Source organism: Callospermophilus lateralis, unplaced genomic scaffold, assembly GCF_048772815.1.
Source record: "Callospermophilus lateralis isolate mCalLat2 unplaced genomic scaffold, mCalLat2.hap1 Scaffold_45, whole genome shotgun sequence".
Lineage (NCBI taxonomy): Eukaryota > Metazoa > Chordata > Mammalia > Rodentia > Sciuridae > Callospermophilus > Callospermophilus lateralis.
Window position 1 is genome coordinate 9,458,672 of NW_027514398.1, and position 144,179 is coordinate 9,602,850.

Sequence of the window (144,179 nt, forward strand, 5' to 3'; positions counted from 1 at the left end):
GTTTCCTCTCCCTCTTTATTCTCCAGCCTTCACATCCCCAACATATGTGAAACCAAGTACTTTCCATGAATTAGGATACTGAGGTCTGAGACAACTGAATAGTATATTACAGTTGTGTTGTTTATTTTCTTTTGTTGTTGTTATTTTTTCTTTTTTTCCAAGTTTTACTAATTTAACATTTTTTATTTTTCTTAAAATATATATGTGTGCATTTGTTTTGTGTACTCTACTGCATTTGTTTTGTGTACTCTACTGTCTTCCCTTTTACTTGTCTACTCAAAATTATGTCCTCTCTATTCTCCTGCTGCTAACTTTCTTCTTTTGATTTCTCTTTCACACTTCCTAAGATATAACAACTCTATATCCTCACCTGCTCCCTCCTCAGCATATCTTCCTACACCTCATCCCCAGTTCTTTGTCCACCATCAGACACTATAAACCCTTTACAAACCTACTGATTATATTGTAGATAATAATTTAATTCACCATTTCTGTACATTGTGACCAAACTGTAAATGTCTATTAGCAACTATTTGTTTTTAGGTGATATTTTGTTTATATTGGAATCTGTTCACATTGTCCTAACCCTCAAAGGAGAGGTACTGGAACCCTACAGGGGAACTATAAGCCTGTAAGGTAAAAATGGTAACACCTTGGATCCACAGTGCTAGAAGGGAAGACACACAATCAACGTGAAAAGACAAGGGAAGAAAGTGCCCCCAATAAATCAAGATACCACATTATTAGAATCCATGGCCAGCACAGCAGATGAAATGACAGAGGAGTGAAGGATGTACATAATTAAAATGTTCTGTGAATTAAAGAATGGTATAAGAGAGCAAATACAGGCATCAAAAGATCATTTTGACAAAATCTATATAAACAAATACAGAAAGCAAAAGATTACTCCAATATGGAGATAGAGATTCTAAAGAAAAACCAAACAGAAATTTTTGAAATGAAAGAAGAAATAAACTAAATTAAAAGTTCAATTGAAATCAACAACAACAGATTAGACCACTTGAAAGACAGGAACTCAGACAATAAAGACAAAATATATAATCTTGAAAAGAATGTAGAGCACACAGTGAAAATGGTAAGAAGTCATGAGCAGAACATTCAAGAAATATGGGATATCATTAAAAGACCAAATTTAAGAGTTATTGGGATAGAGGAAGTATAGAGTTCTAAACCAAAGGAATAAAAAATCTATTCAGTGACATAATATCAGAAAATTTTCCAAACATGAAGAAAGAATTGGAAAACCAAATTCAAGAGACTTATAATAGGACACCAAATGTACAAAACCACAACAGATCCACACCAAGGCATATTATAATGAAAATGTCTAATATACAGAATAAGGAGAGAATATTAAAAGCCATGAGAGAAAGGAATGAGATTACATATATGGGGAAACAAATTATGTGCAAGTGTTTCAAACCAGACCCTGAAAGCTAGAATATCCTGGAATAACATGTATCAATCTTTGAAGGAAAATGGATGCCAACCAAGAATCTTGTATTCAGCAAAATTAAGCTTTAGATTTGATGATGCAATAAAAACTTTCCATGATAAATAAAAATTAAAAGAATTTACAGATAGAAAACTTGTACTACAGAACATCCTTGGCAAAATATTCTATGAAGAGGAAATGAACGACAACAATGAAAATCATCAGAGAGAGGTATTACACTAAAGGAAAAACTAAGCAAAGGAGAATCCAAGTCAAGTTATTAAATGGCTGGGAATACAAATCATGTCTCAATAATAACCCTGAATGTCAATGGCCTAAACTCACCAGTCAATATACATTCGCTAGCCTATTGGATGAAAAAACGGAAAAAAAAAAAGACCCAACAATATGCTGCCTCAAAGAGACTCATCTCATAGGAAAAGATATACACAGACTGAAAGTAAAAAGTTGGGAAAAATCATATCACTCACATGGAATGCAGAAGCAACTAGGGGTTTCCATCCTCATATCAAATAAATTAGACTTTAAGCTAAAGTTAATGAAAAGGAATAAAGAAGGACATTCCGTACTGCTCAAGGAAACCACACACCAACAAGACATAGCAATTATAAATTTATATGTCCCAAACAATGGAGCATCTATGTTCATCAAAAAAAAAGAAAGAAAGAAAGAAAGAAAGAAAGAAAAAAAGAAAAAAGAAAAAAACCTTCTCAAGTCCAAGAGTCCAATAGACCATAACACAATAATTCAGGGTGACTTTAACACACCTTTTTCAGCACTGGATAGATCTTCTAACAAAAGCTGAACCAAAAAAATTATAGAACTCAATAATGCAATCAATAACTTAGACTTAACAGACATACATAATATTTCATCCTTCAACGAGAGAAGACACTTTCTTCTCAGCAGCACATGGATCCTTCTCTAAAATAGACCATGTATTACAGCACAAAACAACTCTTAATACAAAAAAGTAGAGATATACCTGCATTCTATGAGATCACAATTAAGTGAAATTAGAAATCAATAATAAAATAAAAAATAAAAACTACTCCAAGACCTGGAGACTAAATAATATGCTACTGAATGAACAATGATTTGCAAAAGATAACAAAAAAGAAATTTAAAAACTCTTAGAGGTAAATGAGAACACTGATACAACATATCAAAATCTCTGGGACAGTATGAAGGCAGTACTAAGAGAAAAGTCATGGAGTTCATTTCTTAAAAGAAGAAAATGTCAACAAATAAATGACCTAACATTACATCTCAAAGCCCTAGAAAATGAAGAAAAAATTAACACCAAAAACAGTAGAAGAAAGGAAATAATTAAAATCAGAGTTGAAATCAATGAAATTGAAACAAAAAAAAAAAACTTGAAAAAATTGCCAAAACAAAAAGTTGGTTCTTCAAAAAAATAAATACAATTGACAAACCCTTAGCCATGCTAAGAAAGGAGAGAGAAAAATCAAATTACTAACATTCAAGAAGTAAAAGGAACTATCACAACAGCCACTACAGAAATACAGAAGATAATTAGAAATTATTTTGAAAACTTGTACTCCAATAAAATAGAAAATATTGAAGACATCGACAAATTTCTAGAGTTATATGATTTGCCCAAATTGAATCAGGATAACATACACAATTTAAGCATATCAATTTCAAGCAAGGAAACATAAGATGCCATCAGAAGCCTAACAACCAAGAAAAACCCAGGATCAGATGAATACAGAGCTGAGTTCTACAAGACCTATAATGAAGAACTAATACCAATACTCTTCAATTTATTTCAGAAAATAGAAAAAGAGGGAGCACTCCCAAACTCATTTAATGAGGCCAATATCACCCTGATTCCAAAACCAGATAAAAACACATCAAAGAAAGAAATCTTCATATCAATATCTCTAACGAACATAAATGCAAAAGTTCTCAATAATATTCTGCCAAATCAAATACAAAAACCTATCAAAAAGATAATGCACCACAATCAAGTGGGGTTCATCCCAGGGATACAAGGGTGGTTCAACATAGGGAAATCAACAAATGTAATTCATCACATCAATAGCCTTAAAAATAAGAATCATATAATCATCTCAATAGATGAAGAAAAAGCATTCAACAAAATACAGCACCCCTTCATGTTCAAAACACTAGAGGAACTAGGGACAACAGAAACATATCTCAACATCATTAAAGCTCCCTTTGCTAAGCCCCAGGTCAACCTTATTCTAAATGGATAAAAATTAAAAGCATTCCCTCTAAAAACTAGAACCAGACAAGAATGCCCTCTTTCATCATTTTTATTTAACATAGTTCTTGAAATACTGGTAAGAGCAATTAGACAAAAGAAATTAAAGGGATACGGATAGAAAAAGAAGAACTCAAATTAGCACTATTTGCTGACGATATGATTCTATACCTAGAAGACCCAAAAAATTCCACCAGAAAACATTTAGAACTGGTAAATGAACTTACCAAAGTAGCAGGATACAAAATCAACATCCATAAATCAAAGGCATTTCTGTATATCAGTGGCAAATCCTCTGTGAAACAAGGAAAACTAACCCATTTACAATAGCCTCAAAAAAATAAAATACTTGGGAATCAACCTAATGAAAGAGGTGAAAGACCTCTACAATGAAAACTACAGAATGCTAAAGAAAGAAATTAAAGAAGACCTTAGAAGATGAAAAGACTACCTTGTTCTTAGATAGGGAGAATTAATATTGTCAAAAAGACCATTCTACCAAAAGCACTATACAGATTTAATGTAATTCCAATCAAAATCCCAATGACATTCCTCATGAAAATAGAAAAAGCAGTCATGAAATTCATCTGGAAAAATAAGAGACCCAGAATAGCTAAAGCAATCCTTAGCAAGAAGAGTGAAGCAGGTGGCATCACGATAGCAGACCTTAATCTATATTACAGGAAATAGTAACAAAAACAGCATGGTATTGTCACCGAAATAGACTGGTAGACCAATGATACACAATAGAGGACACAGAGATTAATCCACATAATTACAGTTACGTTATATTAGACAAAGGTGCCCAAAACATACATTAGAGAAATGATAGCCTCTTCCAAATGGTGTTGGGAAAACTGGAAATCCATAAGCAACAAAATGAAATTAAATCCCTCTCTCTCACCATGCACAAAACTCAAGTCAAAGTGGATCAAGGACCTAGGAATTAAACTAGAGACAATGTGTATATTACAAAGGTTCAAATCTCCATCAGGGCAGATTAGGTCTCAACTTCCTTTTTTTTTTTTGAGAGAGAGAGAGAGAGAGAGCGAGAGAGAGAGAGAGAATTTTTCAATATTTATTTTTTAGTTCTTGGCGGACACATCTTTATTTTTTTACTTTTATATGGTACTGAGGATCGAACCCAGCACCCCACGCATGCCAGGCGAATGCGCTACTGCCTGAGCCACATCCCCAGCCCCACAACGTCCTTAATAAGACTTCTATAGTGTAGAAACTAAAATCAAGAATCATGAAATGGAATGGATTCAAACTGAAAAGCTTCTTCTCAGCAGAAGAAACCATCAGTGAGGTGAAGAGAGAGCCTACAGCATGGTAGCAAATTTTTACCCCTTGCACATCAGATGGAGCACTAATCTCTAGGGTATATAAAGAGCTCAAAAAATTAAACACTGAAAAATAAATAAATAAATAGCCCAGTCAATAAATGTGCCAAGGAACTGATCAGGCACCTCTCAGAAGGAGATATATAATCAATCACCAAATATGTGAAAAAATATTCAACATCTTTAGCAATTAGAGAAATGCAAATCAAAACTACTCTAAGATTTTATCTCACTCCAGTCAGAATGGCAGCTATTAAGAATAAAAACAACAGGAAGTGTTGGTGAGGATGTGGGGGAAAAGGCACACTTATACATTGCTGGTGGGACTGCAAACTGGCACAGCCAATATGGAAAGCAGTATGGAGATTCCTTGGAAAGCTGGGAATGGAGCCACCATTTGACCCAGCTATCCCTCTCCTCGGACTATATCCAAAGGACTTAAAAACAGCTTACTACAGGGACACAGCCACATCAATGTTTATAGTAGCACAATTCACAATACCTAAATTGTGGAACCAACCTAGGTACCCTTCAGTAGATGAATGGTAAAAAAAAATGTGGCATATATACACAATGGAATATTACTCAGCAATAAAGGAGAATAAAATCATGGCATTTGCAGGTAAATGGATAGAACTGGGGAATATAATGTTAAGTGAAGTTAGCCAATCCTCCCCCCCCCCCCCGCTTAAAAAAATGCTGAATGTTTTCTGTGATATAAGGAGGCTGATTAATAATGGGGTTGGGAGAGGGTGCATGGGAGGATTTGATGAACTCTAGATAGGGCAAAAGAGTAAGAGGGGAAGGGGCATAGGCATAAAAAAGATGGTGGAATTAGAAAGTTATCATTACCCTAAGTACATGTATGAAGACACAAATGGTGTGAATATACTTTGTATACAACCAGAGATATAAAAATTGTGCTCTGTATACATAATATGAATTATAATATAAAATTAGAAATAAAAATTTTTAACTGAAAAAAAAACCCTGGATAATGAGAAGACCTTAAACATAGTGAAAAATGAACAGAGGTCATAAGAGAAGGCCATAGGGATTAAATGATATTTCTGAGTATTAATGGAAAAATATATGAGCTCATTCAAAACATGTGGGAACTGGGAAACAGCTATATATTATGAAACTGGAATTCAAAATCACATGGCCTACTAGAAAAGATGAACACATTTGAGTTAGTGATGCAAATATAAAGCAAAGAAGAAATCATCAATTCAGAACTTCTAGATCTAGTCCAATCTGCTTATTAATTAGTGTCCAAAAACTCACAGGTATGTCTCTCCATGTTCTCACTGATCAACATCCAATGTATGTATGAAATAGTCGAGACAGTCTAAAAATTACTGAGACCCAAAATAACCCTTTTAATTCTCTTGGCTACTGGAGAGTCTAAAATTGACAACTGATTTTTTTTCTTTAAAATACTATAAACTACACACATCAGCAGAAAAATTAGACTAATTGTTTTCACAAAAACTAGTTTTTAATTAAAAAACTCTACATTAACTAAGTTCTATCAAATCAACATAAAATGGATCTCAATTAAGCTGTAGTTATTTCATCTAATTGCAGCCTCATTTTTGGTTTTTAAACAAATTGCAATGTATTTTTCCCATAAAGCCCTCTGAATTCAATATCCCCATTAGTTATGAAAAATTCAGTCATCTTAGAAGCAGAGAAACAGATAAGGAACTTAAGAATTGATTTTTTTTTAAAGTCTGTACTGTTGACTGCAACAGAAGAATCAAAATCAGATTTTGAGATGCTAGGATAGAAACAGGCCAGCATCTATATCCGCAGTGCTGATAACATCACCCGAGAGAGACAAAGATTTAGACTAACTTAAAAAAAGATGCAGAGCTTGGTGTAAAAATAAAAAGTGAGAGGAAGGAGAAAAGGGTGAAAGAGACAAAGAGGAGGACAAGGGGTGGAGGTGGGAATGGGAATTTCAAGGGTAAAGAAAACAAGGGGGCACTTGGATGACTCTCAATGTCTTCAATGGTATGTGGGACCTCTACCAGGAAGAGGGCCATGGTGAATCACCACAAAGGACTCCATTTTCTTAGGCAAAGTTTAGTTGGGTATTTATTAGTTAGCATTGGGGTACAGATATGAACATAATGGGAATAATGTTTTCAGGGTGGGTTATAAAGAACGCCAAGGTAAGATAATTTGGCATGTCAAGGATGGTATGTATTGTAAAGATATGATAGGAAAATCTACAACAGATTATAAGATCCAACAAAAAGAAAACTTTTTTAGCATGCAGTCAGTGATCTTTATGATTTATCAACTAAGGCTAACAATGAAGAATGAAATGACAGTATCACATCCAAAACATAAAGTATTGCACTTTGGGTTCTGATGTCATCATAGAGTTGAAAAAAGATCAGGAGGAAATTTACATATTGACCTATTTTTCACCAGTATAAACATCTTCATTTTCACGGTCATGGTTTCTAAGGTGGAGGCATAAAGCTAGTCATCTGGCCTGTCATTTTGGTTTACCCATCAGCTTGCTGTCTCACCTTGTAAAATATACTTACTCTCTCTGGACCTTCTTCTAAAATACTAAGGTCCCTTCCAAATCTCACATTGTATGTGGCCATGAAGTTAGCCACAGCCATATCAAGAAAAGCCTGATTACTAATAGTGTTAAAGAAATAAGGAGATAAAACGATATCTACAAGATGCTGTGTAGGTGTGAACATATATTGGGGATCAGTCAGAATATAAATTTCATTTGATACCAATGAAGATGACTAACACCCCAGTTTTGGAAAATTAGGTGAGTTAAGCTAGAGATTTAAGAGGCTAACTAAGTGTATGGTTTTCTTGGCTGGTGTAAAGCAAGCCAGGTGAAGTTAAAATGATGACACTGCACATTGATCAATTGGGAGGGGAAGTGGTGAAACAGATCCCAGACACATCATTTTAAATTTGATTCCTTAATAATTACAGCTCTCTGTAGATTTGAAGGAGAATGACCTAATCTAAATGCCATCTGACTAAGGTTGTTCTTCCTGGATGTGGGCTCCAGAAGTGAGACTACTGTTAAGAGGACTGAGCTGACTGTGTCTTTTATTACTGCCGTTTATTAGCAATGGTTCCTTGAGTTGGAAAAGGCCCTTCCAAAGGGCTTTCTGGCTCACTGACTTTCTGATTTGAACCAGCATCTCAGAACACCATTTCATGCCAAGGCTTTGAATATCTGATCATCACAGGGACCACCAAGGCAGGCAAGACATTGAGTAATAAGCCAGGTGGGTGGCAAGCCTGGTATCAGGAGTCTGCTGTCTAATGCAGACACACTATTTTCCTTATTCTGATCTTTCCCCTTGAGTTTATTTGGTCAAAAGGCCCGATTCTCAACTTGACTTAGAAAACCGCTTCATTTACTTGACCAATGGGTCCTTTTATAAGAGGTCAATGGATTCCTTCTTCTCTGCTGGTCACAGATCTTTCTCTGTTGTCATGTCAATTGATTACAATTAACAATAGCTATTAATTATTCTATCCTCTGGAGGGTTCTCTGAAATCAACTTCTTTTAAGTGCCTTCATATTTGATTGAACTCTTTTAAGTATCCTTTTCTGGGGAGCAATATATTCTATATAAGGAAGGGGTGATATGTCAGTTTTTAGCAATTTTTACTTCCAATTCTGTACCCTGCACCACCTACAAACTTTCAGAATGACCCTAGATTGTTCTGTGCCTCTTCTGCTTTCACTGTTACTTTTCTGTCTGTACCCCCAAAATGACCAAAGAAAAATGAATGGCTCCTCTAACTAATTTAGTTTCCATTTCAAATGTGAGGCGATGTATTTCTCTATTTCTTTTTACAGAGGACTCAACAATCTTTTATTTTTCCCTTCTATACTCCAGTCTGGAACTTCAGGTATATTTACTATGATGATTAACACTTTGCCTTCTCAATATCATGTCTCTTTTATGTACTGCCCACGTAATAATTGGTTTATCTCATTCACTTATGTTCTTAATAATCAACTTAGCTTTTCTGAAAGTTGCATGATGTCATATCCTTTGCTAAACATTTTATATAAAATTACTTTTCCCCACCTCCTCAGGAAGCATACTTTTTTAAAAATGGGGATTAGGACTTGTACATAGTAAGGAAGCACCATGGAATATTTACATATTGTCCAGCAGTCCTGAAGTGTGCAATAAATACCTGTTGAGTTCAGCTGACCTTTTCCCTCCAACTCCTTTTTCCTTAGTTGGTAGCCAGCTCTAGGTGTGCAAAATTTCTATCAGTAGCAACCTTTTTTAAATTATAATCCCGATGATAAAATAATGTGATGGAATTTTTCTTTGGATCTGAATCTCCAAATCATACATTTCACTCCATCATTTTCTCTCCCTTTACCATTGCCTTGTCCCCACAACCCACAGACTGCAGTTCCAACTTCATATTCAAGTCTCTTATTTGCTTAGACACTTTCATTCATTGACTATGAAATCAAAGATTTCATTTCTAAGAGGATTTATAGTCGTTCCTTTAAAAAGCATTTGTAATTGTATTAGGATGGTACATTTTACTGTTCTATTTGTTCTCCCTATGAGGTTTTCTAAAATTGTAAAAAAAAAAATTTTAGACTAATAATACTTTTTATTCTTGTAGCTGAAATCCTTATATTTCTGTCTTTCTCCAGTGATAGGTATAATTATATGTATGAAAAATTAAGAGTATTTTCTATAATAATTATCCACTCTTCTAAAATAAGAGAATAATTATAATGTCGACAACTTACTGTACAAGGTACTAGTGGAGCTTTTAAGTCTGCCAGAGAAATGGCTTCCAGTATCATAGTAATTAGTATTAATTTTCATAATACTTTTTTTATTTGTTGTTTTTAGATGTACATGACAGTAGAGTGTATTTTGACATACTATACATACATGGAGTACAACCCATTCCAATTTTGATTCCATTCTTGTGGTTGTACACCATGTGGATTTACGTTGGTCGTTAATTCATATGAGCATGTGAAAGGTACGTCTAATGCATCCTCCCTCCCTCCCCATTATTCCCCCTTGTCTTGTCACAATACTTTTTATTCTTCTTGAATAAAAACATACTAGATGGCTTCATAATTCTCGCTTCATTGTGAAAATTTTCTTTAAACAAAGTCTTGGGAACTACTGGACTGGTTTTTGTAAGACTAACTCCTATTATTTTATGATATTAAAATATATTAGGAACCTAAAAATTTTTAAACATGGCTTTTAGTAGTTTGCCTTCTCCTTGTTAGAAAATGCAAGCTTGCACATTTTATCATGCCATTAAAAGGTCAGCTAGAATACTTAAAAGAGCAATGTGGAACGAATCACAAGCTTTGGTTGAATGCTTAAGTATTTCATTTCACACAATGACCAAAGTTAGGAGAAACTGAAAATATTGCATATTGAATGGCTAGTTTGTATTATTTCTGAGAGGTAAGCTTAAATAGAAATATCATTTTTATGAGGAAATCATTAAAGACCTATAAATGAGATGAATGAGCACAGTTAATCTTTTGAAATGGAAAATGTGTATTCTTAAAGACCATATGAGTGGCTCTTTTAAAAGTCCACTTAACCCTTGGTTAATCACACAAATGCCTTACAGTACATCATCTCAGTTTCTGAGTGTTGGTACTCTCAAGTGGAAGCAAATGGAAAACATGGTCCATATGTACAAATATACACACAAGAAAAGAGGACAACAGGGGCTATTGTTACCAGTAACAGAAATTGTGTCTATCACGTAGCTGGGAACGAAACAGATGAAGTGGAAACACCTACCTCAAAACTACAGGCTCTTAATGTGTATGCTGAGTGTCAAATTGTGTTCTCAGGGGCCTTTTTATAATCTCCTGGATTCTCCCTAGTTCCAACTCATGGATAAACTTTCAACCCCTCTCATGTAGAAGTCTCTCTGGAAGGCTTTCCCCAGACTTAAACAGAGGCACAGTTATTTTTTCACATGGACACCTGACTGTCTTTCCTTTCCTAGAGGGCTTACAATCAAAGGGAAATTGAAGATTTCACTGCAAAGGTGCTTTAGACCACCAAATGCAAATAGGTCCAAGAAGGTTCTGATTTATCCAGGGTGATCCAGTGCATCCTAAGTATCTGCAGCTATTCATACAGGAGATCAAACATCCTCTTTCAAGATTCACTTTCCAGACAGTTCCAAAACCAACAAATTATCAAGAGCTGGTGGAATTTGGTATTTGAACCTATAAGATTTTATGTAAAACTTTCATCTACATTTCTAAATCATTTTCTTTTGCAATATACACTTTTATATATAAGCTCAAAATTAAACCTCTGCCTAATGATAGAAAAGTGATTGGCAACCTCATAAAACATTTTTAATCATTATATTTTAGTCTTTAAAAGCCCTTCTAGAAAATTTTTCCCTTTCAGGAGATAATAGTACTGAAAACTAAGTTTTGGGCAGGCCTTGAATGTTATGAAATATGGCTCCTTCACTTTTATATATAAAAAAATGGCATATTGTTCCACAGAGGTATGTTTTTATACAGGACTCCCAGGATTTATGACCAAAGCATCAGAGTTAACATGTACAAATAAGATGGTTCCAATGAGCGAGAGTCAACTACCAACAAGAACCAATGCTTAGTATTTATCACTGCTGAAGTCAGGAGGAATTAAAAGGGATCTACATGTGACCAAGGTTCCAGTGAATCAAACACTACTTACAAACAGTTTTGTGGGTCATTTTTTGTTTTGGCATTGGGGATTAAACCCAGTGTTGCTTTACAACTGAGATACAACTCCAGCCCTTTTTAGTTTTTATTTTGAGATAAGGTCTAATTTTCTCAGGACCTCACTAAATCCTAAGGCTGGGCTTGAACTTGTGATCTTCATGCCTCAGTCTCACAGATAGTTGTTAAATAAATAGAAACACTACTTTCACGCCACAAGGGGTCTGGCTTTTTATTTTTTTTGTGTAGAAAGGATTCATCCACTCAACACAAGTGTGACCACTGACATTAAGACCAAACTACACATAGTGCCAGTAATCCCAGTGATGAGTAAGAAATGAAAACACCTATATCCATTTAAAGTGCACCTTTTTATTCATGGAAAAGTTATTAAAATTATTCCAAGACAAAGTATGTTAATGAATAAAATAAAATGGCGAAAAGCATGACTATTTCCAGCATCACAAATAATGATAATACTGATGGATCCTGAATTCTAAGTGCTTTTCATGTAGTAAAGTTTCTACTGAATCTTTACAACCCTGTATAGTAGACACTCTTTCCAGCTCAACTTTTTTTTTATGATATTGTGAAACTAAGGTCACAGTCAGTAAGCTGCAGGGCCAGGGTTTGAATGTAAGCAATCTGAGTCCGGGACCTAAACCTTGGTGGCTTCCCTTTGTACACATGAAGGATTTTCTTTCCTTGTCTAGAGAACTTTCACTTCAATTGTTGAAATAAAATATTTAAGTATTTCTGAAATATTAAGTATCTATCCTCCCATTTAGTGATTTTGGGGTCTAAAATATCTAGGAGAAAGTCTTAAAAGAAAGAGAGGCAGGCAGACAGACAGATGATCTTTACTATTAAGAATATTATAATGGTGTTACACTAAGTTTAGCACATATGTGACAATTAGGTGGCAAGATATGACTGGTAGGACAGGGATTGTAAGGGTCAGTACTTCAGGCAATTTGTGTTGTGCAGGAGTAATCTCTGTTGCAACTAGTCAACTGCAACCTTCTAGCATAAAAATGGACACAGAGGACACCATGGATGAATGGGAGTGTATGCTCCAACAACACCGCCCATGCTAATGGGCAGAGAGGAGGACAGCCAGGCCACATTTTGTGGACACCCTAATCACAATTTGTAATGAATGTCTCACAAAAAAAGAATTGGCTCTAATTGTTTTGTAGTCACTGTCAACAATGAAAAAAAAAATTAAGTTAGTGCTTTTCAGAAAGTGTACCCTTTCAGCAATTCTAGAAATCATGTAATATCTGTGCTTGTCTGTGTGCTAAGAACAAATTTTTTTTATACCCCGTGTGATTTCATCTTTGTACAAAAGCGACAGTTCTGTGTTCTACGTGGAATTAGATTTTACCCTTTGGTGTTGAGCCATTAGTCAGGATCTCTTCTTATTCTATTAGGAACAGTTGCCCCCTGCGGGACGGAGAGTACTAGGCTCTGAAGTCCCTTGCTGCCAAGGTAGGTTAAGGTTAGAGGCTATTCAAACCACTTAAATTCAACAATTCACAAAGGGCCCACTTCAGATCATACTAATATCAGCAACATGAGGGCTGGGGTTGTGACTGGGTGATAGGGCTCTTGTCTAGCATGTGTGAGGCACTGGGATCCATCCTCAGTACTACATAATTAATTAATTAATAAAGTTATTGTGTCCATCTACAACTGAAAATAAATAAAAAACTAATATCAACATGAAATAATTCTGAATATGTCCAGAAAATGATCCCTCAGTCACTTCTGTGGTTTGAATGCTGACCATCCCCAAAGGCCCATGTGTTATTGGCTTGGTCCCCAGGGTATTGCTATAGAGGTGTTATGGATCTCTCAGAGGTGGAGCCTAATTCAAGATCCTCAGATCCTTGGAGGTGTGCCCTCTGAGGAATTATAGGTACCCACCAGGAGGGACTCTATTTCCTGGCTCCAGATGTCCGTGCTCACTCTGACCTGCCACCCTGTTCTGATGTGCTACCCTCATCAGAGATCCAAATCCAATGTAGCCACCAGACCTTGGATTTGAACCTCCAGAACTATGAGCTTAAATAAACCTCTCTTTATCTCGTAAGTAGTCTATATCAGGCATTTCATTATAATGATGTAAAGTTGGCCAATACAATGAGACAGACTGACATTTAGTTTTGTGGTTGGAATACTCTCCATAAGTCTACAAGATTTAATGTTGAGAGATGTTGCACCTTTAAATAATTTCCTATCGTATTTTCTCAGATGCTGTAAAAATTAAGCTTAACTACTCATTTAAAATAAACAAACTTAGAGTCTAAAATCCTCCAGTGTATAGATTATAGGTTTTTGTAGTAGAAAAATATACTGTTTCATGTCGACACCAAAAGTTTTATATTTACTGTGTGCTAAATAAGTTAATTTTCCTGCATCTCCACTAATTCAGTGTTCTCGAATGTTGTAACAGTCGAACTAGCTTAGGAGAGGGAGCACAAGTTTGCAATCTTGACTCTGTATGGCCCTTGGGTCATGCTTTTTACCAATAATTCCCCACATGGGGCATTTAGTTCATATTTCAAAGACTTCAAAACTTCAGATGTTCTTTCGTCTGCTACTCATTGATTGCTGTTCAACTAAATATTTTTTCACTTCTGTAATCAATGCTTTCTTACGAAAATAAACCCCGGCATTGACAAACAACTCTGCAGCACATTGCAGCTTTCCTGAGAGTGGACAGCATGAAAAAACTACCACCTCCAAGAATTAAAAAAAGATCACATTGGCTCCAGTGCTTATTACAATATTTACAAGCTTCTTACAGCTGAATCATTCCACTGTAACAGGACTTTATTAAATTAGACAGCTATTGAATCATAAGCTTTCTGAGAATAACAATTAATATGCCTTTGTCCCTTATTGCTGTTTCACAGCACCAGCCATGCTGCTCCTGTTCATTTTTCCACTTTCTCTAGCCCTGAAGCTATTAGATAGCAACAGCTATGTAAAAAGGGGTGGGAACAAAGGGTAAGATGACAATTTTGTTTCATGAGGCTATTGTTCCAGAACCACTTTAAACAGCAGGTTTTTGTTTTTTTTTAAAGAAGCTATAGCTTTAGATCCCAAACAGAGGACATGTTTTAATTTGGGCCTTTAATACACTTTCCTGGCTTTTTATGTGTTACATTTACCTTCCATTTATTTGTTTATCATGATTTACTCTCTTAATACAACTGATAGCAGAAATCTGTGGAGAATGTAAGGCAGCCACACATGTAAGATTGGCATCAACCAGCACCATATTTAACTCTCTCCCTCCAATACTAACCTACTCACACACTAAATTCCTAAAGTGCGTAACCCCTGTTTTCCATCAATAGACATTTAGTGGCTTTAGTAAAAATGAAAGCAAGTTGAGAAGAAAAAAAGAAAACACTTTAAAATTCAATGAACAGAAAAACAAGTCCTCGAGTGCATGCACCTTAAATAAGTTTTAGCATGCTCTTGGCTTCCGGTTTATTAGCAAGAACTCAGTAACAATGATTTTTAAATCATTTGAACCTGCATGTATGTATCTATGACAAACAACAACAAAGGCATTTACAATTTTTATTAGCAGCAGTTCATATTTCCTGCCAAGAGACATGGTTTTCCATTACATCAAAGCAAGTCGATGAACCAAGCCCAAAGTTTTCCAAAAGATGTTTTCTATTTCTTATTCCAAGAAGGCTTCTCTATGGCATAGCTCAAAATTGCCACCAAGTGGACAGACAAACCCTGATCTGGTCATAGCAATGCAACAAGGACTGCATCTAATATGAGGAGAGTTGAGCAATCATCACATCATCCAGCATTTACTAAATGCCAATTTTGCACAGATATTTTTCTAGATGCTGCAGGTGAAATACATCCTGCTCAAGAGTGAGGAGGCTAAAGGCATGTCATGGGCATCTCAGCACAGATGTTCTTCAGACCTCAATGTGTTAGTTTTAATTTTAATAATCCCTAAGAGGGAAAAATAACCTATTAATGCTATTTTGAGTGAGAACAAGGACAATATCCAGGTTGAAAAGAAGTTTCTTACTGCTAATAAGTGTTTAATTACGTGAACAAGAAGTTCAAGAGCACATAGAATTGGAGTCACTTTTGCAACAACTCATAGGATTCAGTACACTAATAAACTGGCGGTCACCTGGACCCCCTTTTATGACCTCTTTTGGAGATATGGCTCCACATACAATGGTGGTGAGGTGTAACTCTGTGGGACTCTAAGCTAGGGTAGGCATGCAGAAGGATAGACAGATCTGCATTCCCAGCTAGAAAGCAGCCTCTACCTTATGGGTATATCCTGACCTTTCACACTGTAGAGCTTAGTGTATATGAAACCCCAAAGAAACAAAATCCATAAGCATGTTTAATGAACTAATTTATTTGATGGAATATTTAATTTATTCAAGTGAGTGATTCTAAGCTCTATTTAGGCTAATCCTCAGCTTCCAGCATTATTTATTTTGTACTATAAAACATGTCTTCTCTCTTCGAAGTATGGGCACCAAAGGGAAGAACAGTAACTTTTAATGGGTGCAGTTAGATCTTGAAATTTTTATCTGAAAACTATAAAGCTTTTAAAAATGAATTTGCAAATGTAATTGAGCCTCTAATAGCTGCTACTGATAGTAATTAAAGAAATCTCATTTCCCTAAATTAAACATAATGAAATGTTTTTCAAGATCAAATAAAACTAGAAAATGCTATCAGGGTGATAGAATTTGCCTCTGAAAGTGGTGTTCTGGAGTTTGCAGAGAAGCCTCAGTTGCTTGCAAAAGCCAATGGCTTAGAGGGTTATGGGCAACGTGGAAGTCATTTCCACTGTATCATATCAACTTCTATTGGCTGATAACTCATCTGAAAGCCAGTATACTGCACAGCTTCACATTGAGTGCTTATGCAAATGTAACAGTCATCTTTTAAAAATCTTCCATTAGTGCCTTTAAAGAGTTTGTTATTTAATTAAATGTTGTCAGCATATCCTCAATTCAACTTATGTGTTTCACACTCTAAGTGTTTAATTTTTACATTACTTTTGCTTCTTCAAGTAAAAATGGCATTGAGGAGCTATAGTAACCACCTTATCCAGGTCACTGTTAACAAGCAGTGAAACACTTCAATTGCTGACTTTGTTCAAGCTTCTATAACCAAAAAAAAAAAAAACACTGACTTAAATCACAGAGATTTATTTCTTACAGGACTAGAGGACTGGAAGTTCAAGATCCAGGTGCCTGCTAATTTCAGCTCCTAGAAGACCTTTTCCTGGTTTGCAGATGAATGCCTTCTTGGAGCAGCCTCACATGGTGGAAAGAGAAATCAAGTTCCCTCACAACTCTTCTGATAAGGACACCAATCCCATCAAAATGGCTGCCTCCTCAAGACCCACTTACCTCCACAAGGCCCTATCTCCAAATATCATAGCACTGGAAAATAGGGTTTCAACAAAAGAATTTTGAGAGGACACAAACATTCAGTCCATAGCAATTGCTCAGAACTGATCATTGTCTCTGCATTTCTTGATGGTCTCCACAAAAAGTACCGATAGTCTCATTCTACTTCAACACTTCAATGTTCTGGTAATCATAAGGTTTTCCTTAGGCTTGAGCAAAACATTGTGTGCCTTAATTCCATGTCTTATTGTTGAGACTTCTATAAATTAAAGAAACAATCTCAAAACTCTTCAGAAAATGTTTTATTCCAGGAAATAATAATTAGTCAGGATTTAGACTATTGTTAACAGACACTCTACCAGATATATACACAGAGTCTTGGTAAGCAGTATGATGTACTCATGTGGCTTGTCATACATTTCTTAATAATTTTTATTACATTTCTCTATATTCACACATTCTCTTTAAAAGTGGTAATCAAAATAAAATATAAAACTGTACAAATAATTTGATTAATGTTAAAGTTCATGATTTACTACTAAATCTTAATACTCTGTGCTGCCTTCTTACTTAGACATCAAGTCCTACCCCCACCACCACAAACCCACAGCTCTTCTTTACCAAGAGTCCTTCAATTTACCTGTTGAATGACACACAGCAGACAGCAAATACCTACCTCTGACCCATTATTGGCTCTTATCTTTTAGTCTACAATGACACCTGAATGTTTTATACAATAGTTTTCCTTGATAACCTTGCCTATTAAAATATTTATGTCTTTTCTTAATCTGTATACATCACAGCATTTTCATTTATTAATTCATTCACTGACTATTTAGTAATAACTTACTTTGTACCAGACACTCAAGAGGTGCTACCTTTCTATTCAGAATAAGACACGCTTCCTGTGCTGAGGATTACAATCTAGTCAATGACACTCTACTTTAGGACTATTTTTCTAAACATTCTACTTGTGGTCCCTATTGTTGAATGTATAAATGATCTGCCCTATGTTAACCTTCCTTTCAGACTGATGGTGAGGTATTTGGTATACTCATATCATTTATGCCCTGTGTTCACCTCCCAAATGGATGTCAGCTATTAGTACAATTTTTCAATCAGTTGTTTAGTCTTTGATAACTTTGGACAGAAAGAGTGAATAAACTGCTAGCTCAATGGAAACTATGAGGACTTCTTCATTTACTTCAGGAATCAAGTATATTAATGATGCATTCATGACTTCCATGGTTCTAACTTGATCCAGGGCTGAGTTTCATATCATAAATGGCCTCCCACCCTTTTCTTTAACTCTTGTTTGCAGAATGGGTTTCTGACTCCTTTTCTCTCTGATGAAGACTTCATCAACATTTTGCCTATTTCCTGTTTTCCTAGAACATCATTATTATGCAAGAAATCACACTTTAAATTTTTTAAGTAAATTGGTTTGCTGATGGGATTTTAAATTGGTACCACTTTGGAAAACCATCTGGCATTATCTAGTGAAGATGAATGTATGCAACCCCTGTAACCCAGCAATTCTACGATAGGTGCATGTGTTTACCCCATATGTACACAGGCTCCTCTAAAGACATGTACTGGCAACATTATTTTCAAGATTCCCAAACTGGAACCAACCCAAATGCTCATCAACATAAATGAATTATGGTATACTGAAACACAAACAGCACAAAGAATGAGCAAGCTACAGATATGCCAAACAACATAGAGGAATCTCACCAATGATGTTTAGTGAGAATAGCACATACTGTATATGATCTCAATTTACATTAAGTAAAACAGGCAAAGGTCATCTATGTTGGTAGGTTTTCACCACAGGGATTTGGTTGGGTGCCTAGAGATGGATGTTATGGATAATGTTAATGTTCTGATTTTTTTTGGTTTGGGTGCTCATTTACAGGTTCAATTTGTAAAATCATAATAAGCTTTACTGGTATGTGTACATTTGTGTACACTATACTTCAATAACAACAACAAAAAAAACTTAAAAAGATAAAAGGAGATCTAAGCAAACTTTGTTTGGTGAAAAGTTTTCAGACCCAATGCACAAAGCATGATTCATGAAAGAAAAAATAATGGTAAGTTGGAGCAGGGTAAAATCAAAACCTTGTATTTTGCAAAGAAAAAGACACTATTAATGAAAAGTCACTGACAAGAAAAATCTTATTTGATAAAGGATAAGTATTCAAAATATAAAAAGAACTCTTAAATCAACAATTTAAAATAACAGTTAAAAAATTGGGACATATGAAAAGACAACTCACTGAAGAAAATATACAGATGGCAACTAAACTTAGGGAAAGATGCTCAATATTATGTCATTAGAGAATTACAAACTAAAAGAAATATTTTAACATACTTATTAAAATAGCTCCTCCCCCCACCCACACACACTAAAAAATAAAAACTGACATCACCAAATACTGGTGGTGATGTAAAGCTACATGAGCTCCCATTCACTGCTGGTGGGCCTATGAAAATCAATTTAGAAACAGTTTGGAAGTTTCTTATAAAATTAAATATAGATTTAATAAAAAATCCATCAGTCTTCAATAGATAAATGAATGAATAGATATCCAGATGATGGAATATTACTCAGCATTATAAAAAAAAGCTTTATTAAGCCATGAAATCCATAGAACAACCTTAAGTATATAAGTATTGCTAAGTGGGGAAAAAAGAGCTAATCTACAAAGGATTCTGTATTATATCATAATATGGACATATGACATTGCACATTTGTCAACTGTGTCCCAAGAATGACAGCCCTAATATAAACCATGGATTTAGTTAGCAACAATGTAGCAATTGAAATTGGTTCATCTGTTCTAACAGCTGTAACATACAGCTGCAAGATATTAACAACAGGGGGATTGTGCTGGCGATACAGGCAGAGCTGATAATATGGGAACTCTGTACTTTCTGTTCAATTTTTTTGTAACCCTAAAACTGCTTTAAAAAGTAAAAAGTACAGATTTTTTTAAGCTTAAAAAACTAAGGTTTGACAGCTTCAAACATATCAAACCAACTCTACTCAAATCTAGTCATGTTAATCCAGGGCTCATAAACCCTTAATGTGCCCCTTACACCTTAAAGATTGAATTCTAACTCCAGGGTAAAAACAGTATAAAGCTCTTGGCCTCCTATGTCCTCCAGTGGCTCCAGTCCCATCTTTAGCTATCCATGGCCACTGCTCTCTGTCCTGGTCCTAAAATCCCTTTCCTCCCAGAAGATCACCATCCCTTTGTCTACTTGTGAACCCTAAAGCTCACTAGAAAGAGCTCCCCCTCAAAGCTCTATCACTCCTGAGTAAAAGCACTCAGCTTACAAAGCGATATCCCTATAAACCCACCATAAATTGAAAACAACATGTATTAGGCAGCTTCCTTTCACTGTGATAAATACTTGAGATAAATCAACTTGCAAGGAGGAAAGGTTTATTTTGGCTCGTGGTTTCAGTTTAGCCCTACCGTTTTGGGGCCTGTGGCAAGATAGCACACTACAGCAGGAAACACATGAGAGAATAAAACTACTTATGTCATAGTAACCACAGAGTAGAAAGAAAGAGGAAGTGGAGAAGCTGGGGTCCCAATATTTCCTTCAAGGGCACACACCCTCAATTACCTTCCTTCTACTAGGCCCAACCTTCTAAAAGTTCCACCACCTCACAAGAGCACCATGAGCTAAGGACCAAACCTAGAACACCTGGGCCTTTGTGGGACACTTGTCCAAATCATAGCACAATGTAAATTGAAAATGCATTTAATAATGCTCTTCATCCACGGAGCCTCCTAGCTTAGCAACACAGTGTGCTATAGAGTTTTGGATATTATCCCTCATAATTGTGGATCTGACCAGGAGGTGAAATCACTGCCATGGCTCAGCATTGAGATAGTATTACACTGCATACAAGCCCAGAAAAAAAATCCAGACTCAAAACTTAATTTCTACTGAATTCATGTAGCTTTACCAAAAAATTATCAATCAACCCATCACAAATGGGGACCTTCTGTATCCCTTTCTCCTGTCTTCCACTCATAGCACTTATACTGTAACTGCTCAAGTTTCCAATTCATGCACTAGAGTGTGGACGAATTACAGACAGTATCCATGTCTTAAAAGCATCTCTGGTACAGAGCACTGGTGTGTTGTCCAGTAAGGTTGTTTGGAAAAAATCAATAAATGAGGTTGGGAAAAAAGTTCCTCATTAATTAGTGGTACTGTCTTTGCCACCCATGTAATCTGAAGGCATAACATAAATGTCAGCTCAGAACAATCATTTCCATGAGGGTATATATAATTTATCGTGGTGATAAAACTTAAAGGTTATGGCAAAAATCACTTGTCCATTAGACATCCTCTGTGAAAGACCAGATATCTCAGGCAATACTTTGATAAGAGCTTGGCTGCCATCAAGTCATAGCTGAATTCTCTGAGGAGAACCACAAAGGCAGACAGACCATGTGTCAGAGATGAAAGAGGAGCTAAGATGCTTTACATGCCAGACAAAACGTCAAAGGGTGTGATCTGTTCAGGAAATTAAAAACTCTGACTTAACAATCTTGACCAGGCAAAAAGCCAGTTCAGTGCAAGAGTGGAAGCTCCAGATGAAATGTGATCCTAGAAGACAAATCACAGGATGCTTCCGCCACTTCCATGCTGCTTTCCGGTAAGCCTCCATATCGCAGTGCACACTTAATCACACTTGGCATCTATACCTGGACCACCTGTCTGTCCTCTTGAGGTCTCCACTTTGACAATGCCATCTCCTCTCTGCCCATGGGGCTCATGTTCAATCCTGTGTAAATCGCATGTTACTTAATACAGGGGCAGCATGTCTTGCATTTACCTCCTAGATTTCTTCTCTACTCTTATTACAGTGCTGAGAATCGACTCTTTATGGTCCTCCATTAGAGGGACTGTGTCTTTGCCTTCTTAAGAGGTCTGGCCCAGAAGTAGGTCAATCAGGAAGTCAAATGGAAGAGAGAGGGAGACTGGATTATTTACTCATCTCACTCAATGCTTCTCAAACTTCATGGTACACAAAATTCACACAGACCTGGGCCTATGGCCATATCGCTGGGCCCCAGTCCTGGTGGAGTGAGTACTCCTGATTCATTGGGGTTTGAGGGGGTTGAGAAGCCACATTTCCATCAGTTTCTCAGTGATGCTGACTGCTATGGTTTGAATCTATAATGTCCCCCAAAGGCTCATCATTGAAGGCTGGGTCCCTAATGCAGTAATGTTCAGAATTGGAATTTGGGGGGAAATGAATAGATCATGAGGGCTCTATGCTCATTAGTGGAGGGGACAGGGCCTAGTTGGGGGAAGATGGTCATGGTACTCAGTCTGTATCGTATGTCCCCAGTACCTTCGTATTTCTTTCTCTGCTCCCTGGCTTCCATGAAGTGAGCAGCTTTCTTCTGACAGACCCTTTTACCAATGATGTTTCTGCTTCACACAGGCCCAGGATCAACAGTCAAGTGACCATGGATTAAAACGTCCGAAATCATGAGTCAAAATTAATCTTCTCTCCTTTAATGTGCTTTTCTCGGGTATTTTGTCACAGTGATGTAAAGCTGACTAACACATGAATATTGCTAGGCAGGCCCCCACTTGGAGAACCACAGCACAGATGAAAAGTTACTTCTAGTGTATTTATATCCCTCTACCTAAGGTCCCTTCTCCTCTCAAGGTGACCCGCGCTACAAGACTGTGGTGGTTAATTTTGTGTGTCAACTTGGCGAAACCATAGTACCCAGATATTTAATCAACAATTACTTTAGATGTTTCTGTGGAGCTACTTCTCAGTTGAGATCAACATTTAAGTCAGTAGACTCTGAGTAGACATTGTATAACAATTGATTTCCCAAGAAAAGAAAATTTTGCCAGGTGATTGCCTTTGGTATCCAACAAATTCTTCCTCTGGTCTCTAGCCTATCTCTCAGATCTTGGATTTACCATGCTTCCACAACTACATGTGCCATTTCCTTAAGTTGATGTCTTTCCTCCCCCCCACCCCACAAACAATATTGTTGGCTCTGTTTCTATGGAGAACCCTAACTAATACAAAAACTTATCCTCTTCAGATGCCAATAATTGTTCCCTGTTTCCTACAGGAGAACATGTTTTCTATGTGACTCTTCAGCTAGGATCATAACAGCTCAACTGCTACAAAGTTCCCAGCCTCTGGGATGTCTCTTGTCCTTTCCCTATTTCCACACCTTTGTAATTAACCCCTAGTTAGTGGAACTTTGCTGAACCATCCTATTTCAAATGTGATGTCTGTTTCCTGTTGGAATCCTGACTGCTGTACACAACCTTAATTCAAGTGAAAAACTCAACTTGCCTTCTTTCTGGGCTACTGCCCCTGTGATTCTCCCTCCTGTGATTAATAGGATTACTTACTCCTAGGTATTCAGACTTGTAAGCTCAGCATCAGTTTTTGATTTCTTATAATTTTTGGCCCAAGTTTCTGGGTTCTCTGTGATTCTGGAAGCTCCTTAAAAGAAAACATATCTTTTTTGTTTGTTGTTTGATTGTTTTGAATCTCCAGGACTTAACATAGCACATACCATCTTCCAGTTGGCCCCAAAGTAGGTGCTGATGAAATGAATAAATTAAAGTGTATATAGAACCTTAAAGATTATGTATGCCTTTATCATAACATTGTTTCCAGACTCAAATCACCATTTCTTTGCCCTAACACAAGCAAAGATGGCACTAACATACTGGATCTTGGTTCTTCTTAGCAGTACCTGTATCTATGTATTCTTCCCATTCCCATTTCTACAGCTGTGCTTCACACTTTAATTTGTGACCCAGATAGTTGTTTAGGTTTCTAACCCATATTCTCACGTCTGATTCTCACTTTCCTATACCCACCATTCATCATAAATCCCTAATCAATGCTTTCTCCATATTCAGTGATTTCCTATTCCCCAATGAACACAATTCAGACTCTTTAAAATTGGCATGCAAGATAATTCATAAATTCATCTCAAGCTGGCTTCTTCCCAAACTTAATTTATAATCCCCTTATATAAACTCTCCACTCTGGATGTATTCACCTATATCTCCCATTTGAATTTTCTTTTCTAACTCTGTATCACACTGTTCCTCTTGCCTTATTTTGAATATATCTATCAGAACCTAGCTCCTCTCCTATTCCTGCCATTCTGCCAACTTGCTATAATTTCTTAACACCTCAAATATTTTCAATAGCTACTGTACACACCTGACATCTGGAATCTATTGAGTTTTATTGCTTTTGAGTATATGTATGTCTCATTCATCAAATTGGGCTTTAGATAAAGAGAAGACCTACAAAATTATATTGTATTTGCTTATAACCACCAAACCTCAAGCACAATTATTTATATAGTGCAGTAATAGAGATGCACTTGCTAGACCTTCTGTGGGCATACCCATTGCCTATGAAAAGGTTAGCCTGTTAAGACAGAGTATTTCTACATACAAACATTGATAACAGAGGAAAGGGCTCCCATTTGTATGGGTTTGACAGATTACAAAAGAAACAAGAGGCTCTATACTTAGCTAATTTTATTGAATATTTATTATAAGAGAGCAACCCCATAATGTTTTCATACTTTTATTGGAGGAGTTTTAGTTTGTATTTTAAGGATTTGGGTATTTTTCCCTTTCAAGATAAACGGCCAAAGAAAATGATTCAGAAGATGTAGATGTGGCCAGAAATCTTCATATTTAATGAACATCTTTTGGGGTTCAAATATTGATGGCTTTGGATTTGACCCCCACTTTGAGGAACATTGTCACAGTGTATAAAAGGAAACACATAGAAGAGAAACAAAGAGCTTACATTGTCTATGGTACAGCTGTAAACAACACTACCAATATGGAAGTGGTTATTCAAGTTAATTTTTTCATTAAAGAAAAGGTAATTCAATGAGTACAGGTATTTTCTAATTGAGGAAGTGATTCTCCATTTGCCTTTCAAATCACCCACATAAATGAAGGTAGAGCTAGTTAATTCCTTACCTCACAAAACACTGAGGGATGATAGTAATATGATTGCTACAATATATAAAGGATGTTATACAATTCAACTAAAGGAGAGATGTGCTTCAAAATGAAAGAGGGAATAGGTAGACAGAGAGAGGAAGATTTATTGCCCCATATATAACAAACTAAGCAGAAATCAGTTAGTTGTCCTTTTGGATACTTAATAGGTTCTGTTTCTTCCATTCTATTTTTCTTGGTTAGGGAGATATTCTCAGGGATCTGTTTAAGGCAAGTGCTGAGTATATTTGCTATCATTGTGTTCTTTAATCTTGGTATATTTATGAATGCAGCTATAGAAACAGGTAATGTGAGCAAATATGAAGAAAGTGAACTTCTTCCTGCAGATTTTTTTTCTGGGCTGGTAGGGGAAATCCAAGATAATTGGAAATTTTCTTTCATTTATTCTTAAGAACACAAACAGCAATGCATAGTTCAGTCTTCAGAATTGAGGTTTCATCTTTTGAACTCACTTTGTATTATGAATTAAGAAAATTCATGTGTTGTACTCACTCAAAAGTATTATTGAGTTTTTGTGCCAGACACATGAATAAGGGACCAACTACTCTGACAGTAGCATCCAGGTGCCCTGTTTACATCTCAGAAGAACAGCACCTCTTTATTCTCCATTCCCACAATAATCTCAGAGTTACATAAACCATGCTCATTTCTAGATTATATCCATCACTTGCTGGTCTGTATACCTCTCGTATTTAAAACCATCTTATATTCAATTAACAAAATAATCTTCCAAAATATAATTAAAATCAATAACCACAGGTTCAAAAACACAAAACTGTGCCTCATCAATTATTGCTCATTTGATTAATCAATCAACAACTAAAGGTACTGAGAGAGACCCTACTGCTGTTCTAGGGATGGGTGGCATGGTTCAGAGGGGGAAGGAATGAAAAACAAAACATTACACATGGATTTTGCTTTGACAGACGATGGTAGATACTGGAACGAAAGGCCTACCAAAGGCATCCAAAACCATAATCCCTGAAAACTGAATTTAGCAAAAGCAATTTTTCAGATGTCATTAAGGTTAATGACTTTAGAGATTATAAGAGTAGGGCCAATCTAATCCTTTGAGCTCTGAAAGCAAAGAATTTCTCTGGTTGTCAGCAGAGAGAAGCAGCGGGACAAGTGAAAGATCACAAATGTTGGAAGGATTCGCAGTGCCTTTGTTGGTGCTGAGATGCAGGGCCCATACATAAGGACAGGTAAAAGGCCTCTGAAAGCTGAGAATGGACCACAATTGAAGTAAAGGGTTACCCTTATTCCTACAACTTCATGAAATCAGACCTTCCAAAACACTGGATGAGTTTGGAAGCAGATTCTTCTCTAAGCCTCCTAATAAGAGCCCCATTAACCAACACCTTGATTTCAGCCTTGAGACCTATAGCAGAGCATATAGTATAGCCAGCCCAGACTTCTGACCTCTGGAACCATGAGATATACACCTATTGCTTTAAAATGTCAAATGTATAACTTGCCATGGCACCAATAGTTAATTAATTCAAAGATCCTGTTAGTGATCCACGTGTAGGGCAGTACTACTTCAGAATGTCACGTGTTCCATAAGGAAATGGAATGAGCAGGGTCTGGTGAGAACTGTTGGTGTGTCCTACACGTTTTGAAAGGATTAAGAAGAAAGAAAAGGCACTGACACTTTTAGTAGTTATAGAAGACTTTATTCAGAGAATGCTGTTTGATTGGGGTAAATAAAGATATTATCAGATAAAAAATAACCATTTAGAAAGAGCAGACAATATGGTAGGAGAAAGAACGGATAAGTTGAGATGACTATGAAAGAAGCACTTGATTGGAGAGGGAAATATTGCTAGTTAGGATGAATAGCAAGACTAGTTAGGATGAACAGCAAGACCTATGAGTTAAACAAACTTCCCAGGTATCTTTTTAGACCTAAGGCAGGAGAGAGGGAGCCAAGGGAAGATGACCATACATTCACCTAATGTTGGTACCTAATCCCCTCACTCCTCTTCCCCCAATTTGATCTTCAAAGAGCAATCTGCTTGATGACTTCTGGATATGACTGCATTTAAATGAAGATTCCATGGCTGTATTAGTTTACCAGGGCTGCTGTAACAAGGTGCTTGCTACAAACAGAGTGACTTAGCACAACAGAAATTCATAATCACACTCCCTCTGAAGTTTTGGAACTGGGTATTGGAAGTTTGAAGAGAAGAAAAAATGGTACATAGTAGGAAGGATGATTGAATTGTGTGAATAAATGGCCCAATTTATACACATTGAAGGGTCAGTTGGTTACAGGGATTCCAGTGCTGGTTTGAAGGAGCTGCCCATGTCTGTCTCCCAGCTCTGGGAGGTTTCTTACCTTGTGATAATGCCAATCTTCACAGGGCACTCTCCAGTGGGTTCACCTGACACAACTATGCACCTTATTTTAATTACAACTTCAAAAACTATTTCCAAATTAGGTCATATTTCGAGGCACTGGAGGTTACTAGAATTCAAGAGTACACAGTTCAATATCTAACACTGATTAAAAAATAAGGTTTGAAAGCTATATATACACTACAGCAACTCAGACCAGCACTGAAAGTCTTATATTGCATAACTGACCCTCCAGTGTCTCTAAATTGGAACATTTAGTCACACTATTTACTCATTCTTTCTGCTACTCTCCACCCTATCCTTCTGTTAGAACTTCCACACTCAGTATCAAGGTTTACTCTCAGAGATCCATGTACTAATCGATTTCTAGGGATGTTGTTCATATTGCATTAGTAGTGAACCATCTTAAGTTTGTTAATCACTTGCTTGGTAATTGCTGCATTGACAACCCCAATAAACTAGAAATAGTACCCATGACTCATCTTAATTACCGTGTACCTAAAACAGCACTTTGTAGTCAGCCTGAACCTGATGTGCTTATCAAAAAGTAGTTCATCTAAAATTATTTCAAACACCACACACCTAAGAGCAATGAATTCAAGACTAAATTGAGACCTTTCCCCCAGATATGCACTTCTACCCTAATCTTTACTTCAAGTATATAGGCTCCTCTACCGTGTGTCAATCAATTTTAGCAAACACGTATGCTTTTGCTATTAAAGCTGATATTCACTCTTCTAAGCAAAGCTAGAAAAGTGCCACCTCATGCCCCAGTGTGACCACTGTGTGTCCACAAACTGCTGAGCCCAGCAACTACTCTGGGGTCTCCCTTATAGACACCATATGTGAAAATTTTAAGATAAAAGTCACTTTTAAAATCTTAAAAACTCTCATGTGAGACTCAAGTGTGAAAGTAACCGCAGTCTTTCTGCTCAGACCTGTTCAAAAAAGGTCTACTTTTTATGACAGCAGAAAATGAGATGCATAATGCCTGAAGCTGTACACAAAAATATTTTCTCTTAGTGCCAAGGATCTATAAGCCAGAAGCTTTTTTTTTTTTTTTAATTTTCTGGAAGACCCTTGAAATACAAGTTTAGACTCAGGCAGTTTTATATAATTCTTTCCATCTCTAAAGAAAAATTTGGATCATATTTGTACTTATTCCCCTTGGTCTTGTTTGTGTCATCTTTCACAATTTAGATACAGATCCTACCATCAGGCACCCAGCAATTCCAAGGGCATATGTTTTCCATAACCATAACACCAGCCTCCTCAGAAAAGATGTTCTACAGAAATAGACAAAGAAACAAGAAGAGACTTTTTTTTTAAGTTTTAGATAATTTCTATCTCAGTCAAAGAATAATATTTACAGAGACTTTTTTGTAAGATTCATTTAATTACAGCATTTAAAATTCACATGAAGCACTGTGCTATAGATTAAAGATCTGCATGGAAAATGTTTTGAATTTATAATGTACGGCACCCACATTTACAAGAGTTATAAGCATCTTACGTTGAAAAGGAATTGCTCTATGGAAAGTAGAAGTATAAATACAATACTTTAACACTTCAGTATATTTATTTATTTTTAGAAAAAGAAAACATTTATTTATCCCTATACATATAGAGTTACTCTGAAAGGGAGAGAAAGTGATTTATAGAAGTCCTACAACCTTTCTGAAATATCTTTGGGCCTTTAACCTATTACTCTAATCAACCTCTACATTGGGTAACTCACTTTTAAAGAAACATTCAACTAGCTTCCTGATCGTAATACATTTTTTTTAACTTAGAAAACATTCCATTCAAGTTTTACATCTTCACAACCATTCGCTTTTATAAAAAGACAAGCCAGGAAATTGAAGGCTTTCCAAGCCACTTGTGGCTACTCTTAAATTATTTTCTGTAGTTACAATAACTATGTGTTTGTAAACCAAGTGTAGTTCAAGAGCAGGAGCCCCCAAAGAGTCATATGTTATTTTTTTTCCATGTAAGAAAATGCATTATTGTGAAGGTTCAGCGACATAAAGATGGCACCAGAGAATGAGGGTGATGTTTTCACATCCATAAAGAAGTATAAAAGCATTGCTGTGGGAAACTCATTTGGCTTCATCACAACAGAGAGGGGGAAATGTCTGAAAATGTTTTACCTTCATATGTTCAAAAAAACAAGAAAGATAAGTTTCAAGGAACTTAGAGGGAAAAAGAAAATACTCCAACCAGCACTTAGAATATCTCAGAATAAATTAAAGAGCTATCACTACAGATGAAACTATCCCAGCACTTCGCTTGTCACGCTTCTGACTGTGTGATGGGTCCTGAAGGCCCCAGAGACTCTAGTGCTCTCGGATCAGTCTTTTCTGGGGTTTTAACTTGATTGCTTCTATTTGTAGAGACACTAAGACCTGGAGCCCAGGCCCTCATTTATCAGAGACTCAGAACTCTGTCTGGTCTCAATGAAACCTAGGTCTCCTTGGTCCCTCAGCTACCATAGGCAATTTCTAATGGAGGCCCACAGGAAATTAGGAACAACTATTTAACCTGTCAAGAGTTCTCTGGCATCTTGGAAAACCTTAGGTTGACAACTACTTACCACTGATGGTCATCAATCAATCAACACCAACTCAGGATGGATTTATATCTGTTGCTAGAATAAAACTCCACAATAAAAATCCTTTGAAAACCAGAAGTCTAAAGCACTTAGAGCCTGCTGAGGAATGGATACAGGTCATAAATGCTGCATTGCTATGTGCCTCTGTGTTCTTAAAAAAAATAAAGGGGAGAACAGAGCTTAATTTTGTTATGTATTCACACATCTTCCATTTTTTTATTGACTTGTATTCTCATTTCAAAGGAACTTTATTCAAGTCACTTGTGGCTCCTCTTAAATTGCTTTCAGTAGATAAAATAATACATGTTTGTAAACCGAGTGCTTTTCAAGAGCAGGAGCTCCTAAAAAAACCACATGTTAATTTATTCACGTGTTAGAAGATGCATTATTTTGAAGGTTTTTCACTTGTCAGTTACCTTAACACCTTAACTTTAAGTTTCTCCATCAAGCAATTGCATCGGATGATTTTCAGAATGCTGTTAAGTGCAGCCAGCCTTGTAAACTTGGCTAAGAGCTTCTCCTTGTTCAAGCAGACTGGATAATTTATCTATTTTGTAAGCGTGTGGATATTCCAAACTAAGATAACTTAAATATGAGCATATCTCAACTGAACAAAGCAAGCATCAATTTGCACACCTACTTTAAAGCAAAGTGTTGCCTAAGAAAACAGACAATATGAAGGAAGTGAGGCACAGCAAACAATCAGAGAACAATCCCAAACCCACAGGCAAGAAGTCAATTTTCAAAACGGTTCATTGTGTGCAGTTCCATGCTATAGGAATGCAAAGCAGGGAAAAGCTCCCCAGGGAGGCAGGCAAGTACTTTTCCATGATGCATAAATTAATCTTTATCAACAGAATCTATCTATCCACAGAATCTACAGTGCCAAGTGGTCTAAAAGAATTCCTCATCCAAAATGTGGCTTGGCTATAATATTCAAACACTGATCATCATCACAGGAGAAGACAAGAGGGTAGAAGGCAAAAACCTGGGCTCTGGAGCAAAAGGTGAATTTGAATCTCTTTCCAGCTATGGAAATTGGTGAGGCTGTTCACTCCTGGGGATTTCATTTGCCTCCTTTATTGGTCTTTGCTGAAGATATAGTAAGAGAATAGGGCACGAAACAAATTAGTCTGTACTGTAATACCTTATATCTAAATGTATAAAGAGAGGTTTGGGGGGTGGTTCAGATGGGACTTTCACTCTCATCTTTCCTACTCCAAACCATATACCCATTCTTGGCAATTTTCTTGTGGCTTATAGACCTCCAGCTTGTTTAAATGACTAGACTCAGATCTGGTTTGTCCTACCCTTCAGTCTTTCCAGAATCTCTACTTTCCATGGATCTACCAAAATGAAAAATTCAAGCATGATTGGATTGGTACAACAGGATAGTGAGAAATGAAGCTATTTGTTTTAGGAAAGAATTGTCATAAAATGTCTCATTGTAAAGCAATAAGGCATATTTGGATACCTAAGAGATTCCTCATCACAGGTAAATATGTTGACATCAATTTCCCGACTTTGTGATATTAACAAGTCCAAAGAGAGACCAGACAATGCCAAGTGTCGGCAAAGACAGAGTAAAAATTTTCGAACAAGGACCATTTGCCTCCTCTCTTCCAGGGGACATGTGGTCATGGCTAAAGACATTTTTGATTATCACAATTGGGGAGGGCTTCTGCTGGCATCTAGTGGATAGAGGCCAGTAGTGCTATTGAATATCCTACAATGTACACATAATGATCTAGCCCCAAATGTCCACACAGTGTTGAGGGTGACAATCACTGATGTAGAGCAACAGTAAGTCTTGAACAGTGGTAATAAAAAATGAACAATATGGCATGTGACAATGTTCTAGATGCTCATAGCTTAATACCTCACAATTCTCCTCCTAGGTGCCTTCCAAAGATTTTTATAGCAGTGTTCCAAGAAACTCTTATAAGTATCATCAGCATCAGTATTTTTGTAGAAGTAAGTCAAATTTCTATTAGAAAGACTAAATCATGGTACACCTGTGCAATGTAAAACCACATTGTACTGAAAATAAACAGAGTAGAACAGCTCATCTGGAGCCCTTAGGAGAGAAGCAGACTGACTCTGCCATAACACAGGAACCAAGGATGACCAGAAGTTGGAAGTCACATGTGCAGAGTCTCTAGCGCTGACATCAAGGAGATCTTGGTTCTCATGTGTTTAAGCTTGGGCTGTGAAACACAGATGCTCTCTGGCATCATCAAAGTACAAGGAACTGGATACCATTTCTACCAAATCACCTTCTGATCACCAATGGGCTCCTTAGGTACCCTGTGAGAAACTACATCTCTTGTTCTCATGAAAGGAAGATTCTCCACTATTATCAACAGATTTCATTTAGTGGTTAACTTTTCACATCAGTTTATATCAAAAACTTTCATTATTTTGGAGGTTAATTCCATTAGCATTTGCCAGTCAGCAAAGGTGGTGAGTGCCTGAGTGCTGTCTATAGTGCTGCACAGTTGGTGTAAGAGATGTTGCCTCTGTTCTCAGAGGATAGCAGACAAACTTGAGGAAAATGCTCTGGGAATTTAAATGGGCCGCTGTGGTGGAAGTAATGAGCGGGGCCTATCAGGGAAGGCCTCCTGGAGGAGGCAACACGTGCAGAGAGAACAGAAGGCGGCAAGGAGACCCCATGTAAAGAACTGGGAGAGGAACCTTTTAAGAAGGAAGCCTGAAATTGAAGAAACTAGTCAATAAAGTCATTATTTTAATTAAATATCCTATCAGTCATTTTGTCTGCTCACACTTTAAAGAGATGTAATCACAATTTGCATATAATTTGATATCTTGTTCAACATTCTATCATAAGAAATTTTCTTTTTGTGTTTCAGGGTCTTCGCAAAAATGTAAATGGCTCCATTATAGTTCATAGGCTAGCTATAATATCTTTTAATTAATCAATGTCTTGGGTTCAGGTCATTTATATTACTTATTTTTTGTCCTTTTCAATAGTGCTCAGATGAAGGTCTGTCTGTATTTAACTTTTTCCTGTTGTCTTTTGTATTCTTGCCCTAGGGTGATTTCCTCTCTCTTAAATTTAAACACACACACATATACACAGACGGATAATGAAGAATGTTTCATTCCTGTTTGATGTTAATTACTTTTATATTTAAAAATCCCCAAGTTTAGAGAATAGCTCACATTACCGAAGCTATAAAATGTCTTTCATTTCAGCATAGTCTTGAATCTCTTTAAAATTCATCACATACTAAACTGAAGAACCGAATTACAACTACAAAAAAGGCTTTAAACTTGAAATCTGGTTTTAGGTGGTTGACATTCCTTCAGTTTGTGATTTAACGTGTGCTTTTTTTTTTTTTTTTTGCAGCTTCAGGCAGCCAACCTTACCTGTTTCGTTTTGAGAGGATTTATGATTAGCAGGCTGCATTCTAGATGACAAGATTACTGAACCTGGTACTGTCTCAGAACTAAGCAGCACTAACTTGAATCCTAAGTAAATTAAACATTTCCTCATTAAAATTGAGGAAGCTCAAATACTTTCCTGGGACTACAGCACCTTCCAGGTTTTAAGATTAACGGGTTGTGGTCTTTAATTAAAAATTAAAATCCTCTGAACATCAGCCTCTCTGAGATATCCACTTACGTAGGAGCAATAGAGATGTGTGTGATAAAACCTGAAGTCCTTTTGTTAGAATAAAACTTTTACATGATGATACTTGATACATGGATGAAACAGGGTAACTTGAAAAAACTGTGGCCTAATCGGGTTGGCCCATTCATCTCAATCTCACTCAGGGGTTGAAATTAACCCAATAATATAGTTATTATTTAATAATCTAAAATAAATCATTGTACTAAATCATGTCTTTGCCAACTTTAAGAACACTCCCAAGCATGGGTCATTTTTAAACTATTGCCTGGTGATGATGCAACAAGAACTTACATTTGCAGAGTTCTTTAGAGCCTATCAACTCTGTTTACATATTTGATTCCCCAACCCGGATCTTCAAATTATAAAAGTAACCATCTATTATTCATACTGTGACATTTATCCCACCAAATGGAGACACTTGTTTTTTTGTGGCATGACAAACAGAAGTAAGCTATTACATGCTTAATCAAAGATCCAATCCTTTTAATCCAGCACGAATATGATCCCCAGCTGAGTGGAAATGTGGGCTTTGGAGAATAAGCAGAAAGTTTTTGAATTGTTGTTTTCCTTTGCTTTTGTTGTTTTCATAGTGAAAAGAATTAGAACATGCGGACCCACTACAGAGCCTAAGGTATCCTCAGGCCTCAAGCTTTTGGTGGTGGTCTCTGTGGCAGCCCCCCCTTCCACCCCCAGGAAAGCCCTGGTGCCAGCATGCTTGAAGCATGATGTCACATGCATTCCATCTGGAATTTGCTGAGAAAAGAAAGAATGCAACTTGGATTATGGATGTTATTTTAATGAATGTGGCTCCCTCTTCTCGTGGAAATCCTAAATCAATAATAAAATCAACTGTACCGGAGACCAGGGGCTTAGCCTCTGGCTCTCCCAATATACATCAATGCAATTCCTCTAACAAGTGAACCTACAACAACAGATCCATCCTGGTTCTGGTATTCTGCCACTCTGGCTCACCGGTGAAAAGATCAAGAACTGAAATACAGCAACAAGAGATGAAAAAGAGAAACCCTGCATTGAAATAAAGAAATAGAGACACTAACAAAAGGCATTCTCCAAAGATTATGCTTAAAGGAGGCATTTGGGATTAAAATAACTCAGTCTTTCTTTAAATAACAGAAATTGTTCTCTGATCCCTGACTCTTTTTCAAAGGAAATCATGCTGATAAATGTGTCCATGGATATAGTAACTGAGAGAAAAAACTAAAAACTGCTTTGAAAAATTATGATTATCAAGGAACAGGAATAAGTAAATAAAACATTCTTATTTAACATCATGATTTTTCATGAGGTCAAACCTCCAGCATCAAAATTATCTTTTATTACATACCCGTGAGTTCTATGAAGACTTTGAACTCTGAAAAACATTTGTTTACCAGAAAAAGAGGGAGGGAGGACTTGGGCTCCAACTGAGTATTTGTCATTAAGCCAAAAATGTAGACAATCTTAAGGATGGTGTCACATAAGTTATGTGTCAATAAATCCAACAGCAGAACAAATTTGCATATTGGTGATGTATAGATATACTGCTTTTTAAATCAGTACTAATAGGCTGAAGATTATAGAAGCCTAAGAAATGGTTAAACAAACAAACAAACAACAACAACAAAAACCCTAACACTCCAAACAGAAGAGCCCATTTAGACTTACACATATTGTGTCTTAACTCTTCATTGATTGCTAAGTTATATTCACTCCTGAATGACCCCAATGTTTCTGCATCACAAATACTGCCACTTGCTAGAGGCTGTAGCCCAGATTTATCATATCTTTATAAATGACTTCAAGAACAGGACGTGATGAACTGCACTGCTATACATAAGGTTCAGGAAAATGTAAGGCTGAACCCTAATGACAGAAGCAACCAACTGAAGCCCAGTTGGTACTGTTTGGATTCTGAGGACACCCTCTACTATGAAGCTTAGATACATTTTCTAAATCTGGGGGTGGCAGAAATTTGGGGTGAGATATTGTCAAGGACAATCTGGGTTAGTGATCATTCTATTCTTTCATTTAAAGAGGCATACTACAACTCTGGGGGGAGCTGGAAGAAAGGAAATGAATTTGGAAATAGTATTCATACTGACACAGAGTCTCTCCTTGACTAGACATTATTCAGGCTATGCTGATTTTCTTGTTAACCAAGCCCTGACTTGTGGGCTGCTATGTTCATCCCTATTGTTTAAATTCAGTAAAAATCCTGCTAAGTCAGTTAGACAGAATCCCATCCTCAACATCTGGCCATCCTCCATATCTGGTGAGGTTCCTCATCTTCTGCTATTCCCCAGGATGACCACCCTGGCCTGCCTCTAGTGAGAATCCAATAGGGTTGGCTTAGAACCCTCCCTTATTATCCTCCCAATCCCCAACCTCAAATATTACTCCTTGGCTATAAATTACCTTCTCTCCTTGTTGCATTGTTCAGAATTGAACCAGTTCTCTACAGAGGTCTCTTTCCCCATACTGCAACAGCCCTGGATAAAATTTGTTTTGCCACTTTCTCCACTGTCTAGCTCTAGCTTTGCTTTTTATTTTTATTTTTTTAGTTGTAGATGGACACAATACTTTCACTTTATTTCTTTATTTTATGTGGTGCTGAGGATCAAACCCAGTGCCTCACACACGTTAGGCAGGTGCTCTACCCCTGAGTTACAACTGAAGGCCCTAGCTCTAGCTTTTCTTTGACAATATCCAATATAAGACTGATTTGTTAAAAATTAAGACACCAGCATACCTATAAATGACATAGTCTCAAACCAATTTGGGAACTGGCAGAAGGGGTAAAAGGAGTGCAGAGAAGACAGGAAAATATAAACAACGTTTTCCCCCAGTGACTAAAAAAATGCATATAACTGACCTCATACAATACCATTAACTAAACTGAAGAGCGGAAGGTTGGGGATGAAGCTCAATGGCAGAACACTAACTTAACATTCACAAGACCCCCAGTTCCATCACTAGACAGGAAAACACACATATGTGACTAAAGAACACATTTGAATTTCACCATTTTTCTACTCATTTTTCCATGATCAGACACTGGGTCCTATGCCACATTTACAGTCACATCTCCTTCATGTCTTCTAAGATGTAGCAGTTCCTCTATCTTTCTTCCTTAATTTCTATGACCTTAATATAATAATCCTCTGTGTTTTTAATATTTTTTGTAGTTACTGGAACAAAACTATGCATTTCAGGCAATTATTGTACAAAGAAAAAAATCAGTGCATCATATTAAAAGGTTCATCATGCTATCATGCCTTAATACCTAAAATGTTTATTTGGATCACTGAATTGAGGTAGGGTCTACCAGGATTTTTTACCATAAAGATTTTGTATTTAATATATATCTTGGATAAAATACTTTGGGAACAGGCAAATTCTATTTTTGAAACTGCTCTGACCATTTTTACCAAAAGATTGAAATTAAAGTTCTTTTAATAGAAAGATTATATATATATATATATATATATATATATATATATATATATATATATAGAGAGAGAGAGAGAGAGAGAGAGAGAGAGAGATAATTTTTAATATTTATTTTTTAGTTCTGGGTGGACACAATATCCTCGCTTGTATGTGGTGATGAGGATGGAACCCAGGCCGCACGCATGCCAGGCGAGCACGCTACCGCTTGAGCCACATCCCCAGCCCCAAGTTATATTTTTATAGAAAGATATATTCAGCTATTTCTAAAAGTTTTTGTTTTCAAGTTCATACTTTTCAGCAACAAATAATATGAAACTGGTCTGTTCTCATAAATATTTTCATTATAAAGATCTCTATTACATATTTCATATTTTTCTCTAATTTCTTATGTCTTTTGAATACACTGTTGTTGAGTTCATGTTCAACTCCAAATGCGCCACAGTATTTTATTCCAGGTCACTTCTTTGAGAGACATTCACCCAACTTTTCCAATTATAAAGAGTACCATAAGAGCTGGCACTGAGTAGTTGCAATGTTAGGCACTAGGCTAAATAAGTTTCATGAAATATTTAACCTCAAACAATATCTTGAGGCCAGAATTATAAACTTCATAATGTTCAACAATGCTTCTCAAACTTTTTGGATTCAGTACCACTTTTATGCTCTGCAAAAAAAAAAAAAAAAAAAATCACTGAAGATCCCAAAGAACTTTTGTTCTTAAAATAAGTATTATGTATCAAGCCTTTCTATATTCACAATTCAAACTGAAGCTTCAAAAATATGTATTAATTCACTTCACATAACAATAGTAATTCTATTACAGGTTAACACACACATATAATTATAAAATAAGACTACAGATTTCTAAACAAACTACAGTAAAATGGGTGGCACTGTTTTATACTTTCACAAACATCTGGCTAACAAAAATGTGACATCTGGATTCTCTCACATATGCTTCTATAGTCAATATGCTCCCATGTCACATGTGAGATAGCCATTGTATGCTTTTGAGAGAATGAGAGTTCAAAAGGCAAATAATATCTTAGTATTCTTATAAAAATAATTTTGACATTATAGATCTACTGAAAGGTCATAGGTCTCCAGGAGGCCTCCAAGCCACAGTTTGAATATTATTAATGTGTAAAACTAACTCTTTTTACTTAGCATTATATTATCCAACACCGTCTATTTACCTGCAAATGCCATGATTTTATTCTCTTTTATACTGAGTAATATTCATTATGTGTATATACCACAGTTTCTTTATCTATTCATCTATTGAAGGGCATCTAGGTTGGTTCCATAATTTAACTATTGTGTACAAATAGAGAAATGAAAAATTGAGCTCCATATGTGTAGTATGAATTGAAATGCATTTTGCTGTCATTTATAACAAGTTAGAACAAATAAATATTTAATATTAAGAAAAATAAATATCTGTCTTCCATGGGGAAAAGGAAGCTGCACATGTAGACTGGAAAACATGCCTATCAATCCATTGCTGAAAAGTTAAAATATCACCACTCTTTTTCTTTCAAATTTGTAGAATGGCATGAGTACATATTCGTTTACTTATTTATTAATTTTTGGTGGTGCTGGGGATTGAACCCAGGGCCTTATACGTGCTAGGCAAGCACTGTACTAGTTGAGCTATATCCCCAGCCCAATGAATATATATTTAATTCAAATCCTATTTGTTAGAACTTGGACCTCTGTATCTACCATGCTATACTAGCACTGCCTATACTGCTAGGGACATAATCACAAATAACTGAAGAAATGACTGGGATCTTCAAGGGTGTAACATGTTTGGGGCCAATTTCATGTGAACTGATGAGAAAAACACTAATATAATTTTTGAACAAGGCACTGAACTCCAATAACAACAGTCTTCACAGAGAAACATACAAATTAAACTCAGAAGCAAGATTTTTTTTTTATTAAGATCCCTTCCTATTTTTTTCCATGAAGATACCACCAAATGCCTAGAAGGGAATTAGATAGATTGCTCCCATTTATGCCTTGGGGCAGAGACTCATACACTAACATCCTGGAGAAAAGTTTCAATTAATCATCAGCCTTTCCCATTTCTAGTGCGCCCCAAGAATGAGAGCCCGGTGGCGATCTGGTAAGTGTGTGGGAAGAACAGGTTCACTCCCCGGAGGAGGTCCAGGATCATTCTCTTCACACACACAGGCATCCTGGGGAGTCATCCGCTGCAGGGACCATGACAATGCCAAGGGCCAGGTGCACCTGTTGTGTAGGCAGATGGGGAGACTGGTGGCAGCAGTCCCTGAGTCATGGCAAAATTAATTAGCCTTTCCAAAGAATATCATTTAATTACTCATCCTCTCAGATACTCAGTGCAAGAGCAGATTTTATATAAACTTTGAGAGCCACAGAGTAATGAAAGAAACTTCTTCCAATCCTTAATTGCCCCGCAACTTTAAATCACCAAATATCACTCTTTCATTTCATGGTTCTAGGGAGTCTATTAGCATACCTAATGCATAAAATCAGTAAGTTGAGAGTGCATTCTATTTTTTGATCTTTGCACAGTTTTGTGCATAAACAACTGAAAAAAAAGTCATTCTGCAGGAAACTCAGAACAGTTGTCACACACATCCTACTGACTTTGGGGGAGAATGGTTGTTCAATCACATTGCGTTAGTTTGGTTAAGGAATGCTCCTTCCCACCCCCCACCCCACTCCCCAAAAAATCAAGAGACTTTTTAAAAATTTTGGTGTGTTAGAATACAACAGTAATTAGAAAAGCAAAAGCAAACAGCAGCTCTGTTTAGCTGCCTGCCTTTCAGGGGGAAAAACAAACTTGCTAAATCTTTACCCCATATGTGTATTCCCAAAATTGTTCTGCTACTCTCAAGAAGAGTACCTCAAATGACACCCACAGGCTCATTTATTGATTCATTCATACAATTATTCAGACAACCCACTATGTTGCAGTTGACTGCTTACTGTTTTTCTCCTCTACCAGGCTCTTAAACCCATAAAGGCTGAGGACTTTAAGATCTTTGTGTGTCTTGAGCAGGAACACATCCTCAGTATATGAAAGACCAGGCTTCAGAGCAAAACCAGTTTCACAGACTTAAGGCAAGATTACAAGCTGCCTTTATGCTTATTTGATATCAGAAGTTAGTCCCTTGACCTAGAGCTTAATAAAATGTGCCAGTGAAGATCACAAAAATCAGCTGTCAATCTTGCTACTACAGTTATAAATGAAACATTTTGTATATTTTAGATAGTCCATGTACTCCTGGTAGTAAATTAAAAACATCAATAAAGAAATGAGAACTTGTCTGAGTTTTCTTTTTCTTTCTTTACACTTACAACTGTTAGCTTTCACTAGAATAATCTGTGCTGTCATCCCTATATTTTTGATAAAGTTAAAAGAATCTGGATTTAACATAATACTGAACTAAAGCAACTCACTTTCTCCTCCTCCTCTCTTTGGAACAAAATGAAATACCAAAGCTGTCCTACCTAACATGTCTCTAAAATCCATATAAGAGAAAAAAACTCCCCTAACTTCAATTGTTAGCCTTAATTTTTGCAGTAACTTCTAAAGCAGAAAGTTAGTTCAAAGACTTCAAAAAAGATTTCTTGGAGATATATACTTTTATGGGTCATTGAATAACATTTAATTTCTCAATCTTAATTTTCACTCTTGAAAATGCTAGGTTTTTGTTTCCACAATTAAAATAAATGTGGAATTACCTAATTTTTATGCATCCCTATATTTTTTCTTTTATTCTTTCAACTTTGACAAAAAGATATTTAGGTCTGTATTAAGGCTGGCAATTAAGAAAAACAAAATTCAGTTCTCTAATGTTCAATTTCCTTCCATCAGTTTTAGTAACATGCAAAACTGATGGGCTATATGTAGCTTAATATGAAAAGGAAATTCTTACAGAAAAGAAAGCACACACTAACCATCTCCTAACATGTGAAAATAGCCCTTATGTGACAACTAATTTAGTTTTCCATGGCTCTCAATTATCAATGGCCCTGAAATCTCATTCTGTCTCTATTTGGTTGAAGGTCCCAAGACAGTGTCTTTGGAGAGACTCAAGCCATCTGTCTAGACTCAGAAAAAGGAGGAGGATGAGTCTCAAAAGAAAAAAAGTTGAAAGATACATTGAAGGAAGCCCTGGTGGAAAAACAGTTCGGTTTTTAAACTAAAACTTCTGTACTTTGTACAATGATTCAAACACCCCAGAGTGAATTTTAGGCAACAAAACAGCAACTTTTATCACAGGTTATAAATGCCAACAATTCATTCTACAAACTTTATGCCACCTACTGTGTTGGAGGCACTTTGCTTGGCTCTGTGGAAGACACCTGGGTAGGTAAGGCTCAATTGTACAACAGGGAGCACTCTATCCCAGAATACACATAATAATACATCGGTCTATACTGAAGTGTTATGGGCTTAAGTGTACCTCCCCCTCAAATTAAGTGTTGAAGTCCTAACCCATAGTATCTCATACTGTGACCTTATTTGGAGATAGAGAATCTTTCATAATGTGATCAAGTTAAATGAGGGTACTAGAGTAGGTCCTACTCCTTTATGACTGGAGTTCTTATAAAAAGGGAAAACTTAAAAGATAGACACAAAGGTGGAACCTCATGAAAGGATAAAAACAGAGATTAGACTGATGCTTCTAGCCAATGAACAGCAGAGATCAACAGCAAGACACCAGTGGCAAGGCAGGAGGCATAGGGCAGTGTCAAAGCCCTCAGAAGGACTAATCTGGCTGACACTGTGATTGTGGTCTTCTGACCTCTGGAACTGAGAGACAATAAATTTTTGTTTAAACTAACCTGGTTTGAGTACTTTGTTATGGTAGCCCTAGCAAATAGATATATTCAGATATATTTTATTAGGAAATCTATCAACTATGTATGTCTATATATAACCCATCTATATAGAGGCTGAACATCCATAGTCCAAATAACCTTAACCTAAAACATTGTGATCACCATGATACAGTTCAGATTATAGACTCTCAATCATTAGTCTATGCACATACTCCAAAATCTGGAAAATTCCAGTATCTGAAACAGTTCTTGGATCAAGACATTTTAGATTAGGGAATTTCAGCTTGTCCTCATATATGCATCCACATAACTTGGGACAATAGAATTGAGTCCCAAACAAAATACATTATATGTGCAGCAAAGGAAGTATTAAATTCTGTCCAGAAAAATCAAGGAAGTCTTTATAGACAAACTGGCCAAAAGGGAACTTCACAACAATAGGATCATGAACTATTTACCACAATGCTCTTTTTTGCTTGTTTTATCTAAGGAACTCACTTCTTTTAAATGCCATTTCTCAAGAGAATGAAAGACAATTATATAAAATGATTAAAATGACACACTTCACAACTAAACCTCCACAAATACACATGATGTTGGATAGGGACAATTTTAGTACTTTCATTATCATACTCTTCCTACTAAGTCTACCATGATGTCCAGCATAAGATATGATGTTACCATAAGCTTACTCAAAGAATGCTCAATTTGTTTTCCGGAGTAGTTAAGATTTACAAATTCATATAAACATTCTCTGGATGCCCTACTACAGGGGTATATGTTGGTCATTTGTGGGCAGTGAGGAGTTAGGTGACCTGTGACCTTGGAACTGGACTATACAGAGAGGGTTCCCATGCCAGGTCCTCATCAACTCAGGTCTCTACCAACTGAACCATTTGAACCATTTAACCCTCAGGAACACACTAAATTTACTGATTTAGTATATATACATATGTATATATATATATATATATATATATATATATATATATATACACACACACACACACCAATCAACTTAATAGCCTTGTCTAAAGTATTTACAGTAATCTATGATAGTTGAGTCATCTGCCACTTGATTTTTATTAGTCTATAACTTATCACAATCAAGCTCATTTTCATTTCAAAATAATTTTCATCATTAAGCTTATGTACTGGTTATATTCTTTTCTAATTTTTCTCTATGGACTGTGTGAGTTGTATTTCTCCTGATTTCAAGTACCAGAAATATGCCATGGCTAGAGTAGGAAAGATGAGGCATTTTATTGAATGTGTTAAGATGTTTCAGAAGGAATTGAACCACCAAAATCCTAGGAAAGACAGGAACCAGGTCTCCTCTGGGGACTTCTGCAACAAGAATTTTATGCCTCCTTTCTAGATGTGTCTATGATGTTCTAGGCTGAGTCCAAGGGCGGCTGTTTTCTTTTACCATCACTTCCAAATCATACATTTAGAGAGTGAGATCCTGTTTAGAGAGTAAGATCCTGTTTGACATATTTTGAGCACAGTGCACATGTTGGATTAAACAGCTTTTGTCAAGCAGGAGTGTGGTAGACATTCTCCTATTCCTTATGCATCAAGACTCTTCTAGAGGAAGAGATAATTGTGAGAGTCCACCAGATGGGTTTTTAATTTGATTTGTATTTTCATAATTCCCTTTCTTTGGAAAAAGTTTTTGCATATTTTTTCATCCTTACATGAACCTGTAGCAAAAAATGAACATCTAAAATATTTTAACTCAATTTTTATAATCATTTCTATTGGATTAGCTCCACTAGGAATTTCCTGTTAAAATATTTAAATAGGATTGAGGATTTATCTTGCTTTCTCCATACCATCTTGACCCCCTCCGCTGTCATTGTGACTTACAAAATTATACTGAGCTCATTCCTCATTCTTCCTTCCAGAACACTTAATTGGCATTTGATCTGCATGCTGCTTTCTATTAATGGTCTTGATGCCTCCATTGTGAGCACACTTAGCTTACACTGAGCATGCTCACAGAAAGGTGATCAACCAAGAGACTCTGCACAGGTTCCTAACAGTATGTGAAGCAGTGCCAGAGGGTAGCCTCTCAGGATATATTCACATCAGAAGCTTCCCCTGGTGCTCCTGTCTTTCCCACCAGTGCAGCAAGACTGTTGCAAGTACCAAAAGAAGGTTTCCAAAAGACGTAGAAACTTTTTAAAGACCAGAGAATAAAAGAGAAAGTCATACTTCCTTGTGTTCTTTTTAAATAATGTAAATAATCATGGCCAAAAATGCATCATATTCAATTAATATCTGAGCTGATGTATAGCAGAGAAGCAGAGAAATACACACCAAAAAAGTCAATATTGAGAATACACATACACACACACACACACACACACACACACATATATATATATTTTTTTTCCTTTTTTGGCACTGAGGATTGAACACAGTGGTGCTCAACCACTGACCCACATCCCCAGGCCATTTTTTATTTTGAGGCAGGGTCTCACTAAGTTGCTTAGGGCCTCTTGCTAAATTTCTGAGGTTGGCCTTGAAACTATAATCCTCTTTCCTCAGCCTCCTGAGTCACTGGGATTATAGGCATGTTCTGCTATGCCTGACCAATGTCAAAAATTCTAAAGGGCAAAAGAAACTAAGAAGAAAAACACAGAGTTTAAGATCTAAGAGATGAGAAATGAACAGATATCAGTCTATGAAATCATTTAATAATGATTTCCAAAATGCTTGGTTTGGAGGATCAGTGGTCTTTAAGATTTACTAGTTGTTTTTTTTTTTTTTTAGTTGTTGATGGACCTTTATTTTATTCATTTATTTATGTGTGGTACTGAGAATCAAACCCAGTGCTCTGCCACTGAGCCACAGCCTCAGCCCCCAGATTTATGAGTTTTTCAGATCACAGAATATTTGCATAGACTTTACTAGTTGAGCAGCCTCAATCCAAAAATCCAAGCTCTGCTAGACTCAAAATTTTGAAAGATTTTACATTTCAGATTTCTGAATTAAAAGGTTCAACCTCTATATATCATAACAGGCAAAATTCTGAGGGGAAAGGAAATAGTTCCCAAGATACATAACCATTGAGGACACTCTCAATGGTGAAAAAAAAAACATATTTTAGAAAACAGGAGAGCAACTGGTATGCACACATCAGCAGATGTTTTGGCAAAATAATAACAGCACAACAACCAGGAAGGAAAATTAATCCTGTCAAGACAGGTTATTATAAACTTTCTGTTTATACATAAATAAGTCTCAGCATTTATAATAATAATCTGTTTAGCTGACACCATTTGTATGAGAGAGAGAAATAAAGAAATAAAGGTCTCTTTTTTGTATTTTTAAAGGACAGTGAAAAGGCAAGTAATGGATCCAAACAAAAAGCCAACAAAATCTACTTTCTAAATGATGACAAACACCCTTCTTTCCTGGAGACAGATGATGGCTCAAAAAATCTTTGAATACAATTTGTTTACATTTAAGACAGAGAAGAATAATCAAAACAATAATGAATTCTCACACAGTGGTTATATTCCTAGTACTATAATTAGTTGTTGGTTCATTTAATACTTACTTCAACCTTGAGGTAGGCACTATAATTATCCCCATTTTACAAATAATGAACACAAGGGTAGAGAGATAAGTATCATCCCCAGAGTCCCAAAGCTAGTAAAAGATGATGTCACTATTGAGACATTGGCACCCTTGGCTCCAAAGTCCTCGTTCATAACCAAAAGCTATGCTGTCAATGTGATTTTAGTTGGGGTTATTATTTTCACATTGCATATGATTGTTCAACAATACAGACAGTAAAAAGTCTAAATGAATTTCATGGGAAGCTCTCAAAATCCATTTTAATTCCATTGGGAATCAGACAATTGAAAAGGCAGAAGAGAGTTGTAGCTAACACAAATGTCTCTTAGAATCCCAGCCCTTCCCTTCCCAGCTCATTGACCTTGAGAAGGTCACTTGCCCCCTCTGAGTTAGAGTGCTCAGATGTTTACAAACACACACTGCCCCCAGCTGGGGAAAGGTTTTGCTTTCCCATCCCACTGAACCCAGGCTTGACCTATGACTTGTATTGGTTAATGGAATATAAATAGAAGAAACCTGGAATGTCTGGGCAGAGACTCTGAGAGTCAGGACAAGGTGCGCCATGTTCTTGTTTCTCATTAGCATCAGCAACATTCAAGAAGGCTGGCCTGGGCCCTGAAGAAGCTCATCCAGACATCTACTGGGTCAAGAAATATACCCTTGTTCTAGCCCACCATGATCTGAAGACTGATTTTTTAATGTAACTGCCTCTCCACACCCATACACTGAGCCTCTGTGTTTTCCCAGTTTCTAAGGATGTTGTGAGATTAAATGAGTAATTATTGCAAAGCACATGTACCAGTGGCTGCCACTGACAAGCTTCACAAAAGTGCTCACCCTATGATTATCTTCTCACATTAGTAACAGAACATGTATCAGTGACCCAGGTACTCCCCTGAAAATACTGTGAGTAGAGAAATAAACAGGCATTTGCAATACAGATCAAATCAAATGCTTTTCTAGTTTTCAAATCTTTACAACTTTGCTCTAATACTAGACTGGCTGCCCTTGGGGATCTTTGCAAATTTACCACCTCTTTGATGCTCCCTATCAATGTGGTAAACTCCTATGTTTTTTTTTTTAATTATTCAGAACTTTAATATTACTGATCTCAATACTCAAAACAGTTTTTCTTCTACAAGATTTAGTCAGTTGCTTTGGCCATGAAGATCTTTCTCTGAAATTTCCTCCTTTCCTCTTAGTCTTCTGTTTTGAAATTCAGTTAGATATCAGTTTCTGATCTGTGGCAAACAATTTTGTGGGAATCTTAATAGCTATCACCACTTTGTTTTTATGGAGGAAGGATTAGATCACTTTGAGAAATCTGTTTCTTGAGTTTGGGCAGGTTTCCATTTACTAAAGCACAAATCTTTATAGTAAAGCCAATTTATGTTCCACAGACTGCCTTCAGGGTGTGCTGCCTAAGACCACTATAGATATGTTGTTATAGGCAGGGATATTGAGTCCTCTGATGGGCAAGGGGAAGATAGTGTGATACTCCTTCCTGGTCATCTTAGTGAGAGCTCAAAGACTCAAGGACATCTCTGACACCAATGCCCTCATTGGAGAAAAGAGGAAATAGAGGCACAAAGGTAGACCATCTGAGAAAAATACACGTGAGTTCAATGGTAAACTCGATTAAAGCAGGATCATCATCCTTAGGGTCAAACTAGTCCTATTTTCTGGGTTCATTTCTTTTAAAAAGAAAACATGGAAACAAGAGGAATAACCAATCAACATGTTAAGTAACCAACCAGAAATTTGTTTCATATTTCTTAGCATCTTACTGGGTTTTGATCTAACACACTCACAAAAGCCAACAGGATTAATTAGGCTCCACCAAGCTTATGTCTCAAGCAGGATGCTGGGGCTGAACCAGTGTCAAAGCTTATCTAAGCTCAGATATTAAACAGAACCAGTTACTCATTCTATCTAAAAGCTTTCTTAGGTACTCACCTGATGTATAAATAACTCACTAGATAATTGCTCCAAACAATAATGATTAGAATGGCTATCATATCCAATGAAGGAATGAAACAGGCAGAGTCTGTTGGAAGAAAGACAGGAAGGGAGGGAGGAAGGAAGAAAGGGGAAGGGGGAAAGATCTGGAAGAAAGATAATATAGATATCCCTGGCTGCTTCTGACTGCTATTGGTGGGAAATAAAACCAAAAAGTCACTTCCATCCCTTATCACTTTAGTAACCTCTAAATTTCTTTCTGTATAAAACTTTTTTTTTAAATGTAGAAGTCATCACTGACTCTTAAAAGAAAACAAATGGAACATGTAAACTACTAAGGGATTTGTTCCCTTTAATTTTATTCTAGCTATTTTCCCAAACCCCAAAGAAACACATTACCTAAAGCTTCCTGTGGCTTCTAGGAAAACAATTTCCCTGATAACAAAATAAGTAACAAAAAGATGATTTTTTTTTAGTGGACAATGATAAAACTGAGATTTGTAGTTTATGATCACAAAAGCCTGCTCCTTGGCCAAATTCTCAGGTCTAAAAGACACAAGAGAAAACAAAACAAAGAGAAAAGCATTCTGCAGAAACCTATATATAAGAAAGCTGCAATAGTCTAAAGTTACAATAAAGAGCAGATTGTCATAGATGGAATTCCATTACAGGAAGACACTATTTCTGCTTTGGAGAAGGGCTTGATCCATTTAAAAGGAAAATAAAAACAAAGTTGGGAACTAAAACACATTCAAAAGCCAAAAACAAAACAACTAGCAATGTCCAAGTCCAAAAGGAAAGAAAACCCAGCACAGACTCTTTGGCAAATGGAAAACGTCTTTAGCCACAACACAATAAGACTGCTGTGTGTGACACCTTGACAAATTAAAGAAACAGAAACACTGTCACAGAAAGAAAAAGAAGAAAGGAAGGAAATTTACAGTGCCCACAAAGGATGGATAGGAAAGTTTTAAGAGAATACCAGCATTGATTAAAGGCAAGCAAGAAAAACAAGATAGCTGCTCTCTAGCAAACCCCCCACTGCACATGCCTATTGTATTGTTTCCTCTGGCACCAACAGCAAGAGAGCTTCATCCTATGTCTAATAATACCATTATTTGTGAAATGGAAGAAAAACATCTTGATAAGAATATACTCAATGGAAAAAAATCTCCTATATAATCTGAGTGTACCGATGAAAAAGAAACACTTTTTCAAAGTAATAACAATTACAAAGCAACCAGTGAACAAGATAAGCACTTGCAGAAGGAGCGACACTGAATCCATTCAACTGGCCAGCTTCTCTGTTATGTGAGTCCAAGAATGGATAACTGCTGCACACAACATTATAGCCATTGACCTATTACATATAGGTCAATTCAAAGACAATAGTGTGAACAGCATATTGTCCCTGCTCTCCAAGAGCTACGGCTTGTTAAACGCTACTGTGGTTCATGATCATAAAAATATTCGTGATTCATAAGCATAAAATAGTATCAACTCTATAAATGAAGTTATTTTCAAATGCTGGACAGCATCCCTATAAGCATTCTTTTTTCCTTTTTGCTGGAACACACATATATCATGTTAAAATAGAATTGAATGTTTATAAACTTAGACTCATAAAAAGATTCAATTTTTTGAATATGGATGTTTCCTACTTCATAATTTTGTATACATAATATGCCCACTTAACTATGTATAAATACCAAGTTTTACATACTAAGTGCAATGTGATGAGGTACTTCAAAAACTATGCTAATAATTTTGTAGAATAGAGTACTATAACAATATGCAGCTAATATCTTTTTAAGTTGTTACCACGTGGCAGCTACTATCCTATATGCTTTTGTATGAACTGTGCCAACAAATCTTTACAAATTTCTCCTTCTGATAGATGAGGAATCAGAACACGCAACTTCACAGTTTACCCTCTAACTCATGGCACCATTCTCCTTCCAATCACATGCTACAATTGGTTGTTGGCTATTAAAAGAAGGGACACCTTTGAATAGATGCATCCATTCTAATTTTGAGGCTCTGATACAACAATAATAGCAGCAAACCAGTTTCCCTTAGAGGAAAGCAAAAGAGGACTCAATATCAAGTTTACTTTTCAAATGCCTATTCAAAGTTTAAAGGTTGACCCTGTGTTTTAGAATAATAACAAATGTTGGAAAGCACAAAGCAATAAACAAACATAATAAGCCATTCATTCTAAAGAAAACACTTAAATGGATACAGAAAAAAAATCCTTAAGGCTAAGTAACAACTAAGGGCATTAATCTATGATGATGAATGGTGCCATCCAATCCAATATGGTGTTGATGTGCACTGGATACTTAGTAGATGCTTGCTTAACTGCATTGCTTCACATCTGAGTCTCATATTTTCATCTTAAATCTCAGGTGATAATCCAGTCCACTCTCACTACCCATACATTCCACACTTAGAAGCTTTCCTACCTTCTCACTAAAACAAACATCCAACCCCCAAATCAATACCCATGGTCTTTCACAGTCTTTTGCAAACTTGCACAGAGGGACAGAATGTGTGCTACCAGTGTTTGTGTTCCCAAATGAGGTCAATCAAAGGGACACTCTGCAGTTCTCAGTCTTGCAGTTGTCCTTTTCATGCTCTACATAGTATCACACTCTTGGTACATTTGTGCTTTCTGTTGGTGAATTCCCTGGTTTAAATGCCCCTCCAAGCACAGCGCTTAAGAGCTATCCAGTGTTCCTAGATTCAAAAAGGCTGTGATGTGTCTTATACATAAAAAATATGTGTATCAGGCTAGCTTCATTCACGTATAAACTACCATGCTGGAGTTCAATGATAATGAGTATATGTATAATAAATAAGGTATCTTTAAACAGAAACACATGTAAAACTCACACAAGACTACATGTTCACCTCCTGATGAAAATATTTTGACCAGAGGCTCACAGGACCCTGTGTTCTTCCTCTAGAAGCAATGGTTCAGTATTGCTAATTCCATGTTCATGCCCTGCCAATTGTTGTTGTTGTTATTTTTAGGTTCTAAAGAAATGTATGTTAACAACCTGGTAAAGCGACCAGTGAAAGTGGACATTTGAGGAATCTCATCTACCTCAATGCAAAACCAGAGTTCTTAAGTGTCAGATAAGGAACACAATTAAAATTGTCAATCTCAGATCCACTATATCACATAGAGAAGGACAGGAAAAATGAAATTTAATTTCATTATATCACTTAAGTCAACATTATTAGAAGTGGAAAATATTAAGCTATCATTTACCATCAAGGCATCTGGATTCTAGATCAGGTTATCATTGACAGAAAGTTTTCTATCCACTCTGCCAACTGGAAAATCACAGTCTTTCATTCATAAATGCTTCCAACAAATCTAATTACAATGGCAGTTCAGACTTGAGCTTATTGGTGACAAGTCCTATTACCCTGCAAGTTTCAATTACAAAGCTGTCCTAGCAGCCCACACAGTGGGCTGGTAAGAACAGAAACTCACCAAGAAATGACAAAACTAGAGAATTCACTTTAGGAAACATGGTGTATCATTCAGTTTTTTAAAAACATAGTATTTTCACTAATTATAACAAATAATGGTATTCCCAAGCAGAGATAGATATTTTAAATTCTTTATACAATTATAACAAAGTAACTATTGGTTAAGACCACTGTAATTCAGATTTCACTAATTCAGAATCAAGAGCCTGGATAGATATTGATCTTTTTTTTTTTAGAGAGAGAATTTTATTTTTTTTAATATTTATTTTTTAGTTTTCAGCAGACACAACATCTTTGTTTGTATGTGGTGCTAAGGATCGAACCCAGGCCGCACGCATGCCAGGCGAGCGCCTACTGCTTGAGCCACATTCCCAGCCCTAGATATTCATCTTTTATTCCACAAATTTTAGTAGGACAAAGGATAAATGATATTAAAGGGGCCAAAGTTTTCAAATATAGAATAATTTAGAAAAAATATTAGGACCTTAAAAGCATCAATTTACATGTGACTTACTTATCTATCTAGTATTCATTAATCCTATATGCATTTATTAAGTTTTACTCTGAACCAGCCACCAGAAATCCCCAGGAAAAGACAGGACCAGGCTTCTGAAGCTTGCTATCTGGTAGTCAAGGGTCTAAACAGAAGGTCTGAAAGACAACAAATACAACTGAGGCTGTAACTGCAAAGGAGGGAAAATGCCACCCAGATGACGTAGGACTGAAAATAGTCCTTAAGAAGGGATCTCACCTGCACTGAATTAGAATGAATTATACTCCATGCTTTTGTAATTATGTCAGAATGAATCCTATTGTTATATATTACTGAAAAGAACCAATAAAAATAAATAATTTAATTAAAAAACCAAAGCGGGGGGGACCTCAATCTCGCACAATTAAGGGTCCTTCTGAGGCCCCTTTATCAACTCAGTTCTAGTTCATATGAAAACTTGAAAAACAATGCAGTTATAAATCCCATGGAGGTGAGAGGGAGGTCTACTCATGCAGACTGGGGGATACCAGCACCGCTCACCCTCATCCTCAGTCCCTTTTGTCATCCAAACCTCAACTAATTGAAAGGAACTAAGGTTATCATGAGGTAGAGGCAGGCATCCTGCTTGAGTGTTCCAGGATGTCACAGAGTGCTCCCTCCTAGCCTATGAAAACCTATGATGTGCTCAAGGGAGAAAGAACCAGAGTTCCATGTCTTGGGATTGATTTGCTTAGTCCATTGATGGTGAGTTCACTCTCGTCATCTTTTCTCAGAAAAGGGACAATTCCATCGTACTACCACATAGTTTTTTTTTTCCTTTCTGATCTTCCTTTGTTTATAATACAAAGTATCTGTGATTTAATGTCCTTTCCCAGGCTTAGGATCTGAATGGCTCATCTGTTTGAAGTTCCTAAAGAGAAACAGGATCAGCTGGGAAAACTTAATTACCGCCACCGGTACAACAACAGCCCATCGCCAAGGCCTCACTGCCAGGGTCTCCTCACAACAGCACAGTCTGGGGGGATCACTCCCTGACCAACTGCAGAATGCTCTCACAGTCTTGAGGGAGAAAAAAAGAACATCCTTCTCATGAAATTGTTGGTATCCCTGTTCTAACAGGCAGATTCACAGTTCTTCCAGCTCTGCATTTTTTTTTTCTATTTCAGTCAGTCTAAGAGCTAGCAAGGCCAGTCCTTCGCCAGTCCTCCAAACCAAGATCATTAGGAATCAAATGTGATGGAATACATAGAGTCCATCAGACTGGATCAGTTATCGTAGTAAAAATCATCACAGCTTTTGTTTTTAACATGACACACCCACAGAATTAAATGTCTCACATGCATTATATGATTTATTCCTTAGGAGAATGTAGTGATAAAGAGAAGGAAACTAAGGCTGTTTAACACCACGTCCCCTCCTATTTGAATACAGAATCTTGTCCCCATGCTTCTAGGAAGGCAGGAGCTTTAATGAGAAGTCAAGAGGTGGCATGGGAAGTAGAGATTCCAGGACAGAATTGGTGGTGGGGTGGGAGGTAGATAGTGGTCAGGCAAGGAGTGAAATTAAGGTCAGTTGGGAGAGGCCCCTACACATGTGCTGCCCAAAATGGAGGAGGTCCTGATGCCCGCTCTAACTGAACTGTCTGTGTTTCACATAACCTTGAGGGTCTGTCTCTCACCAGGTCTCTTTCCTTAGTTCTCTCTACTCAGAGGCTCTCCCCTCTGGGCACTAGGGAGACTAAAAGAAACAAAAAGTAACACAAAGGACATCCTTCTCATGAAACTGAAAGAACTGTGAATCTACCTGTTAGAACAGGAATACCAACAATTTCAGGGAGAACAAAAAGTAACACAAAGGCTTAGACATCTCTGAACCTATGCTTCATGATAAAAGACCCAGATCCTGACACCAAAGCATGAGCAGAAAGAGAAAGCAAGGGAGTTCAATCATTCAAAAATAAACCAGGTGAAGGAGTTGACAGAAAACACTCTTTCAGTCTCAGGACTGATTTAAAACAGATACTTATTCATTTATGTGACCATGTGTGTGTGTGTATATATATTGTTTATATATATAATCTTGCTGTGCACACAAGAGCATACACCATGCTTATTACATTTGATATACATATACTAAATTGTATATCATATATACAAAATGTGTGTCTGTGTATGATTGCCAAATACTTATCTAAATCCATTTCTTCTTCTTCTGGACACAGAGATAAACTACATTTTCCTGCCTCCACTGCAGTTACTATTTCAGCCATATGTGACTCTACATTTGGCCCTTAGGGACATTCCACAGATGCTTCCACACAGTTTTCTTCTTCTCAACACCAGGATAGATGGAGAGGAACCAAGAGTAACCTAGAACGACTCAGTTTGAGATGGCAGAGCTTCCATCAGCCTGGGCCCTTGAATAAGCATGTGGAGAAGGAATCTTAATCACTGAATCTTAATACATTTTTTATTGCTTGAGAGTTTATTTTTTACCATAATCAAGCCTCTTGTTTCTATTACGCAGTTGAGAGTACCTTACTCTTGGGTAAACAATGAGGCACATGTCATGACAACTTAATAAATATATTCTAACATGTCTCCACTGCATCTCTCTCTCCCACTTCAATTCTATGCTCATCTGCCTTTCTCTCTTAGCATGGGGGATGAAGCCACTTGTATCAGAGAGAAGGAGGATTATTTGAGAACATGTCTGTCCACACAGTTTGCCTGCATAGGCATGCACTGAGCACTCTGCTGGTAGAAATTGACTCACTGGGACTGGGGTTGTAGCTCAGTGGCAGAGCACTTGCCTAGCACATGTGAGGCACTGGGTTTGATCCTCAGCACCATATATGAATAAATAAATATTTCTAAAAAATGAAATTGACTCACCCCCTTATCTTTTCCTAAGTTAGGCAGACTGAAGTCCATTATTCTGAATTCACAACCAAAAAATCCTTACCCCCCAAAGAAATAGAAATAAGATGCTATATTTTTAAAATATAGGTGACAAAAACTATGACCTTCATTCTTCCCAGCATTTTATTACTAGGTTAAGATCAAAAGGGCACTCTCCCAAGGCCAAGGAAATAAATTTGGAAGAATTTTGGAGGTCCTGGCACCTCAGACACTGAAATAAATTTTTTAGCATAGGTCAAGATGGGGAGTTATTGCATAATTTAATCAAAATCATATAGAATGGGAAAACCTACACCACATGAAGCAAGGTGTAAATTGTAATTCCAACAAGGAACTGTATCATCTGAACCTCCCTCCTTCAGTCAGCTCAGTATCTCTACTATCAAGCTCTTATACTTGTCCAGTCTCTCTTTAAACAAATTCTAGAAAATGGAAGCAGCCCCAACTAGAAACACTTCAAAAAAAAAAAACCAGTCTTATTTCCAAGTGAAATAGTTTTGCAGTAACTTATCTCATTCTTCTCTGGACACAGTTCAATGCCAGGTGGTTTGGCAGAACATTTAAAGTAGTAGGGATCAAGGTTTTGCTTCTAGTTCTTGTACCTTGTAACTGGTTTCAGAAGATCAAAACCTATCAGGTCTCAGTTTTCTCATTAAAAAAGCAAGAGGAAAGGATAAAGGAGCATCTCCCTATGGTGTGCATGTACACATATATAACAAAGCATCCCACTATTATGTATTATTATAATATGCCAATAAAACTATGGGGGGAAAAAGAGTCTCTCAATTTCTCTTCCAGCTCTCTCAGTTGGATGAGTATTGCCTTGTCATGCATCTTCTATCCAGGTTAATAACGAAAACCAATTCCTTTATTTTATGAGGTCCTTATGTTCAACACAAAATCCATAGTTAATCAGGATTTTAAAATACTATTTTATAGTCAATCATGATGGAATTCACAGTGTGGGAATTGCTCAAAGAATTAAAAATAGGACTACATTATGATCCAGCAAACTCACTACTGTGTATGTATCCAAAAGAAATTGTATGTTGATATGCACTCCCATTTTACAACAGCCAAGTAATGGAATCAAACTTGGTGTCTACTGACAAATGGACCAGTAAGGAAAATGTGGCATAATGGAATATTACCCCACAATAAAAAATGAAACTCTTGTATTTGCAGCAACACAGATGAACATGAAGGATATTATGTTAACTGAAAGAAACCAGACATAAAAACACAAATACTACATGTTATCATTCATGTGTGGAAGCTAGAAAAGTTCATCTCATATAGAGAGTAGAACAATAGTTATAGAAGCTGGGAAGGGAAAGAGAGCGGCTGGTTAACCATAACAAATTACAGTTAGGAAGAATAAGTTCTAGTGTTCCATGGTTCAGTAGAGTAACTATATATAGTAGACAATAATTTATTGTATGTTTCAAAATGGCTAGAAGAGAACACTATGTTCCCAGCACAAAGAAATGATAAATGTTTGAGGTGACAGATATGCTAATTGGCCTGATTTGATTACATATTGTATACATGTATCAAAAAACCACATGATAGCCCATAAATATGTATAGTCAAAAATTTTAAAAAAACACTTTAAGATTGCTTTAAAAATCATGCTAGATTCTCATAAATAGTTATTCATATTTGCCAATCAAATCAGCCAAATTCACTTACCAAAATCCATTTAATACATCATGTGCTGGCATTCTCCAAAATACATTCTCTTATTATGTTTACTAGAAAGAATTTTTAATGAGCAGCTGCCTCAAAATTAATTAATGTGTATAGCTTACACTATAAAGTTACAAGCCAAATCCCATTACAACTAATACAGTTTTAGTGAATAGCTCAAATTGCAAAGGATAGCCAAACTCCAGCTGATGGCCTATTTAAAGCAGTATGTGAATCAACAAACTTTTAAGAGCACGAAATAAACAGTTCAGATCATGATGTATATTGCATTCAATGAACCTGATACCAAAAATTCTAGAAAATGAAGGAATCCCTAATGATAGTTTTTTTCCCCCACTATATAAATCTTTTCTATCATAGTCCCAGGCTCTTTTAAGGTATTTGATCACACCAACTACATTCTGATTTTTCTATATCCCCCCCAAAAAAATTCTCAAACCAAGCAATTATTTTACAGCTCATTAACCAATTTCCATCAAACCCTGCTACATTTCATTTATAGCCTATTCATGTGCTAAATTGCGAAGCATTTTTTAAAGAAAACTAAAACCACATTAAATAAAGCTGAAACGCAGCTCTGTTCACATTTTTTTTTTAAAGATCAAAATCAGGTATAATTGAAAGAAAATGATCACACATCTTGCTGGGACACTTGTTTTATTTGTGCAAACAAACATTCATACTTACCTATGGGATGCTTCCATCTGCTTCCCTCAGTTTGGTTTCCATGTCTTCGCTTTAATTATAGTATGTGGGCAAGTTACCAACATCTTACTACTTAAACAACCGTGGCCTTACTTTACAAAATCATACTCTGCCAAAAATGAAATCAGCTTTTCTCAAATCATCTTTCAGCAACTAGTCTTTGAATCAGTAGAAAAGCAAACCTTTCCATGACAACTTGGGAAAAATATAAATCTCACCATCACTTAATTAAGCCTAGAGCTGTGCACTCTATAGTAAGTTAGCCATGCACACAGAATACCTACTCTCTTAGAGGCTCAATCCAAACTTAATGTTTAAAAATATTTTGAGAATTGGTATAATAGAAATCTTAGTAATAAAAAAAAAACATTTAGTAGGTACACGGTGGCCAAATATATCTCAATTGGAGACGAAAGCATAAGCATTTATGGCTCAGGATATTAGGCCCCTACCAAAAGTGACATGGGCTCACAGAAGTGTAAACCTTGATCACACCAAAAGTCCCAATGAACAGCAAAAGCTTCAGTACAGTACCCAGACACTTTGCCTTTGCCACACCCCACTTCTGACACCCTCAAAGAAGCAGCATAACTGATTTATCTTTCATCCAGATGGCTGGTGTCCAGAACAGACTTCAAATGCTGACTGTGTCTTGGGCATGCTTATTCAGTGAGACTTGAAAGCCATTATTCACTAATTTTATGTGGAAATGAAATTTCAGCTTCCCATTGTGTACAAATAACTTGGCCACTTATACCACATAAAAAAGTGCTTTTTGCCAGGCGAGAGTGGACGGCTAGAATGCAAAAGCTCTCCTGTGTGCTTCCCTGGCCCAGACCCAAGCTGGCATATGGCAGCTCCACCAACCACCTCCACATGAAATACTAGGTGAATGCTCTAAGCAAGCTCTGATAATCTGATTCACAAAGCACTCATTAGAAGGCTGTCTTCTGCCCCTATTTTCCTTCAGGATGGGATATTCAGCTTATTTAATAGAAAAACATTTCAGTACATTACATTTTTCTCCTTTGCTTCCACCCTCCCACAACACTGACTTTAAAGACAGGCAATTTTGCCAAAATTTTGATATATTAAAGAAGAATCACAAGTTTCTAAGCTTTCTCACCTTATCATTTCCTTATTCTATAATTTAATTCTCAACACAGGGTTTGCTTTCTGTTTCAAGTCTGGGACTAGCAGGCAAAGAAAACTGGCTTTTTAGAAAGCAAGTTGGAAGCTCCAGTAAGCTAGTATGCTTTGTGCGGAAGATTCCCACACACTGCATATAAACAATTATTGATGTTTTCTGGAACTTCATTCCAGAAATTGTTTGCTTTTAAATGTCAGAGAACTCTCTTCTCTACCCTTCTTGGGGTTTTCTTTCAGGCTCAGAAGTATTACTCAGCAATAATTAACAAAAATTCACACATACAGATATATATTTCATGCTTTGACTGACAGGCTCAACGTATCTTAGAGACATAATGAAAATCACTGATGACTTTTAGCTCTGGAACCTGACTTTTGGATCTTCCCCAAGAAGGATTTATTTACATCAAGTTTACAAAATACAATTTGTATTTATAAATTTAGGCATTTATCTGGTGCTCAACTGTTGACACAAGTTGTATCCCTGGGATTGACTTTCCTTTCCAAAGAAAGTTCCCAGAGACATAAAATACGGCAGTCTTTGGTGATCTTTCCTCCTGATTCCAAGAAGTAATGCCTTTTTCTCCTCTCATACTTTTATCTACTGTCTCAGGTCTTTGTTTTTCAAAGACCCCAGGAATGTGGTTTGATCAAAGGTCTTTCTCAGGTCAGCCTTCTAAATTTCAGGATGAGATGAGTGATCTGGATATAGGGATATCTTAGACATTAAAAATAAAATGAGGCTGGGGATATAGCTCAGTTGGTAGAGTGCTTGCCTTGCATGCACAAATCCCTGGGTTCAATCCCAGCGCTATAAAAATAAATAAATAAATAATAAACAAATAAATAAATAAAAATAAATTCACCAAGACCAAACAGTTCAACCCCTATTTTAAAACATCTTAATCCCAGTTTCTAAAAAGAGTAAATACTATCATAATCTGACTTGGTTAAGTGCATGCATTTTCTAAATTGTAAAAACATTAGATAGAACATTTATAAAAATGAACTCTGACCTACCCCTGGAATTATACTCTACCACAACAAAAGGGAAAGGACATGTCATTAAATTGTTTTTTTTTTTTAAAAAGGTAATAGAAGGGAAATCAATTGAGTAGAGCTAGTGGACTGGGGAGGAAGAAGGGAAGAGAAAGGGAAGGAACTGAGGAATGAGATTGATCAAATTATGTTAAGGGCATGTATGAATGTGGCACAATGAATACTACTATTATGTATAATTATAACACATCAATAAAAATTTTATAAAGAGTAAAAGTGCTTTAAAATCAAAAACCTAGCTCTATCTGAGAGATAATACCCAGAGACAAACAAAAATGTTCCTAGAACTTCTAGAAGCTGAGACTTTGAGAAAGCAGCCTGGTTGGATGAGACAGGAACATATCTGTCCCCAATCTGTATCTGTTGAGCCAAATCATACTTGTTATTTGGAATATGGATTTATTGAAGGTTTGGTGCAGACAGATAACAGAGAAGCAACTTTTAGCCTTGTTAATGTACTCTTCAAAACAGTCTTGAAAAGGTTACTGTCACTGCCTATCAGCCAGACCTTTCTAAATAGTCACTTTGATCTATCAGTTTTAAAACAAATATAAATGAATGAGAAAACATTTTTGAAAAACAAGAAAGAAAAGAATACACAGACCCAATTTCAAAGACACATAAACAATAACTCAAAGTGAATGTATATTTATCTTCCTTTCATACCTGGGAGTCATTATTGGGAAGGCCATATATTTTTACATTGAAGGAATAAATGTCTTTTTTTGTTCATACAAATGATAGATGACTATAAAACTAGGGTAACATGATATACATCAATGTATATTTTATATCCCCAAATAAAAAAGCAAACTGTCATAATGTTTCTTAGATGTTAAGTGCTTGGCATTTTTAGCTGACCATATTATACTGAAAAGTTCAAAGTAAACACTTTAAGGATCCTGTGAGAAATCATTTTATTATACTCCTCATAAAGGAAAAAAAAATATCCAGGAGCAGCAAATCCTGGATTCTTCTATCATTTAACTGTAGTCCAAATTTTTTAAGTCACAATTAGCAGGGCATTGTTCAATAAAGTTGTATCTGGAAAGATGACCTTTACTACGATCTTTTTTTTTTTAACAGAAAGGCAGTTCTAGTCAAATCTTAGAAAAATGATAAAATTCCCCCAAAGAAAGTCAATCACTCACTGTAGCACTTCCCAGTATTTCATCTCCAGAATAGCTTGCCTTAGTAGTTACCATGAGCAGTAAAAGTAGCATAGAAAAATATTCTGCCACAGCATTTGCTTTTGATTCCACCCAGTAGCTATGGAAACTATATTTCAAAGGCCAACTGGCCCTTTTCTGGGCAAACCACATAAAATCAAATTATTTCTTACACTGGTGGATTCCATGGTTAGAATCTTCATTTTTCAATATGGTCAAATCATCTAAGCCCTCTCCAGCTTTAACTCAGGTATTTAAAGCTAAAGCTCTAATATTTACTGGACACCTTGGATTTAAATTAGAAAACACACGGAGGTATTTCTTAATCAGGCTGCAAGGAGCCTTTATTAGTGTTCTTTGGAGGAACAAAATCAACAGGAAGTATGAAAAGAGGATTTAGTAGATTGGCTTACATGACCAGAAGCTGGATAATCCAAAATGGCTGTCTACAGGCTGGAGAGCTGGAGGAATCAGAAGCTGCAAATTCCAAGAGGCTGAAGCCTCAGAAAAAAAGGGATCAATCATGCTGTGTAAATCTGACACTGAAGGCTCCAGGAAACTCCCTGGACAATCACTGCCAGAGTTGGCATGGAAGAATGAAGGCACCAGAGTCGGATACCCTTAGTCAATCACAGCAGCAATCAAGAACACACTCAAGGATTTAAAAATAAAAAATGTGGCATTTATACACATATATATGGAATATTACTCAGCAATAAAAGAGAATAAAATCATGGCATTTGCAGGTAAATGGATGGAGTTAGAGAAATTAATGCTAAGTGAAGTTAGGCAATCCCAAAAAAACCAAATGCCAAATGTTTTCTTGGAGGAGGCTGATTCATAGTGGGATAGGAAGAGGGAGCATGGGAGGAATAGACAAACTCTAGATAGGGTAGAGTTGTTGGAGGGCAAGGGAGGGGGCATGGGGTTATAAATAATGGTGGAATGTGACGATCATTATTATCTAAAGTACATTATATACACGAATTGGTGTGAATATACTTTGTATACAACCAGAGATAGGAAAATTTGTACTCTATATTTGTAATAAGAATTGTAATGCATTCCGAAGTCTTATATATATTTTTTAAAAAAAACCCATTCAAGAAGAGTAGCTTCATTTGCTGCTGCTTCCTTATTCTTCCAAGTTTTATTACATCCAAGTCACCATTCTATTGGACAGTGCTGCCCAAGCTTAGGAAGACTCTCTGTTTCAGTTCATTATAGCACATGCCAATTATTTCTAGACACACCTTCATTGACACACTCAGGAGCCTCTTGATCTTTAGCATTTCTTAATCCAATTAAGTTAATAATTCAAATTAACCATCACAAAGTCATAATACTCAGAGATCCAGCCAGTGGCTCACTCCTGTGATCCCAGTAGTTTGGGATGCTGAGGCAGGAGGATCACCAAGTTCGAGTCAACTTCAGCAATGGTGAAGCCCTAAGCAACTCAGTGAGAACCTGTCTCTAAATAAAATAAAAATAGGGCTGGGAATGTGGCTCAGAGGTTGAGTGCTTCTGATGCTCCCGAGTTCAATCTCCAGTACCAACATAAAATAAATAAATAAATAAATAAATAAATAAAAAGTTATAATGTCCAGATAATAAGAAGTAAAGCCTGTGCAACCTGCCTTATACACTCCAAGAAATACAATGTTTGCATATTTATATCCCCCTCTTGTCTCCTCTTCTGAGGTAGAAATGCACATAATCACCATGACTTGCCATAATGTCATTGGTCCATGTGTTTTTCCTTTCTGTGCCCACACATGTACTTAGACAGGAGCTAAAACTGGGGGTCAAGAGTTTCCTTATATTTAAGATTTGTCTTTTGTGGCTCCCTCAGTAGGAAAATGATTGATAAGTTAAAAAAATAAAGAAAGACTAAAGCCTTTTTTTCTACACAGATTTTATTCACACCCCACTCAAAAATGGAACCTTCTCCAGAGATCAATTTCTGTTTTTTTTTTTCACTTTTCATTTTTTTATTATTTTATATCCTTAACTATATTTAAACTTTTATTTTGGCACACAACTTAATAAAGCTGTTTTTCTTTGTATTCATTTTCCTACTTCAACTATCACCTTAATTTATTATTAGAGTCTTCCCACCACCTAATCAAATCCCCCTTAGAATCTATCTCTCTATATAAGACCTCCCCTCATCAAATTCAGGAATTTTGAAGTTTGCAGAATCAGAACAGGATAACATCTTCCAACATGCATGGATTTCTCTCATTGGTTTTCAGTGTCACCTTTCTCTTTAACCTCCCATTGGTCTCATAAAATTTATTGACAATGGACTCTTTATAGAGTGTTATTTTATGCACAGTTAGCATGACACTCAAAACATTAAAATCTATGATGCCCAAGACAATCTTAAAGATGGACAACAAACGTTACAGAACTTACACTGCACATTAAGAACAGTTGCAAAAGAAGAATTAATACAGTGTCTTTGAAGCAAAAACAAAACAAAAAACAAAAAATCAAAAAGACCCATGGGACAGAAGGGAAAACCCGAAACAGACTCTCACATAATTATATATGACAAAAGTGACAAGGGGATGTACTTAGGGAAGAAAGGTCTTTTCATTACATGATTCTGAAAACCCGTAGGAGGAAAATGACTCCTGATTTTTAACCCAAACCACCAGTCCAAAGTCAATTCCTGAGGGAGTGCAACTATACATAGAAGATAGAAAGCAGCAAAACAACTATTAAAAAAAAAAAACCTCAACCACTCAGAATAAGCAAAAGTTTCTTAGAGCACAGCAAATACTAAGCATGAAGGGGGGGCCTGGCAAACTGGCTTCTCTTTTTCACAAGAAAAATATGTTCAAAAATATTAAGAAGAAAGCCACAGAATAGGAAAATATATGTTTTTAATATCTATACCCACATAAAGACTTGAAAATACCAAGTGCCCATCATCAAGGACATGGAGAACACAAAACCCTCATTCACTACTGGTGGGATCTAAATTGGTACAATCAGTTTGGTGAACTGTTTGGTAGTACCTAGTACACCTAAACATAAGTGTACTGAAGAGCCAAGAAAATATCTAACAAAAATATGTACAAGATGTTCAATAGCTATATGCTCCACAAAAACCCTAAGCCAGGCAAATATTCAAATGCCCATCAATACTCATAAATAAGCTATGGTATATGCAGTTAATGGAACACTGCACAGTAACAATTTAAAACTACTTGCAGGGGCTGAGGTTGTGGCTCAGTGTCAGAATGCTCACCTTGCGCATGTGTGGCACTGGCTTTGATCCTCAGCACCACATAAAAATAAATAAACAAAATATTGTGTCTATGTATAATTAAAAACATAAAAAATATATATGACATATATAAAACTACTTGCAATAATATAGGTAAGCATCATAATTATAACATTAAATGAAAAAAAATGCACAAAAAACAGGAAAAAAACAAATTTATGGCACTATAAATCATGATAGTTTTTGCTGGTGACTACAACAGGATACAAAGTGTATTCTTGACTTCTTTTCTTTATCTGTATACATTACATGGGTGTGTTCACTTTGTGATAAAACAATACGCTTTGGATTTGTGTGCTCATTGGAAAGCAGGTTACACTTTGGTAAATGATTTCAAAAAATTAAAGGGACCACCCTATTCTTTTAATTTATTTGTTTATTTGTTCTTTTTAGATATATATGACAGTAGAGTATATTTTGACATATTATAGATACCTGGAGTATAACTTATTCTAATTATGACCTCATTCTGGTGGTGGTATATGATGTGGAGTTTCACTGGTGTGTATTCAGACCTGAACATAGTAAAGTTATGTCCAATTCATTCTGCCTTTCCTATTCCCATCCTCCCTCCCTTCCATTGATTCCCCTTTGTCTACTCCAATGAACTTCTATTCTCCCTCCACTCTGACATAGTGTGTTAACATCTACCTATCAGAACATTTGATAAGTTTGGGTTTTGGGGATTGGCTTATTTCACTTAGCGTGATAGTCTCTGGTCCCATCCATTTACCTGCAAATGCTATAATTTTATTCTTCTTTATGGCTGAGTAATATCCCATTGTGTACATGTACCACATTTTCTTTATCCATTCATCTGTTGAAGGTCACCTAGGTTGGTTCCACAGCTTAGTCATTTTGAATTGAACTGTCATAAACTTTAATGAGGGTGAGTCACTATAGTATGCTGATTTTGAGTCCTTTGGGTACATGCCAAGAAATGGGATAACTGGGTCAAATGGTGGTTCCATTCCAAGTTTTCTGAGAAATCTCCATACTATTTTCCAGAGTGGTTGCACCAATTTTCAGTGCCACCAGCAATGTAGGAGTGTACCTTTTCCCTCAATCCTCATCAACATCTATTATTACTTGATTTCTTGATAATTGCCCTTAGTGCCTATCAACAAAAAAATAGCATGGTATTGGCACCAAAACAGACATGAAGACCAATCGTACAAAGTAGAAGACACAGAGACAAACCCACATAAATACAGTCATCTCATACTAGACAAAGATGCCATAAACATACACTGGGAAAAAATAGCTTCTTCAACAAATGGTGCTGAGAAAACTGGAAATTCATATGCAGCAGAATAAAATTTAACTCCTATCTCTTACCTGCACAAAACTCAACACAAAGTAGATCAACAACCTACGCATTCAATCAGAGCCCCTGAACCTACTAGAAGAAAATGTAGGCCCAGCTCTCTACTATGTCAGCTTAGGAACAGACTTCTTCAATAAGAATCCTAAAGCATAAGTAGTAAAATCAAGAATCAATCAATAAATAAGGAAATAAATGGGACAGTATCAAACTAAAAATCTTCTTCACACCAAAGGAAACTATCAAGAATGTGAAGAGAGAGCTTAGAGAATCGGAGAAAAATCTTTGTCACCTGCACCTCAGATAGAGCATTAATCTCCAGGAAATATGAAGAACTCAAAAATATTAACACCAAAACACCAAATAACCCAAGTGATAAATGGCCAAAAGAACTGAAGAGGCACTTCCTAGAAGAAGAAATACAAATGGTCAACAAATATATGAAAATATGTGCAAGATCTTTAGCAATTAGAATTAAAACCATCCCTACTTACAATGGATATATAATACAGTTTTAAAGTTAGAGAATTTAGAGGGAAAGAATGAGGAACAGGTAACACTTCATAATCAGTTTCCATTGTTGCATTCAGTGAGTTCCTATACTGGGGCCAGGATTTTAGGAATGATGAAAAGAAAAGAATAAAGATTTAATTTAACAGAAAAAAAGGAGAGAGAAATAGCAGATATGGAATGATTATAATGCTGGGGCAGCCAGTTCTTGCATGTCCCAACAGCTGAGCTACAGGGAATGAGAAGCATGATAGTGCTTAGTAGGGACTGGGAAGGATACTGGTGGAGAGGGACAGAAGGAAGCTGGATAACAGGTACCTAAATAGTTGGGAAGAAATGGTAAGTACAATGTTCTATAGCACAGTAGAGTGACTATCATTCACAGGCTTCTTACACATCTTATGAAGAAGTAGAAAAGCTTGAAAGCTGCAAACAAAAGTAATGATAAGGAGATGGAAACCTTAATTATCCTGATTTTTTCAGTACATGTTATATACATGTGTTAAAATATCACACTGTTCCCCATAAATTTGTACCATTATGTATTAAAACTTTTTAAAAAATGTTAAAGGCGATGAAAACTTTTCTGTCTTGATCATTCTACATGGTATTTGTGCATTAAATTGTCACACTGTATGCCTTAAATCTATACCAAATTGTTATTTAAAATAATCGATTATCTTGGTGGTTGTCATGTTTCCCAACATAATTTTCACTGTATAAATTTAGCTCTTGTGAGGCTAACGGATGTTTTATGATAGTCTCGTTAATGATGTTGACATTAAAAATGAAGAAACAGTAAAAATATTTGACATATAGCAATTTTGTTCTATGTTAATTTCCTAGCCCCTTAATGTTTTGCACTATTCATTTATAATCACATAAAATTTCCCAACCCTTTCAAATTTTATAGCATAAAATAAAAATCCAATAAGCAGCCTCTACCTATGTACCCACCCTCATCACTTTAAATTAAAAGGAAAATCCCCTAGGAACCCAAGGTCTTATGTGGTAAAAGCATTCCAGTCAGCCTCACAAAGCCTTTATTGTGGGAGAATATCCATTAACAGTTAAAGACCCACTTAAATACATGAATATATGTTTTCTTTACAAAAGTGTATCCTAGGAGCAGAGAAGACTTACATTCATTCTGAAACCTGGCAACCACACGGAGGCAGGCACAGAACATCTCAGGTGTATATTCCCTTCCTGTTCTGCCTATGTCTGTTTCTCCATGGTTTTGTGATTTCCGACACCCTCTCCCTTACCACATCCTTTTCTGCCATGGCTAGTTTAAGTCACGTTTGCCCAGAATCACTCTGAAATATTTTGAATGGGTTACTAGACCAGGAAAAGGGAACTGAAAACTTTAAAAATTTTGTCAGATTATCTGTAGTCTCTTTGCCAGTAAGGTCATGTGTTAATTGTGTGCTAATAGATCAATCATATTATTGATGAAGTGTTCCAAGCAGCTGAGAAATTCATCCCAAGTAGTAATGTGGATATTCTGGAGTAACTACTGTTACTGCCCAGGAAGAAAATGGGCTCCATCGGCACGAAAAGGGGAAACACTAGTGATCAATGCGGTTCCTTTCACATCAGACTCCTGGGTCAAGCTCCCTGGATTTCATTACAGATACCATGAGAAGATGGTGGGATTATGCTCCGTTGACAACAGGTGCCCCATTGAGCTACACTGCTTGTGATCATTCTTAAATTGGCATGTTCCATTTCCTTCTCTACACTCTCAGAAAGGGTTTCCTTTTGTCCATCTCTCATCAAACCAGCCGCCCAAGGCTCCATCAAAAGGCAATCTACTAGTTTTAGATGGGGATTCTCCTTTACCATGTGCCTCCTACAAGTGGGCAATGAACATAGGACAGGATCATCTGAGAACATTTCAGAGGAGGTATCCAACAGCTAGAAGAAAGGCAGCATTGGAGCCAGGTGTCCTTGGTCAACCTACTTGAATTTCCTAGGCCTTAGATCCCTAACTTGTAAAATGTGGCATCAAGATTCAAGAAGAATTCTCTTCTATATACAATTGGGTAACAGAGATTTATGCCAACATCCTTTATCCAAACAGATCCAGCCCAGACTGCCTACTCAACGCTGTGCTGCTCTAGCTTATTCTAACACCAAGTCATCAGAGCAGCCCTGATTCTTGGGAAATTCTATTTCTTCCTTCCTCAATTTCAATTACAACTTCACTATCCTGAAAAAAAAAATTCCCTCTTTGCTGCCAAGTTTTAGGTTAGCAGTATCCCTAGACGCTGCCCATAATCTTACTTTCTGATTTTTGTTCTCTCTCAGAGACGCCACTAAATTTGTTTGTCCTGAACTATGCCTGACATTTTATTCACTCTCCTCTCCTACCCCAAAATCTATATTATGCCCCCTGACACATTTGCTTAAACAGCTAATCCACTAGTGGTTTGCAAATTGATGTCCCCACCTCTACCTCAACTCATGTCGGCATCCTCATCTCCAGAACCTGTTAATCTTTTTCTTACATGGCAAAAGGGAGTTTGCAGTTGTAATTAAGGATCTTGAGATGGGGAGATTATCCTGGAATATCTGAGTGGGCTCAGAATCATCAGTAGAGTTTTTATACAAGAGACCAAAACATTCCAGATTAATAGAAGAAGGTACAATGATGGAAGCAAAGGTTGAAGTGATACTGTTGCTGGAAGAGGGCTACAACCAAGGCATTCAAGCATTTTTGAGAAGGTGGGAAGGGCTTCATTTCATCCACAGAGCCTTGAAAAGTAATGCAGCCCTGCCAACAACTTGATTTTAGGACTCCCGACTTCCAGAATGGAGAGGTAATATAGGTGTGTTGTTTTAAGCCACTAAGTTTGTGGCAACATGTTACAGCAGTGATAGGAAGCTCATACACCCTCTCAGGCTGCTCTAGGTATCACCATCCCCAGGCTGCTTAATGCCAAGTACCCTTCTTCCTTTCTTTCCTAGTTCCTTACAGTAAGTGTTCAATGAGGACCTGCACATGTTAGCTCTACCATCAGTACTGAATAATGAGCAAGACAAACATTGTCTCTATGTTCATGACACTCTAACAAGAAATTCTGACCCGAAACTGTATGTACGAATGTGATGAGAACCACAAAGGAAGTACAGGATGCACACTGCAGATGGTGGGGGCTGGGAAAGGCTCTGACAGAGTCTATGGATGGAGGAAGTTTAAGTGGAGACCTAAAAGATGAGGAGTTATTTGTCTGGAGAAAAGAGCCCAGCAGCCAGAAATGTGCTTTTTGAGCAGTGAAAGAAAGTAAGTAAAGAGGGAAACCAAGGAGAAGCCAGGGCCCAGGCAGGATGAGGGATGTAAAATGTTTCTTTCTACCTGATGGCCTTTGTGCACGTTCTCTCTCTGCCAGGAACACTTCCCACCCCCTTCCTCCTTTACCTGGTTAGCTTCTACTTGTCTTATTTCAGCAAAATTATCACTAAACTAGGTCACATTCCTCCATTAAATGCACACATGGGACTGATTCCTTGAATTGCTTAGCACAGTTGTAATTTTACAAATGAGTCTACAAATGAAGAGGAAGCTGTTAGAACTTAGGAGGCATATTTGTGTGTGTACAACATCTTATCCCCAGAGTAGACAATTACTTCATAGTTATCAACTGAATGAATAAAAGTTCAGCTGACAGATTAATAAATGAGAAAAGCAAAACATTAGGGAAAAAGATAAAAGTGAGGGTCACTTATGGCACATTGTCTGTACACTGATACCAGATGGCTCATTTGGTGACTTAAAAATCTGTATTTGGAGTAAGGCAGACCCAAGTTGGAAATTTGACACCTATAAATAAGAAAACTCACACCAGTATTTTAGTTTCTGTGCATTTTAATTTTTTTATCTATAAGTAGCACTAGTAGTAGTAATAGTAGCAATAACAATAGAAATTCATCTGCTTGATAAGAGCCTTGTGAAAAGTGAATGAGAAAATATACAGGAAGAACTTACACTCAGACATCATTAGGTAAATGTGAGTTCTTATTATTATTAGGCTAAAGGTGTTCAAGCACAGTGTCTCCTGTGTCTATCATGTTTCAAAAAAGATGCACAGCAAGGACAAATGCTCTCTCCAGCACTGCCTCCACCTCACCTCCCTCTTCCCCATCTCCCACATGCACCTCTCAGGGCAAGAGCCAGCCTAATCAGACACTTTGGCATAAGTTATAAGGCACAGAATAGAGCACAAAAGCTCTGTGAAGTGTGTTGGGTAGAGGCATAGGAAGAGGAGGAAGAGTTATCTAGGGCTTATATAAGTATATACTGATGCAAGAACAGCCTCCTGACAGTCAGCTAAGTCAGACTTGAATGTGACATTGATAGATTGTTGAATGCCTCACCACTTTAGGGCTGCTAGTGCCTGTGTACTGAGGGATGAGCATGGGTGCTCTGTGGGAGGAGCATGTAAAAGACAGTATGTGTTCACACGGAGAGGATGCTCTGGTTAGGAGGGCCTGCCAGACAGTCATTTATATGGACTGCCTAAGCCAGAAGAATGTCTACCAGAGAAGATTATGGCCCCAAATCCCACTGGCTTAGATAAGCCAGTTTTGATACAAGCCAAATTCATTTCTCATGGTCAATCTGAGTGAAATTTCTCTTTCTGATTCTTTACAACAGAAACCCTTGATGTTTATATATCTCACTAGGTAAGGAACAGAATCCCCCTGCAGTCTTGGCCTGGGGAGTTATTAGAAGTTGGTATGATACATCAATTAATAGATGAGAAATGTCTATAGATGATAGTTAAAGAGAAACTGGCTTAGGGTCCAATGTCCAGATGTTGGTGAAATAAAAGCCAAAAAGAAATTAATGTTCACTGCTTCTTTTATGACTCCACAGCATTTTGCCAAACAGAAAAGGCTTGTCTTGTTAGAAGCTGGAGACGGAACCTCGGCTTTAGCTTGGGTGGGTGGGACTTCAGAGCCAACTTTAGGCCATAGTCAGATGAGCATGGATTGAGTGGTGGATACTGAATTCTCAGTTAGAATGCAGTTATTCACCAGCTCAAAGGAAGTGAACTTTGATCATTCAAAACAACAACAACAACAACAACAACACAAATTTAAAAAGAAATAAAAGCATAGAGAATCAGCCTGCAAACCTGAGGCCTGAATCCTGTTACTGTCACCAAAAGGCATGAGGAACTGGCCCAAGAAAGAAACTGAATTACCACTTACTCTCTAAAAGAGAAGAATTCTCAGATTTTAAGGCTGATTGCCGCAGTCTGGCTGGGCACAAATCACGAGCCACCGAAGAAGGAACAAACTTTATTTCTAAACTCCACCAGCACACTCCACACACGCTCCCCCGGGAACTGCCTGGAACACCATGCGTGGCTCCTCCAGGAACCACAACCGGAAATCCCTCCTCCGGCCCTTCCCAAACAATGGGAACTCTCCAGGAATCCCCTGGAGAACTCCAAAGTAGCAGGCCCAGGAGGACAGCAGGGGTCTAATATACACAGCTCAACATAACCATTATCACCTCAATGGCTTGCTGGCGTCACCTCTCAACCACTCCTTCTGGCAAAAATGCCATGTGTCATTCTGACTGCTCTCAGCAGCTGATAGTCCTCTAATCTGGGTTTCCTTTACCAGTCTCTTACATGGACTTCTGGGTTCAGTTTTAGCTAAAAATGTTCAGTTCCCAAACATGAGTACATTTCAAATTGTTCTGGTACCTCCCGACGTCTCTGTTCTTTTTCCCTATGCCGAGAATGAAATACATTCCGCTCAAAGTTTCTTTTTCTCAGATTCCCTCCTCTATCTCCCTGAGCTCTATTCTCTTTCTGATTCATGTCTACAGGATCCCTCAATGTTATCATTACATATCTCACTGGGTAAGAAACAGAATCTCCAGCAGTCTTGACCTGGGGACTTATTAGCAGTTGGTCTGATTAATAGATGAGAACATTCTATAGATACTAGTTAAAGTGTCCAAATTCACACAGCTTATTGTGACAGAAGCAATTTCATAGCCCAAGCCCTTTGATTCCTAGCAGAATACTTCCACTAAGCCTGACATGGTAGCACACACGTGCAATTCTATCTAAGGCACGAGGATTGTAATTTCAAAGCCAGCCTCAGCAACGTAAGTTACTTAGGCCTAAGTCCTAAGTAAATTGAGATCTTGTCCCAAAAACAAAACAAAATAACAACAACAAAAAAAATCAAAAGGGCTTGGAACTTAGTTCAGTGGTAAAGTGTCCCTAGGTTCCTAGATTCAATCCCTAGCACCAGAAAAAAAAAAAAGACTTTCACTAAAGATTGTGAGAATAAGTAAAATAAATTTATTTCTATTTTTCCAGATGGTGGGAAAACTACAAATAACTTCTAAGATATTGATAAATCATAATTATCTAGGAAATGTCCTAAAATCTTAGAAAACAATGCTTGGTTGAAAGAACACCAAGTTTATCAATTTTATAAAGCATACAACAAGACTTTCTGTGACTCAGTGGCTGAGTGCTTGCATCTATGAGGTTCTGAGTTCCATCCCCAGTGCTACTTAAAAAAAAAGACATTCTGAGGAGACTGCCCTAAATTACCAGATTCATTTACCAGATACATCCTAACTAGTTTTTATATAATGTCATCATCTTAGCAGAAAAGTAAAACAATTCAGGGTGTTTAACATAGTGTGGAATAACATTTTTACACTTCTTAACATTTGTACTTAAAATAATTGTTTGATGCCTTCACACATGGATCAAAAATAAAATTTAATAGCTCATTGACCTTTATGCTTATTATAACTCGTAAAATGGTGGGTAAGTGAAAACAGAAATTTTATTCAAATGCCATCGCAGTCTTTTTGCAGCTTAAATTTTCTCTGGCTTGGTTTGGTGATAGCCTGGTACTTTACATGAGTGATTATGAGGCTATCTTAGATGGTAGCCATTGCCCTAAAGAAAATGTTTATGGCCTGACTGAGATAATTGCATTTGCCTATTAAATATCACTCCTTCAGGGCTAGTTATTGTCCAGTATAAATGTGCCACTTTATATGCAAATAAAATCTACTGAGATTTGTATAAAAAGTTCTGCATATATCTACTGACAAATCATCTTATTATGATTCATATAAGCGGACAGAACTTCTCTGGATGAAATGTCCATATAACACACAACAATAGATGACTGTTTCCCTTAATTTTTGATTTGAGATGTCCAGATATAGCTGGAAATATTGTCTTTCCTTATAGCTACAGCTTATTTGGGGTTTACATTCTGAGTTTCATTTTGTGTTAAAATATTTAACAGTATTGCAATTTCTTATTGTCAGAAGTTTTTTTAATCTTAACTTTTCATCATTTTTCCATATACCTACATACTTGGAAAAATCAAATTCTTCTCAGGAGGATGTGCTACTACAAATGACACCTTAGATATCAGTTTTCCTAAGATGTCTTCTTAATTTTTATCTGGCACGGCAGAGAACTTCTGTAAATATTGTATAGGAGGTACAATCACAACACATTACTTATTTGTACTTTTCTTTTTTTTTAACCTATATTTTTTGAATTTGTTCTTGGAGGCCAAAGAATCATTTTGTGAAAACCAGGATCTTGTTTTTTCCTATTTAAAAGAGCAATATTCTTACATCTCAAAATCCCATGTAAGTCCTGTGCCTTGTGTTTTTAATAGCAACCTCTCAGGGTACCATGCAACAACTCTTCAGAAAATATTCTGTATATTTGGTCCCTGTCTGTGCAGAGTTTACAATATAAGATAAACACTGGCTATTTAAGGCAGAAATAATGCAAAGCATTTAATCCTCATTTCATCCTTTCCCTGCAGCTTTGCTGTGTTTTCCTTGAGCTGTCAGAGGAATGTGGAAGAATTCAACGGTGCTATGTTGAAAACTGAACACTGATTTTCTGACCAATACACCCAATTCCCTAGAGGTAAAGGATCTTGTAGATGAATGGAACATGACGCAAAGGATGTAGGTGAGGGCACCAAAAAAAATATTGCACATTTGGAAATTTCTTTGCTTAGGTTGAAATTTTGAAAAAGCCCTACATTCAACATGCTAGAAATTCATTCACCTAGGAATATCAAAACTACGTATTTACACTTTTTGAGAAATATCTATTTTTTATGATGAAGTTTGAATCTATTATACTTTTAAATTAGAATTCAGGAATAATAGGAGAAACCATAAAACCAATTCTTGCATTATATATAAGAGGCTTTTAACTTTTTTTCTCAGAAATCCAGAAACTCATGCTCATTTCCAACATGCCTTCTCATGCGATCCAAAGACAACTGGTGGAGACCTAGAAAATGCCAAGGAACTAAGATTCTTGATCAGCTTGAAAAACAAGACTTAGATAAACGGTACAATGGATTATTTTTTATTAACTCAATCAGGGAAGATACATTTATTTGACTAACATCTGCCATCCCTGCTATGTTTGTAATTCCCTAAGGTCAAGGTTCATGTCTTCTTTGCACCCTACTGCTTAATTCTTACTCAGAATAGTCCTTATTATCAAGTAGGCTCTAAAATACATTGAATGGAAGGATAGATGGATGGATAGTAAATGAAAGGATGCTTTTCTGATCCTATTGTCCTAGTTATTCTAGATTTTTCCAAAATGATAGCAACTCAATATTTAATCCTATTAGTAGATGTTCTCTCTCTCTCTCTCTTTCTCTTCTCTCTCTCTCTCTCTCTCTCACACACACACACACACACACACACACTCAAATATGAAAACAGAGCCTTTTCCTCACAGCTTTTAAAACAGAATCAATTTTTCTGTGCCCATAATCTCTTAGATGTTCTGCTTAAAAGCAGAGAAATGGCCTAAATTAATCCTAAAATAGAAATAACACAAAATTAAACCAATGTAATTAACATTTTAATGTTAATAGGGTATAGCAAAGATCACCCTTGGAACAATGTATTTGGGCAAAGATCATAATGGTTAGAGAAGGCACAGACAGGCCTGCATGGACTGTAAGCTTACTCCATAATATCTGGAATGAAGGGAAAGAGCCCCTGAGAAGATTTGTACTTCAAATATGGCCTCTTTATAAATCTCTTTGTTTTTATTGGTTTCCACAAATTCCATCCTGCCATTTAAGTCAAGCTGTCTATTTAAAATACAAGTTTGTCACATAGCTTCTTTGCTCAAAAAACTTCCACCCTTTAGTAGCTTTCACTGCCTGAAGAGCAATTTTTTTTCTGGTCATCTGCTTGACATAAAAGCCCTGATCTGAACTGTGTCACTTCTGTAGATGTCGTTCCATTTCCCATTCTCCTTGCCTTAAGACCTTTGCTCTGCCAGTACCAAAGGGCTGGCCTCTCTGAGAACACTGCAGAAGTTCACACCTCACACCTTTGCTCTTGCCTTTTCCTTTGCTTGGTGTGTGGTCTTCCCTTTCCTTCCTTCTTCCTCTTGCTGGCATGTTCTCCCTTATTTATCTTGGTTCCTCTAGAAGATGTCTGGTTAAGTGTCCTTCTGCTATGTTCTAATGTAAGATGGCACATAGTTCAATTACTTGGAAATTGATCAAATGCATGTCTGTTTTTTATTCTAGGCTCCACATATTCCCATTACACTGTGTCTTAGTCTTCTTCCTGGTTCCAGTATCCATTCTGAAATCAGAGTACTAATAAAATGAATTGGCAGTGAACCACAATAATCATGTGACATTATTTTGTTCTTTTATCCATGAAACTCATTTCTCAATGATCAGTTGTGATCATTCCAGAAATGATCATCCCCTTTTCTACTAACAGTTGATGAAATAAGCTACTAATGTCCTTCAAAATTAGAGGGCAGAAACGCTCTTCATAAACAGCTGTTAACAAAAACCATAGAGGTAACTCAGTGAGAGAGTATTGACCTGGCATGTGTGAAGCCCTGGATTCAACCTCCAGTACTACAAAGAAAAAAGAAGAAAGAAGGCATAGGAGTAGAGGAGAAGGAGGAGGAGGAGGAGAAGGAATCATTGTTGTCACAGCAGCTAAATTGCCAACACTGATCCATTTGTAAATCACATTAAATTAGGAACTCAGGTGAGAAAAGTACTCATGCATGAGTCAATTTCATGTACTAATATTTATAAGAAATAGTTATTTATATTGCAAGCAATGTTTGTGTTAAAGCATCTCAATAATTTAGCAGTAATTAAGCTTGATGTTATTTGCATATTTGGAGTACTTCAATAGTGCTTATTTTAAAAATTTTAGGAGCTCAGTCAAGTTTATAAAATCAAAAATATAATTATAGAATTATTTCTCCATTTTAATCTGGTATGCCAATATATTGCCTAGAGAAATTTTCTTAAAAGCTCAGAAGAAGAAAAACAATTTAAAATAGAAATGCTGACCTTCTTAACAATGATTGTTCTAGAAGGCACCTTGGTGTTATCAGATATTGTGTTTCCTGGTCTCCAAGCTCCCGGTCTCCAATTTCCAGATAATGCAATGACTTAATCAGTACTCTCTAATGCATAAAGTGGACAATCTTTTCTGTCTTCTGTGCATTTCTCACATCTTAGAGAAGATGTGTCCCTTCAATTTTCCTGTGTGCCACCTACCCCACACCTGTCTTACCTATATCACTACTCTATAATTTCTTCTTGACTCAGTGTTGTTACTACACTGAAATTTTATGCATAATTATGTAAGGTTGCTATGGAGATTTTATACGATTTGACATGAGGAAAATCTATTGTGTTTGAGATAATTTTTCACACTAATGACTCAAGAATTCCCCCACACCATATTTTTTCTGGGATTATAATCAACTACATATATTTGTATATCTATAAGCAAAAGCCGTTTCATAAATTACATGACCAGAAAACTATTGAATCCATCACTAAGGTGAAGCCCTGTACTGCAGTCAGTTTAATTTCTCATGATTTAGAAAGAACTTCTAAAACAACATACTTTGGGATATTAATTGAATTCTTACTTGCATCATTGAGGAATATGCTTCAAAGAACTTCTATATATACATTTCTTAAAATTCTGTCACTAGTCATATATTTTGACAATATTATACTTTTAAAATGTAATTTGGAAGAATATGTTAAAGTATTGTGCAAAATTAAAGGTATATATGACAAGTTTATTTAAAAAATACTACTATTTGTCCTACTATAACATAGACCTTTTGGAAGTGGGAACTGAAAGTAAAATGGTTATTTGGTATTAGTAATGAAAGGCAACTCAGATTAAAAACACAGAAGGCAAACATACCATACAAGGTCATACTTTTATGTACTTCTTGCCTGATCTCCCCATCAGAGTCTAGGAGTGGGAAAAACTTGAATTATCACTGGACAATTCACATAGATTTCTCTTTGTCCACCAGATAGGCAAAGCTGATTTCAAGATCATGATTGACTTGGGGAGAGTCAGTTACAGGTTGGAGCAAACTGGAAAAACTTCAGCAGTTTGCCCTCAGGTGATCAGCACCAGGCAAGAGAGAAGGAAGAAAAAGCAGACCTCAGTCCAAGGCGGACTAATCACAGATACAACTCCCAGGCAGCACTTTGAAAACACAACCAATTTACCTTTTTCCCAAATAACTAATTCTGGAAAGAGGGTATGGTTTTAAAGGGCTAAGGAAAATATTAAATATCTTCCCTGTTCATGTGCCTGCTGTGACCTTCACACACCATTGACAGGACATCTGAAGAATGCTGACTTGCTTGTGGGTTTGGCTCACTCAGGAGACCTCAGAGTCATTCACTTATCTCAAGGCTACTGCTTCCTCCCTTTGTGGATCTGGCCAGTCCTTGGGGGTATGAAGTGTCCTTGAGGGGATCACTAAGTCCTGTAGCTTGCTGGAGAAGAGCATTCTTTGTTCTAACTTGTATTTAAGGAGCCCCACTGAGAATGAGACTGGAGTCTCACCCATGGACAAGAAGCTGTGCCAGGGACTTCCCAATTGGGACTCTGAAAAGCTACTCTAGGACTCCCATGCTGCATGACTGCAGGTGTTGGTGTTTCCCCTAATCTGGTGATATAATTTCATCTCTCTCTCTCTCTCTTTCTCTGTTTTTTTTCCTCCTATAACTTTTGCTTTTGTTCTTGCTTTCATATTATTATTAAAATAAATGCTACCTTGTATAAAGAGAGTGTTTTTATTATCTATGGGATCTGACCTGCCCAATTCAGCTGCTTCACACATACAAAATAATGTAATATTAAAGGTTTTCACTCAGAATATTTTCTTTCCCTCTGGGAATCCACACACAATGCTTCTGCAACGGAGAAAGCAAGGAGGGAGAAAGGCGGGAGGAGGAATGTGATCCAATAGGGCATTCTGGAATAAGGCGATGCATCCCCTTTGAGCATCCAGTTTAAGAGTAAAGTTGATGTTGCTACTCTGTGTAAATCAGGGCTGCTGACTAACCCTTAAAGATTTAAGGCGTAGAGGAGAAAGAACAGAAAAGAGTGAGAGGAGGAAAGAAGAAAGGAAAAACATAATGAAAGCAGCTTCTCTCAGGCCGTCACAAAGCAAGTGTATAAAGGACACCTTCATGAACAGGCTTGACAAGGAGGAAGTTAGTATGTCAAGGCTCCTGAAGGAGTAACAGGAGGACTGCTGATCCATTGAGTGCCTGATAACTCTGGACAGAAAGGGAGTCCATTCATTGTCCTTATATTAACACACAGAAAGCCTTCTTCCCAGAGGCTGAGAACTGTCAATGCTTCCCCACACATATTAGTGTCTACAAAGTGTCAAGCATTCTTTCTAGAACTGGGTATCTGGGATATGGGTAACTTGGTTGTGTTTTCAGGCAATGTATCACCTAGGAATTGTTTTTATACTTGGTCTGCCCTTGATTTGAGATTTGCTTTTTCTACCTTCTCTATTCTCTGATAGATCTTGAGGGGTAGGTATCTATGTCCCAACTGATCAGAATGGAGAAGTATTTTTAGAAACACGAAATCATGCATGGAGGAAAGTTGGAGAATGTAAAAGGAAAATAAAATCATCTTAAAAGGCTGGGGAATGGAAGATCCTGGCAAATCAAATTAGAGCTAGAAGGGAGCTCAGCCTCAGTAGATTGAACCAATAAATGGCTTGAGGATTTACCTGTGAAATAAAAACAATACCATCTCAGAGGAAAGACTCAGCTACCTCAGCCATGGTAGGTGCAGGAAAGCAGTCCTCCCTCTAAACAGGAGGCGAGGACTTGTGCTAGTGACTAGAGAGTCCTTGCTGAGATCTTCAGAGGAAGTCAAGGGCCCCTATCCATGGATTGCAAGGGATTGGGACCCTTCTAAGAACAAACTTCTGAAGTGAGAGGCAAGAGCTTCCAAATCACAGAACCAACACACTTTTAATTCAGGTAATGGTAAAAGAGAAACTTGTGAGATCTCCTGTGGTTTTGAAATTGTACATAGAAAAATGAAGAATTTCAGAGTTGAAGCAGTCATGTCCAGTTGAAGAATGGGTAAAAAAGGAAGAAGGCTGATTCGGAGAGATATCAGCAAACATTTCAAAGGAGTCTAAAGGATTTAGTATTTTTGGTCAATGTTTTTCAAGCCAAGCTGCAAAGATAGACTCTTTAAGATTTCCTTAGTATCGAAAGTCATATTCTCATGGATTCACAACATTTCAATAAATAAATATCTTTATATCTAGAGTCTTATATTTTTAGTCTTTTCCCCATTTCAGTGGGATCAAATAAATATCAATCATATTTTGAATGTATCAATAAACAGCCTTTGACCAGATACTGCCATGTAGTCCAGTGTCTTCTCTGCACCTGAGTTTATGATGCCATTGTTAAATCTACTAAGAAGAAAACACAGATGAGATAAGTAGTTAAATGGCCACAAAAGGGTGATTCGATAATGCTTGGTGATGTCTTCAGAAGAGCCACAAATATCCTTGCCACAAGAAAGGCAAAAATAATATAATCATACTTTAAACTAACAGCCTGTGACTTGAAGAGTTGAACTTCAGAAAGACAATTGGTTACTATACATCACAACTCTGTTCTGGGCAGCCAACTGGGGGTAGGAAAAAAAGCCTATCCCTAGTAGGTAATCATTTGAAACACACACACACACACACACACACACACACACACACATACTAAAGTTGCAAATAAGTCTGGTAAATATCTTAGCAAAACTCCACCATCTGTCACATTAAATCTATGTCATGTATTTTAATTTTATTGGTTTTATAGTTTGGGATTTGTAAACTTATTTTGTTCTGTACTTAAATAAGAACTACAAACATAAGGAGTGTATGGAAGAAAGGAAAATAACCAAGGAATAGGGAGAAGCATAAATCTGTAAAAACAGTGTCAAAATGTTCAGAGTATGCCATGGCTTACAAAGCCTGATGAAATGTGTAAGGAGTGTTAGGTCAGGCTGTGTGTAGAGACAGATGAGAACAAGGATGGGATTGCCTTATAGCTTGAAGCAAATGATGTAATGCTGATAGAAGCTAGAGAGATAACAGAACCATTCTGCTCCTACATTACTTCCACCTTTGCTCTCAAGGCAAATGATCTCCATGCTGAAAAGAAAAGGAAAACATGGTGCCCAAGATAAGTGAGGTGATCCTGAGGGATATCAGCAAGCTGCTTTGCATAAATTCAAATCTCAGCAATAAGTCACACCCTAGGGTAATGAAAGGACTTCAGATGTGACTGTGGACGCATTGTTGGCAATACTTGAGAAATCATGATGAGTCACAGAAGCCCCATATTAAAAACAGGATTTTTTTCCAGAATGAAAGGAGAAAAACTGCATTTACAAGTTACAAATCTGTTTTTTGTTCTAATCACCATATACCCCCAAAAGGTTTCTAGAATGCAATGTTCCAAAAGAGGGTATATGACTCTTTAAAACAGAAATTATGCTTACTAGGAGTTACAGAGACTTCCTAAGAAAAATTTTCATTCATATCACTTTGGGGTAAAAGCAAAGTGAGTCAGGATTTCTGCTGGGTATTTAATAAAATACTTCCTGATGACCAAGAGACAGGATGTAGAAAAAGGGATGGTTTAGTTAGGTGAGAATGCGAGGGGCATACCCTGATGGTCTTTGCCTGACATCTGTGCTGGAAAGTTACAACAGAGCATCCTGAAAAATTTGGGCACAGAAAAAGAAATCTCTGGTTGAGTAACTGCTTTGCTACCAATGTGTTCAGGTGTTCCACAAGCTCAGTCTCTTGCCCACTTTTTTTTTATAAATAAAGTTTTATTGGAAGACAGACACACACATTTGTTTACCTATGTTCTATGGCTGCTTCTGAGCTTTAATGGCTGAGTTAAGTGATTGCATCAGAGCCATATGGCACAAGAAGCTAAAAGGATGTTTATAGAAACAGTTTATCAATCCCTTGACTAGTTACATAAACTTGGATGCATCATAACCTCTCTGATACTCATTTTCATTGTCTCCATCAATCTAAATTAATAGAAATTGATAAGTACAGCCAAGTGCTTCTGATGGTATCTCATGGAATAATGTATGAGAAAGCTTCTTCTGGACTGCATATGCATACTTCTTATGGACTGTTATATGTTATATGTGGGTAAGGCATGGTCTATGATCACTCTGCCTATTCAATGATTCATTGCAATACTTTTCACTTTAAAGACATACCATAAACATAATACAGTAATAACAAATGTCATAAAAATAGAAAAAAAAAGACATACCAATCTCTAGTAAAAAGAGACCCTCACAAATACTGGATGAACTTTGGTTGGCTGCCTGGCTGCCTGGATGGATATATGCATTAATGGATGACAGTAGTAACTACATCTACTTAGCACTAACCAGGTACCAAACATACATACTGTTTCAGATACATTAGCTTTTTGAATCCTTACAACAGTCTTGGGACATTGTTTACATTTTACTGTTTTGTAGAAGAAAAGAGACTTGAACCATGGCAACAATTTCAGAAGCAACAACTTATATTTATAAATGACTTGCAGTGTCTTACCACTGTGAGAACCAAATGTTATTTCACAAAAATATCTCAAGAAGTATGTGTTCATATCATCATTATCATCGATACAATTATCACTATTCCATCTTATACAGGAGAAACTTGAGACCCATGGAAGCTAAGTAACTTCCTAAAAGTATACTTTTGATAAATGCAGAGCAGACTCCTAAACCTCATCTTCCTGATTTTGAGCTTCTAACCATTGCAAGCTGTGGCAACTGAGTGGCATCAATAAGACCATTTTTATTAAGGATAAATGTAAAGTCTTATAAGAATGATTCAACACCTTTAACTCTCTGAAGTACCTATACATAACAGCAAACTATGAAAAATAATGATTTGGAAAACTTCTGATTTTGAACTAATTCTATTTTTAAAGAGAAATAGTATCAAATTCCATTTATATCCCTCATACTCCCTCTAATATAAATATCTTACATAAGGGCTTAAGGTACTGTGCAGTGCTAGAGTATGTGCTTATGTGCTTAATATTTGTGAGGGCTTGGACTCAATTCCAGTATCTTCCAGACCCCCCCCCAATAAAGAAAACTCACAGATGAATCATCTTACATAAATATAGCACAACAGTGAGAACAAAAAAAATAATAACAGTATAATACTATTAGCTAAACTAGTGATCTTACTTAAATATCACTAACTTTTTTACTTTTTCCAATGATCCTTTTTTTTTGTGTGTGCACCAGAATGCTACCTAGGATTCCACTTTGTATTTAGTTGTGATAGCTCCTCCTTGGTTTCCTCCAATCACTAGCAGTTCTTCCCCTCTTTCCCTGACTTTTGTGTTCTTGGCACTTTGGAGGAATACTCATTATTTTGTCTAATATCTCTTGATTTTTATTTGCCTGATTTTTTTTTTTTTTTTTTTATGATGGTGCTGAGACTATGCGTTTTTGACCAGAATACCACAGATTTGATGCCATGATCTCAGTACATCATACTGGGAGTTTATGAGAGGACTATGTTTTGTTATTTTTAACAGACTAAAATGTTAGTAAATTAATAGGTACCCTGCCCATAACACACACACACATGCAGACACATACAAAATCCAACAATAGTTCCCACTATTTTAGAAAGTATTGAAAACTTCAGCCAAAATATAATCTCAATTCTGTTTCTCTCTAATAGCTAGATCTTTGAAATAAGCACTGGTCTGACAGAGACTGTGAACAACTTCAGTTTAGTTCCTGTTCCCTACTGTATCCCTACTAACTGGGGCAGCATGTTGCCTGACAGAAATGGACTCTTACTGCATGTATCTGAACACCAAGTGAGAAGACAAACTTGGGTCATGCTGCAAATACTCAATCAGTTCCTAGCATATGCTAGGCTAAGCCCTGGATGCCTGCCCTACCTATAAGCCAGGCTTGTTGAATGATGGACACTTGGAGGAAGATTTTTTCAGAATTTCACCATCATGCTAGTATTTTTTGAAAAGCCTCAATTCTATATTCGTATTGAAAGATTCATTTTCCATGAAGACAAAGGGAAAAGTTCAGCTTACAGGTGACTTCAAAATTGTAAATGTGCTGAAAATGTGCTTGGTGTGAATACCCTGAAGGCCATACTCTTCTTACACAGGCATAATGACAGAGGCCATAAGGAGATCTCCTATTTCTTTATTGGCCTGACTTCTCAAAGTTTCCTGGATTTCAATATTTTCCTCTCATTTTTCTTGTTATATATTTATGATCTAAAAATTATAGCTTCATTCAATTTGAAATGTCTTCAAATTTAGTCAATGTGGAAAAAAGCTCTTAATAATTAAAGCTGCAAAAGTGTACCTGCTGGCACCAAAATACCCTTATTTGTGTTAAACATCAATATTTCTACAGAAAATCCCTTATTCGGCAATATACTCTCATTATTTCACTTGTAACCACTTTCCTGACAACATACATTTGAAACACATACTAAAAGAAAAGGGGATGGGGATAAAGAATGGCTCATCTTAAAAATGAAAAACCTGCAGAATTCAGAAAAATAGTTTGGTGGGCAGATTCATTTAATAGTTACAGTTTTAGCAATTTTGTATGACTAATTTGAGTAGCAACTATCATTTTGAGAACCAATCTAAAAATCTCTCATTGATAGTAAAAAAGTAAAAAGCTATAAAATGACAAAATTAGTGGAGGATTATTTAAATTTCTGGAAATTTAAATATAAAGAAATATTTGAATCAAATATTGTCAAATAAATGTATTTTGGTAAATCTTTCTAGAGCTTAAAAATTCTAACATGCCTGATAACTATACAGTTAAAATTACGTCGATATTGAGTCACAGATGGGAAATAATTATTTGCTCCTTTTTTGGTTCCAATTTCCAAAGGCTAGGAACTGTGAAACTCTCTGTTGAAAACTAAAGTTTTGCTGCCAGAAGAATTTTGAAAAGTCTAAATCTCTTGACTAATGCAGACAGAGAAATGTATGGGTTTTCTCCTATACTATGCATGGACCGGCAGTAGATAAAGATAAGGTAATTCTTGTCTGTACAACTTTGCCAACAAAAGCCTTTACATTTTATAAGACATAAAGTTAAAACACATTTGCACAAATCCAACTGATTTTCTGTGTCTTTGGTTCTGGTTCTAAAGGTTAAAGGATAGATGGGTGGGAAGGACCCATAAAGGGCAAAAGGGACAGTGACATGTGTGTCAGAGAAAGATACTCTAATGCATGAAGTTTTCTCCAGGTTTTAGACTTTTCTTGGGAAAGCTACAATTTCTCTTTTCAGACCCCAGCACCATCCTGAGATAGCTCGTCTTCACCACAATCTCTGAAAGCCCACATCAACTCGTGAAAGTCATCAATCAAGACCCAAGTTATCTTTTTGCTGCTGCTGTTGTCTAAAAGATCATGCTGCTTGGGGCAATCAATCAGAGTCTAGTCCAGGGATCTTTTAAGAAAAAGTAATCAAGTCTGTGTTTAATACTTAATTCCCAATTCAGTAGGGTATGTTAATGAAGACTGACTAATTTGGAAATTACAGTACTGTAGGGTGCAGTAACACTGATTTCAATTCTCACACAGGAAAAATTCTACCACTGTGCTTGCCCACACCTGCAATCACTGTGTAGCAGCCTTGTGTCTTTGAGAAACTGGGTTTTGGAAATACCATTTTAAGAGGATTTCTTATCCAGGAGTTGTTATGACAGGGTATATGCCTTAGAGGTCTACTTGGATAAACAATGAACACAAAAATTTGTTTTATAAACAACACAGCACAATACTATCACTACTTCCATTATACTACATATTACTACTATTCAGAGTGGCAGTAGAATCATATTACAGAGGGCTAGACTACAAATGTTTCTAGTAATCCATCAAATGAAGATAGCTGAATCATTTATTGTGATGACCAATATCACAGGGGTGGGGGCGGTGAGGAGGGGTGGGGAGAGATGTTATGAAATGTGTTTCAAGAATGAAGATGTCATTATTTATTCACTTATTCTATTTATATATTTATATTTTGGTTTTCAGGGCTGGGGATCCAACCCAGGGCTACACTCATGCCATGTAAGCGCTCCACCACAGAGCTACACCTCCAGCCCTATTCACTATTAATGGACATAAATTCTAAGATGCTTTCCTACATTGGCAGTAAATTTGTGCTGACCTATATCACTGTCTTGCCAAGATTTTCTCATCAGGGAAAAATTTGTGTGACAGATGAGGCATCTGAAATTTATCTCCCATTAACCAGAAGTAGGTCACCAGGGCTCCTCTACATGGAGGATATTGTCTACAAAGGTCAGGGTTGTGTTTCGGGTTGGGTTAGCCACCCAACAATTTCAGCTTCCCCCTCCCTTCCCTCATGCTTTCCTAGCCTCAAACTTGGTGATGTCTTATGATAGGGAGAAGAATAGAGATGGTTTGAGGCATATATGAAAGGAAAAGAGCTCATTTTACTAACAACCTAATAATCAGAATGAACTTACAAAAGCTTGATAGTTCAAAAAACAAAATGAAATAATTTATAGTTATTATGAGTAATTCTATGAACATTTGTGTATACATTTTCACATGGACATTTGCTTTCAATTCTCTAGGGTATATTCATATAACTTCAAAGTTTTAGGATGACTAAATTTTTGTTTAGGCAGATTCATGTAGACTGTTTCACTGTTTAGGGTTGAATTTATATGTGATAGTATTTTCATTTTATAACACACACACACACACACACACACACACACCTAGAATGTGTCCTGAATCCAGGACCTCAAGTATACTAGGCAAGTATTCTATCACTTAACTATACCAATGAAACTTTTTTGTGGGGGTTTGTTATGGGGGATTGAACTCAAGGGCACTCGACCACTGAGCCACATCCCCAGCCCTATTTTGTATTTTATTTAAATACAGGGTTTCATTGAGTTGCTTAATGCCTTACTGTTGCTGGGTCTGGCTTAAAACTTGTGATCCTTCTGTCTCAGCTTCCCAAGTGGCTGGGGTTACAGGCAGGCACCACCACGCCCAGCCATACAATTTTATTAAGTGACTATGAATTTATTACTTGAAGTCAAACAAAAATGGTAGGACTAAAGAATTTGATTTTAAGGTACATTGTTTCCAATCAAATTATAAATGCAAAAATAATCTTTAATATCTTGAAAAAATCCAGAAACACATTAAAAGACTGATACTGTATGACCAAGTGGGATTTATTCCAGAAATGCAAATGTAGCATAGAGCTTTGTAAACTATTAACAAATTCACTATATAAATAAGTCAAAAATATAAACTATATGACCATCTTGATAAATGCCATAAATGCATTTAATAACATTTAGTATCCCTTTCTAATGAAAACACTCAGGAATGTAGAATTAGATGTTTTCTTCACCCATTAAAATCAGATATAAAATAAAGGTGTCACTAATATACTAATTTAAGGAATCGAGCTGGAGCAGAGGGTAAAAATGATCATTTCTGCAAGTAATTTTAAATTATATACTCAAAATTAATAATCTGATTATATGTTTCTAAAAATACCTAGAGAGGGGCTGGGTGGTAGTTCAGTGGTAGGTGCTTGCCTTGCACATGTGAAGCACTGGGTTCAATCCTCAGCACCATGTAAAAAAAAAATAAAATAAAGTTTTTGTGTCCATCTACACCCAAATTTTTTTCAAAAAACAAAAACAAACAAACAAAAAAAAACCTAGAGAACAGATTACAAGAAAACATTGATTTCAGTACTAAAACCTTAACAGAAAGGGCCATAGGAAGAGAATGATAGAATTTTATTGAGGTTTGTCTGACTCCAAATACAATGCTTTGATCACATTGCTGGATATAGTCACACATATTCACTTATATGATAAAGTTTGCATTACAAATAAGTAGTAAACAACTATGATTATTTAGTAAGTGTTTGAGACAAAAGGTGTTATTTGGGGAAAAAAATTAAAACAATCAAGATTTAAATTCCTAAGCATGATGAGAATTAGAAGCAGGGAATTGGAGAAATGTTAATAAAAGGGTTCAGAATTTTAGCTAGACAGGAGAAAGAAGTTCAAGAGTCCTATTGTTGAGCCGGATATGATGGCACATGCCTGTAATACTAGTGGCTTGGGAGGCTGAGGCAGGAAGATCTAAAGTTCAAAGCCAGTCTCAGCAACTGAGCAAGACCCTGTCTCAAAACAAACAAATAAATAAATACATAAGGGCTGGGGATGTGGCTTAATGGTTAAGTGCCCTTGGGTTCAATCCCTGGTATTAAAAAAAAAGAAGAAGAAGAAGAAGAAGAAGAAGAAGAAGAAGAAGAAGAAGAAGAAGAAGAAGAAGAAGAAGAAGAAGAAGAAGAAGAAAAAGAACAAAGCTTTATTGTGCAATATGATGACTATGGTTATTAACAGGGTATTATATACTTCAAAATTACTGAGAGTAGATTTTAAATGTTCTTACCACAAAAAATGATAAATGTGTGAGGTAATGCATGTTAATCAGCTGATTTAGCTATTCCACAATGTACATATTTTTCAAAAAACATGTTGTACACCATCAATATATACAATTTTTTGTCAACTTAAAAAAAAGACATCAACTCCTTATACATAAAGGCTTCTATATGGATAACAGAGGTGGGACAAATTTTAAAAAAGAGAGAAAAATGTTTTTGGAGTATGGCAGGCCTTTTAAAACTGTGTCACAAAAATTTGGAAATCAAAAGGACCAGATCAATAACTTTGAATCTTTAAACTTCAGCGTTACAAATAACAAAAAAAAAAAAAAAAAAAAAAAAAAAACCGACTCACACTATGGAAAAGGACATGACAGACTGGGAAAATGTTTTGCAACATGTTACAAAACAAAGAGCTAAAAATTTTAAAAAATATTTTACACATAAGAGTGAAAAAACAAAAGATGATGAAAGAATATAAACAGAAAGCTTACAAAAAGAAGTTATCCAATCAACCCATAAACATATTAGATATGTAGTCTTATTCGTAATTAAAGGTATCGTTGAAATGTCATTTTTTTCTGTCCAGTTAATAAATATTAAAAAGTTTAATAACATTCAGAGTTGGAGATGGTTTCAGGAAATTGATACTTTTATTTCCTATTGGTGGAAATGTAAATTGGTTCAATATTCCTTGAGAACTTGTTGGCAGGCAGTACACATAAATATGATTTTTAAAAAAAAATTCCACATATAAGAATTGATCCAACAAATGAGAATAGATTGAAACGTCTGGAGGAAATTCACCACACTGATGTTAGAAGTTTTCTTTATGGTGATGGGATTTTAGGTATGTGCTTTTATTTTCTTCTTTTGTTTACCCATAAGCATGCATCCTATTTTAAGAACAGCAAACTAGTCTTAATAAACTGACACACACATGGCTCCTTTCTGTGTGGCACTGCACATTCCAGAAGTCTGGCCCAGACATGGAAGCAAAGGAACATCGTTGGCAAAGCACACTCAGTCCTAAAGAAACCTACAAAAGCTCGGTGGCCAAAGGAGTATTGGAAAGTATTCAGTGCACTTGAAATAAGGTAGTTCAGACAGAGTCACGTATCTCCATACCCCAAAATGGTGCCCCAAAGAGTTCACATATCCTCCCTTTAAAACGTTCTACCTCCGAAATATCACATTTATATTCAAAAGAGACAATGTTCAGAAATGTAAATCTTTTGCCTTTGCACATATTCTCATAGTGAAAAATATTCTAAAATGTGACATATCAAAGGCCCAGGAAAAAGCATCATTGTAAAGCATCATTGACTCCCATGAAGGAGACTTATATTTGCACTCAGAGGCTCCCAAAAATAATATCATGCAAGGCCTACATTACCCATCATTGTCAGAAATATATTTCTGGCAAAGAAGCAAGGATTGGTAATTGAAATATCAAGTATATTTCAAGGGGGTATTATATTCCAGAGGGAATGGAATAGTGTTAGAAATACATATAATCTTTCTTTCCCTGACCTGAAGCAATTCTGTACTCCATCAACTATTAGGCAGGATCTTCATAATACTGAAAGCAATGAATACATGCTTTATAGTTCTTAAATTTTCACATATACTTACTCAGAGTTATTTTTTTCCCGTGTAATAATGTCAACAGGCATTCCCTAAAGAAAGTTTTGTCTTAAATAAATTTCCTGGAAATGACATATATTCAGTCAAATTTTATATTTTTCTTCAAAATGATTGATAAATGTTAGAACATGCTGTAATTTCATTTCCAGTTGTGGTAGTGCTTGGACAGCCTTTTTTATTTTTAGATTCGGTCAGCCCAAGTAAAGTGGGAGGGAGAGAGACAGGGAGAGAGGGTGGGGAGGAGGGAGAGAGAGATGGTGATAAATGTGTGGCCATATTCACAGAGGGTCAGTGAGGGTTAATGAGATAATAGTGATAATCTATTTTTAGCAAAACAGAAAAATGGTATGGATGTGCTTATTGCATATTGATAATGTAAAGCAAAAAATAGTCCCACAAATAAAAAAAAACATTCATAAACCAATATTTTCAGTATTTTACATTCATAGACAAATACCTTGCTGAAGAAGGTAAAAAAGAAAAACCTTCAGCTTTAGAAAGACCCAAGTTCCCATGGTCGGTGCCAAGTTAACAGAGGCAAGCTTACCACGTTGTTCCAATGTTTAGCCTTATCCATTAGTCAATCACTAACTTCTGGATCTCATTTTTTTCAGGAATGTGCACATCCAATTTTGTATAAAAGCTACATTGCTGAACTATGTTTTTTTGAAAAGGAATTGCAAATAGAAAATTGGTTTAGACAACTCAAATAGCTCTCTAAATTCTCTTTAGCACACTTGGAAGCACAAGGACTATTGTGGGTCACTAGTTTTTATTAGTTGCAAAATATAAAGTCATTCTTGTAAGTTTCAGGACCAACTATAGAAGATTTCAAACTTGAACATTTTCCCCAGGGACTAGCTAAGTCCCTGTTTACAGTTCAAATTCTTAGTTCAGTGCAATTTGGAATATCTGCAACAATAATGGCATGCTCTTTGGTTTTTTGTTTTGTTTTGTTTTGTTTTGTTTTAATTTGGGCAGATTTACTGATAAGCAGTACAGTTGGACTAGTGGGTGATTCTCAAAGATGGCTGTGTAGGAGACTGGAAAACTAAATCTAGTCTTTTATAGTCCTTTCTGAATGATGGATGATAATCTCTAGGTGTGTGACATCAAAAGAATTCTATGTTATAATTGTGTATTTTGGAGGAAATATTTTGATTTTTGTAATAAATCTACAGAAAGTAAAGTTTCAGTGGAAAAAATAAGTGTATAGGATGAAAGAGACTTAAAAGGCACTACTAAATAGTGAAAATTACTGTAAAAGAGAAGAGTTTAAAAGAACTGGTCATTTAACTGAGAGCTTAAGAAAATTTTCTTGGTTACAGAGGTGACAGAGGGATGAGAAGGATCATGCAGTACCCAGAGTGTTCTATTCCAGTTTCCTCCCCCTTCCCATACTTGTCTGGTTCATGAGCAAGCTGTGAATTTGGATGGTTTAATCTGTGACTTGATTAACTTGACTAAAGGCCAAGCTAAGTTGAAATATTTGGCACTGCCTTACAGAACTGAAACAGATAAACATCATACTTGCCAAGTGGCAACTGCAAAAGTTTAAGGGTTTTGATGGGGACTAGAGGACATTGCAAAAGTGAAGGAATGAGGATTTTATAATCTATATTTATAATTAATAATGAACAAAGAGAAAAAGACAGAAAGAAGAACAGAAGGAGGAGGAAGAAAAAGAAAAGAGAGGGAGAGAAAGAGAACAAGTAAACATTTGTCACAGAGAGAGACAATTAAGAAAATTTACTTCATTTTAAAATTTATAAAGAAACAAAGAACTGGGCAATTCCAGCTATTCAGGATATTGCAAGAGGAGGATCACAAGTTCAAGGCCAGCCTGGACAATTTAGTGAGAACCTGACTCAGCATACTACAGGGACATAGCCACATCAATGTTTATAGCAGCACAATTCACAATAGCTAAACTGTGGAACCAACCTAGATGCCCTTCAGTAGATGAATGGATAAAGAAAATGTGGTATATATACACCATGGAATATTATTCATCAATAAAAGAGAATAAAATCATGGCATTTGCAGTAAATGTATGGAATCGGAGAATATAATGGTAATTGAAGTTAGCCAGTTCCTAAAAACCAAATGCGAATGTTTTCTCTGATTTAAGGCTGCTGATTCATAATGTGGTGGTGGGGAGGGGGCATGGGAAGATTAGATGAACTCTAGATAGAGTAAAGGGGCAAAGGGGAGGGTGGGGCAGGGAGGAGGCATGGGGTAGAAAAGATGGTGGAATGAGATGGACATCATTACCCCAAGTATATGTATGAAGACACGAATGGTGGGACTCTACTTTGTGTACAACCAGATATGAAAAATCGTGCTCTATTTGTGTGCTATGAATTGTAATGCATTCTGCTGTCATACATAACAAATTAAAATAAAAAATGAAAAAAAAGGGCTGGGAATAGATATATATATACACAGTGGTACAGCATTGGCCTAACATCTGTGTTCCATCTCTAATACCTAAAAAAAAAAAAAAAGAAAAGAAAAGAAAAGAAAGAAACATAGGCTCAGAAACAATAAATCATCATAAAGTTAAATGTATGGCAATAAGTAAAGAATGCTGTTCACTACAATGCATAGGGAATTAACACTGCAGGGTAAAAATCCATTGCTGCCAGAAACTGGAATTACAAAATGGTGATCAAAAGCATGTATTATTTGGCATAGCAAGCACACGCGTTTTCACAGTCATATCCATTTGCTTCGCAAGAATTACACTGAACTGTCAGAGAAGAAATGCACTCCAGAATAATAAACAGGAACATTCCACCTATATCCCATAGGAGATATGGATATAATTATATATCAAGATACAAGTAAATGGGGTTAGGGTTGTGGCTCAGTGGAAGAGTGCTTGCCTAGCATGTTTGAGGCACTGGGTTCAATCCTCAGTACCACAAAATAAATAAATAAATAAATAAATAAATAAATAAATAAATAAATAAATAAATAAAATAAAGATATTATATTTCCCTACAACTAAAAAAAATTTTTTTAAAAAAGATATAAGTTAAAAACACTTCTGGAAGGTAAATTCTTTCTTTTCTTTTTTTGGTGTTGGTAATTGAACCCAGAGACAAGTGCTCTGCCACTGAGCTACATCCCCAGACCTTTTTAAAAACTTTTTTTTTTTTTTGAGACTAGGTCTTGCTAAATTATCAAGGCTGGCCTTGAATGTGTGATCTTCTTGCCTCAGCCTCAAGTAGTTTGGATTACAGGGGTCTGCCACTAGGCCTGGCTGCTCTTATCTTTGTGTTTTTCAAAACCTTTCTTTTCAGGTAGGGGGGTTCAGTTGGGTACCAACATATGTAGCCAATTTTGTCTGGGCTGACTTATCTGGGTTAAAACATCCAAAGTAATTCTCCATTTGTTATCCTTCTTAAAACGCTTTGTTAAAAGTCATCAGTAGGTGGATAAAATTGCTTAACATGGTGAAAACTCTAATTCAGAATAATTATCTGAGAGACTCAGGTGAATAAAAGTTTGACTTATGAAGTTCTTTTTGAGATCTATGAGTTCGTATTTTAAAGCTGTCCCGGAATATGAGCTGATTCTCATGCATTTCCAAGGAGAGTTCCTTTTGAATCTATTTTAACAAACAGATAAAGATCATTTTTAATTAGTTCATCATTCATATGCAAATAAATGCTGTTATGGAATTTCGAGAGTACTTGAAAGTGCTTCCCAAGGAAGCTAATAGTTCCCTCTGGATTTTATTTTTTCATTAATGATTTATTTAGCAAACATTTTCTTCCTGAAAAGTACAGAGGTCGTGATCTTTCTATGCTAGAATTAGCCCAACATTTTAGATACTAAATTTATTTCATGAGATATTACTAGAATTCTTATCATGACTTTTATCACAGAAGAATCGTCACTATGTCATGTATTTAAACCTTGTGGAAAAAAGTCCAGATGGCAGTTCCTTATGGTTTAATTTTTAGCTATTTCTAGGACATTCATTTTAACATAAAACAGAATTCTGGAAAATGGGGGTTTTCTGTTGATTTATCTAATGAATATTTATCTGTTTCTTCTTCCTCTTGAGCAACATGTTGGGAGAAGGTACAGACAAAGGTAAGAATCCAAAACAATATGTAAATGTGATAAAAGGACAAACTACAGCCAATTAACAAAGATTGGAGGAGGACGTGATGCCCCCCACTTAGCCCCCCCAACCCCCTCCAACCCCACCCCCCACCTCCCAGCACAGTCCAGGATGGGTTAGTTACCCAGAAATCCCTGCATGTGAGAAGGAATGTGGTGTATGACCAACTCACAGCGGGGTTTATATACAGCAGAACCATGGTAGTGGCTGTCAAATACACTTAAACAAGCTGTAGTAGCTCCTTATTAACTCATGGAGGATGAAGGAGAGGAAGCAAAAAAAGACAAAAAGGAGTGACTGAAAGATAAGAAGGGTGAAAAATATCTTGGTCAAAACACAGGCAAATATCAGCTGAAGTTCAACCGAAGTCCACATCACAGGCTAGAAGTATGATGAGTTGGGGGAGGGGGGTTAAGAACCTTCCAGATCCTCAAATCTTCCTTTTATAAAAGGAGATATCAAATCTCAGAGAAATGGAGTTCCAAGTTGTGAAGGGGCAGATCATTATTCCCTCTGTCCATCACTCTGCTGTGGACAGGCTCAAGTCAAAAGTGACCTCCTCTGTTACCCCTGCCCTGCTTTTCCTAACCTAGAGGGATCTCTTTAACCTCTGAATTTCAAGTGTTCATACAGCTTTCTACTTATGTTTTGGTCATTTGTATGAGTATGTTTTAGCTTTTCTGTCTTCAGTTTGTCCAACAGGGTGTGGTGTATGTGATAGTAATAATCTTTTGAATAAAAGAATGATTCCCAAGAACACTTTTTAAAAATGGACATTTTCCTTTACCTTGTCCCAATTTAAAAGAGAAACACTTTTGGTTTGCTTTTTCTGGTTTGCAAGCCTTTCCCTGTTCGAGGCAGCTTGCTCAGCAAATCCTGGCTAGTGCTGGAAAGAAAGTTCAGCCTGGAGGGCAGAGCTGAGGAGCTTGAAGGTGGGGAAGGGTGGTCTCTAAACACGTGTCTCCTGCTGGAGGGAAAATAATAAGAAAGAGGGAGAAATAAAGGAAGGAAGGAAGGAAGTTAGATAACCAGACCTCATTCCTTCTTTCTTCCTTTTAATAAATGATTTTTATAAATTCTATCTGTTTTGTTTCTCTCTGTTCCTATGAATCCAGATGATGGATTATTCAAAGTCTCCCCTCAGAGCATTCCTCTATCCCCAAGCTATGTTTAGAAAAAAAAATTCTAGGGAATTTTAGTGTACCAGAAGCCAGAGGACCTTAGCTTCTCCTTTGGGTGACAAGTTAGCTAGTAATGGATGCAACTCAAACCTGATTTGAGTGAAATTGCTCATTGTCACGGAGCCAGAAAAACTAGTCATATGTAGATTATCTAATCATTTCAAAGTAAAAAAAAGGAATAGATTTAAAACTTTTGCTGTGTTGTTATGCTAAAATAGAAATCATTATGGAATTATGTCAAAGGAGGGAAGATGGTTTATACCCAGAGAAGGACTTTACAGCTCACAGAAATAGATGTCATCTTTTTCCACATTTTTAATGGTACATTATAGTTGTACATAATGGTGAGATTTCTTGTTACATGTTCATACGTGCACATGAAAGAGATGTTTTCTCTCATCAGTGAGCTCTTGTGAGTCACTGATAATGTCCCAGTGGATAATGTATTGCTAATCTGTTGTTTCTTTTCCTGGGAAATCAGGAGTCAGGGGCTAAAAGAGAGAAATAGAGTCTACCACTCATCAAATATCTGCAGAAACTTGTGGCAGAACAGTGATGTGACCAAAACAAAATAAAACAAATCGACTGATCTAGTTCCAAGCAATAGGAGAGCATGCTTTAATTGCTACAAAGCCCTGGAGAGCAAAGCAGAGGGTTCAACGTTCCTCTCCTGAGGGCTGAAGTTATGTTTTATTTTCCATGAATTCTGTGTACCCCTAAGCAACATGAAGTGGGCACTCAGCAGATGTTCGCTGAATTGAAATGGAGGCATACGTGTGTAGAAAAGGCGACCATGTGCCTGTGTTATCTTTCTTATTGAGCATTTCTGAGTCTCTGCCAATCTCTTCTGTTCTTTTACTTCACAAATTGGTGACAGAAAAGCAGATGCCCTCATTCTTTTGTACTATCTGTTCTAAGCCTGGATGTCACAGTAACTTTTTTCCTTTTTTTCCCCTCCAAGTGAAGAAGTGATGATGTTTCTGGTAAACAATGCACGTGTCCATTGCCTCTAAAGATGACAAATCAAGTTCTGCACAGTGGCACACACCTGTAATTCCAGCCTCCGAGGAGGCTGAAGCAGGAGGATCAGAAACCCAAAGCCAGCCTCAGCAACTTTGAGAAGTCCTATCTCAAAATAAAAAATAAAAAGAGCTGGAGATGTAGCTCAGTAGCAGAGTGCTTGAGTTTAATGATTTCATTCTCCAAATCTTTGGGGTGTGGGGATCTAGGGGAGTCCCTCTCTGAATGAGGTACCCATCCCTCCATTCCTCAATTCCCCCTCTTAGTCTTGTTTGTTTCATACTAATAGCCATACAACTCTGTCTAGAGAGGCTGTTGTTACTCTTTTTTAAAAATAAAATTTTCTTGCTGGGTGCATTGGCATACACGTGTAATTTCAGTGACTCAGGAGGCTGAGGCAGGAGAATCACAAGTTCAAGGTCACCCTTAGCAGCTCAGCAAGGCCCTAAACAACTTAGAGAGACCTGGTCTCAAAATAAAAAAAATAAAAAGGGCTGGGGGATGTAGCTTGGTGATTAATTGGCCCTGGGTTTAAACCATGATTCCAAAAATAAATAAATAAACCTTTCATGATAAGTACATCTACATTTTTTTTGTTGTTTTATTTTTGGTACCGGGATTGAACCCAGGAGCACTGATCCACTGAGCCACATCCCCAGCCCTTTTCTGTATTTTATTTAGAGATATGGTCTCTCTGAGTTGTTTAGGGTCTTACTAAGGTACTGAACCTAGCTTTGAAATCGCAATCCTCCTGCCTCAGCCTCTTGTGCTGCTGGGGTTACCGGCACGCACCATGGCACCTGGCCGACTATGTTTCATTGCATAAAAGGGTTAGGAGAGATCTGTATGGAGTAAAAATGAAGAGTTCCAACCCACTGCCATCCTGTTATCAATTCATACTCCAGAGGTCCTGCTGATACCATCTTGGCCTTGAGAGACTGAGGCAGAGTACCTGGGAGTCAGTAGTTGAAAACAGAAAAAAAAAAAAAACAAAACCTTACATTTGAAATAATTCTGCCTGTGTGCCTTCCGATATAATTCACTTCACAGTTTTTCTAAAACACTGGTCAGGTACTATAAAGGATTTTAAAGTGATTACACCCAGCACATCCTGTTTGCTGCGCAGACTGCCAAACGTACACCTTGTATTATTCTTCATACATCCTGGATTCCTGGGGAGAGGGTGTATGATGTGGGTGTATTTCGTGTGCTTGATATCTATAAATACACTCCAAGGCTTCTCAAAGCTGCTCACTGTTATTTCAGCACATTCACTCTTCCCGGTTTTTACATACACCCGCACTCTCACAAAAAAGTAGTAAAACTGAATTTTATTTCTGCTATGATGACCATGATTCCAGATAAATTGCTACAAAACTAGGTATCATTGTTTAAGTGCATCTCATCCTAAAGACGCAACGTTAACCTCTAGCCTTTGAGCAGCCAGGTGTAGGAGAGCCCTGGTTCATCACTCTGTGGGCCCCCTTTGGGGGCTGGCTTCCAAGATGCTGACTTTTATTTTCTTCTGCATCTTCCTTCTGCAGTTTGATTCAGGGTTCCTTTCCCCCCTGCCCATGATTCTGATTCCACTTCTTGGCTGAAGCCTTCTCTCTTCTTTTTCTAGAAATCCCTACTCACAAGCTCTCCACCCACCGCTGCCTGCACCCTGCCCTTGTAGTCTGCACTCACTTGGAGGGCAGGACCTTGACAGTGTTCAAGGCCCATCACAGTTCTATGCCCTCCTGTGGCTTTTCCCCAGGTACAGTATAGTACCTAAGAGGACACTTTCTGAAGCCACAGTGTCAGGGTCCCAATCTTGACTTTGATTCTTACAAGTTATGGGTTCCTTAACATCTTGTTGGGTTCATTTTCTCATTGAAAAAATTGGGACAATCCTCCCACTTCAACCCAGAGATAGAGTCTCGCTATGTTGCTCAGAGTGGCCTCAAATTAAATGATTCTCTCACTTCAGCCTCCTCAATAGCCAAGACTGCAGGGCACACACTCCCATGCCTGGCCCAAAGTAGGGATGTTAGTAATGTCTACCTCACTGGGTTTCTATGAAGATCATGGTGGATGACTGCAATAATGGCACACTTAATGAATTAAGCCATTTTGAACCCATGCTCTTGCAAAGTTCCTTTCCCTATTGGTTTGGGGCTCAGCCATGGGTCCTGCTTTGGCCAATGGCACAAACAGAGATTTGGTATGAACACACACATTGGGTTTTGTATTCACTGCTTTTCTTGGAACCCAGCCACCACCTGGAGAAATCTGAGTTAGCCTGCTGGATTTGCAGACACCTGTTCCAGTTAACCCTATATCATCAACCAACTGCTAGCTGTACACACTAGACTTTTGGTACTATTCAACCCCAGCTGATGGCCAAGTGATTGTAAACATTTGGGTAATCCCAGCAGACACTATGTGGAACAGAGACATATTATCCTATCCCAAATTGCGAATCTACAGAATCTTGAGCAAATAAGTGGTGTTTAAGTTGTTTAATTTGGGGCTGGCTTGTTATGTAGCAATAGTTAACTGATAGATAAAAAAGAATAGATTTTCAGTCAGGCATGGTAGTGCACGCTTGTAATCCCAGTGACTCTGGAGGGTTGCAGGTTTGAGACCAAGCTGGGAAACTGTTTCAAAATAAAAAATTAAAAGGGTGGCTGGGGTTATAGCTTAGTGGTAGAGCGCTCCTGGGTTCAATCCCCAGGACCACAACATTTAACATTTTTATATGGTACATGGAAGGTATTTAGAGAAGTGTCTAGATGCTTCAATCTGAATAGCAGACATCTTCCTTTCCAGAAAGTCTTTCAGTTTAGCAGCATGCAAAATTCATTTTACCACAATTTATTAAGCATCAGGTATGTTGAGACATTGTGTAAAGTAATGAGTGCCTGGAGATAGAAGCCAAAAATTACTGCCTTCAGGGTAGGGTTGTGGCTCAGTGGTAAACCACTTGCCTAGCATGTATGAGGCACTGGGTTTGATCCTCAGCACCACATATAAATAAATTCAGTAAAGGCCCATCAACAATGAGAAAAATATATATATATATATATATTTTAAATTACTGCCTTCAACTCACTTATAGTCTTATGTAGAATCAAAAAGTGGTTTCCTGGGAATGAATATAGCCTTTATGATTATTAGTTCAGCTCACATAGTATTGGTCTATGTGGCCCTTAATATTTAAATCAGTTGTCAACATTGGAAAATTAGAAAATTTTCCAATAAAAACTAGAATTGCTGCTTTCCCTTGAAAGATCAGACCTAGCAAAATGGTCTGAATTTCAACATGGCACAGGTGGCTCAGATTGGAGGACTAATGCTCCTTCTCACTGGGCACAAGTTCTCTACCTTCAATTCACTACCACTGTGTATTACCTCTCAAATATTCAGGTTGGATACCAGTTGCTATTTATCTTCTTATTTCCAGCCTGATTTAATCATTTAGGTTACTTCTCCAGCTTCCAGCAGGCATTTGGTTGTTGGATCCCTAGTCTAGTGGATTATATATGTGTTTTACTAATACACATCTGCTCTATGATATAATTTAATATTCACAATAAGTCTAAGACATAGATAGGTCAAGTAATATTAGCTCCATTTTTCACAGAAGGTAATGAAAAATCGCAGTGCATAATTTAGTGATCCTAGGGTAGAGATGGTTCTCGAATTCAAATTTCCTTCTTAACCATCCTAAGTCTAAAATGTGTTTGCAGAAGAAACTTACCTCTTTTCTCACCATTAGATTTTAAACTTACATGGGTCCCAGATTGTGGAGGGTAACATAAAATTAAGTTTGGAATTTTGATTATTACTAAGATTGAATTGTGGCATTTTAGAACTATAATTGGCTGGAGAACTTTGTATTATCTGAGAGTAATATTTTACTCTCTTTCAAAAATGCTTCAGCGGTTTCTAGCTTATTAGATCAATTTCAGACCACCCCTTACTCAAATTTTGGGGGACTCTTGGTAAAGCATCTTGCCTTAACTGCCCAACCTGACCTACTCTCTTTAACTCCAGGAAGAGCAGACCCATCATCGTTTTCATCCATTCTGCCACTTGTTTTTTTCTTTGCCTACATAAGAATCCTGTTCCCTTTTATTCCCCTACTAATCTAAATCTTATACATCCCCTGAAGTCCAGATCAAATTATACCAAAAGTGTTGCTTGGATAATCCCACCCCCAAATTATCTTTTCACACATGAATCATATTCCTCTATAATTTTAGATATATACCTAAAATTTCCTTGGGGTGGGCAAGCTGTTCCTAGCAGGTTACTTTTTTTTCTTTAAATCTGACTCCTACAGCAAACACAGTGCTAAGTACTGAATCTTGAAAAGGATTGTAAAATTGTGCAATATGTTCCTGGAGAAAGTTCTAGAATATTCTTTGAATGTGTTTAAAATTAGTCATAGTCCCCTTGGAAATTAGGTGAATGGACTAGATGAGTTTGAAAAGTGGGTATACTTTTCTAAGTGGGTATACTTTTCAGCCATACTTTTCTAAGAGTGTGATCATAATTGTCATGGATGAAATATAAATAATTTTTTGCTGGTGCTACGTAAAACACCTCTACTTACAGAGTATGGAATTCCATAAAAGACAAAAATCTCTCAAAGATGACTGAATCACCACAATGACTAAAATATTTAGTGATGATCATATGATATGGATTTTGAAAATCACATTAGTGAGGTTCCATTGTCTAAAGATACATTTGTTCGTGACTTATAAATTAAAACAAACCAATGAAATTTAAAATTATCCTAGACACTGAACATTAAAAAAACTTAGTTCACATAAAAATACACAAATTATTTTCATCCCACGTCCCCAAAGTATGGTACTTCACTGTTCCAAAAATACTATGCATTCAAATAAAATGTAATTAGGAATACATATAGCTTCCCATAGTTAGAACTTTAAAAATGGATTGTGCTTTAAAAAATGCAAGTTGTGCAATATTTAAACATGCTTTAAAGTAAAGCATTATTGCTGGTGTAGTGGTACATACTCCTAATCTCAGCTACTCAGGAGGATGAGACAGGAGGATCACAAGTTCCAGGCCAGTCTCAGCAACTTATGGAGACCTTATCTCAAAAGTAAAAATTAAAAAGGGCTGGAAATATGGATCAGTGGTAGAGTGCCCTGGGTTCAATCCCCCACACTGAAAAAAAGATAAATCATTATTTTAGTTAAGCATGCAATTACTACAGTTTTAAGAAAGTTTAAACAGGAACTAACACACACACACACACACACACACACACACAAATAAAATTTCTTCAACCTTTTGACCAATATTCAATGAATAGGTATTGATCATAACTCAGGTCTCTTAACCCTCATTCAGGGTTGTCTTAGACAAGGTTACTGGCATGAAAAATTATGGAAATAATAAGTACAGACTAAAAGAGAAGTTCTGAAAAATAGAGAATCTAGAAATAACTAAGGCTTTTGGCAATGTAGAATCAATTAAAAAAAACTATCTTTACTGGGAAAGTGGTGGTATTGAATCTTATTCCCTATGGTTTAGAGTAAATATTAGATTTCCAAAGCGGGGGGGTGTGTTTTGGTGAGAGTGGTGGGAGAAGTTGTCTGTGGAACCGAGATGCATTCATCAACCTTCTGATGTTCATAATTTCCCCTGAAATTTGTATCCATTTAAATCCTGGATGCATTGGTACCTGTCAGCTGAGCTCTGCCTGCCTGGGTTCCCTGCAGCTACAGCAAATTGGCAGTAAGTCTTCCTTAGCTGCTGCTAATGGCTGAAGGTACCATCCAGCAAATCCCACTTACCCGAAACGAATACAAACCCATCTATTTTTTTGTGTGTACCATTTCCATATGCAAATGCATATGTTGGAAAGGCCACAGGTCAAATGGTTAACATGTTACTTCTGGTGAGAAGACTGGGGAAGAGGTCAATGGGAATTTTCATATTATGGTTTGAATTTTCACTATAACAATGTAAACATGTATTCTTGGACTAATTTTCAAAATTAACAGTCAAGAAAGCAACAGGGATGTCAGCCTATGCAGAGAAATGTAAAAAACATGTAGGGAGATTTTCACCTAGTAACAAAGGAGCTCACCACAGAAATCACATTACCTCTTTCTTCAGGGGCCACTGACTTTATGAGTGATTACATCTTTGTACCTGATGTCCTTGTCCTGGCTTAGGTACACCTTCCTGCTGGACATTTTACTAGAACATCTTGCTGCGACTGCAAACCCTCCCAGCCTCAAACCACATACACCATCATTGATCCTATGCCACTTTCTGTTTCTTTGTCGATTTCATTAATTTTTAATGCTTAATATGTTGGGATATTTGGCCACTTTATCTTCTCTGACCCCCATGTCAATTTAGTCATCAAGTTATGTTTATTCTACCTTTGTCATTTGGTCTTTCCTTGTCTATTGTACACCTTCAGGCTTTTATTATCTTATATGAGAACTCTTGTAACAGTTTCCCAAAAAATCTTGCTTCCAGGTTCTCCCATCAGTCATTAATTTTTTGTACACTCATGCCAGATTAAGTCTTCTGGTAGAGTTTATTTTACTACCTGGGCAAGCACACACATGCACACAGAGAAAAACACATACTCCCCCTGTATTTGCCTACTTACTTCATATAAAGTCTAAAAACCATTCAAGGATCCCTGGGATCTTACCTTAAGGTTTCAGCTTTTTAAAAAATTTTTTAGTTGTAGTTGGACACAACACCTTTATTTCACTTGTTTATTTTTTATGTGGTGTCGAGGATCGAACCCAAGGTCTCCCACATGCAAGGTGAGTGCTCTACAACTGAGCCATAACCCCAGGCCACATTTCAGCTTTGTTAATATTTTATTCTTGGAATAATTTGTTCAAAATCCCCCTTTGCTTTCCACTGAACATAGTCTTTTTTTCCATTACAAAATTTTCTTAAGTGGAAAAGTCAGCCTTTTATTTTGTGAAGAGTTTGTTGTTTCTATTTTAAAAATTAGGTTAATATATTGGGTTTATTTATTTATTTATTTGTGTGTGTGTGTGTGTGTGTGTGTGTGTGTGCGCGCGCTGTGGATTATACTGTCTTCAAGGCAGAATCCTTGCTTCTTCCTAGCCCCCAACCTAATCCCACCAACTCAACTATCACAATGTATTCATCAATGAAGGCATTCAATAAATATTTCTGGGCAGCATTTATAAGGATGTTTATATGCTTCCAAAAGTAAAAACAAGTAAAAGTTAATATACAGCCACAGTTAAAATGCACATTGTATGACTTTGAGTTGGAATATATGTCATGGGAAGTTGATATTTGTGAATGCCAGATCCATTCTTTCAATAACATTTTTTGAGTGCATAATGTGCCAGGTACTTTCCTAGACTCTGGGACTATAATAGTGACTAAAATCGACACTTTCATGGAGCTTATATTCCAAAGAAAATAACAGCACATGAAATAAGTGAAACATAGTTTGTCAAATTTAATCAATCAAAATGAGGATTTAGGGGGTGTAGGTAGTATACTTGTGTGTGGGGTCAATAATTGCAATTTAAAATATGATGGTCAGTATTTTCCCTATTTGGCATAGAAAAAAGTTGATAGATATATCTAAGTATATTACAATAAAGATTGGCTTGAATCAGTTTGCTTCAGAAAATATGACTAGAAATATTTTTCTCATGATTTAATTTTAGTTGGTTTTTTAACAAAGACTTCAAAATGGCAGCTCAGGTTCATTTTTAGTTCAATGAAGAATAGCTCTCATACATATGCAGCCTGGAGTCAATTCTATTTCTTGGGTTGGATTATTACCAAGATCTTAACAAGGAAAAGGAAGAATTATGAATACCTCAGGAATTGACTAACCACTTACATCCTGCATTAAACACATTGCTCTGAATCCAGAAGCTCACTAGTACCAGATTAAGAACTAGAAAGGATTTCTTGGCAAAGGATCCTTACTTGCAAAAATAATTCCAAGATTTGGGCTGAGCTCAAATTTTAGGATTTATGAGAAAATTCAAGACTTTTCTTTTTATATTACCATGTGAACAATTTGAACAAGTAATATAAACTCCTAGAGGTTTGGTTTCAAAAGGCCTGGAGTTTAAGATGAATATTTTTTTTCACCTCTTATATTTAGCATTGTCCTTTTGCAAAGTAAAGCACTCCTTTCACAATGTTATAAGTAATACCACTAGCAAGGAAAATAACATTTGAACATCAAAATTCATCATTAACAATTTTGTGATTATAATAATAGAGAAGGCATTGGAATGCATTCTGGGGGGTAAAGAGATTAGGCAATGGAGTATAATATTATTTAGCTAAAATAATACCGATATGAAGTTACCTCATGTCTAAAAGCCATTTATATTACGCATAATCCATTAATTATTTTGTTAACTGACGACAGACAATTTCTAAGTTTTAATAGGGATGGAAAGAGGACATTGAGACCTGTAGCCTCTGAGGGTTAGAGGTGAGAGATGTATTGATGCTAACAGGGAACAAAAGAGAGGAGGGAAAATGAGAATGCCAAAACAAACTTACTTCACAATTCTGCTTAGGGTTGGTACAATTAGCAGTCTGCTGTGATGGACAATTGAAAGCTATGGGTAGAAGTGTGTGTGTGTGTGTGTGTGTGTGTGTGTGTGTGTGTAATTTGAAATGAATGACAACAAGCTAATAATGTTTCTCAAAATTTATTCAGAATTTTTTCTTGCTCTTTGTCTCCTCACCCAAGTATTGTTGACTGGGTAGGAAAATGTTTAGTCCTCAATAATTCTATTATGAGGCATTATATCACTGGACTAAATAAATAGATGCCATATAATTATATAAAATAAAAATGGATTAAGTAAATTTCCTTTTCTTAAAAAACCACAGAGAAACTGTTTACCTGATATACATTAGTGTGAAACCTATTTTTGGAAACTTCCTGTACCAATTCAAACTGATTTTTCAATTAAACTTTTCAGCAAACAAATTGCTTTCATTTCTCTGAGAACCTCAGCTACAGGATAATGGGCAGGTGTGTTGTTCGAGAAGTAAAGCTGACATTTTAAAGACTATGAAAACACGGAGGCAAGCCTTTGTAGGGTAACCTGAACTCATGGATACAAAGAACTCCTTCAGCTAAATATTTCTATTGATCTGAAGCAGAACTCATATTGCCCCATTTGACAGCACAAAGCTTGTAATAAATACCTTAATGTATTGACAAATCCATTTGCTAAATAACCAAGTCTCACAAGAATATTTAGAAATGCTTCATAATATATTATATAAGTAAGGTGCTTCCAAATCAAAAGTATAAAAGCAAAACCCCCAATTTAAAGTTAGTAAGGTAATTGAAGTAACACATTTTAGGCTTACTCTGTAAAATAGAATATAGATTTTCTTTTCTTTCCTATCTCTGTATTTTTCTTTAGAGATGGGTTTTTTGCTGTGTCACCCAGGTTAGCCTTGAATTCCTGGGCTCAAAGAGATCCTCTGACCTCAGCCTCCCAAATAACCAGGACTAAAGTTGTATGCCATTGTACCTGGTTTATCTATTTATTTTATTTTTATTTTTTTGTATCGGGGATTGAACTCAGGGGCACTTGACCACTGAGCCATATTCTCAGCCTTATTTTAAAATTTTATTTCGAGACAGAGTCTCACTGAGTTGCTTAGCACCTCACTTTTGCTGAGGCTGGCTTTGAACTTGCCATCTTCCTGCCTCAGCCTCCTGAGCCTCTGGGATTACAAGTGTGCACCACTGCGCCCAGCCAATTTTGGAATGAGTGATTCTTTTCAAATTTGCCATCTTTATAGTGGAAGGAATTTCTAATGCAGGATCTAACAGTTATATATTATTTGGTGAGGTGAAGTGTTGTTTTTATAGGAGCAATTCTCAGTCTCGATTCATACCACGGGATGTATTCATGCCTGCCACTTCATGTTATGAATTCTGGTACAACATCTAATTTCAACTGTTTCCAGGTAATTTTTGCCAACAGCTACTATGATGGATTAATCAATCTGTATAGTCTCATCTTCTTTACAAGTGATATATCCTGGTCATTTAAATTAGCTTTAGATTACAGGTACTAATGTTTCTAAGGAATTGTTCTATGTCAACAGTATAACAAATGGATGTACTTTTATAAGCTTTCATTCCTTTGCTAGGGGTGAAAGATTCAATTAAAGAAAGCCAAAGAGCTGGAGGTGTTTGTTCAGTGGTAGAGAGCTGGTGTAGCATGCACGAGGTTCTGGGTTAAATCCCCAGCACAGCAAAAACCCCAAACCCCAAACAAATGAATAAAACCCCAAGAAGTAGGTAGATGGAGCTAAAAACTTGAGTAAAATAAATTCCAGTCAGTTCTTATGTCAAGGGAAATAGAAAAGAGAATTTCTTAGTGGTCCTAAGTAGCTATTCCTCAGAATATGGTAAAACTGACAATCAAAGGAGTTATAGACCCCCCCACATTCTACCCTCACTATTGCTGGGTTTATTAACCCTGTCAAGTATTTTTGTTTACTTTTTATTGCAAATGGTGAATTAGGGTTAAGTGTGGAGGCTGCATTTGGCCAAGGGCCAGTTCTGTGAATTTACTTGGCCCAAATAAAGATGAAAATGGAAACTGTGGCCTCATAAATTGCTACTGCTCTTAGGCGGGTCTGCTTATACCTGAAAAGCCAAGGAGGGTTCAGTCACTGTCTTTTCAGAAAACATCAAAAGCTATGTGGATTTCTTAACATTTTCAAATTGTTTCAAGATCCTTAGATGAGATACTTTATTAGAACAAAGCCTGATCTCCATTCCAGGCTGTAAATCGAGAGTCCAGCTCTTCCTCTGGAGGAAATGGAGTCTGGTGTGGAGATATGAAACAAGAATGTGTATTGTCTTCAAATCTACCTGGAGCCACACACTATGATACTAGAGCTTCCAGGCTCACATTTAACCCGAAGTAAGATTGAATTGCATGTTCAAGGGTAATGTCCTCTTTCCCAGTTCATTTGTGAAGGCTATGAATGGGGGTGGTGGTAAGAAAAAAAATGGGTGGATATTAAGCATGCTAGATGAATTGGACCCCTTGAGAAGCAGAAAACTATGATAAAACTAACCCAGAGGAGGAGATGAAAGGGGCTATGGTTTGAATGATATGCATACTTATCCAATGGAAACATCATTTTTTAAGTAGCTATTTGTACATATAACAGTATTTTAAGTAAAAGATACAAAAGCAGTAGAAGACCCTCCCACCCCCAGCCCCCATAAAAAAAAGTTCATGAAATGGTTGATCATCCAGCCCTGCAGCTTGCGTGCCAAAGGAAGGCCAAATGTTTGATCATAATTAAGTTAGTGTTATGTCCTGCTCTAGTACTTAACTCCAATTTTTAGTGGAATCAGGCATAACTGATGACATACAAATGTGTAGAAATAATAATAGAAACTAATATTTATTAAATATTTCTATTTATTAAATGTTTCACTTAGGTGCTATATGTTTACATAGATTATTTCATTTAATTTTACAACTTTTTTTTGGGGGGGATACCAGGGATTGAACTTGGGCACACTCAACCACTGAACCATATCCCCAGCCCTATTTGTATTTTATTTAGAGACAGGGTCTCACTGAGTTGCTTGATGCATCACAATTGCTGAGGTTGGCTTTGAACTCAGAATCTTCCTGTCTCAGCCTTCTGAGTCGCTGGCATTACAGGCACGCATCACAGCACCCAGCTTAATTTTACAACTTTATAAGATAGGAAATTTTAGTTTGGCCCTGAACGAAACCATCATTAACACTAGAGAAACCATCCACACATGGTAGATCAATAACACCACCAGGATACATTAATGAGCTCACACTAAGGCATGCCAAAGTATTGGCCTTTTCCTGGAACACTTCACTAGGCTACCAAGACACCTTCTCAGACCTCTTCCTACCCCTCTGGCTGTTCTTCTTTTATTTCCTTTGCTGGATCTTCCTCATTTTCTTAATGTTGGAGTTTTCCCAGGCTCAGTTCTGGTTCCTTTGCTCTAGCTACATTATCCAGTTGATGTCAACCAGACCCATGACTTTATATACCAACTACCTACTCACAACCTTCAAATTTACGTCTACCTCCTACATACATTTTAACTCTCTACACTTGTCTTCATTTAAATATTTAACAGATCTTAAGTTTACTATATCTAAATCAGAGTTCAAATACTCCTCTCCCCTGTTTGTTCTTTCAAAGTCTTTCCACCCCCAGGAAAGCAACTCCATTCTCCCTAGAGCTCAAATCAAAACCCTTAGGATCAAGGAAGGTTCAATCCTCAGCACCAAAAACAAACAAACAAACAAAACAAACCAACCCCAAACCCATAGGATCAAGTTCACCTCCATTCTTTCTCTTTTGCTTATATTGAATCTTACCAGCAATTCCTGATGCTTTTTCCAATAAATGGATCAGAATCTAACTACTTCTTTCAATCTTTCTGACTCAAGTCCATACCATCCTTATTTTTTATCCCAGTCAGGCTAGTCTTGCTTGCTCTCTTGCCTCCTTTTGTATATTTCCCACACAGCAGTCATCTTTGAAATTGAAAAAAAACTTTTGGACATTTTAAAACATGTACATAAATACAGATAAATGATAATCATCTCCATACACCCACCACTTAGCTCCCCAAATCAACACCTTGTCAATCTTCTTTAATCTATGCACCTGCCCTTTCTTTTTTAAATTTTTTTTTTTTGTCGGAGTATTTTAAAGCAAATCTCCAAGTCAAGTCATCCTTTTAATGATCTCATCAAGCTGCTCACAAATTTCCAATTGCTTCTCATCTTAGTAAGCCACAGCTTTTCATCATGGTTTACAAAGTCTCCGTGGGCCTGACTACTCCCTCTGCCCCCACACCCACTGCTGTTTCCTTTGCCCTCGATCTGCCTCAGTTGTATACCAGAGGGACTTTAGTGGGCACCAGCACCATATGGAAGGTCTTGTCTAAGGACAGATTGCTGGACCCCACCTCCAGGGATCCTGATTCAGTAGATTTTAAGTGGGACTTGAGAATTCCCATTTCTAAGAAGTTCCCAGGTGTTCAGCTTCCAGCATGCACATTTGAACAACTAGCCACATCGGTCTCCTTCCCATTTAACAGGGCAGGCAGGACCTCAGCATTGCTCTTCCCTCGGCCTTGGGGCATTCTTTGTATAACTGAAGGTTTATGTTATTTCATCTGTGTTTAACTGATACCTTCTAAAATAGCACCTCCTCTGCTCACCGGATTTATTTTTCTTCATAGTAGGCATCCTTTGTCCATCCTTTCTCTTACCACCACGTCTAGATGGACAGCTCCACAATCGCAGAGACTTTTTTTTTTTTTTTTTTTTTTTTTTTTTTGCTCTCTACCAGGTTCCCAGTACCCGAACCTTGCCTAGAAGGTGCTCACTTCACTTATCCAAGGCACAGATAGTATACTGAGGAGGAGGAGGACCTAGCTTCTTGCTTGGGACATCCTGGACAGGCATATACATTTCTTCTGGCCTCGGTTTCACCGTTTGGAAAGGCTATGGTTATGCCTACTCTTTCCATCTTCCTGGGCAGATGCTCAAATTAAAAGAATAAATGTGAACAAGCCCATGAACGTAGAGCAGCAAGTGAATACCAAGCGTCATTACGCGGTGCTTTCGGTCGCCTTTTTCTTGCCCAGAGACACCCCTCCCCCCATTTTTCAGCTCCCCCTCCCGGTGACCCACAGGCGCGCTGCAGGCGGCAGCCGCCCGCCCCCGGCCCCATGTCTGGGCCCGCCCGCCCCCCTCCAGCTCGCGCCCGCTTGCCTCCAAAACCAGCACAGCAGAAGCAGCAGCATAACAGGAGGAAGGGGAGGCGCCGAGGGAGGGGTCCCAGGCCGCCTGGAGGCCACATCGCCAACCCGTCACGCCGAACCCAGAAGTGGCCGAGCCCGCGCGCCCGCCCCTCCCGCCGCCGCTGCCTTCCCGCTGCCGCTGCCGCCCCGCAGTCGCGCGATTGCAGGAGCCGCGCAGGCACACGGAGCGCGCCTGGACGAGAGGGCCATGGCCGCGTGGGCCGCCGCCGCAGGTGGTGGCGCGCGGTGAGGAGAGCAAGGCGCCCCCTCCGGGGCGGATGGAACGTGGCTCGGCGGGCGGGCTGTGCCGGCGTCCGTGGCTGGAATGGTGCTGGCGGCGGCGGTCGGTGCCTGCGTTCTGAAGCCGGAGAGGAGCCACAATGGAGACGCCGCTGCTGCCTCCCGCGTGAGGGCGGGCGGGTGGCGGGCGGGCTGCCTGCTGCGGATAAGCGTGCCGGGGCCACGGAGCTGGTGCCTGCCGGCGGAGGACGCCGGAGGCGGCGGGAGGTAGGAGATTCGGGGCGTGACGAGGCCACGGGGCCCGCAGTCCGGAGCCCGCAGTCGAGAGCCGAAGGCGAGGGAACTCCGCCTGGCCAGGCAGTGACTTCTAACGCTGCCCCGGGTTTCCAGGGCAGTCTTCCCAGTCCCGGGCGAATAGAAGATTCGGGATGGGGCTGTGCATGGGGGGACTCTGCCCAGTCTGTGATTCCTCCCTGAAATGCATGGGCTGCCGGTGCCCGGCTTGCCCACCCCTTTCTAATAAGTACAGACAGGCTGCTCGGACTCCGGTGAAAAAAGGAAACTGGAGAGTACCAGACGCCTGGTGTCTAAATGAATTAGTCTTAGGTTGCACGTTTCCCCTAATTTCTAACAAAATTGATATCTGAAGAGCTTTTACATCACTCTAAATGAGTTGCGGACATTCAGGCATGTGACCTCCTACCTGGCACTGCAGAACATTTTATCCAGAAATCAAGAGCATCTTCTGTTTCCTTGTTACCTGGGGCACATTAGTAGTCTATCGACCTGCCAGGCACAGGTGTCTTTTTCCTGGGTGTTCAAGTACATTCAAAATCACCTGCAACAAAATTTACTTTGTAGGAATAATAAAAGCTGAAAGATTATGTGTGGAAGATATTGTATTATTCAGTACAAGATTTTTTTTTTAATTTTAAAATATGTTGGTAAAAGCGGACTGTAAATCACCATGATTTTTGAAAATTTTGGTTTTGATCTGCTTTCCTTAGTTAAGCCTTTATGAAGGAACAAGAGCCCTTTGAATTTGACTTTTCAAAGTGCAGACAAACCTCATTCTAAAGAATGGTGTACCTTTTCATGAGAGGTGATTCATGAATCCTTAGCGTTTTTCAGTTAGATTTGGCTAGCTTCACTCCATGGCAGTTGTACCACATCAGCCTCTTGTGGCTAGAATTCCAGCCAAAATATGGCTAAATGGTTCGGGCTGAAAATGTTTTTGATGTTGAGCCCTGTAGGAGAACGAATGAGATTCTGGAGCTACAATTTCTCAAAGTGCATTACAGAATTTTTACCTGGAGTGGAACAGGTCATGGGGATCTGAGGGATAGACGATAAAACTCTTGAATTGACCCTCCTGGTCTGATAGAAAAAGCAGGGGCTCAGCTGCTTCTTGATTGCTGTGGCTTTGAGGCTCTGTGGTCTGATCCTGTTCTCCAGCAGGTTGAGGGTAGCCTCCTGAACCCCTAGGAAACACGATGGTGGATTGTTAGATTCAGCAGCAAGAACATAGCAGAAGCATATGAGGTTTCTGCTCAGGTTCAGAAGCACTTATATAGACAACACATCATATATAATATATAGTATGTAGGATTGTTACGTGTAGTAAACCTGCCCCCTTTTTATATCAGTCCTTGTTTTAGTCCCTTTTACTTTTGGAACAGAGTGAACTAAAGCAAGAACAAGGGGATCTTAGAATGCAGATGAAAAGAAAGGTGTGGAAAATCAGGTTGTGGAGGGAGGGAGTAGAGACAGAAAATTCTGACTTAAATTGAAGTATAAAAATGAGATAAATGTGTGCATGCTAATATTGATAAACTGAATTAGAGCAGATCTTCTAGTTGTAATTTTGGTATTCAGCACAATTCTTTGGTATTGAGACTCCATAAATAGAACTGGAAGTCAGGCGTGGTGGTGGATGTCATGTAATTCCAGGGACTTGGGAGACTAAGGCAGGAAGATTGCAAATTCAAGGCCAGCCTTAGCAACTTAGTGAGACCCTGTCTCAGAAAAAGATAGGGATGTAGCTCTTTGGTAAATTACCTCTAGGTTCTATTCCCACTACTGGAAAAAAAATGCTGAAACAATGTGAGACTGAGATATAAGGGAATACCTAGAATGCCAGCCAGCAGGATGAAAGAATTGTTGAAACTCCTTTCAATAATGGGAGGCTAAAGTTGCTGAAACTTTTTACATTTTTTCCATCCATTTAATTAAAAATACAAATAAGTTTTATTTTCATTTGGTCTATCTGGAATTAACCCTAATTCCAGACCATGTTATAGTATTACTTATCTTTGTGCAAGACAGAGCTAGTTTTTTTTCCTTCCCCCTGTGCTCTATCCTGATTCCTCTGCTCCCATTAACTTCTTCCCATCCAGGATCAAGCGTACCAGATTTCAGAAAGGCAGGTAGGGTCTTTGAGAAGAGACTTTACTGCTAGCACTGGGATAGGACAGAGACTAGTGGAAGTTATTGGGAACACTTGACTTTTCATGGGTCAGATTTTTAGCTTGAGCATTAAGGCAAAGAAAGATGTTCTCCCTGGACTTAAAGTGCCATGGATGATGTGGTTGGAAGCAGAGACTCAAAATTCTCTTTGTGTAAGTGTTTATTAATTCATTCACTCTGCAACTATTTGAATGCCTGTCTCTGCCTGGCACTGTATGTGGTGCTTTTTTAACAGCCAAGTTCATGTTGTTCTCAAATCTACCTTGCCCCCCTTTGGCCTGTTAGCATATTGTAGTAGGCATCTTTGCCCAGATTTCTTTCCCCTTCGAGATGATCTCCTTGACCTTTTGATCTCTTGTGCTCATTCCTTGCCTCCAAGTTATCCTGTCCTTTTATGATTTTTATATTGTCAGTGGATTTTGTATTTCTGCTTAATATTTTCTGCAACCTTGATTATATGTGGCATTTAGATTCTGCTGCATTTTGAGGTCTGGGTATATTAAGACATGTGACATTTGCTTTTGGTCAAACCTGAAAGGTATGCAGCTATACCCTAAATATAGATTATTAGTAAAGGAATTCCAGGTAATAAACTGCTGCATGCGGAAGGAAATGTAAAATGATCAGCCCTGTCCACAGGACTGTTTTATACCTTCTAACTTTCATAGTTATTTGTTTAAAGGATTTTCATAGTTGTTAAGTTGCAGAAAGACTGTGAGGCATAGGACTGAGTGCATCCCTTTTATCTCCCCTCACTGAACAGTTTTCTTTTCTTTTCTTTTCTTTTTTTTTTTTTTTTTTGCCTTTGTTTTCTTACTGGCTTCTTTATCTCAAGTGAGGTTACGTTTTATTTTATTTTTTAGAGTACTGGAGAGCAAACCCAGGAGTATTCTGCTCAGTAAAAAAAGAGCTGAGTAACCCTAGCCCTTTCAGATTTTTTTTATTTTTTATTTTGAAACAGGGTCTCACCAAGTTGCAGAGGCTGTGTTCTGGCCTCTGCCTCCCAAGTTATCACCATGTCTGGCCGAAGTCAGCATACATGCTACAGGCTTTCCTTTTTAGCTTTTCCTTAACAAAACCAAGCAAACATGCCTCAGATAGAACAATATATTTTTCAGTGGATGATTCTAAATCACTGGAGACTCTTGTCATCAAAGGTGTTCAAACAAGCAAACAACTTGTTGACCATGCTCTAAGGGATTTGGGCAGCAGAAGATTGGTTGGATTAGAGCAGAGGTTCTCAGATTTTGGTTTTCTTTGAGCTACTGCTTCTTGTTTTGCCAAGTAAAATTATTATTGACAAAACAAAAATTACCAACTATTGCCACTTTTTTTTTAATGAAAGAAAGTGCATTTTACTATCTTCCTCAAATATAAGAAAGGGTGTAATATCTGAATAAAGAATAGTCCTTTAGTTGAATACATTTAGTTTTATGAAAACTTGTTGCTTTGTCTTCATTTTGTCACAGATAAGTAAAAAATTAATGGAGGGGCTGGGGTTAAGGCTCAGCAGTAGAGTGCTCTCCTCGCACATGCAAGGCTTTGGGTTCGATCCTCAACACCAATACCTTTATTTTATTTATGTATAAATAGGGATAAAATACATAAATAAAATAAAGGTATTGTGTCCAACTACAACTAAGAAAAAAATTAAAACAATAAATTAATTGAAACCTGGTATTTGTAATCCATTGAATCAGATGACTTTAACATTCTAAGAGTCAGTGATGCTCAGTTGGTAACCTTGTTATGAGTTACCCCAATATGCATTTGTTTGTCTTTTATAAAGTGTATTGGAGTGTATTTTTCTTTTGTAACAATTAGTCCTAAGAGTATGCTGGGCATCTCTCATAGGTGAATCTCCCCAGTAATAGGCAAAGGTATTTAAGATAGTTAGGAGTAGTAGTAGCCCACAGGATAATAGTGAAAGAAGACTTATAGATATCAACATGTGTTAAAGGAAGTGTTCTCTATAGGCCATGCATTTGGAGATGTATTTGGAAACTTAAAAAGTGGATTCTGAAAATAAGTAGATTCAGAATGTAGATTCTGAAAATAGGTATGTAATGGTCTTAACATTTTCTAATGCTTAGAAATCTACCCCCTCCCCCCAAAGCCCCAAACCTCTTGTTTTTGATTCTATTTTGTAATGCCTAGTAGGCATTCAGTAAATGTTAGTAAGTGTACTTTTGTGAAGGTGCCTGTAAATTTACTCCTGTGTGGTTATTTGGGTTTACACTGGAGTGTTTATAAAACCTTTGAACTTAATATCAGGCAGAAGATTCTTTGACAGTGATACAGAAAAGGAAAATTGGCCTTCAGGTGCATTTCTAATGTATTCCACAGAATCCTATATGCATTTACTACTGTTTATGATGAAGCAGTGCAGGATTTTTTTTCATATTCATTGAGTCTTTGATGAGGACAGGTTGGGGATATCTCAGAAAGAAAAAGTCCATTTTCCTCATGGTCAGTTTTATTTTGAAAGAAAATAATTTATAAATTGGGAAGAAAAGACAAAAATATTCAATAAAACATGAACAAAGGGAATAAAATTGATCATGGTCGAAATTAATAGTAAACAAATATATTGATACTGGTAGAGAGTATTGAGGGGCAGAATGATAGTTCAGATAAGGTCAGGACATCTTTGATGAGGTGATATTTGAGCAGAGTTCAGAAGAGAACAGTATTCCAGGTAGAGGGAACAGAAAGCACAAAGGTGCTCTTGCATTCTTTCCCCACTGACATAATTGCTTTAGTGAGTGGGTCAGTATACTTTTTGTGTGTTATACGCTGGACTTTCTTACAGTTTGGACTATTGGCATTTGCTAAATGATTCCTTTTCTAATTCCTTTCACTGATTCTGTCTTGAAAAACAAGCCCTTGCCTTCACTTTTACTTGTTTTTCTTCTTTGGTTTTTAGTTTGCTAAATATGATTTACATACTTTGTCTCATTTAATCTTAACAATCTTATAGTATAGTTCTCTCTTTTTTTCTTTTAAAAAAATTTGTTCTAAATAGTTATATATGACAATAGAATACATTTTGACACATCATACAGAAATGGAGTATAACTTCTCATTGGTCTCTTATCATTATATATTTTTCATCTGAGGAAAAAAGAAATTAAGCTACTTTCCTAAGCTTGTAAATATTGGAAAAACTGGGATTCTAATCTCTTTCTGTTGATAACTTTCTTTCTTCTCATGTGGCTTATTTTCTATTACTGTTCATGGGCAGCAGTTATTCCTTACAGAAATAGATATTGGCCAGTTCTTCTTTTCAGTCAGTCACCTATTAATCTCTGTTATGGCTCAATTTGTATCTTAAGTCTAAGTCTCCACTCAAATCTATAATTTGTATTATTTGGAATTTTGAGCTACAGCTTTTTTTTTCCAACTGGGAATTGAACCCAAGGGAGCTCTTTCACTGAGCTACATCCCCAAGCCCTTTTTATTTTTATTTTGAGATAGGGTCTCTCTAAGTTATCAAGCCTGACCTGGCATTTCAAATCTTCCTGCCCCAGCCTCCCAAGTTGCTGGGATTACAGGCATGTGCCACTGCACCTGGCTGAAATTTTGAGCTTCCAATGGAGTATCTACTCTTAGCTCAGACCTAAAACTCAGCATCTCTAAAATTGAATTCATGACATTTGTTCTCAAACTTCCCTTTGTAACCTTTCCAGTCATCAGTGGGGCAGCCTTTCTTCTGGTTGTCAGTACACAAAACATTGGAATAGCCTTTGACTTCCCTCTCTTCGGCTTCCAAATTGTATCAGTTCAACTCAGTTCCCACAGGAACTGTAGAGTCTTGGTTTCAAGTGCCTGTTCTGACTGTTGTCATTCTCACAAGTGGATTTCATCCCTTGATACCTGAATTTTGTTAGTCATCTCCTTGTGAACTCTATTCTCTCCTTTCTAATATTGTTTTAACTTCCAACTTTTTAGATTCATGCAAAATGGCTTATCAAAAACAGAGTCATATCCCTTCATCATTTCTACCTTGTCTTATATATCTGGGGGTCATTAAGTACTTTAACCTCCTAGACCAAACTAATGTGGAATGTGATATGAAAGTCATATCCCTTTATCATTTCTACCTTGTCTTATATATCTGAGGTCATTAAGTACTTTAACTGCCTAGACCAAACTCTGCCTTATCTTAATCCAGAATTCTCTATACTCTTCCTATTGTTGCCATCCTCCTGTTCCCAGAAAAAATGACTTGGAGTTCCTTCAAGGCCCATTTGGAGGCCCACTCTTATTTACTCCAGCTCTTTCCAGCTCACAGTTGCATTCCTATAACATTTCTAATCAGTAGTCCGTAATCTCTCAACTGTGTACCTATGTGGGCCATTCCTTGGTGTTTTCGGATATGCCTACCTAGACAGATGGAAACTTAAGGTTCTGATTCAACTTCTCTTAAATCTCTCACCCTGTTTAGTACAAGTTATGTAGTGGATGTCTATGCAGCACTTAACATTTGATTTATTAACAGTACCGGTCATTTTGAGTATTACTAAAAACTTTGATTGAATGTTGCAATTTAAGTTGAGGAAGGCCAGTAACAATCGATAAAAACATATCTAAATATTTAGTTTATCTTCTAACCTTAACATTTTTCCTCTGAACTTCATGTTTATATCCATATGGTGTTTAATGCTTATAGAGCTTCCTGAGATAAGTAGGTAAGGTATTGTTATCTTTGACTTTCATATTACATTCCACATTAGACATATTTGTTGGCTAAGTTTTTAGAAGTAAACAGTCTTAAGCTCAGAGAGGTTAAGTGACTATTCAGGGTCATTTGTTTGATATTTGGCATAGACAGGGCTACAAATTGGGTCTTTCACCTGTTTCCAGTCCTCTTCTTCATTCAGTTGCTAGAAACTTTAGCCCATCAACTGAATTTCCAGGTAGGTCATATTGCTGCCCCTTCTTGCCAACAAACTGAGGGCAATACTAAGAAAAGTGGGAAAAGAGAGGTTGAAAATATGAGTGATAGAAGACACCGACATATTTGAAATGGATCATCATCCCCGCTTTCCCAATTTAGAATTTCACAAATATCCTACTCTGCCAGTGCTTTGTTAATTGTTTATGAAATATTCTTTAAAAGATTGACCTTGCATAAGATATGCTTTTACCCCGTCCCCTTCCTGGTTAATAGTCACTGTCAGGGACAAAAAGTACCTGATTGTGCTGTTTGTCATGTAGATGGGAAGGAAAGAGGGAGAGAGCTGAGTTGAACTGAAGCAGAGCTTTTTACAGCGCTATTGTTCTACTATCAGAGAGCAATTATACTCCAACTTCCATCAACCTCTCCACCTCAGACATCCAGCCTCCTCCTCCTGCCAGTGCTTCACCACACTCTGAACATAAAGCCATACTGCTAACTCCAGGAGGGACAGGAGGGGAGGTGCACTTTCCCTCTGTCCTCCAGGAGGCTCAGCACTGTTTTTTTTTTAATAAAATGAGGCATTTCTAGCTTTTTTAGATTTTTTTCCAGCTGTGGGAATCATATGTATATCTTTTAGCAACATGCGTATTACAACTAATGTATTCAGTGGTATTGTTATAATATTATCTGTGAGGTATTCTGTGACTTGATGGAGAATAGGAAGTTTTTCTTATAAGATGCTTCATATTCAGTTCAGAGGGTTAAAATTCAAGTTTTCTTCTCCTTTGCTGTGCTGGGAACTGAACTCAGGGTCTCATGAATGCTAATAAGTACGTGTTCTATCTCAGAGCTATATCCCCAGCGTAATCCAAGTTCTGTGTCTATAAGGCAGACAACAGCAATTTTTAAAGCCATATTTATTTTGTAATATGTTCTCAAGTTTGTGGATTATAGTTTGTCTACTGGATTTTTGCCTAATAAAAAAAAAATTTAAGTTTCATATGCTTGAAAAAATTTTGCAGAGTGTCTCTTTTGCTTTTATGTGATTGCAAAAACTGAAGCCACAACCCAGCACAAACCAAAACTTGGGCTTTCCAATGAAGAAAGCCCTCTACTTTCATAGCCTTTAAGTAATGTGTGGTTATTTGATTGAGGAGAAAGATGTAAGAGCATTTTGTTGGGAAACCATAGAATGATATAGTAAATACTAGTTATGATATTAGGTGTGGTTGAATCTGTACTTCTCATATCCTATACTTGTGTGGGGAAGCAATGTTAATAAGATACCAGTTTCTTAATGCAAGTTGAGCTGGGAAGACAACAGAGAAAATAGGAGAAATCTTACAAAGTAATTGGGAAACTTCAAAGCAGTACAGCATGGATGGTGACTTTGAAAACAACAGCTGCTGACGTGAAGGTGGCAGAAATTTGTGAGTAATTGTGGGTGACTCATTGCAAGCAGGAGAGTCTTGCAGCTTTTGAGTGAACAGGCAGAGGGAAGAACAGAGATGGCGGCTACCCAGGGGCCAAGTATTTATGTCCTGAATGTGAAAATGTCTTTGGTCCCCTGTTAAATTTTACAGCTGTGTCATTCTCATGAATTGTAGCATTGTTTCCACCAGAAAACCCTAAAAAACATAAACAGCTCATATTTTCAAAAGTGCTACATCTCAATCTGGGATGATTATCCAGGGGTGGGAGGGAAGAGGTTGGTAGAGCATATTACATCACCTATTTTGGGGGGATTGTTGTTTTTAAAAATAATACATAACTGCCTTTTGCTCCTACCCCTGGAGATGCCATCATTCTGATATACCCAGTCCTAAAAAGGACTTACCTGACCCTTTTTGTGAGGGCTCTGTGTAGTTTGAAGAAATTGCTTGGGCTAGTCACATCTGTCTGTTCTCTATTGAAAATCATTGTTCCAAAGCAAATAAAAAATATCTAAAGAAATTATCTCTTCGAAGGTGTCCTCAAAATTGTTGTAGTAGGTTTAAACTATTGCCTGGTTATGAAATCTTGACTCTCTGAGGAAAACAAGCCTGCTAGAGTTTTTTCTTCCTCTCTGAGAATTTAGTTATTTCCAGTAGTGTGTTTTTAGGCAATGACCGAGTCATCTCATCTGAGAAGCCAGCCTTGCCCACAGCTGAGAATTTGTGGAAGTTAGCCATTTAAGAAGGGTTTTAGGATTATCTCTTAAGAGCATAGCAGTACACCGAAATCCAAATCCTTGGAAACCTCAACTTTTTAAGAATGTTTTGATAACAACAGGCCATTGCGGGGCTGGGGTTGTAGCTTAGTGGTTGAGTGCTTGCCTCTCATGCATGAGGCACTGGATTTGGTCCTCAGCACCACAAAAAATAAATAAATAAAACAAAGATATTAAAAACAAAAACAAACAACAACAAAAAAAAAAAACAGGCCGTTGGATAATTGCAAGACTAGCTCTGGAGTGCAGAGTTGGGGAAAGACCAAGTTGGGTGAAAGAACCTTGAAAAAGCATCTCTTTTTGATATTTTTAAAGAGGGTGAGTCTCAGAATGAAAAGCCTTTCTGGAAGCGATAAAGCTTATCCCTTTTTTATCAGAAGGGAAGAAAGGAAAAGGTGTAACTCCTGGATTTCGTGGTATAGCTTAGAGGGTAAACCTTTACCTCCCACTTAGCTCGTGTTCCTAGTATCTGTTCATTTTTCACATGTATAGTTTTAGACTTGATGTGTCATTTTCTGTTACTCAATTTTGCTTCTGAATGAGAGATCATCTAACACAAAGCCACATAAGAAATGGAAAATTATGGAAAGGGCATCAGTGTTGAAAATAGACCTTTGCAGTAGGGGTGCTGTGTTTGTAAGTGGCTGTTAGTATAGAGAACACTTATAAAAGAAAATTCAGTATAATTTCATACTTATTATTTTGAGGAAAGTCTGCAGAGTTTCTGGAGCACATCAAAAAAGTGAGAGCTGAGAATAGCTTTTCAGACAACACTAATATGGGTATTGATCGTTGTGTGGCAGCTACTTTAAAAGTTAATTCTGTAATGCCAGGAGTTTAAATTCCTAATTTGTTAAGCAAATATAAACACACTTGACTCTTAATAACAACTTTTTTTGAGGGCAGAATTATTTATTATTTTTGCTTCTACTCTTGAGCATTGGAAACTCCTCTGTGACAGTTTTTGCTAATTTTCAGTTTATTTTCCCTTTATTGCAAGCTCTTAATTATTAAACTAGAAGCAGATATAATTATCTTGTTATAAATGGAGGTATTCAGTGCTTTATGGTCAGAAAGTTTATATGGATTTCTTATATCTACACAAATTTCCCTTTTACCTGGTTTCCTACTTTTTTTTTTTAAACAGTGAAAATGAGTATCTGCTTTACATCCTATAAAGTATTTCCCCAGTCTCTTCTCCAAATGTGAATGTTCCTTTAATGTTTGGCTTCTAGATTTACTCTTCCTAAGGCTTTAACCCATCCTCCACCTTCTTCCCCAAATCTCAGAGGCTGTAGTTGGTAGAGTACACCTCATTCTTCCATTCCAGCTGTGAACGAGATTGTTTCTGAGGCGGTGGCCTGTGCTAATTAATTTTTAGATTGCTTTAAAAACTCTCAAGTGGTGAGGAAGTAGAATTGATGTCTACTTCTAGTAGGCAAGCCCTCACAAAATCAAGTACCTCAACTAGTGCTAATTTGTTTGGGGGAGTGAGCAAGGATAATTTATATGGTTAATTTCAGAGATCATCTTAATATTGAATGCCTCATTTTCTTGGCTTCATACATCATCCATGTAATCAGTGATTCCAAAATTTCCATCTCCAGCTAGATTTTTCTCTCCAACTCTAGACTCCAATCTTTATCTGTTGACTTGATATCTTCACTTGTATGTCAGATGTCTTAATACCAACATGTATAAAAACTGAACTGTCGTATCTTCCTACTCCAAATCTGTAGCCTTCCCCATCTCAATGGAAATTCAATTCTTCCACTTGCTCAGGCCAAAAAAATTGGGGTCATTCTTTGACATACATATTTGTTCTGTCAACAAATGTTTTTTTGGCTGTATCTTGAAAATATTCAGAACCTAGCCACTTCTCATCACCTATTGCTACTACCTTGCTCTGAGCCACTGTTATTGCTTACGCATTACTGCGTAAATTCTAAATTTACCCTCCTAAATTCTTTCCATCTTTTCATCTTTGACCCATATAGAGTATCTTCAACCAGTGGTAAAGTGATCTTTTGAAAACATAAGTTGGATTGTGTCATTCCTTTGCAGTGCCTCCGTGTTCCACTCAAGGTAAAAGCTGAAGAAGTTAAAATGTCCCTCAAGGCCCTACACAGCTGCATCTGCTTCTCTGCAGCCCCACCCCTTTGTTCCAGCCATGTGGGCCTCAGAGTTCCTAGAGTATGCGGAACACATACTTTTATTCCTTCCTTCTGGACTTTCTTTCACCTCCTAGTTTCTTGTTCAATGTCAGTTCTCATTTTGGCATTGTCTGATCACTGTATTTCATACTGAGAGTTACACCCTTCTCTACACCCTCCATACTTATGCTTCTCATTCTATTTTCCTTGCCCTACTTTTCCCAATAGCACTAATTTTCCAACATGCCTTCTACTTTACTGATTGGTCTTGCTTGTTGTCTTCTCCATCCCACAGCTAGTCTTCAGGGACAGTGAGGCAGTGAGGACAAGGGTCTTTGTTTTATTCATTGATGCATCCCAGGTGCCTTAAAAGCAGTGCTTGGTAGGTGGTTGGCACTAAACAAATTTGAATGAATTAAGAACCACAAAACAATATTTTTAAAAAAGGAATCATCTTTTTTTTTTTTAAAAAAAAAAAGGGTTAGGAAAGCAAAAAAAGCACAGCAATAAATGAGAATAGTGCAGCTATTCCTTATGTTTGAATGTTATTCTTTGTGTGATTTATATATAAGTATGGTCTTTTTTTCAGGCTTGATTTGGTATCCTTATTTTCATTGAATAGCTTTATTGAGTAATAATTTATATACCATAAAATCCACCCATTATAATGGTACAATCCAATGAATTTTAGTAAATTTATAGAGTTGTATAACTATCACTTCAAAAATTTTCCATGTGTCCATTAGTTTGAGTTAATTCTCCACATCACCCCATATTCTTACTTTGTCAAGTTTTGGCCCCAGCTCTTGAAATAATAATTCACAAAACAATACTAACATAGCTTGTCACCCTTAAACATTGTAAATTTAAATATGAAATCAAATAACTTTTGTTTAATGTCAGAATGACTCAGATTGGGAGCACTCTTATCCAGGTCTACCATTTACCAAATGATCCAAACTTTCTTTGCCTTAATCTCTTCATGTGTTAAATGAGGGTAATAATAGTAATTAGCTTACAGAGTTGTGAGGATTATAATGAAAGTAAGCACAATGGATACCATATGGTAAGTACTTGATAAATGTTATTTAACATGATTAATCTCTTATTAGTGTAGCTCCAAAATATGGGGAGGGGGTAACTATCCTTGTGGGTGGAGAGCAAACTTTAAATTAAATTCTAATTTTTTGAAGTTTGTGTAAATTATGATCTTGCTGCTGTCTTGGTTTATAAATAAAGTGTAACTCAGCAGATTTTAAAAGCAAGTCAATTTCTAACTAACGAGGATTTTATCATCTTCATTTGGAGATATCTCTAAGACACCTTTGTTGATTTTCCTGTTTATCTTTGACAGAACTTTTGACACCAGGTTGGTAATTAGCCAGTTTTTTTTTTTAATGTCAAAAGCATAGTTACCATCAAAAAGTGTTCTTAATTGTGTCTTAATCTTACATTGGGATATCCTGTGAGTGAGACTTGTAAATGAGTAGAGGAGGGAAGCATTCATTTTATATCTTGATAAGCTAGAACCAAATTATCTTTAATAAGATCTTTTTCTGTTTTTTGTTCTTTTCTTTTGTGTACAGATGCACAAAGCAAGGTCATCAGAAGCCTCTAGATTCAAAAGATGATAATACTGAAAAACACTGCCCTGTGACAGTGAATCCTTGGCACATGAAGAAAGCTTTTAAAGTCATGAACGAATTAAGAAGGTATCATTGCATTAATGTACTTTACTGTCAGTCTTTTCCCTTTATTTTTGAGTTGTTTGTAGTGAATATACACCCCCTTACCTCATTGTTTCTTTGTTTGATACAGGGAACATCAAAAGTTTTTTGCAAATTTTTTAAAGGAAGAAAGAGAGCATATAATTTATCAGAATTATAGATGGTTTAGGACACTCTGTCTAACGTGATAGCCACTAGCCACTGTGGCTAGTCTGAATTAAGATATTACATAAGTAGAAAATACACAAGACTTAGCGGAAAAAAGAGTGTAAAATATTTTATTAACAATTCTTTAAAATGATGACTACATATGAAAATGATAATTTTAGATATTTGGGGTTAAATAGAATAAAATGTAATTCTTTTTGGTAGTCATGGTGGTAGTAGCAGTGGTTTTTAGGAGTGGTGACTTGTCCATTGCTGAGGTAGTTCTCAGGTGTGTTTCATTGCCACTACAATGAAAATAGTGACATTAAAAGCTGATTGACAAAGGGGAGAGAGGGTAATAAGGGTGTATGGGGGCAGGAAAGATGGTGAAATGAGATGGACATCATTACCTCAGTTACATGTATGACTGCACATATGGTGTGACACTACATCTTGCATAACCAGATAAATGAAAAGTTGTGCTGCAATTGAGTACAATTAATCAAAATGCTTTCTTCTGTAATATATACCTAATTAGAATATATAAATAAATAAAATTTTTTAAAAAGCTGATTGAATAGTTAAAAGGATAATGTATTTATTAACCGTCTTGGTTTTTCTTAGGCTTTTATGAAGGATTTATTGTTTCTTAACTTTGCTTTTGTAGAAGTACTTTGTATCTACCTGAAATATTGAAAGCTTGGCCAAGAAGGGAGTGGCTTAAATTGCTAGGTTTTCCTAAAAGCCCACTCTTCAGACCCATCATTTGATTGTGTCTTCTTTAAGTAAATTAATGATTCCAAACATTTTTCTTCCAGGTACTAGAGATACAATGATGGGCAAAACCAGAAAGGATTGCTGTCTGCATGGGCTTATGGTTGACTGTAGGAATTAGACATTAAGCAAAGAGTCAAAAAAAATTTTATTGTAAATTGTCACAGCTGTAAGGAGTGCTGTTTTGTGCTATGAAGGTGGATAATTCTGGTCAGGAAAGGATTCCTTGAGAAGTCAGGATTCACTAAACTATGAGATGGTAACACCTAGTGTCCTGAGGTGAATGTCCTGAGTTTGGGACAAGCTTTCTGGCCTTAGACCAATTATTTCACTTCTTTGAGCCTTGATTATAAAATGTGGGGAGTAGAATGGATGGTGTCTGAGGTTCATTGTTGCTCTTAAAATTCTTTGAGCTTAGGAGATCTTTTCTTGCTTACCTGCTAGTCTTGTGGTGTGCTTGCTTTGTCTTAGTATCATTTAGCTCTAGCTTTCATTCACCTATTTGCCCTATTTTGGGTATGGATTATATGACTGTGAAATAGTACCTTCTTGTTTTTTGTATTGCGCCATTTCAGGCCAGTTAATGCTGATTTTCAGAACTCAAAGAATAATCTTTGAGTAGTCAGAGCTTTTACTGCCAGGTCTATTGGGTTTGTTTTAATGAAGTTACTACTCAACAGTGTTTTTTTAAAAAAATGAACTGTCTTTAGGGTTCATCAGAACATTTTTTTCCCAATGTCATTCTCTTCTTAACTTTTATAGCTAATTTGAATAGTTCTTAAAAAGAAAGAGAGAAAGAAAATCTCTCAAGAGGCCTATTACTTGTACAGCTGAAAGTCACTAATATTTCTTGTCCTTGTTTCAACTTCCTGTTGCCAGGAAAGGGTAGCTGAGAGTGGTTTCCTGACTTCTGGGAAGGGAGACTTCTTGTTTTCACCATTCTGCTCTTAGGCCCTCACCTCTCAGTGGAAGAATAACAGCTATGCACAAGAGAATGCTTTTGGTAACCTTTGGCTTCTGGAAGCACAGTTTGAGGAAGAAAAGTCAATTTCAGTTACAGTTGGTATAATGTTTAATTGTGGGAATAGGGGTGGGGAGCACAGGAGTTTTGTAATATTTAAGTTAGAACTAAAATTCTTTTAAAGAAAAAAAGGCAACATTTTCTTTATTTCTCAAACTAATATTAATTTTTTTAAAGAAAGGAGGCCTAGTTCTATAATTCCATCTATGAACTTGAAAAATTCAAAATTATTCAGTTTAAAAGCCCTGTAGTCCTTTCTGAACAATATATCATCAAATGTCTGAGTTCTTGTTCTTTGAAATTAACTCACACGCCCAAAAGGCTATATGGGATCCAAAAACTGTATCAGACTTTCCGCATCCCTTTGGGTATCTAGTGAGTTGTGGAGACAACAAAGACAGTGGGATAGTGGAAGACTGTGCAAAATGTGGGGGCCAAAAAGGATTTTCACAGGAGAATCCAACAGAAATAGGGTTCAGCTGGGACCTGCTGTAGGATTCATACAGGAGCAAGAAGGCCTTTCCAGGCCTGATAAACTGCATGAGCTGGGGAAGGGATAAACCTAACCTGTGGGAGGAGTCAAGCATTAATGCTGACGAGTCTACAGAAAAGATTAGGAAGCAAGAGGACAGACTGGAGGCAGGCTTGAATAATGTGGTAAATTTGGATTTAATCCTCTGGGCAGTGGGTAAAGGTTTTTGAAACAGAGTAGCATGGTAAGATTGGGGATTTCAAAGGAGCAATCCATCAGAGCTATGAAAGAATGTTCAGCAACACTTCTCTGGTGGGAAATTCAGTTCCTAACTTCACATTTCCCAAGCATGGAAGGAGACAAGTTTTTCAAAATAGCTATGTTGTCCAAATCAAATCAGCGGTTCCTTGCAGACTGCTTATTTGTGTACCATGGTGTATTTGGGTCTTTGGAGGTCTATGAGATGGGAACACCTAGTGTTACCAAGGAAGCAGTCCATAGAACCAGATGTATTTTATTGAGAAAATTAGATTGCCAGCTTTTTGAGATGATCAAAAGAGCAAATGTCAAAAGTAGTATTTTGCCTATAAAATAAATTTAAAAATTCAAAATTTTTTCTATCATGTGAAATAAGGTTCTATTTGAGTAGAGGGAAAGAAACCAATCTATTAGTTTTACTTACAAGAAACATAATTTTGATTCTGAAGGTATATTTGGGAGCTGAAAGTATTCAGTAAGCATAAATCATTATTTCTTATATGCAAATGTTTACCTGTATGTTTTGCACAATCCCCCCTAAACATTTAGTTTTTTAATTTTAATAGCAGTGCTTACATTTTTAGGAGATGATTAAACAGATAAACCTGAAGTTCTCTTAAATAAGTGTTTGGGCAACCCTATTGGATCCCTCTTGCCAAGGTGGAGCTCTGTCTCTTTTTGTCTCACTTTGTCTTACACTAAAAAGAAAAAAAAAGTGGTTATTGTATTTCTCCTGAGGATTTATACATCATGGGCCTATATTACTACTATTTTATCAATGAAAAATTTAAATTTTCTCTTCTTTTGTTGTTCAAACTTTGCTACTTAAATGGCAAAGAAATTGAACTTGAGTCTGCCTTTCTCTGCATAGCTTTATAACATTTTTTTAAATTTTATTTTTGTTTATTACCACTATTTTTCATACTAGGATTAAACCCTGGGGTGCTCAACCACTGAGCTGCATCTCCAGTACTTTTATTTTTTGTTTTGAGATAGTGGCTAAATTGCCAAGGCTGGCTTTGAATTTGAGATCCTCCTATTTCAGCCTCCTTAGTCACTGGATTATGTGTGGGGCACCTTGTCCAGCCATAACATGGTTTTTAAAAAGGATTTTAGGAAATTACATAGGATGTCAATTTTTAAATTCAAGTACATATTTCTTTCTATAGTAGAACACTATCAGGTTCTTTTGTCTGCATGTTGTGCTAGAGGAATGTAAGATATTCCTTGAAGGATAGGGCAGTTGGAAAGATCCTTCAGATCAAGCAGACTTATGTATTTAAGAAAGCTTAAGAGACATTTTGAAGCCTAGAGTTTCAATTTAACTGGTAATAGTCTACAGTGTTTCCTAAGTACTCATTATTGATTTCTTTTTAAGTGGTGATTATTGAGCATGGAGAGGATCATTAAACACTTTGTACAATATGAAGAATGGACAGTAGTAAATGAATTTACTAAACCAACCTCCTTTCCTTCCTTTTCTCTGTTGCTGAGTATTTACTACATACAAAAGACTGCTGCCTCAGTTGCCTTCACTATCCAGTCTTAATCAGAAATTCAGAAGCTCTTACTATGGCTATTTCCTTGGAAATTACTATAGTTAAGAGTATCTTCTTGTGATTTAGTTCATCAAATTCTTTCTTTTTTTGGCAACAAGGATTGAATACAGGGGTACTTTACCACTGAGCCACATTCCTATCACTTTTTTAAATTTTTAAATTTTTTTTGGTAGTTTTAGATGGACAAAATGCCTTTATTTTATTTATTTTTATGTGGTGCTGAGGATCGAACTCAGTGCCTCATGTATGCTAGGCAAGCTCTCTGCTGCTGAGCTACAGCCCCAGCCCTCCCAGTCCTCTTTATGTTTTATTTTGAGGTAAGGCCTTGGTAAGTTGCTGAGGCTTGTTTTGAACTTGCAGTTCTCCTGCCTCAGTCTTCAGAGTCCCTGGGATTATAGGTATGAGCCGCTGTGCCTGGCTTAATTCACCAAGTTTGAAAAACAAACTTAAAATGAGGAAGTTTCCTTTGTTTAGATTCTACCTTTTCTACCCTGTAGCCATGCTTTTCACCAACATGCTTGGAAGCTCATCCCTTTGTGACCAGTTCCCTTCTGAAAGCCTTTAGTTTTCTCATCTCTCAACTCTGTCCTCTCCCTATTGTCTTTCTCCTGTCCCTAATATCTTCTTTAATTTTATTTCAAATAATCATCTTCTCCCTTTCTCAGTTGTAACCCAGTTCTTGCAAGTCCCTAAATTTTGACATGTCCCTTCCCTTCAGCTAATTCACTGACATGCTTTCACCATTGTGTTCTTGTGCTCCACTTCGTCATTTTTCATGCTCATTCTGCTATTTTCATTTTATCTGAAAAGAATGATAGATCCTCTGTTCTGGGACCCTTTACTCATTTAATGCAGTTTCTAAATCACTGAGTGTAATTTGTTTTCCTGTGACTTTCCAAGTTGACTATCACTTCTTCCTCCTTTGTGTTTGAAAAATCTCACGAGGTGTAACATCTCTTGATGGGGAGAGGGTGGTACTATTTTTCAGGACTCAGTGTGGCAGGAATCTGATTAAACCTAACACCTAGGTTTACCCTAATCCAAGAATTCTCAGATGCCACTTACCATCATGGTTTTAAGAGAAAAAAAATGAAGAAGAAGAAAAGGAAGATAATGATGATACTTAGTATGCGGCTTGGCTGCTCTTTAGCCAGATGTATCTGCTTATCTATATAAATGATATTGTCAACCATAGGAAATTTGGTTAAATATGAGTGATTAAATCAGCAGTTGAAACCTTATCACTCATCATCCTATCCCACCTCCCTAGGTACCCATAGCCAGCACTGGTTCATGGGGCCATGTCCCAAACAGTGGCTCCACATCCACTCACCCTCTGCTTTCTAACCTATTTTTAATTTCTTTGGCTTCTAACCTCTTCCCTCCTTTCTTTTTTATTTTTATGTCTGTTTCTTTATCCTAGCACCTGATGCTATTCCCCTGGTGCTGACTTTGGGCATGTTCCTCTGCTATGGTGTGTGTGTATTTCATTGATACTGGCTGACAACTCATCTTACTAGGTGCCAATGGTGCTTCAGGTGCCATTATGATTCTTCACCACATGATAAGAAGTGCCTCCAGGTTTTCACTGGCACCTGAGGAAGAAAGCGGGACAGATGCCTTGTAATTTCCTCACCACCCCCACTTCTAGTTGAAAGTAGATTCTTGCTTCATATGACAACTAATTATTTTTGATATCTCAGAGTCTGCTGACACATTTTACTTTAAGAAGATATGCACTGTGCATTTTAAAAGCAGTGATATTTAAAAGCAGTGATAAGTTTTTCTAGTCTTAAGAATTCATTCCTTTTATGTCAGAAAACTAAAGGAAGTCTTGATATATTCTGACAAGTTTCATTCATTTTCGAATCTACCCCCACCAGAAGGATCAGTGTTCATGATATTGTTTCAGTTAGGAGACGAAGTGCTTTTTTTTTTTTTTTTATCTGAGTCATTTGAGTTTTACATAAGGTCTGTTTAATTTCCATTCTTTTTAAAAATTTGAACTTGGAAGCTACCTCCATTCTGAAGTTTTCCCATCAGCTTGGGCTCAGTGTCTCCTGTGTGTTCCCAGATACCCCACACTTATCCATTGTGTCATCATGAGTTTATTTACCTGTTCCTTGTATGTTTCCCCACTTAGTTGTGAACTTTTTGCTATCACAGACATTCTCTTGTTTGTTATGGTAAGCTTACACAGTGCGTAGAACCCAGGAAGCACTGTCTGGATATGAACAAATGAAGAAATGCAAATTTTGCTAAATAACAATTTAATTTACTTCTTTATTTTGAAAGTATTTTATTTCTACAGTGCATTTCTGATTAGATTCCAAATAATAGGAACAGAAGCTTGGGAATAAATCTTGGTAGATTCGGGGTATGGGCTGCTAAAACAAATCTTTTGTTTTATTGCCAGATTTTAACATTTGTAGTCCTCTATTCCTCACCTAAAAGTAATTCAACTTCTTGTAAGAATGCACATTTGAAAGAGGTAAGGGCCAGACTTGTGGACACATTGGTTTGTACTCATTGTACTACACTCTGTGGCACACACTGATAAGATTGGTCAGATGTCTGTCATCTTTGAGTACTGTTTTAAAATACATTATTGCCCAAAGGAAACAATTAGGAGAGTGAAGAGAGAACCCACAAAATGGAAGCAAATCTTTGCTATCTGCTCCTCTGACAGAGGATTAATATCTAGAATATATAAAGAACTCAAAAAACTTTACATCAAAAACTCAAACAACCCAATTAATAAATGAGCAAATGAATTAAACAGATACCTTTGTTTAAAGAAGAAATATGAAATATATGAAAAATGTTCAACATCATTAGCAATTGGGAAATTCATATCAAAACTATACTGAGAATTCATCTCATACAGTCAGAGTGGCAGTCATCAAGAATACAAATAATAAATGCTGGAGAAGATGTGGAAAAAAAGGAACACTTTTACACTGTTGGTGGGATTGTAAATTAGTATAACCATTATGTAAATTAGTATGGAAGGTCCTCAAAAGACTAGATGTGGAACCATCATATGACCTAGCTATACTATTCAGTACTTATCCTGAAGAATCAGTCATTATACTACAATGATACATGCATACCCCTGTGTATAACAACACAATTCACAATGGCCAAACTATGAAACCAGCCTAGGCATTTATCGGACGAATGGATGGATGTATAAGCAATGTGATCCTGCAATTTGTACATGTGGAAAAATGAGAATTCATACCCTATTTGAATCAAATGTATGATATGTCAAGATCGTTGTATTGTCTTAAGCAACTAATAAAAAAATGTGGAATATATACACAATGGAGTTTTACTGAGCCAAAGAAAAATGAAATTATGTTATTTGAGCAAAATAAGTTAAACTCTGGTCAGGGGTCATATATTTTCTTGTATATGTGGAAGCTAGACAGGAGAAAAGAAAAAAAAAGTTGGAGCTTAAGAAAATCAAAGTGAGATCAGTAGCAGAAAGGTGCCAAGGGGTGGGAGGTGGGGAGGGAAGGGGGAAGCGCTGGGAAGTATCATTGGCCAAATTATATTGTCATATTATATACACATATGAATATGTAACAACAAATCCGATCATTATGTACAACTATAATGCACCAATAAAAATGGGGGAAAAATATGAAACAAAAAAAATAAATCTTTTTAGGGGGGATAAAATATGTTATTGCTGGAGATAAAAAGATGAAAAACAGAACACTAAAACTAAGTATGTCCTTGACTTGTAATGTGGCCCTTAGACTCCTTGGGACCTAACCCAGGGTGTGACTAGATATAATTTTGGTGATGATTTACCTTATTAGTTAGCTAATATCGTCTAATAAGCCAGTAAGGTCAGGCTAATTATGCGACAGTCAGCAGGTGTTTTGCTAGAAAGATTAGATCAATGAGTAATGGTAATTGAAGCTGAATGATTGTGTGATTTTGGGGATATTCAACTGTAATTCCACTTAAGATTCATCCTGAAAGGAGAGCAGTAGAAGGGATTATCAACAGAAGGAATGTGCACAGAAAAATGCACTTGATTCGTTTTTGAGTTGTGTCTAGACCCCTGATCACCAGAAAACCCTGGCTAGTCCCATTCCAGAGAGACTGTGTAACTGCCCACCTTCCTTCCCTGCCGCCTTCTCTCTCCTTACTCTTCTTGGTCTGCAATTCCCCTGCTGTGCTTTACCGATTCTGGCCTTAATAGCATTTAACTGCTCTCTTCTTCTGTATTTGGAATCTCTTGCTCCTTGATCCAGCTAACACTTTGTTTTTAGAACTCAACTTAAATAGTAGCTACTGGGAGCTTTTCTGACCCCTAGTCTGATTTAGTTGCTCCCCTTTTCTCATAGCATCTTTATTGTATTGCTTTCCACTTTAGCCAGTCAGTCTTTTTTGCTGGTTGCCTAAAAGGCAGGGATGGTTTGGAGGTGCTTTGTTGAATGAATATATAAATATTTGATTTTTCTAAATATTCTGTAGAGGTAGCACTAAAAGTCCATTAGAATTGACCCTTTTATCAGCTATATATAGAACTTAAGAAATAGTTTCTAATATATAGCATGTCAAAAACCAAATTATGATATTTTAAATTTATAATTTCTATTCCCTGTTTTACTCAAGCTTTAATAAATCTTAAAACAACCCAACTTCAGCTGCTTTTATGTAGTGTGAAGAGACTCTGGAATGGGTTCTCTGGATTTGAATGCTAATACTGATACCTCCAGGGACATTTTAGGCAGGTTATTCACCTTTTGTTTTGTTTTGTGGTGTTGTGGATTGAGCCCAGGACCTTAAACGTGTTAGGCAAGTTCTTTACCATTCTTAGCCTTAGGTTATTCTTCTTTAACCTTGGTTTCCCCAGTTACATATTTTTGGGGTCAAAATAAAAGTAATGCCTACCATATAACACTGTGGTGGAAACAACTGAAAAACATAAACAGTCGAAAGTTTTGCATAGTCCACTCTTAAAAATGCTGCTGACGTTCTCATGAGATTCTCATTGTTTGTGAACCCATAGAATTTATAGAATGTAGAGTGGTTTTTTGTTCTCTGAGCTGATGGTTCTCTGATCCGTTTGATCTAGAGGAATTCCAAGTTAATGACATTGTACCTCCTTTTTTGACTTTTATATGGGACCTGCTTGATGTCTTATGCAGCTTCATGAGACATTAAATCAGCAGCACCACCCATGAGCCATACTTCAATCTAAATGGCAAATCAGCTTAGAGATGATGATGCCCTGGAAGGCAGTCATTGCTGCTGCTGTGGTACTCTTCGTTTGTCTCCCAGTTTTTCCTGGGCTAGAGGGAGAATAGATGTTAGTTTGCTTTCCAGAAAGTTTCACTGTGAGCCCCATGGGTAGGGCACAGCACCAGCACCTTGCCAGGGTAATTTTTCTTGGTCAGGAGTAAGCCACCTGAGAAAATAAAGTCTGAAATAAAATTAGAGAGAAAATAAGACAAAATCAGAATTATAGTTTTAAGAAGCATGGAGCACCTTATAGGTCCAGCCCACACAGGAACTGGAGCTGAAAAACTAAAAAATGGTTCTGGTTCTTTATTTAAGGGAGTACATCAAAGGCAGGGATAAGGTTTCAGGGTGGAATCTTGCTAGATGATGTCTTTTTCAGTTAACAGGTTGACTGGCATTTTGGTAGGCTCCACTCATCTCTGAAAGGCTATGTGGCTACAGTAGGTCACCCCATCTCCCATGCTGTGTAGGACCTGGCAGAGCTAAATAGGACTCACATGTATCTGGGCAATCTTACGAGCAGGATTGCTGCTGGAAGTTCTCAAATACCAGATTTTCCTATTCAATGGGCTTCCATGCCAATTTGGTCCACACATAGTCCACAGGTGACTTTTGATATATGGGAACAAGTTTGTGAGCAGTATGGTCAGGTGGAAAATTGAAAGATGGTGGAGGCGATCCCCCACTCACTGTCTTGACAGGGTCACAGTGAGAAAAAGTGTTGGCAAAGCCGCTCTCCCACTGTCTTGACAGGGTCACAGTGAGGATGAATGCTGGCAAAGCCACACTGGTTGGTGGGTAACCGAAACCATGAGACCCTTTTTTATGTAATTGGGACTTTGCATTTTCATGCTTATGTTTCTCACAGGAGGCATGAGCATGTTAAATGCCAAACAAATTAAATTTCAGATGGCTAGAACAGAACAGGTAGTTCATGCCTTGGAGGCCGTTCTACCCACCCCTCAGCATATCAAGGACAAAGTAAAAGGCTATTCTTCTATCTCAGTACATTGTGGACAAACCTAATAATGGACAACAATCATCCTCTGAAAAACAAATTCTTTGAGAACTAGTGCACCTTGACTGAGAAACAAACTCTTTGAGAACTAGTGTACCTTGACTGAGAAACAAAGAAACTCTTCGAGAAAGCAGCTCAACCAGTTTTATGAAAATAAATTTAGGAATCAATTAAAATAGGTTTATAAGACACAGTTTTAAAATAATGTTAGAAATATTATTTTATTTAGATTCTTAAGTTTAGAAATTCTTAAGTCTTTAAGTTGTATAGGTTTCTGATATGTTTTAAGGATGATTCACAAACTTTAGGATATTTTAAATATAAGATTTAAAGGGACTTTTTTAGATGGGAATTTTAAATTAGAAATAAAGTACAAATGTACTTTAGGTTAATGATTGGCTAAAGACTTAGAGTCTAGTTATGTAGTTTGGCATCAGTTAATAAGGAAATAACATATCTTGGGAAAAATAGTAAATCTTGGGAAAATCTGAAGGATGTAAATTGGTGACATGTTTTATTGATGATTCTGTACTTTGATGATTGTATGGCTGGGGGTCATATCCTGGAAGAATGTAGATCGGTGTGCTCTCAATCATGGTTAAGGAAATGTCATGTCTTGGCAAAGTTTTAAATTATATAATCAATGACATATTGTGAATCTATAATGATGAGAAAAATTGTAATAAAAAGGGGACCCAGAGAAAGCAGTTTTAGCTCTCTCTCTGGAGATTGCTCAAACGGAACGACTCCTGTCTCATCACTTCGCCGACGCCACTCCTCCTTCAGGACTCCCTGGACCCCGCTGGGGCTGGACCCCGGCAGAAAGACATGTGTAACTTCATGTGAAAGTGTTGCTTGTAAGGTACTAGGGAGTTACCAAAGGAAACTTCTGGAAATAGGCAGGATTATTAAAAAGGGGGGCCCAGTGTGAGATGTGTACTCTATATATACAGAGAAGTTCAGTGCTTGGATATTTGGGGTATGGAAAAGATGTTTACATCCACCACTCCTGTTTCATTCATGACATGACTATCAGCAAGGCAGGATTTAGGCGTTGAGACCTTCTTATTCTAGAATAAATGTCAGCAGTATTTTTTCCAAAAAAATATTTTGTAACATTCTTAGTTTCTTGGCGAAGTCTTATCTAGTACCACATATAGCATGTACAAAGTGCTCCCACAAGTTTTTAAGGGAATTAAAGTAGATGTTTTAAAATTGTAGGTATAATTTGGTGGTTGAATAATGGTTTGTTTTGAGGTAACAAAATACTTTTTAATTTTGTATGTGGTGTGGTAGTGTATTTTGATTTTGAGGAATGAGACATTTTGCATTGGTAAAATGTTCTAAGTTAAGCTTAAAATGCCCAAATGCCTTTTAAGCAGCATATGTAACAGAGTGTAATTTTACCTTTGTTTGATGACCCAGGGTCATTTCCAATATCTTTTTTTTATTTTTTGGAGGTGGTGGGGGGTGTTGATTCAATTTAGTTTTTGACCTTTTTTTATTAAAATTTTTTTTTTTGCTCATTTGTTTACATAGTATTTGAATAAATCTTGAATGTGTTTTGGAGAACATTTTAATTATGGATAATTTCAAATAAAATAATCAGACAATAGTACAATGAACTCAGAAATTCCATCATGTAGACCAGTGACCATCAACAACAATTAGCCTTAATGTCAGACTGCAATCTCCTGCTTCAGCTGGTAGTCTGCTGTTTAAACTACCTCTCCTTTTACACAGTTCATTGGTGGTTTGCTTCCAGAATTTCTTTTAGTTTAGAAATTGGTAATCAACTCTGGAAGATTTCTGGGTTAAACAAAAGCAAGATTCTGAGTGAGGGCCCAAGGTTTTTTTGGCCTTTATCACAACTATTTTTTTGTATTCCTCATGTTTAGGGATTCTGTTCTAATGAATGGTTAAGTTAGTCTCAAGTTTGAAAAGTACGTTTTATTCTAATAGTTTTTCATAGGATGTTTAATACATTTATTATTAGAGGCATTTAAATTTTTTTCTCTCTGCTTTGTGAACAGTCAAAATTTGCTGTATGATGTCACAATTGTGGCAGAAGACATGGAAATCTCTGCTCACAGAGTGGTGCTGGCTGCCTATAGTCCTTATTTTCACACCATGTTTACAGGTATGACATATTTAATTTTGGATTTTTTTAATGTATACAGTCTTGAGCTTTTCTTCCTGTTTTGTTATTAGCATTTTACTTTATGAAAATAATTGAATTTGATTAGAAAAAAAATTCACTTGCTTCATTCTAAATTCCTGCCCATTTTTGTTTTTCATTGTTGTGATCAGTAAATGTGTATATACATATACTCACAGGTCTATTCCCAGCTTAATATTTGTGCATATTTGTTCATTTTGCTTTCCTAGTACTTATGACAGTACTTGAACTTGGCAAAAAAAGGCAATTTTTACTGTTTTACATTTTTTTAAATGATTTTCACATTTGCTTCATTTATTAAAATGTTTAATGTCTTGTTTGGAAATACAAGAAAACAGGGTGATTTATCTATAAGGTTACATTTTACTTTGGCATCTGTAAAAATATACAGCACTAATACTTTGGGAAAATAAGTGACTTATGCCTGTCATACTTAAAGCTATAACTTCTTTTTCTTTCTTTCCTTTTTTTTTTCTTCTTCTTGGTACTGAGGATTTAACCCTGGGGGGCTTTTCAATGAATTAGCTATATCCCCAGTCTTTTATTTTTCATTTTGAGACTGGGTCTCACTAAGTTGACACAGATCTTGCTAAATTACTGACCATGGTCTCAAAATTGTGATCCTCCTATGTCACTGTCCTGAGTTACTGGGATTACAGGCATGTGATAACATGCCTGGCTCACAAATTCATTTTTTTAAAAAGAAATTTAATTATATAGTTCTTCCTTATTCATATGGAATATCATCTAAGACCCCTAGTGGATGCCATAAGTTGTGGACAGTTCCAATCCCTATTTGTTCTTTGTTTTTTTCCTATACTTACATATATACCATAAAGTTTAATTTATAAATTAGGCACAGTGATAAAATAACAACAGTAATATTATTAACAGAACAATTATATTAACATAGAACAATTACATCAATAGACTATAATGAAATTTTCAGCTTCACTGCCTTCATGCTTTGGGTCCATTATTAGGTACAATAAGGGTTACTTGAAATGAGCACTGAGATACTGTGACAATTAATTTGGTAATCCAGACAATTACTAATGACTAATTGATGGGTAGCATATATGCATGGATATGATGCATAAAAAGATGGTTCATGTCCCAGGTGGGACAGAGAAGGTAGTCCTGGATTTCAGCATGCTACTCAGAATGGTGTACAATTTAAAACTCATGAATCCCATTTCTGAAATTCTTCATTTAATATTTCTAGGCTATGGTTGACTGGTTAAATGAAACCATAAAAAGTAAAACCTTTGATGGGGAAGATAACTGTACTGATGTATAAAGCAATGAAGTTATTTCTTCCATCATTGAATTTATAATCATTTTTGTATTGGTAAACCAAACAGAAAATACAAATTTAAATAAAATGATGACAAAAGGCAACAACAGAAAGCTATTTATACTTTCAAGACTGTTACATATTTCTTGTGCCTAACATTACAGAATACTTCAAGGAATACAAAATCAATATGAATGTGCTTCCTGCCCCAGTAATAGTTGGGGAAATGAGATGTGCACATCTAAAATAGGTAATAGTGTGTACAGACTATGTTCCCACACCAGTGGCACAGGTGGTACGAACTCTGATGGGCAGCATTGAGAGAAGGGTTCTGATGTTTCACGTACACAGAAGGTCAGTGCAGTACACTGTTTGACAGCTTTTTGTCTCTGTGACCAAAGCACCTAACAAGAACAATTTAAAGGAGGAAAAGTTTATTTTTGGCTCACGGTTTCAGAGCTCTCAGTTCTTGTTGGAGGACTTCATTGCTCTGAATCTGAGGTGAGGCAGAACGTTCTGGAGGAAGGGAATGATGGAGGAAGGCTGCTTAGCTCATGGCAACTAGGAGGTAGAGAGGTGAGTGAAAGGGGCCAGGGACAGGTATAGTTCCTAAGGCCACCCCTCCAGTTTCCTGCTTCCTTGAGCCCTGTACTATCTGCCTGCTGTTACCATGCAGTTGTCTATTCAAATTATTAATCCAGCAAATGGATTAACACCAGTAAGGTAATATTCCTCATAATTCAGTCTTTTCACCTCAGAACATTAAGGCAGTGTCTTGCACTTGAGGTTTTTGGGGAGACATTTCAGATCCAAACTGTAGGAAGGGCCATGTGGAAAGAATGGATTAGGGAAAACTTTCCATGTGTCTTGGAAATAGAGAGGAGGCTGGAGTCCCCCTCACTTTTCTGTCTTATGCAGTTTTGCTGTTCCTGAACAGAATTAAATAATCAGAATGGATGAAAGACAGCAGAAGGGCTGTGAGCCAAGTTGAGGAAGTAATTTGAGAGGGCTCCTTCAGCTGAGGCTGATCTCACTACTAATGAACTGAGCAAGGCAGAGTATTATGTCCCGTGGTTCACTTCAGTCTCTTGGTTTATATCTTATTTATTACTCCTAGATACTTTTCTAGAGTTTTTAAGAAGAGGCTTCAATCTAGAACATGTTGGCCTAATTTATGACTTTCCTAATAAAGTGCCATCTGTATGAGGCTTTCCTTGTTGTTAAACTGCTATTGCTTCTGGCTTGTTGGAAGTGAATTGAATGTCTCAATTGTGTTTTTTCCCCCAACTTTATTGAGGTGTAGTTTATATATTTATAAAAATTGGGCTGGGGATATAGCTCAGTTGGTAGAGTGCTTTCCTCACTCTATAACACAAGGCCCTAGGTTTGATCCCCAGCACCAAAAGAAAACAACAACAACAACAAAAAAAAAAAACTACTATAAAAATTTACCCATTTTGGGTATACAATTCAATAATCATTTTTAGAACACTCTCCCCACATAGCATTTTTCTTCTTTTTTTTTTAATTAGTGCATCATAGTTATTCATAGTAATGGCTTCATTTGGACAAAATCATACATGCAAGTAACTTTATTTCATGCCGCAGTCCGGCTGCAGCAAAATAACCAGGGGGGGGGGGGTAGGTGACGATTGACTTGTGTACCTTGATACAGCAGGAGTGAGAGCCGTTTACTGTAGAATAGGAGTGGTATTTATACATTTTACACAGCTTATCTAATTAGCATAAAATAGATACAGCAGTCAACCAATAAGGAATCTCCACACTTAATGGCTTGCTTTTGTTACTTCACAAACCACTCCCTCTGGCATTTTGCCAAACACCATGCAGACTTGTTTATAGACTCTAACATTTCTCTGGCAAAATACCAGGGGCCATCCTGACTTGTTTACAGACCTTAACAATTTCAAGCCCATTCCCCCCTTTGCTTTTTTTGCTCCCTCCCCTATTCTTCTTCCTCTATTCTAATAAACTTCCTCCTTCTACATATACATAAAAATGAAATTCCCTTTGTTATCTTTATATGAGCGTATAACATGGCTTTGTTAAATTCATTGCATCGATCCTCCCCTTTTCCTTCCTTTCTCCCTCTCCTTCTCCTACATCTGTGTTCAACTAATCTTCCCTTTATCTTTGATATCCCATCCCTCCCCCACTGCCTTCTTTCCCTCATTTTGCTCTAGCTTCTGCATTATCATATGCTTCTATCAAGAAGCATTGGACCTTTGATTTTGTTTATTTCACATAGCATGATTTTCTCCATTTTCATCCATTTACTGGCAAATGTCATTATTTTATTCTTCTTTGTGGCTGATTAAAACTTCATTGTGTATTTATGCCACATTTCCCTGATCTATTGATGGGCATCCGGATTGATTCATAATTTGTCTATTGTGAATTCTGCTGCTGTATCTCTAAGGTATTGCTGATATTAGATCTTTTGGGTAAACATCAAAGAGTGGGTGATTATGGGGTGATTCATTACTAGTTTTTTGAGGAGTCTCCACACTGCTTTCCAGAGTGGTTGTACTAATTTGCAGTTGCACTAACAATGTAAAAATGTACAATTTCCCCCACATCCTTCTCAGCATTTATTATTGTTTGTGTTCTTGACAATTGCTATTCTGACTGGAGTGAGATTCAATTTTGGTGTAGTTTTGATTTTCATTTCCCTGATTGCTAGAGATGCTAAACAGTTTTTCATGTATTCCTTGGCCATTAGTGTTTCTTCTTTTGAGAAGTTTCTGTTTAGTTCTTTTATCCATTATTAATTAGGCTATTGCTTTTTTGGCATTGAATTTTTTGAGTTCTTTGTATATTCTGGTTAATAATTCCCATGTCAGAAAAGTAGCTGGCAAAGATTTTTCTCCCTTTCTATAGGCTGTCTCTTCACTCTCTTGTTTGCTTTGTTGGGCAAAAGCTTTTTAATTTGATGGCATCACACTTATTGATTCTTGGTTTTATTTTTTGAGTATTAGGGGTCTTGTTGCAGAAGTTGGTGCCTACATCTATACAATGGGGTATTGACCCTCTTCTTCTAGCAGTTGGAAGTTTTCTGGTCTAATATCTAAGTCTTTGATCCATTTTGATTTGACTTTTTTGCAGGGTGAAAGATAAAGGTCTGATTTCATTTTTCTAAGTAAGGACATCCAGTTTCCTCAGCATCATTTATTAAAAAGCCTATCTTTTTCTGGCATATATTTTTGACACATTTGTCAAGTATCAGATGGCTGTATAAATTGGGTTTGTCTCTCTGTCTTCTATTTTATTATATTGAACTTCATGTCTGTTTTGATGCCAGGATCATGCTGTTTTTGCTACAGTAGCTCTGTAGTATGATTTGAGATATTGTGATGCCTCCTGCATTCCTTTTCTTGCTCAGTATTCACATAACATTTTTGAGGTTCATTCATATGTTTCAAAGGAAAGTTAATTTCTTTGTAATTGCTAAATAGTATTCCACTTTATGAATATATCACATTTTGACTGTTCATTTATCAGTTCATGGACATTATATTATGTCAGTCTTTGGCTATTAGGAATAATGCTATTGTGAACATTCATATACAATTCCTTATGTGGACATAGATTTTCATATTTCTTGGGAGTACATAAATAGAAGTAGAGTTTCTGAGTTACATGGTCAATTTATATTTAGCATTTTAAAAAATTGATAAGCTGCTGGGTGTGGTGGTGCATGCCTGTAATCCCAGAGACTGGGGAGGCCGAGGCAGGAAGATCTCAAGTTCAAAACCAGCCTCAGCAACTTAGCAAGTTGTTAAGCAACTTAGTGAGACCCCATCTCAAAATAAAAAAAGAAAAAAAAAAAGATCTGGGGATGTGGCTCAGTGGTAAAGTGCCCCAGGTTCAATCCCTGGTATCAAAACAAAACAAAACAAAACCTGCTAAGCTGTTTTCCAAAGTAGCTCTCCCATTTTATATTGCTATCAATAATGCATAGTTTCCCATTTCTTTACCTTCTTGCCAACATGTGTTATTGTCTGTCTTTTTAAATATATATTTTTTTATGTTTTATAGCCATTCTTGTGGGTGTGAAGTGGCATCTTATTGTAGTTTTAATTTGCGTTTTCCTAATGTTGAGCTCTTCAGCTGTAGGTGCTCTTATCCTTTTTGACAGTTTTTATACATTTTTCTTCTATTTTGAATCCACTGTATAGTAAATAGTTTATAGAGATTAGTTAAAAATGATAAAGGTTTTTGCCAGAATGTGAACCCATTCTTTGTGTGTGTGTGTGTGTGTGTGTGTGTGTGTGTGTGTGGTACAGGGGATTGAACCCAAGGATGCTTGACCACTGAGCCACATCCCCAACCCTATTTTGTATTTTACTTAGAGACAGGTTCTCATGAGTTGCTTAGAATCATGCTTTTGCTAAGCCTGGCTTTGAACTTGCAATCCTCCTGTCTCAGCCACCTCAGCTGGGATTACAGGTGTGCTACATTGCATCCTGCCTCAGCCCCTTTTCATTTTTTTTTTTTTTGAGACTGGTTCTCACAAAGTTGCTCAGGGCCTTATTAAGTTGCTGAGGCTGGCCTTGAATTTTCGATCCTCCTGTCTCAGTCTCCCAAATTGCTGGGATTGCAGGTGTACACTGCTGTGCCCAGCCCATTATTTCTTTATCTGTTGTTCATGGTTTCAGCCCTGTTAAACTTTATTGTAAAAAATATAGTAAGGCCAAGAAGCAGACCTTTGGATGTTTCCATCCTGTTGAACACCATGTCTATTTATATTCTCTTATTCATGGCAAGGTTGTTTTCTGGTGACAAGCCTATTTGGAAATGAGGAATGTGCAGTTGTTCTTTCTTGGCCTCATTTATGGGTCATCTTTTATATGCTAGGCAGTGTTTTAGCCACTGACAAATGCAGAGTCAAGCAGGGTTGACAAGAAGATTACTGTCTTGAAAGCCAGTGGAAGAGAAGTCAGGGCAAGACAAATAATAAATCCACAGATAGATTTACCTGGCCATTCTCTGGGGAGAAGTCATTTGAGCAGAGCTGAATGAAATAAAGTAGGGAGTGAGGCAAAGATCAAGGCAGAGAACATTCCACCCAGAAGTACAAAAGACCTGAGAATGAGTTTGGCATATAAGAGTCAGGAGGAAAAGAAGCATTATTATTTAAGGAGAGTAGATTATGGAGAGAGTAGAAAAATATGAAACTGAAAATCAGATCAGAAAAAGTAGGATTTGTAAACTATGGTAATGAGGTTGGATTTGTTCTGTTTGTTGGGCTTTAGAAGGGGTTTATGCTTTATACAGATTGCTTCTGTGTTCAACTGCTGTATGGAGGAAGGACTTTAGGAGGTAATAATAAAATTTGGGAGTTCATTTAAATATCGTTGGAGTTGCCGAAGTTAGAGAATGTGTGGGTTGGGTATAAGTTTTGGGTACAAGATGGTGAACAGTGGTCAGATTTGGGAGATATTTGGAGGTAGAGCCAATGAAATTTACTCATGGATTCCCCCCTCCCCTCAGTACTAAGGATTGAACCCAGGGGTGTTCTACTACTGAGCTATACACCCAGCCCTTTAATTTTTGTATTTTGAGACAGGAGCTTTCTAAAGAGTTTCCCAGGATAGTCTAGAACTTTTGGTCCTTATTTACTCAGAAATATTCGAGTGGGGATGGTGAATTATAGGGTTTTACTCGTCTTCAATGACCTTGAAAAAAAACCTGTTTAGATGTGATGGTGAAAATGAAAGCTGGATTGGAGTGTGCTGAGAAGTAGACTTAAGAGAGCACAGAGAACCTTTTCAAAACACTGCGATGAAGGTGGATAGCAGTGGTGCTGGCTGAAAGGGTCAGTGGGTTTGGGGGAGGGATTTTTTTTATATGGCAATATGTTAAAACATATTTATATATTAGCTAAAATGACCCATTAGAAAAGCAAATGACGATGAGAGAAAAGGTGTAATTGGGAAGTCCTTAAAAAAGTGAGAAAGGTTGAGATCTAAAATAAATAGAGGGTTTTGTCTTGGGTAGGAGCTAGAAGATGTGCCACATCATTAACCAGAGGAGAGACAAGCCACTAACCTGATTGCATCTTACAGGTGCAATCAGGTTAGTGGCTTGACTAGTGGAAAGGTTAGGTACCTCCAGTTTGCATCTCTTTATAAAGACTGTGACAAGTCATCAGCCAGAAGGAAGATGAAGAAAAGGGAGACTAAAGATATTTAATCATAGTCTTGGAAGGGATGCAGGTCAATGAAGCTGGATTCTTCTATGAGTGAAGTGTTGGAGAATTATCAAGCCATATTGGGAGCTCACCTGAGATTTGTTAGTCATAAAGATCAGCAAGAGTGGTTATGTGATGTTCTTAAGCCATATTTAGCCACTTATATTCAGTGTTACAGAGGTTATGAATGTATTAGTTAGCTGTTGTCATAAAAATGCTGTGAAACAAACTGTGCCAAGCTCCATGGCTTAATAAAAAAAAACTATTGATTCTTAGGAATTTACACATTGGCTGAAGATTGGCTAAGACTAAGTAAGCTTGGATGGGTGATTAGCTATAATCCACATTTTCTTCCTCTTACTCTTTCTGGTATAACAAAGTCTAGAACAAAACTGCCTGAGTGGTATTTGAGGAAGAGGAAGAGATGGTTGGAATTAAAAACTGAGGTGGTCTCTCTGGTTGGATGTTTGTTATCAAAAATTGTTAAATTGTGGTAGAGAAGAGAACAGTGATTTAGGTTTGAAAAAGTGATCAGTAAATGAATGGGACCTGACTGAGATATTTCAAGATAATCCCAGTAACAAAGGTGAGGACTTCAGAGAAGTTGGGTTTTGGGGAAAAAAAAGCATCAATGGGGAACAACATTTCTGGCATTGAAGAAACATTTTTTTTTCCTTAGGTGTGGTTGGTGATCAGTGGTCCAAGAAATAAATTTAGTAGATTATTAAAAACACTTCAAAAGATTACGAATAAGAAGTTCTACTCAGATTCCAGAATCTAGGTACATAAGTGATAGAATTTGTAATCAGAGCATCATTTTGGTGAGCACAGAATCACAGGGAGGGCGTTTTA